The sequence below is a fragment of the Marmota monax genome, unplaced genomic scaffold, assembly GCF_021218885.2.
Source record: "Marmota monax isolate L192 unplaced genomic scaffold, Marmota_monax_Labrador192_F-V1.1 WCK01_AAM20220418_F8-fsc00064, whole genome shotgun sequence".
Taxonomy (NCBI): domain Eukaryota; kingdom Metazoa; phylum Chordata; class Mammalia; order Rodentia; family Sciuridae; genus Marmota; species Marmota monax.
In genome coordinates this window covers 10,733,915-10,878,093 of record NW_026694542.1, presented here as the reverse complement: position 1 = coordinate 10,878,093, position 144,179 = coordinate 10,733,915, and the positions used below count along the sequence as shown (strand labels likewise).

Genomic DNA, 144,179 nt, shown 5'->3' with positions numbered 1-144,179 from the left:
GAGGTTGCTGACCCACTGGGAGCAGATGGACTACGGGGTCCAGTTCACGGCTTCTCGGAAGTTCTTGACCATCACGCCCATTGTGCTGTGAGTGCCTTCACTAGTGAGGACACCAGCAGGCAGGACAAGGCCTGGGGAAGCCTGGGGCCAGCCAGACCTAAATCCCTCCCCAACTCTGGCCCTTGATGTAGGAATAAACAGAAGGGAAGGCGAAAGATCCCTGGGTCTTACACTGCACTCAGGCCTGGGCCTCCCTGGCCCTCTTTTCTCAGTTGGAAAGACATTGGCCCACAGGCCTGGGTGCAGGAGGGGGCTGAGTTGACAGGGGCCGCGGTAGCCCGGGAGATCTTGCCATTCCACTTCTGGTGTGGAGACACCTCCTATATCCTTAGTGGTCAGAATTCTGAGGGAGGAGGTGACCTCCATTCTTTCATCTCTCTCCCTAACCTTTCCCTCCAGGTACTTCCTAACCAGCTTCTACACCAAGTACGACCAGATCCATTTCATCCTCAACACTGTGTCTCTGATGAGCGTTCTCATCCCTAAGCTGCCCCAGCTCCATGGAGTCCGCATTTTTGGCATCAATAAGTACTGAGGGTGCAGCCCCTTCCCCAGCCTGGGGTGGCAGGGGAGGGGTGGAAGGCATTTGCTGTGATGCTGAAGACAAGGAGCCTCTGGACACTGCCGGAGATGGGGATCATGCCTCTGGGCCTAGTTCCCCCTTGCTTCCCCAGTAGCCGACTTGGAGTAGCTTGTAGTGGGTTGGGGTGGGCCCCTGGGCTCTAACCCATTCTGATTTTTTGATTCTTTCCTTTTGCCTTTTGAAAAGACTCCATGGGGTGGTCATGGAAGGGCTGGGCTCCCGGGCTGAACATGGACCTAGATCTCCGGGGTTGGGACAGGAGGCAAGGGAGAAATCCCTGCTTGCTTGTTCACCCTCAGGCAGCCAAAGCACTTTAACCCCTGTGAGGGAGCAGAGGAAGGTACGGCTTCTGAATTGTTTCGTTTTGGTTCTTCAGGCTATAGGACAACAGTGTATTTTTGTATCTATGGAAGCAAGTGAGTGACAGTACCTCACTCCTCTGGGTAGAGAGCTGTCTGATCCTAGTCCCAGGCTTTTGGTGGCTCCCCCGCACCCTACTCTGGGTGCTGGATGGGAGCGGGGAGGGTGAGGGGAGGTGGTGGTGGGGCATACATGGCCTGGTTCCGGAGGCAAAGGGCTAGGGCTTTGCCATCTGGTCCCAGTGGAGGTTGGGGAGAGGGCATTGGTGGGTAAGTGTGGGGTAGTGATCCGAGTCTTAGAAGAATGGGCCTCAGCAGTAGTGGAGGTGTGTTGTAAAAGGGGAGTGGGCAGAAACTAGTCCCACCTCCTCCTCACCCACAGAATGGTCTTGGGGAGAGGTTAGGAAAGTGGCTGTGGGTTTGAAACTCCTGGACTGGCGTGAGGGGCGGACTTGGGTGGAAGAGGCTATATCATTGTGAGCACAGGTACAGTTTGACACTGTCCTCTGGGTGTGAGGAAGCTGCAACAGAAACAGTGGACAGTGGGGCCCTTCCATAGTCCCTCACCTTGTGACCTCCCTGTTCAGACTGGTGCCATGCAGGGCCTTTTGAGGGACAGGTACACGTGGGGCTCTGAAACCACCTCCACTTGGTGGTGGGCTGAAGGGTCAGGCAGGGTGGTGGCTGCAGCTACTGTCTCAATCCAAGGAGGGAGACAGGTGGGGCTGGCTAGAGAGGAGGCGCCTTCTCCCCTCCCCAGTCCTACTGGGAGCATGTTACATTGAAAAGGTGTGAGTGCCTGAGCCCTCTGCTGGGGGGCCTGAGGGAGGAGGAGAGTTCACTCATCCTGTTTTCTGCCTCTTATTCCATCCCCACCCCATGTATCACAGGGAACTTTCACCTTAAATCTTTCTAAGCAAAGTGTGAATAGGATTTTTACTCCCTTTGTACAGTATTCTGAGAAACGCAAATAAAGGGCAATATGTTCCTGTTTCCTCTGTGTCTGGCCTCTGTTTCCTGGAGGGCCCTGGGGGAGGGGGCAGCAGCTCCTGCTGACACAGTGGTGGGGACTCTGGGACTGCTGGTTTTTCTTAGGCCCCATTAGGCCATGCACCTCTGACTTCATAGGCAGGGGCCCTTCAGTGACCAGGGAGAAGGTCAGTCCAGGCATGGTTTTACAACTGGAGTGGTGGGGGTGAGAGGGACAGCCCTTCCCTCTGAAATTCCCCATCCCTCTCCATTCTTCCAAGGTCTTTCCTAGTCTCTGAGCATAAGTGGGAAGGGAAGAGGTAACCCCAGGACTTCTTGAGGCTCGTATAGCCTCCAGAAGGAGGAGTCCTTATCTCCTGAGGACATGGCTTTTCAGGGTGTCTGTGCCACATTATCTCCTACTCCCAGGACAGGTGCAAAGTCCCAGACAGGAGGGAGGACCTCCCCCCAGCAGCCTGGCTCTTCCAGTCTTGGTCCTGCTTCATGACATCCTTGAAGTGGGGGTCTGGAAGAGTGCAGGATCTTTGCCCAAGGCCAGACACCGTCCCACTCCCCAAGTGGGGCCACACAGCAGTGGGAGGAGAAATGCAGCCACTGGGCCCAGTCCTGGGAATGGGACTGCCTGGGTTGCTTCCATGGCTGGAAAGAGTGCAGTTGGGGCAAGGTTCAGGGAACATCAACAGTGACCTCTGTTCCAATCCCAGTGCTGTCACTTGCTGTGTGTCCTCCTCCAAGTATTTCTCTAAGTTTCAATTTTCTTCCTCTGCTGTATAGTGCTTCTTAATCATATGGCTTCTGTTGTGAGCCATATGATTAATTGTCACCATTTTCTTTAAGAAATGAGGGGTGCAGAGAAGAGTAGGTGGCATCCAGATAAGGAGGACCTGCATCTCCCTGAGAGGGTTCTCGGGGTATGTGGTAGGTGGGGAGGCTGAGTTCTTACTGGCCCAGCCTGTTCTTTGCAGGTGTTGACTGCTGTTCTTTGGGGGTCTTCATTGCTGCCCACCATAGTGTGCTGGTTCCTAGGTCACTGTCATGTCCCTGACAGCCATGCATTGCTTGCTGACACTTGGTTAATATCCACCCATATGCCATTTCTCTATTCTTTTTTGGTGGTGCTGGGGATTGAACCCACGGCCTTGTGCATGCAAGGCAAGCATTCTACCAATTGAGCTATATCCCCAGCCCTCCATTTTTCATTCTAACTCACTGGATAGCAGCACAGCTCAGGCTGTCTTGTTCTATACCATTCTCTGGCTCAAACTCACCTTGGGTATCTATCAGGATCTCCCATCTACTCCTTGGGTCCGAAAGAAATGAAGAGGTTTTGGTTTAATTTGCCTCCAACCCAGCTATGGCTTATGAGGCTTATCTAAAGGCCCAGGAGGTGGGGCATGTAGCCCTACCCATCCTTCCCAGAAGTGCTCCACCTGGAGAACTTTGAGATATTTTATATCTTCCTGAGACTCTGAGGCCAGGAATTATGTAGAGATCCGTCAGGGAATCCTGATAATTTCTATTTTTGGTGAGTAGCTGAGGACAAGAGAGAAGGTTGGTAGCCTTTGAGTTAGGCCTGTGGTCCTGGTCACTCTTTCCAAACACCTAGAAGAATTTCCAGGTTGGGAGTAAGTTGAGAGTTGGCTTCCACAATGGGGCCTGGGGCAGAAAAGGAGCAGGTGAGTAGGTGCCTGGGTCAGGCAGCAGGGACTGAGGGGAAGGTGGCCAGAAATAGGATGGGAAGCAGATCTAGGGAAGCTTTGTTTCCTTCTGAGGCCAACTTAATCACCACCCCATTGGCAAATGGTTGCTAAGGAGTACCCATCCCAACTGCCTTGTAGAATACAGCAAGGGAAGGAGGCCAGGAATCAGAGCCAGGGGAAGAAACAGCCAGCTGGGGCTGGTCATGTGAAGTCTAGATGCTCTGTCCCTTATCTCTTCCCAGTTCCTCTGTCACATTGGTGACAGTTTGGCTGGGGGATGAAGGGGCTTGCTTTTCCAGTCTTCATGCCCCTTGGAACAGGGGGGTAACTCTGCTATGAGAGATGCAAAAAATGGGTCTCACTTTGCTTGTTTGGGGTAATCCCTACTCCATCCTTCCTCCAGATGGGTTCCACAGGGGCAGAGGAGAATCTGGGATCTGTGTTTTTACTCTTATTTCTCATGCCTTACTTTTAAAAACGGGGAAGGTAAACCATTCCAGGTCCTACTTGTCTGGAAACTTTGGTTCTTCCTTGATTCCAATCTGCTGAAGGTAGAAGATTTAAATACCTAAACCGTACCCTCCTCCCGCAAACTGAAATTAGCTTCCTTTAGCCAGTTGGTCCAGGCACAATGCTTAGTGTATTTGAGGATGTCACAGAAATTTGACTGGATGAGGTGGATGCTGGAGAGGATATGATTGTTATCAGAAGCATCCTAGATGCTGGCAGATTCCACTGCTTCTCTCTGATGAGGGAGAAGAGGAGCCCCTGGGGATGGCACTACTACAGAACAGACCTCATCTTGCAGTACAGACTGCAGGAGGGCGAAGCATCATGTGACAGTTGGAGCTGGGCTCCCAGGTCAGTAGGAGGTGGACGAGGCAGAGAGTCTTGACTGCCCTACTCCATTCTATTCTCAATTCCCTACTGCCACCAGCCAAGCCAACCAACTGATTTGTATATCACGTCTGCACACCCCAATTTAAGAAACACACCGAAGAGCTGCATGGGGGAGGGGAGAAGGGGAAGTAGAGATTTCTTTTAAATTAGCTGAGCTCTCCTCATACCTTTTGTTTTGTTTTGGTATTGGGATGGAACCCAGGTACACTTTACCACTGAATTACATCCCATCTCTTTTTATTTTGAGACAGGGTCTTGCTTCAAGGAACCTATTTGGTGCTGTCTCTTTCTCTGGCGATGGCTCACATTCTCCCTTGAATATCTCTGCTCTCCTAAATAAATCTTTGTGTCTCTCAAAACAAAACAAAAAACAAAACAACAAAGAACCAAAATAAAAACAAAAAAAGAAAAGCCTATCTGTTTGCATACAAAATTCAGGGGCAGAGGTGAAACCAAACTGAAAAAATCCTTGCAATGATGTTAAATTAAATAGTTTTATGAATTCATTTTCGGCAACTTGGCCTGCTCTCTTTTCAAAAATATATTTGTATTTCAACTCTATGGTGCTGTTGGTATGGTTAAAGTGTGCACATTTTTTTTTGTTATTGTTTTTTTACTAACTAAAGTCCTTACTTCAGATTATTTTAGTTTTTACTTAATGTCCTTTTTCTATTTTAAGACCCCATATTATGTTTAGTTGTCATGTTGTTTTTGCCTCCCCCGCCCCCCGCCCTCGTTTGGTGCTATGGATTGAACTCAGGAGCACTTTACCCCTAAAATACATACATCCTTAGTCTTCAATTTTTTTTTAATGTTTAATTTTGAGACAAGAAGGATCTTGCTTAGTTGCTTAGGCCCTTGATAAGTTGCCAAGGCTGGCTTTTAACTTGTCATCATCCTGCCTCAGCCGGTCACTGGGATTACAGGTGTGCACCTTTGTGCCCAGCACTTTGACTCCTCTTGATTCTGACAGTTTCTCAGATTTCCTTGTTTTTGATGACCTTCACAGTTTTGAGTAGTACCGGTTGGATGTATTGTAGGATGTCCCTTTATTGGAATTTTTCTCATTTTTTCTTCATGTTCAACTGTAGGTATGGATTTGGAGAAGGAAGACCACGGTAAAGTACTGTTCTTATCACATTATATTGGGGGTATGTAGTATTAACATGTCTTATCACTTTGATATTGACCTTGATTCCCTGGCTGAAGAAGTATTTGTCAAGTTTTTTACTTTAAATTTACTCTTCCCTGCTCCACTTCTCCATAATGTACTCTTTGGGCATATAAAATTTTATTATTTTTCTCTCTGACAAAGTACATGCCTTGAGATATTACTGTGTCATATGTGTAGGGTTGATTTCAGGTACTGTTCCTGTCTGTTTCCACCAGTTCCAAATGCATTTTTTTTCTGGAAATCCAGTCCTGTTCTCCAAACCCATCAGCTGGGGCTCTCCTTCCTCTGCAGGTTTATACTTGGAAGGCCTCAGAGAATGGCCCTTGGCTCCTTCACTAACCCTGACAGGGCTGCTGACTCAGCATCAGTGCCGTGATTAGCCCTGATCAGTTGGGGCAGAACCCATGCAGGTGGGCAACATTCCAGAGTTGCCTCACTTTCCCATCTGCATGGTTCATACAAATGCCTGGGATTTAATTCTGCTTAATTTTTATTTTCCAATTGGCAAGGGCTCCTACTTTTTTTTAGCTTTATTTTTCCTTGTCTCATTTCAGCCTCTCAAATAAATAAGACTAGCTCCCTGGAATGTGTGCCCGGCACTTTGTTAAAGGCTACCTGCATTATTTAATTTCCCTAAGCAAAGGAAGTACATATTGTTAATATTCAGCTATAGATGAGGAAGCAAATTTGAGAAGGTCAGGTAAAATTTACTCGAGGTCATTTGGTAAGAAGGTGGGCCAAACCTAGCACTGTGTGAGGGTGTTCCAGAGAAAGGTTTTTGGGGTCAGCTTTAGTGAGGCCTTTGCCCTTATCTTTCCAGGTCCAAAGGTTGAATTAGCTGGCACAGTAACACTCCTGTTATCCCAGCAGCTCCAGAGGCCGAGACTGGAGGATCACAGGTTCAAAGCCAGCCTCAGTGAAAGTGAGACACTAAGCAACTCACTGAGACCCTGTCTCTAAATAAAATACAAAATGGGGCTGGGGATGTGGCTCAGTGGCTGAGTCCCCTGGGTTCAACCCCTGGTACAAAAAAGAAGTTGAGATACAAATAATGGACAACAAGGACTTGAAGTTGATAGTGAAATTATCCAAAGGAGAAATAATTGCTGGTGGCTTCTGGGGGGAAAGATGGTGAAGAAGTATATACCAAGATGGTGAAGAAGTGTATACACCAGAAATTTTTGGAATCTCTTGTGAACAAATGAGGCTGGAGTTGGTCAGCAGTGAGAAGGGAAAAGGGCAGAAGCCCATCCTAGGCACCAAGGGCATATATGCGCCACCCTGGCTCGTGCAGCCTCTCACACCCCATCCTGGCACGCATCAACCCACTCCTCACTCAAACCCACTTCCTCTTCTCTGATCATTTCTCCAGGAGTAACCTCTACACAGCCTTCTTCTGGTGCCCCCCATTCCCGCCCATCCCTGCTGCCCTCAGGGGTGATAAATTCCTCTGCTGGTTTTAAGAGGCCACTCCTTGCTCTTTTGTACTGAGTGGCAGAGCCAGCATTTTATGCTTGATTTGCTCTTTTGAGCAAGCCCATGGTTCCATGTCCTCCTTCCTCATTGCACTGGAAGCAACTCATGACAAGGGACTGACTTTACTCACCTCTCGGTGTTTACCCCCAGCACACAGCAGGTGCTCAACAAAAGAGCTGAAGTAAAGCATACAGTAAAATCGAAACACCGCTTGCAGAACATTTCTTGCACAGAAATTGCCACCACTCCACCCACAGCTGGCACCAATCAAATGCCCTGGAGGTTCTGCTAGCTGGAAGGCATGTGCTTCCTGACTTAAGGGGACATCACCAGCTTCACCCTCAGCAACAGTTCTGCTGCTGGGGGTGTTGGTCTTTTCTTACCCAGCTGGAATTGCTAGTGGTGGAGGAGGAGTTCAGGGGAAGGAGCCCACAGTTCTCCAGGATAGCTCTCCCTGAGAAGGTGTCTTTCCCTTTTTTAGGGACCTCAGTGAGGTTTCATCGGTCCCTTGAACTCCCACTGCTTACCATAACAATGCTGGGGGCAGGCTCCAGGGTTTTTCTAAGGGAGCTCAGTTTTTTTCTGGGATGCCTGTTTTTTTCTAGGGTGAGGGTGTATGATCTTTATACATGGGGACACTAGATAGGCAGGGGAAGATCATGAGAGGCAGCAATGCATGGCTTTCTTTGGTTGCAAATAACAGAAGGTCCATCAAGCTATTTTAAGTCAACGTGAATTTCCTTATGAAATCAGAGATGCCTCAGGAGCTCAAGGGCAGGCAGTATAGCCAGGTGGGCTCCAGGGACCAATGTAAGGAGCTGGAACCCCTTCTCAGAGAAGGGGGTGCCTACTTGCCAGACGCCCAGATCAGTGTCATGGGAAAAGCAAATGCTTTGGACTCACACAGACCTGGGTTTGACCCTGAACCATCCACAACCCATCACTAAGCCTCAATTTCTTCATATGAAAAATGGATGTGATTCTGCCCACACCATAAGTGTGTGGCGAGGGTTAAATGTGCTTCCTCTGGAATATCTCATTGTTGATGATGATGTGCAGAAGCTACTGTCAACAATAGTGAGTTCTCTTCCCACTTTGCATCCCCACTCCCCACCCACAGTGGGTAAAGCCAGCTATGATGGGTGCTGTGTTCCAGTTTTCTAACTTCAGATAGGAAGTAGCTGATGGATGGGGAGGGGTGTCAGTGGAAGGTGGGGCCTGAGATTCTGAACTCTCACCTCTCACCCCCACTCTCTCTCCAGGAAGCTGAAGGAGAAACTACCCCTCTCATTCCAAAAAAATTAACAGAAAAGAAGACCTGTTCCTGACGTCAGAAAGTCTAGAGACAGAAGAGGAGGAAAATCTTCAAAGGAGAACAGCAATATAACATTTGAAGCCTGATCTGGAAATTCTTTTTCAGCTATGAAAACAAGGTTAGGATCCTGGGAGAGGGGGTGAGAGAACCAGCCATGGCCCACCCACTGCAGCTCAAGGGGATGCTGGCTCTTAGCTCTTGCTTCAGACCTCCCTGAGCTGTTCTGGCTGCTCTTTGGCCTTCTTGCCCCAAGCAAGGGGTCAGGTTCCCTCCCCTCACTAGGGATGGCCTCTTTTCATTTTCCACAGTGTTCCCCACGGTTCTTAGTTACACAGGGGTTTTGTTTCTTGCTCATTGTCTTTCTTCCTTTCCAGTAGGCAGGAGGGCAAGAGCCACAGTGCCCAGAACAAAGCATTTGTTGAATGGACAGAGGGAATAGCATAAGTTTGGTGTCAAACACAGGTTCAACTTCAGCTCTGCCACTTTTTTTAGCCATGCTACTGACTCACAGACTTGCCTTTCAGAGCCTCAGCCCTTATCTGTAAAATGGAGATAAAAATGTCTACCTCACAGGAATTTTTTGAAGACCAGGCAAGATAACCTGTTATAACTGAGTAACTAGAGATCCATCAGTGTGAGCTCCTTTTCCCCAGCACTTCAGGGAAGTGACTATCCTCTGGGAGCAGATCGTGGACTATTGAATAAAACAGCTTATTTTGTGGGCCGGGGCTGGGGCTCAGCTGTAGAGCGCTTGCCTAGCATGTGTGAGGCACTGGGTTTGATCCCCGGCACCACATAGAAATAAAAAATAAATAAACAAAATAAAGGTATTGTGTCCATCTACAACTAAAAAATAATAGTTAAAAAAACCAGTTCCTTTTGTGGACAAGGAGAGAATGAGTATGCAAGGCCTGGTGGGAGTACACTGGGGTCCCTGAACACCCCAATGGGATGGGGATAGATTGAGTCAGGCTCTGTATCAGCCTGGGCTGGGCAGCTGGTGAGCCTGGAGATGTGGGGACAGCTCCAGGGAAGAGGAACCCTTGACTCAGGATTGAGAAGCTGAGATTGATCACACCACCAGCCCTTTCCTAGATGTGGTACCTCCCAGCTCAGTCTCCCAGTAGTAGTGGGGTTTATCCTGTTTTTTTCTTTTTTTGGGGGGGGGGGGGGGGAGGAGTTTGAGGGCAAGGTGTGGGTATTGGGAGGGACTGGAAAGAAGAAATTTACAGGGAGAAAACTGGTCCTCCCTCCACCCCCACTGCTTCTGCCTTTCTTTCCCTCTCTGCCTTTCTTGTGCTAGTTTAGCTATTAATTTCTGGGGCAAGACAAATGAAATCCTTTCCAGAGGGTGAGTGAGGTGCTGGGCCTCATGTTCATCATTCCAGAATGGGCAAGGATATCATTTTTTTTAAAACATTTTTTAGTTGTTAATGGACCTTTATTTTATTTATTTGTATGTGGTGCTGAGAATCGAACCCAGTGCATCACACATGCTAGGCAAGCACACTACCATTGAGCCACAACCCCGGCCCCAAGGATATCATTTTTAAACAGAGGACAACAAATAACCTTGAATGGTATAGTTGTTAAGGCTGAGAATGTAGTAAAATGTACCCAGAGATGGGAACTATAGCAAAGGGGAAAATCTGCCTGTTGGAGAAGAAACCTGAGTGGAATGTTGGCCTTGGGCTTCCAGACTGCTGCCAGGACAACCTGATTTGCTAAGTACCCTCGCTGAAGGCCTGTTGGCCTAGGCAGCACAGCTGCATTACCTGGCTAGTCCACACAAGCCAGCACTGGCTGTGAAGAGGGCACAGGACTGGAGTTGGCTTAGGTCTAGTTCTGCTCTGCCCCTCCCTAGCTCCACAGCCTCCCAAGTCATGGTTTTCCTGACTTTAAAATGAAGGGGCTAGGCCAGAAGATTCCTGTGATTCTAAATGTGCTTTCTGTGGAACCATTTCTGTTTTTTTTCCTGGATCCCAGCAGGATTGTATTGCCAAAGAAGACTTGGGAAGAGATAAAGATAGAGGTCTGGGTGAGTGAGGACACATTGCCCTGTCTTTGGGCCTTGGATGCTTCTTCAATCATCTGGGCAAGGGGTCTGCAAATACAGCTTTGCTGTTTACACACAATGATGAGAATGCGGGCTCGCTGGAATGGGCAGTGAGGATTCTGGCTCCAGGAGTAGAAGTTTCATCCATGGTCGAACAATGTCTATAGGGCACTAGAGATGAACTGAAGAGTCTCTAAAATTCTTCTTTGCAGAGAACGGTGGTGGTTCATCAAGTTTAGGTAAGGATGATAACCCAGTGAGTTCAGGGTGGTTGTACCCATGCACCTGTCGGCCCAACTGGCCAAGACTTCCAGGTGGGTGGGGTCAACTGAGTGGTGGCATGGGGATTTGGGTTAAGGTTTAACTCTAGTCTGGAGGTTGCATGTGTCTCCTCTAAACATAATGGTTCTCATTGGTTGTATTTTCTTTTTGTTTTTCTTTCTTTCTTTTTTCTTTTTTTGGTACCAGGGATTGAACACTGTGGGGGAGGGGGGCGGTTAACCACTGAATCATATCCCCAGACCAGGATGCACATTCAGAATAAGGGAACCAAGGTCATGCTAAGCTTCTTAGGGCCTCACTAAATTGCCAAGGCTGCTTTCAAACTTGTAATCTTCCTGCCTCAGTCTCTCAAGACTCTGGGATTACAGGCATGTGCCACTGTGCCCGGCTCATTGGTTATATCTTGAAAGTACCTGGTGGAGGGACTTTTCAACTAATGATATCTGAGTATTATCTCCATTAACTCTGATTTGACTGGTCTGAGGTATGGCCTAAGAATAGGGGTCTGTAATAATTTCCCAGGTGCTCATGAACAAAGTTGAGAGTCACTATTTAACTTCCTCTTTTATTTATTTTTGTGGTACTGGGGATTGAACCAAGGTGCACTCTACCACTCAGTTACATCCGAACTCCTTTTTACTTTTTATTTTGAGATAGGGTCTCACTTAGTTGCTTAGACTGACCATGAACTTGTGACCTTCTTGCCTCAGCTTCATGAGCAGCTGGGATTGTAGACATGTGCCTTGGTGCCCAGCTAACGTCCTCGCTAATTTTAAATCCTCCTTACTCCTAGTATAGTCTGAGGACTGCATTTTGATGGCAAAAGCTAAAGAACCAAGTTTTGGTTTCCTGGAAGTGGAGAACTTTGGGTTGGGACTAAACTGGGGGCAAACTAGGGAAACGGAAGCCAAGATAAGTGGGAGGCAATGATGGTGGGTGTCTGGAAAGAAGGATGGTTCATTTTAACAGGACAAGACTAAGAGAAAGAAAAACACAGGGAGATGGTCTTTAAGGGAAAGGCAGACAAAAATGGGGTCTCATGGGGGTGGACCAGGTTCATAAATTTTACCTCTACAGGAAAGAATTGAGTTTGGAATATTCTAGAAACATGAAGGAGAAAGTGTAGGATATGGTGAGAGGCCTCTGGGATCTGGCTGGGAAGGAGCAAAATGTGGTGCTAAGATCACTAAGTACCTCAGCAAGGAAGGTGTCTGCAGGATCTGGAACAAAGAATAAGGGGCCCTAAGGAAGGACTAGGGAGAAAGAGAGGGTCTGTAGGGATGGCAGTTGTCACAATGAGGACAATCTTCTACAGCAGGACTGTGCTTATCTCCCCCACCCCCTGCCCCCAGGGGTCTGAGGTCCTAAGTTCTAGTGGGCTATAGATGGGCAGTCCACCAGATCCTCTCATAAGGAGCCTTTTCAATATTGCTGGGCACTTAGTAGAAGTGTGTGCAGAAGCCATTCAGGAAGTCTTGGATGCCTTGATAGGTGAGGTAGGGTCTGGCTGTATGTGGAGGAACTGTTGAACAGAGAGAACTGTGGGGGAACCTAGTCTTAGGAGGAGAGGGGTGCACAGTGCTCTCTACACTTTGTGAGGGGTCACACTTCACCTTAGCTGTCTTCCCAAGGCCAGACTTTGAGGGCTGCATCCCCTTCTTCCTTGATATAGTCTATGACCTCCTGCAAGTTAACAGGGAAGCAGGAGCCATAACTGGAGCATCCCAGAGGCTCTTAGAACCTCCTCCTGGTGAATGTTGGCCTGATCAGCCACTGAAGCCTGGACCTACCGGTACCTCTCCTTTATACCAACTGACATATTTTTTTTCCCTCCAAAGCTGTCTGAGGAGCAGCAGCAGTTTGTGGCTAAGGCACTGCAAAATGGAATCCTGGCCCAGTTGAAGGACCGGTAATACAGCCTGGGTGGAAGGCCAGGGTCATGCCTGTGTTCTTAAGGGACCTAGAAGTCCCAAGATACGGTCCTTTTTTACTCCATAGTTCTCTGCCAGTGCATGTTCATGCAGCTGGTTTGGCAATCTCCTGAATATACAGATACCAGGACAATTTGAGATGAATTTTTTAGGCTCTGTAGCTTGCCTATGGGCAAGAGAGGGGTGGAAAATAGTGCTAGGATGGCAGTTGGCACTCTTAAGTGCCAAGACTTACTGATTAGCACTAACAGTGCTTGCCACTATGTTGAGAGAGCACAAGGCTCTCCAGGCTCCTCAGGAAGGAGTGCCATAATGGTTCACTGTCTGCTATGGGCTCAGTATTAAGGAATGTGGCCAGGTCTTTGCCATAGAGACCCAAGAGGCTGAGGCAGGAGAATCATAAGTTTGAGGCTAGCCTTGGCAACTTACACCCTCAGCAATTTAGTGAGACCCTGTTTCTTTTCTTTTTTTGGAGCTGGGGATTGAACCCAGGGCCTTGTGCGTGCAAGGCAAGCACTCTACCAACTGAGCTATATCCTCAGCCCATGATACCCTGTTTCAGAGTAAAAAATAAAAAGGACTGAGGATGTGGCTCATTGGTAAAGTGCCACTGGATTCAATACCCAGTAAATAGATGATAGATAGGTAGATAGATAGATCAATAAATAAATAGGATTACAGGTATGTGCCCCCACACCTGGCCCATCTGCATATTTTAAAGAAGTGCTGTTGGTGACAGGATGCTGGTGGTGGTAGCATAAGGATGGATTGGGGAGGGTAGAACCCAGAGACTTGTGGGGAGAATGTTTTCTATAATAACTAATTTACATTACCACTAGCAGTGTATGAGAGTTCTGTTTCTCAATATCCATGCCAACGTTTGTTATTTTTTGTCTTTTTGGTAACAGACATTCTAATTTGGGGAAGGTGAGAGTTCATTGTGGTTTGATTTGCATTTTCCTAATACTTAAAAATGTTGAGCATTTTTTTTTTGATACCAGGGATTGATGCTAAGGCTAGCTTTGAACAGTCTTCCTCTCTCAGCCTCCTGAGCTGCTGGGATTACAGGCCTGTGCCCAGCTGTTGAACATTTTTTTTTTAAACATACCTATAGTGTTACCAGAAACTAGGAGAGGAGGGAGAAGGAAGAATGGGAGAGATTGTCAACAGATACAAAATTACTGCTAGATAGGAGCAGTAAGTACTGGTGTTCTATTGAACAGTAGGATGACTATAGTTAACAATACTGTATTATGTATTTCCAAGGAGCTAGAAGACAGGATTTTGAATTTTATCATCTCAGACAAATGTAAATGTCTGGGGTGATGAATATGCTAAATACCCTGATTTGACATCATACCATGTACACGTGTATAAAAAGCATCATATTGTACCACATAATTATGTGTTAATTAAAAATAAAATAAAGCTTAAAAATGAAAGTGTGTAGTATCCATGTCAAGAAGCACAAACAAAATAAAACCACTAACAATAAAATAAATCCAAAGAAAAGAGAAGGAGGATCAGTGCGGTGGTACACACCTGTAATCCCAGCAACTTGGGAGGCTGAGGAAGGAGGATCGCAAGTTTAAAGCCAGCCTCAGCAATTTAGCGAGACCCTAAGCAACTCAGTGAGACCCTGTCTGTAAATAAAATATAAAAAAGGGCTGAGGATGTGGCCCAGTGGTTAAACATCCCTGGGTTCAATCTCCGGTACAAAAATAAAAAACAGAAGGAAAAGAGCACAAATTAATAAAATAGATAACACTCAGAGGATCAGTAAGGACAGACATTGGATCTTTGAAATGACTAACAAAATTGACAGATCTCTGACAAGAATGACAAAAAGTGAGAAAGGGAGATAAGGCACATATATCATCAATTTCAAGAATGAAAAGGGGACAGTCCTACAGGTACTATATGCATTTAAAGATAAGAGAATATTAGCAATAGCTTTATGCCAAGAAATTTGAAATTTTAGATCAAATGGGCAATATCCTAGAAAATGTAATTTCCCAAAACTGATCCAAAAAGAAATAGAAAGCATGAACAATCCTATATTCATAAAGTAAAAAGAAAAAAGATTAAATTAATTGCAGTTGATTTAATGTGTACATCAAAAAATCCAGAAGATTTATACATAAATTGTGAAAATAAGAAAATTTAATAATTTGCTAAAATCAATGTTGATGGACCAATTGTATTTAGGTCTGCCACAAACACAAAATGAAATTCAAAAAGTTCCAATTGTAATAGCACCAAAATTATAAAATACGTAGGAAAATATCAAGCAAACGTTTTGAAAGAACTCTAATACATTGTTATGGGAGACCACTGGGCATAGTGGTAATCTTAACTATTCAGGAGGGTGAGGCAGGAGGGTCACAAATTCAAGGACAGCCTTAGCCATTTAGTCAGACTCTGTCTCAAAATAAAAATAAAAGTGGCTGGGAATATAACTCAATAGCAAAGAGTCTGTGGGTTCAATCCCCAGTATCACTAAATAAATAAATAAATGCATACATACCTATCCAACATGCATAAATAATAAAATATGAATAATAAATAATGAAACTTACAAAGGCTTAAAAAGAATAAATATGATACTGAAGGATTAGAAGACATAATAATGTAAAAATATCAACTCTTCTGAGATCAATTTATGGATTCAGTGCAATTCCAATCAAAATCCCAGCAGTTGTGTGTGTGTGTAGCTTAATAAGCTGATTCTAAAATGCAAAGGATCAAAAATAACCATGGTATTCTTGAAAAAGGACAAGGCAGATTATAAAAGCTATAATATTTTAGTGTATATTAGAGAAGGGATAGACAAATAGAAAAACATAATGAAAGAGATCTCAGAAATATCTGAGAGAATAATCCTGAAGATTAATGGGAAAGGCTAGACTTTTCAATAAATGGTGCCAGGAAAACTGAACAACTACAGAATTAAAAATGAAATTGGATCCTTGTCACCCTGAATACATAAAAATTAACTCCTGATGGATTTTAGATCTAAATGTGAGCCAGGACAGATGGCGCATGCCTGTAATCCCAGCAGCTCAAACCCCAAACCCCCACATCCCTCAGATCTAAATGTGAAAGGCAAAACTATAACTGTATTAACATCAAAACCTGTGTTCATCAAAATATATCACAAGGAGGGCAAAAAGACAAACCATAGGGTGGGAGAAGATATTTATAACACATGCACCTTTCAGAGGACTACTATCCAGAATATTAAGGAGCTCAGACAAATCAGTAAAGAAAAGATTACTCATTAGAAAAACATGTAAGAGATTTGAACAGCACCGTTTAGTCCATTTTGTGATGCTGTAATAATATCACAGACTGGGTAATTTATAAGGAAAAGAAATTTATTTCTCATAGTTCTAGAAGCTGGGAAATCCAATATCAAAGCACTGACATCTGACAGAGAGCCTTCTGCTGTGTCCTCCCATGGTGGAAGATGGACGGCAAAGAGGAAGTGTGAGAGAGCAAGAGACAGAACTCCCAGCATTAAGCCCTGTTATAGTGGTAATTCATTTGTAAAGATGAAGCCCTTGTGGCCTAATCATCTGTCAAAAGTCTTACCTCTGCCAGGTACCATGGCACACGCCTATAATCCCAGCAATTTGGGAGGCTGAAGCAGGAGGATTGTGAGTTCAAAGCCAGTCTCAGCAATTTAGCAAGACATTAAGCAACTCAGCGAGACCCTGTATCTAAATAAAATATAAAAAAGGGCTGGGGATGTGGCTCAGTGGTTAAGTGCCCTGGGTTCAATCCCCAGTACCAAAAAAAAAAAAGAAAAAAAAAAAGAAAGTCTTACCTCTTAACACTGTTTCACTGGTGATTTAAGTTTCCAATATCTGCCTTTTGGGGAATAAATTCAAATTATAGCAAGCACTTTCCAAAAAAGAAAATCCAAATGGCTAACAAACATATGAACTGGGTTGGGGGATGGAACCCAGAGACTCCAAAGGTTAGAGAAGCTCAGTGATGGAGTGCTTGCTTAGCAGATGTAAGGCTCTGGGTTCCAATCCCAGCACTGCAAAAACAAAAACAAAACAGGGCTGGGGTTGTGGCTCAGCAGTGGAGTGCTCACCTAGCATGTGCAAGGCACTGGGTTCAATCCTCAGCACCACATAAAAATAAATAAAATAAAGATATTGTGTCCAACTACAACTAAAAAATATTTTTAAAAAAGAAAAACAAAACAAAAACATATGAACTAATGTTCAACCTCACCTACTAATCAGAAAAATACAAATCAATACCCCTATGAGATGTCATTGCTCCCTCATCATATTAGTGAAATTTTAAAGTCTGATGGTAACAGATGTTGGTGAGTACTTGGACCAATGGGAACTTGCAAACAAAATAAATTAATATTTATATAAATAACCACTTTGAATAACAGTTTGGTATTACAAATGGAAGATTTATCCAGAATCTTGACTTCCATTTATAAACCCTGGAGAAACTTCAACACATGTGCATCAAATGGAATATGCTTTTAAAAATTTTTAGTAGGATGTCCTAACAGCCCCAGACTGGAAAAAAGTTGAATGTTCACTAATAGTAGAATGGGTGTATTCTACAATGAAATACTATACAACAAAAAATGTAAATGAACTAAAGTTATGTGAGATTGATCTTTAGAAATAATGAAGGCACAAAAGAATACATCCAATATGATTTTCTCCACATAATGTTCAAAATAGAGAAAACCATACTGTTTAGGGAGCCACACTTTCGTGGTTAAATTCCAAGAAAAGTAAGGAAATTCTTTTTAGAAAAGCATTCTCTTTGGAGGAGAGATGATATTATTAGGAAGAGGCACATTGAAAAGCAGGGTGCCAAGGATGCTTGTGATATTTACTTCTTCACCTGGGTGGTAGGTAACTCAGGTGTCTCTTTTTTTAAAATATATTTTTTTTTAGTTGTGGATAGATACTTTTATTTTATTTATTTATTTTTATGTGGTGCTGAGGATCAAACCCAGTGCCTCAGATGTGTCAGGCAAGTGTTCTACCATTGAACCACAACCCTAGCCCCTCAGGTGTCTTTCTGATAATTTGTTAAGCTTTACTTCTATGTTGAATGCACTTTTCTGCATCCATGATGTATTTTGCAGTAAAAGAGTTTTAAAAAATGGCAATGCTTAACTGATATATTTGAAAGTTTTGTGTTTTGTAGCAATGTAAATTCCTCCTCTATCTGCCTTCTGAAATCTTCCCTTAAGTCTATCTTCTGGGTCTCCAAGGGTCAGAGACTCCAAAGGTTAGAGAAGCTGCCATCTAGTTTACAATGATACTTAATTAAATATGATAATACTGTGCTGTATGGACAGCAGGAATGAGAAAATAGTCAAAGATATGCTAGTGATTTTTTTTTTTGGTACTGGGGATTGATCCCAGAGCCTTGCACATGCTAGGCAAGCACCCCACCACTGAGCTACTGCCTGTGCCTATCAAAGATATACTAGAAAATGATGGGGCCAAGACTAGAATCAGAAAATGCAGGTACTTCTCTCACGGCTGAAGACTTTTTTTTCCTTGTCTGCTTTCATTCAAGAGAGATAGGCCTTTGAAAATTCTTTAAAAACTATTGGATAAGCGAGGTGTGGTGGTACATGCTTATATGCCCAGCTACCAGGGTGGCAGAGGCAGGAGAATCATGAGTTGGAGGCCAGTCCCGGCAACACAGCGAGAGCCTGTCTCAAGCAAACAAACGAAACCACTGGATGAACTGGGTGCAGTGGTGTGCACCTACAGTCCCCGCTACTTAGGCTGAGTCAGGAGGATGGCTTGAACTCAGGAGTTGGATGCCAGCCTGGGTAACAGAGTAACATCCTATCTCAAACAATCACCACTAAAGCTGAGCCTTAAGGAAGAAAGAGGCAGACATATGCACATATTTCTAGTTTCAATTTAGTCTTTCTTTTCTCCGCATTCTAAAACTTGATCGACTTCTTTGCATGAGCCATACTCCAGGAAACTTCCTCAGAAAAGAGGTAATCCGGTCAGGAGCCGAGGGCTGGGGTTGTGGCTCAAGCGGTAGTGCACTCGCCTGGCATGCGTGCGGCCCGGGTTCGATCCTCAGCACCACATACAAACAAAGATGTTGTGTCCGCCAATAACTAACTAACTAAATAAATATTAAAATTAATTAATTAAATAAATAAATAAAAAAGGTCAGGAGCCGAAATAGAGTCCTTCAGTCAAAGCTGTGTGATCAACATCTGCAGAAAAGGACCTGCAGCCAATATGGACTGAGGTGTGCTTTCTCTACTCTCAGCACTGTTTGCAACCTTTTCTGTTCAGTGGTTGGTGTTAAATACCCTCTCCCCCTTTTTTTGCTTCCTGTTCCCTTATCTTCTTTGTTTTCCAAACACCTTCATAGCTCTTTATTTGCTTCCAGATTCTGATATCAGATTTTGATGTGTTGCCCTGGGATCATCCCAGATGATAGTATAGTATCTGTTTGTCCAAATTCCCCCTCATAATTGAGCTCATACCTAGCAGTTGTCATAATAAACATGAGACTACTCTAGAAGTGTATTTTGACACCAACAATGTTTCCTGGGACTTCATGGGTCTTCAGACCTACATTCATTACTGTGTAATAGCTGTCTCAAATTATATTGCTTCCTGACAGTTAAAATTCTGTGTCAGTGAAAAACACAAAAGTTCTTTGACTACTTGATTTTCAATTCTGAGGAACTGGTTCCTGGTGAAATAAACAGCTTGCTGCAGTGAGATCTAGAATATAATTTCCTCTCTAGGCCACTAACATCTGTACAAACTGCCAGAGATATGTAAATGTTTTTCTCCATAATTGTTACTTTAAAAGCATTTTTTCTTGAGATCAGGTTTTGACTATTAAGCTTTTTTTTCCACCCAGAGGTAAAGGTAATCATACTAATCTGTCAGTTTATCTGTGTTCTTCCTTCCGAGGAACCGTAGAAACTTATGAAACACAGAAGGAGGAAGAAGACAAGAAGGCCCTGAGAAACGTTTATCAGATGCCTGTGCTGCAGGGTAGCGACACTTGCCAAGGGTGAATGCACTTAACATGCAAATGTGGCCACAGTCTGAAAGGAAAGGAAACTGGAGGATGAAAAATAAGATATAAAAGGTGAAAATAGCTTCCTGACTTAGGAAAAAAAATTTAGGAAGAGCAGTGTTTATATTCTGTGCGAGTTTTCTAAGAAGAGGGAAAGAAAATTCAAAGCAGGATAACCCCAGGAAGGAGGAGGGCAGTTTTGACACACAGTCAACACTAGTCCACCCTTTGACTTATAATGTTAGTGTCCCCTCACTGTATTTGGTTAATCTTTGCATTTTGTGATACCTTAATTGCTCAACAGGCACTTTTCCATTGAACTGCTTTGTTTGTAGATCTCATGTAAAATGTTAGGAATAATTATTACCTGTTAAGATAAAACAATGACACACTAGTTAGTAATTAAAAGCCTAGATTCCAGAGACAACCAGCGCCAACTCTACCACCTAGTAGTTGGATGACTTTGGGTAAATGACTCAACCATGTGTCTCTCTTTCCACATCTATAAAACGTGAGTATCTACCTCCTGTGATGAATATGAGAATTATTGAATTAATACACTGAATACAGAACAGTTCCTGGCACATAGTGCTATACATGTATGTGTCAGTTTTTATTTGGGAGCATGTGCAACTTTCCCCTTTGAATTCCCTAGGCATCTTTCTCTCTAGGATGGTTTTCATGTTAATTCTACCTTCAAGAAGAAGACCTTTAGTTTTTTTTTTTTTTTTTAATGTTTACTTTTTAGTTTTCGGCTGACACAACATCTTTGTATGTGGTGCTGAGGATCGAACCCGGGCCGCACGCATGCCAGGCGAGCGCGCTACCGCTTGAGCCACATCCCCAGCCCCAAGACATTTAGTTTTTAAGGGGATAGAACTTTCCTTCACAATTCTAGCATTAAGTGGTTCTCTTGTTTTAATAAAATTTTGCTGTTTCAAATTGAGACATGTGCTTATAAATCAAAAGGAATAATGCACTCAGGATAACTTCCTCCCTGCCCCCCCTTCCTTTTTTAATTTTTTCTCTTAAACTGGGGATTGAACCCAGGAGTGCTTTACAATGAGCCATCTCCCTGGCCCCTCTTTTTAAAAATTTTGAGATAGGGTCTCACTAAATTGCTAAGACTGGCCTCGAACTTGTGACCCTCCTGCCTCATCCTCCTGGGTTGCTGGGATTACAGGCATGTGCCACTATACCTGGCTGATAACTTTCTATTCATTAACTTGTGTGCCTACGTTTTTAAATGCTGACAAAATAAAACTGTCCAAACAATAGTCAAAGAGATTCACCCTCACTGGAATAGACACATGTTCTGGATGTGGATTTGCCCTCTCTGCTGGGAATGCTTCAGCTAGCTTTGTCACCTGTGGACCCTGCCATTACACTGTGTACACTGTGGCAGTATACACAACATTGAGTTAAGGAACTCACTTCATAGCAAAGGAAATGAAGTCCTGGGCTCATAAGCATGGAATTAGTGGGTCTTAGCCTATACCCCATCATCCTACTGAAAGGTGAAATGGCTTACTCAAATCTCAGTCACAGCAAGGCACAGTGGTGCATGCTTGTAATCCCAACAGCTCAGGAAGCTGAGGCAGGAAGATCGCGAGTTCAAAGCCAGCCTCAGCAAAAGTGAGGTGCTAAGCAACTAAGTGAGACTCTGTCTCTAAATAAAATACAAAATAGGGCTGGGGATGTGGCTCAGTGGTTGAGTGCCCCTGAGTTCAATCCCTGGCACCGCCCCCACCCCCAAAAAATCTCAGTCACAATGCCAGTTGGGAGACAAAATCCTGAAAGGAAAAGATTGTTTGACATGATGCAATATACTCAGAGACCAGCATGTAGTGCTATTTCCCTTAGACACAGAATAGTCCAGGAATCAAAGGGTAGACATGGGAGTGGTTCCTTTTACTATTATACATAATGACCCACTTGCAAAAGTTTTGCTTTCTATGCTGACAACTTTGAGTTCTGCTGATTTGAAGATCTTCTGTTCCCAACGGAAGGGGATCTTTCTACCAAGGGACACAACAATGATTCTTTCCTGATTTGGAAGATGAGACTACCACCTGGAACTTTTGTTCTCCATATGCCACCGAACCAACAAGCAGGGGGGAAAAGGTGGGGGGTATAGAAAGGGTGTTCATTCACTGACTGGCGTGATAGAACCTGACTACCAAGGGAAAATTGGGTTGCTACACAAGAGATGAAGGAAGGACCATGTTTGAAACCCAGGAGATTCTCTGGAGTGCCTTAGTTCTTCCATACTCAATAGTAAAGGTTAATGGAAAACATAGCAATCCTAGAAAAGTGGGAGGTGGTCAGGCAGAACAATGAGGACTCAGATCTTTTGGGAATTAAGGTTTCAGTCACTCCACTACATAAAAACCCAGAACTATGGAACAAGTAGCTGAAGAGGGAAGTCATAGCTATGACCATTAGAAACAAAGAAGCTTTGCATATTTTCTCTGTTATAGTTACACCTTTAATATACTTCCCACTTTCTTTTTTCTCCTTTGCTGTTTTATTTTATATACAAATTGTTGGGTGTTAATTTTATAATTTCTTTAGGTAGTGTAAAATTAAGTGGTATGGTGACTGAATTTAAGGAGTCATTGATATAGCTAGTCATAGAAATAATGACTGCTGGGACTATGTATCTTGTTTTGGGAAATGGAGAGTATTTGCAAGATGGATATTTTGTATCTTATTAGGTAGAAATAAAAATTTGTTTTATCCACATGTAAGAGTTGAATTGTGTATGTAAAGGTACATGTAGAAGTTGACTAGGGTTGAACTGTGATAATTATAAATTTATTGCCAGCTCCAAATACATCTTTTTGCCTTTGTGAAAATGGATCTGGGCCTTTTAAATAAATTTTCTTTGCAGTTAGAACAATAATAAATTTTGTCAGAAGAGGATGCTGGAGAGCCATTGCAGAAGGTGGGAGTAATTTTCTTCCTGGTTCAGGATGTTGTCGTGGCAGACTGGCAGCGTGTTCAAATTTTTCAGGTCTGTGGTCAGCATCTTCACTGACAACCTCTCCTCCTTGTGTGGTTTTGTAATAGAGTGTCTCTAGTGACAAACTTCCCCATGAACAGCTTTCCTTGGCAAACTATAGGATGGGGTCTCTGTCCAGTTCCAGAACTTTTAACACCACAGTGACTTTTCTTCCATCTAGTGACCTATGATTGTACTCTTCCCAAGTGGGACTCAGGCCTAGGGGCTGATAACTCGTTTAGACATTCTAATTTAGGGCTAGTAGTAGTAGTTGCTCCTCCTATCTGCTAATATATATATATATATATATATATATATATATAAATAATTTTTTTTTTTTTTTGTGGTGCTGGGGATTGAACCCAGGGACTTGGACATGCAAGGCAGGCACTTTACGAACTGAGCTGTATCCACAGCCCTATTCCTATATTCTTTAGAGATCTCAATTAAATTTAAAAAATTTTTTTCTAGTTGTAAATGGACATGATACCTTTATTTATTTTTATGTGGTGCTGAGGATTGAACCCAATGTCTCGCATGTGCTAGGCGAGCGCTCTACCGGTGAGCCACAACCCCAGCCCCACAATACCTTTATTTTTTATTTTTATGAGGTGTTGAGAATCAAGTGCCCTCAAGCAGTTGAGTACCCCTGAGTTCAATCCCTGACTGCCCCCCCCCCCAAAAAAAAAATTCTGTCACAGTTGTTAGTTGGGAGGCAAAACCCTGAAAGGAAAAGATTGTTTGACAGGATGCAGTATATTATTTGAATCAGGGAGTAGCATGTAATGCTATCTCCCTAGCCCTAAGATCAGTATGTTTAGTACCTCAACTTGCTAGGCAAGCGTTCTACTACTGAGCTACATCCCCAGCCTCCCTTTAACTAAATCTTGCTAGCTAAATTCCTCGTTATTTCAATCTCTTGTGTATTTGACAATTCCTTGTTAAACTCCCTCTGGTTAAATTACTGTTTCCTGTCTCTAGATTGAACTTGACTGGTGCACAAACCTACAATGTTAACAAATGATGGGAAATAATAAATTTTTGCTGTATTAATTTAGTGAAGTAGAAGAGGAATAGAGCTAAATCTAAATGTATTAACACAAAAATGTTTTTTAAAAATATTGAATAAGGAGGCCAGATGTGATGGCACTCACTGTAATCCCAGAGGTTTGGGAGGCTGAGGCAGGAGGATCATGAATTTAAAGCCAGCCTCAGCAACTTAGCAAGACCCTAAGCAACTTAGCAAGACCTTGATCTAAATAAAATAGAAAAAAAAAAAAAAGGGCTAGGGATGTGTCTCAGTGGTTAAGTGCCCTGGGTTTAATCTCCAGTACAAAAAACAAAACAAAAAATTTGAATAAGGGCGGGGGTGGGGGTGGGGGTGTAAGTGAAGTTCGGTGAAAGAATGCTTGCTCAGCATGCAGGAGGCCCTAGGTTTGACCCCAGCAGTGCAAAAACAAAAAATGAAAAAACTGGGTAAAAAAGAAAGTTGCAAAAGGTACACATGACACCTTTAATAGAAAAATTAAATGATTAAAAACTTGGGATGTGAAGGATATCCACTGATTTCAGAGTAGTATTTTTTTTTTTCTTGGAGAATGGAGGGAAAATGGTAATACAGTAGAATTATAAGAGGCTTTAAACATCTTACAATTTTTTTTTTAAATCTGAAGTAAACAAAAAAACCCTAAGAATGAAGTGAAAAGGAAATGTAAAAGCACATGATCAGCAACTGAAGCAACTCTGCAGAAAAAAAAAAATAGCTTAAGTTGCATTTGAACATCCTTTCTTGTAGAAAGACTGAGTAGGTTTATAAACAGGAAAATAGGTGGGCACATTTTGCTAAGAATTTATGAATAGTCTACCTAATAATTGATAAGAAAGCCTAAGATCAGCTTGTCCAGTGCCTACAGAGACTCTCATAAGAAATCTTATTTGCAAAAGGTACACATGACACCTTTAATGGAAAAATTAAATGATTAAAAACTTGGGATGGGAAGGTGGGATGGGAAAGGTACATAAACATAGAAAAAAGCTATATTATATTTTATAGGTATATATAAATATATATTTTATATATAAATATAAATATAGATAGATAGATATAAAATTCCCAAATAATAATAACACTGATAAAATTTGATAGGATAAATGTTTAGAAAATTATGTTATTAAAAGTTTATGTGATCAATGTACAACCACAAGAATGGGATAATTAGAATAAGTTATACTCCATGTATCTATGTCAAAATACACTCTACTATCATGTATATGTAAAAAATAAAAAATAAACATTTAAAAAATGCAGCTCAAATCTGTTGGATCAAAACTCAAAAGAAATTGTTTATACCATAAAAAGTTTATGTAATCAGGTTTTTTTTACTTTAATAAGTTAATATTTCTTATATGATCAGAAAATTTTTACCAAATGTATTATCTAGACAAATTCACTAATGTTTTTAGCTGCTTCAAAAAGAAACATTCCCAATATGTATGGTACCTACACCTGTTAATAATGCTATTAACATATATGCCAAAATGGTTGTTAAATCAAGCAAATGGTAAAATCAAATTTCCTTAGTTTATTATTAATAATTCACCAGTGTTGGAAAATATTTATAACAGTTTATAGAATAAAATTCTATTCAATAGTGATTCTTTGGTAGAGAGAGTCATTTGAAGTGTAAGTTCTGAGTGCCACAAATTCATACGCATAGAATCAAGATGGAGGAGTAGTATGGGACTTTTTCAGCAGCAAATCACATTGATGCTATTACAATTTCCATTTGTTCCATTGAATAAGTCAGAAGACAAGTTTGTTGCCATTTCAGGGCTTTTCTGTTCTAATGAGACAAATTTATTACTGATGAATTTACCCACCAGTAATTCAACACACACTATTTATTCTGCTATTTTGATATTTAAAACAGATTACTTTGGATTAGGGTCAGAGAAGGGAAAAGAGTGTGAATCAATGTATTAGGGGGTATACATTATCAGGGTTGAAAATAAACAGCAAGAAGAGTGTAACCAAAAGTTTACCTCTAAATTAAGACTCAAATTACTTCAACTAATTATTGTAGCTATTTTGTACATAATAATGTAAGGGGGGATTCAAAGATAGTATGAGGAAGTGCCTGCACATAAAGAGTTTATTATCTAATGGTGGAGGAAGGGAGAAAGGATACAGAAGATGGACAAGAGAATAAACCTAGATCAAGGTTAGAAGAGGTTTTAGGTATTATTTAATACAATTTCTTTATTACATTTACAAATGTAATTGCATTACAAATGAGGAAAGAAGTTTTAAAATATACATGATAACAAAAGAGTGTGTGCTAAAATCAGCAGTGAGGGGCCAAAAATTTAAGGAAGAAAGTGATCCATGTGGGCAGAAATGCTTTGAATAAAGTGGAATCAAAGAAGGAAGGATCTTCTGCATTTAAGGAATGAGCACAGTCTGTCTAGTAGGCAGCAAGATGAGTCTGGTTAGAAGAACGTGTTCAAACTGAGAAGATTCAGACTCTTAGAGCTCGAAGAGATCTTGAGATCTAGTCTAATCTTTCTGCCAAGGTGGAAATGAAGGAGTCAACTAAAAAGATGAACTAGAACCAGATTGTAGAAGGTCTTGAATACCAGTTTTGGAATTTAATATTTTTATGAGTGTTTCTCAACATTTTTAATCCCTTTATTGTTCCCCTTTAGGCCTTTTTGGACATTTCCCCCGTCTCTTCATGAATTTTTTTTTTTTTTATACTGGGGATTTAACTCAGGGGCACTCAATCACTGAGCCATATCCCCAGCCCTATTTTGTATTTTATTTAGAGACAAGTTGCTTAATGCCTTGCTTTTTACTGAGGCTGGCTTTGAACTTGAGATCCTCTTCAGCCTCTGGAGCCACTGGGATTACAGGCATGGGCCACTGCACCTAGCTCCTCATGAAATTTTAATACCAGAGATATAGTTGAGTATGTGCTTATACAATGTGACCCTTTGGAGAGGCATTTTGTAATATCTAAGATACCCTACCTTGAATCAATTATTGCTGCTTGGGAACAAAATCACTTCTTGAAAATATGTGCTTGATTTTATAAGCGAAGAGTATTTGCTAAGATGTTTTGGAGGCCTGAGTTTCATCTTTGTTTCTTTGTCACTTTCCCTTTTTCCTTTTCACTTTCTTTCTTAGCGTCTATTTCCTCTCAACATCCAGAACAGATACAAGTGAATTATGTTTTTTATTATTCCCTGGTCTTGATTAAAAATACAAACAAGTAAAACAGAACAAGACCACACTGCATACTTTTCTTAAAAAAAAGGAAAAGAAGGGCTGGGGATGTGGCTCAAGCGGTAGCGTGCTCGCCTGGCATGCGTGCGGCCCGGGTTCGATCCTCAGCACCACATACAAACAAAGATGTTGTGTCCGCCGAAAACTAAAATAAATAAATATTAAAAAAAAAAAAAGGAAAAGAAAAAGAAAAAAAGAAATTAAAACAAACAAGCCAGGCATGGTGGCACATGCCTGTAATCCCGGCAAGAAGGTTGAGGCAGAAGGATCAAAAATTCAAAGTCTGCCTCAACAACTTAGTGAGGCTATAAGCAACATAGTGAGACCCTGTCTCAAAATAAAAAATAAAAAGAGGTGGTGATGTGGTTCAGTGGTTAAGTGCTCCTGGTTCAATCCCCAGTACCAAAAATAAAAAAATAAAAGAGAGAAAAAACAAAAACTCAAATGATCTCAAAACAAGATCCTTCCCTGACTCCACTACTCCCAGTGTTGGTTTGAGGGCTCAGTGAAATCTGAACAGAAAAAAGTCTCCCATCTTTTATGTTATTAATGTTTTGATTATAGTATAGACATTTGTTTGAGTCAGAAAGGATGATGGCTTGTTTTTTAAAATGTTTTCATGGTTCAGCAGTCCAAACCAAAGTGACTAACAGAAATCTCTGCAAAGATGTTAAATAAGAAAGAAGTACCTGAAATGTATTTTCTTTTTTATTTTCTTTTTTTTCAGGAGAGGGACCAGAAATCTACATTTGTTTTTTTTTTTTTTGCATTTTTAATTATTTTTATTTTGGGAATTTATGTATCAAAATATGGTTTGGGTAAAATCTTACCTAATAATTTTTTTAAATTTTTTATTGTTGGTTGTTCAAAACATTACAAATTTCTTGATATATCATATTTCACACTTTGATTCAAGTGGGTTATGAACTCCCATTTTTGCCCCATATACAGATTGCAGGATTACATCAGTTACACATCCATTGATTTACATATTGCCATACTAGTGTCTGTTGTGTTCTGCTGCCTTTCCTATCCTCTACTATCCCCCCTCCCCACCCCTCCCCTCCCCTCCCCTCTTCTCTCTCTACCCCCTCTACTGTCATTCATTTCTCCCCCTTGTATTATTTTTCCCTTTCCCCTCACTTCCTCTTGTATGTACTTTTGTATAACCCTGAGGGTCTCCTTCCATTTCCATGCAATTTCCCCTTCTCTCTCCCTTTCCCTCCCACCTCTCATCCCTGTTTAATGTTAATCTTCTTCTCCTGCTCTTCGTCCCTACTCTGTTCTTACTCTCCTTATATCAAAGAAGACATTTGACATTTGTTTTTTAGGGATTGGCTAGCTTCACTTAGCATAATCTGCTCTAATGCCATCCATTTCCCTGCAAATTCTATGATTTTGTCATTTTTTAATGCAGAGTAATACTCCATTGTGTATAAATGCCACATTTTTTTTATCCATTCGTCTATTGAAGGGCATCTAGGTTGGTTCCACAGTCTTGCTATTGTGAATTGTGCTGCTATGAACATCAATGTAGCAGTGTCCCTGTAGCATGCTCTTTTTAGGTCTTTAGGGAATAGACCGAGAAGGGGAATAGCTGGGTCAAATGGTGGCTCCATTCCCAGCTTTCCAAGAAATCTCCATACTGCTTTCCAAATTGGCTGTACCAATTTGCAGTCCCACCAGCAATGTACAAGTGTACCCTTTTCCCCACATCCTCTCCAGCACTTGTTGTTGTTTGACTTCATAATGGCTGCCAATCTTACTGGAGTGAGATGGTATCTTAGGGTGGTTTTGATTTGCATTTCTCTGACAGCTAGAGATGGTGAGCATTTTTTCATGTACTTGTTGATTGACTGTATGTCCTCCTCTGAGAAGTGTCTGTTCAGGTCCCTGGCCCATTTGTTGATTGGGTTGTTTTCTTATTGTCTAATTTTTTGAGTTCTTTGTATACTCTGGATATTAGGGCTCTATTTGAAGTGTGAGGAGTAAAGATTTGTTCCCAGGGTGTAGGCTCCCTATTTACCTCTCTTATTGTTTCTTTTGCTGAGAAAAAACTTTTTAGTTTGAGTAAGTCCCATTTGTTGATTCTAGTTATTAACTTTTGTGCTATGGGTGTCCTATTGAGGAATTTGGAGCCCGACCCCACCGTATGTAGATCGTAGCCAACTTTTTCTTCTATCAGACGGCGTGTCTCTGATTTGATATCAAGCTCCTTGATCCATTTTGAATTAACTTTTGTGCATGGCGAGAGAAAGGGATTCAGTTTCATTTTGTTGCATATGGATTTCCAGTTTTCCCAGCACCATTTGTTGAAGATGCTATCCTTCCTCCATTGCATGCTTTTAGCCCCTTTATCAAATATAAGATAGTTGTAGTTTTGTGGATTGGTTTCTGTGTCCTCTATTCTGTACCATTGGTCTACCCGCCTGTTTTGGTACCGGTACCATGCTGTTTTTGTTACTATTGCTCTGTAGTATAGTTTGAAGTCTGGTATCGCTATACCGCCTGATTCACACTTCCTGCTTAGCATTGTTTTTGCTATTCTGGGTCTTTTATTTTTCCATATGAATTTCATGATTGCTTTCTCTATTTCTACAAGAAATGCCGTTGGGATTTTGATTGGCATTGCATTAAACCTATAGAGAACTTTTGGTAATAGTATTTTCTTTTTTTAATATTTATTTTTTCGTTGTAGTTGGACACAATACCTTTATTTTATTTATTTTTACGTGGTGCTGAGGACTCACACATGCTAGGAGAGTGCTCTACAGCTGAGCTACAACCCCAGTCCCTGAAATATATTTTCTGAGAAAAATCTACCCACAGAAGAACAACTATTAACATTACTACAGTGCCTGAACTTACTAATAAACACTATGAAAGTTACTCAAAAATATGATTCAAAAGTATGATACAATAGCACAAACAAAGGTGTTGAGATTTTATATGAAGATATAAATACATGTGTAATTTTATACTTTTTAACATTAAAAAACCTGGAAGTTTTAGGGAAAAAACACAAATGATAATAGTGATCATTTAATAAGAAACTTTGTTCTAGTTAAGAGTTGAAGTATCATCTCATAAAATATGATCTATGCCTAAGGTTTAGGCAGAGTCATTCTGTGAACTATTTTATAAAGATTAATTACAGGCAACCATAAATCTAAGTACCATAAATCTAAGTGAAATGCTAATTAGTCAACAGAACGATCTCAAATAGTTGATACTGCATTTTCAAAAAATATTTCTTTCTTAGTTATAAGTGGATATAACATCTTTATTTTATTTTTATGTGGTGCTAGGATTGAACCCAGTGCCTCATGAATGCTAGGTGAGTGCTCTACCTCTGAGCCACAACACCAGCCCCTTCAATTGCATTTTTAAAAACCTCATTGAGTATATATCATGACCCCAAATGACTGGAATTCGGCGCTGGGGATGTGGCTCAAGCGGTAGCGCGTTCGCCTGGCATGCGTGCGACCCGGGTTCGATCCTCAGCACCACATACAAAGATGTTGTGCCCGCCAAAAAACTAAAAAATAAATGTTAAAAAATTCTCTCTCTCTCTCTCTCTCTCTCTGTCTCTCACTCTCTCTTAAAAAAAAATGACTGGAATTCATTTGCCTAGAATTAAGAAAGCCATGACCATCTTGAAATCATATATACATCTCTTCAAAAGAAAAGGCTTTCCTCAGTGCATTTGAAATTATGCATCTGGGCTGGGGATGTGGCTCAAGTGGTAGTGTGCTCACCTGGCATACGTGAGGCACTGGGTTCGATTCTCAGCACCACATAAAAATAAAATAAAGATATTGTATCCACCTAAAAAAAACTAATAAATATTAAAAAGAAAGAAATTATGCATAAAAGTAGCATTAACACCCCATAGAAGTAGAAAACATCTCTAAGCTAGAATAAACTGTCTAAGCAGCAAAAATGTAAATATATAACATAATCGGAAAACCACTGCAGGACACAAAAACAGTACTGGTAAAATTTAGTCCCCAGTACTTGGTGGAGAAAGTATTCAAACATATTTATCATTATTAATTAGCAATCCGTTACAGTTATGCAGGGAACAAAGCCTGTTCAGAAAGAAAATAAATCAAAGTATCACTACCTTAATAGAAGTTGTCATTCAGAACAGCAGATTTTGCAGCATCTGGGTATCATTTTCTGTAAAACTAAAGTGCCGCAGTCTGGCTGGGCACAATCAGGAGCCACTTGTCAAAAGAAACTAACTTTATTTTTAGAACCACACACGCCAAACAAAACAGCCTCTCAGGAAAAACCCTCAGAGCCTCAACTGCCACCACCGGCTTTCCACAAGCCTCTCTCTCCCACACAAGCTTCTCTCCACCTCCCACAATCCTCCTCCTCTTCTGGCGGATTGGCTGGGTCACGTGGGCGGAGCCAAAAAAGTCCCCCAATGAGCAGCTCCGTGGTCTGAAAGGGCAGGGAAACAGCCCAATGAGCATCACCGCAGAGGAGCCAATCAGCTAGATGTTGCTGGGGCCGCTGTGAGCCAATCATCAGCCAGCAGCTGGAAGTTTGCTGGCAGCTGGAAGTTTGCTGGGGCCCCTTTGGCTGTGGCTCTCAACACTAAAGGACAGAAAAAGATGTACCATGCTAACAATAGACGAAGGAAAGATGCAGTAGCTACATTAATTTTAAACAAAGAATACCCTTGAACTGGGAAAATCATCAAGGATAATGAGGAGTATTATACAATGATAAAGGAAGAGATCAATACTCCAAGAAGGTGAAAGAATTTTTAATGTGTAGACACCTATCAACAATGTCAAAATTTGTGAGGCAGCCAGGCACGGTGACAAACACCTATAATCCCAGCAGCTCGGGAGGCTGAGGCAAGAGGATCATGAGTTCAAAGCCAGCCTCAGCAAAAGCAGGGCATTAAGTAACTCAGTGAGACCCTGTCTCTAATAAATAAAACACAAAAGAGGGCTGAGGATGTGGCTCAGTGATTGAGTGCCCCTGAGTTCAATCCCCAGTACCCCAGAAAGAAAAATTTGTTGAGGCAAAGAGGAACAGAACTGTAAAGAGAAATAGATGAATTCACCACTATACTTGGAGATGTCAACACTTGTCTATTAGTAGTGGACAGATCCAGCAGGTGAAAATCAGTAAGGATACAGCTGAACTGAACGGCATCATCCATCAACTGAAACTAATTTACATTTACAAATATCCATCCAACAACAGCAAAGTACACATTCCCCTCCAGCTCACACAGATCATTTGCCAAGACAGACCATATTCTGGAACATAAATTCTGAAAAAACTTAGAAGAATAGAAATCATATAAAATTGCTACCAGACCAAATGGCATTGAACTAACAGTGAGAAAAATATAGCTTGAAATTTTTTAAATATTTGGAGATTATACAATACACTTCTAAATAACACTTGGGTCATAGAAATCTCAATAAAAATTTTGAAATATTTTAATCAAATTAAGATGAAAATACAACTTATAAAAACTTGTAGAATTCAGGAAATACAGTGCTTAACGGGAAATTACAGCAATGAATGCATAGCTTTCCAAGGCAGAAAACATTCAGGCTCAGACAGTTTATCTTTTTGATATAGTGCAGACTGAACTCACGGCATGCTAGGCAAGCATTCTGCCACTGAGATATATCCCTTCTGGGCCTGGATAGTTTTAATGGTGAATTTTCATCAAACATTTAAGGGAGAAATGATACTATTCTCTATAATATCTTTCCAAAAAGCAAAGTGAGGCTAGCATTAAATACTAAACCCAGAGGAAGATATTACAGGAAGTGAAACAGAGCAATATATCTCATGATCATAAGTACAAAAATAATTTTTATTACAGTATTGGGAATTGAACCAAGGGGCATTTTACCACTGAGCTATATATCTCTAGCCCATTTTATTTTTGATTTTGATACAAGGTCTTGCTAAATTTCTGAGGCTGACCTTGAATTTGTGATCTTCCTGCCTCAGCCTCTCAAATTGCTGGGATTATAGGAGTATGCCACCACTCCTGGCTTAGGCAACTGATCTTTTTTTTGGGGGGGGGGTGGGGGGACCAGGGATTGAACTCAGAAGCACTCAACCACTGAGCCATATCCCCAGCCCTATTTTGTATTTTTTTAGAGGCTAGATCTCACTGGGTTGCTTAGCACCTCACTTTTTACTGAGGCTGGCTCTGAACTTGAGATCCTCCTGTCTCAGCCTCACAAGCTGCTGGGATTAGAGGTGTGCACCACCCCACCTAGCCAGGCAACTGATTTTTGACAAAGGAGCAAAGACAATTCAGTGGAGGAAGGAAAGAGTGTATTCAACAAGTAGTGCTGAAACAAGTAGATTTCCATACGCAAAAAATGAATCTAGACACAAAAATTACATAATTCACAAAAATCAACTCAAAATGGATCTTAGACATACATAAAAATACAAAACTTTATAACTTCTAGAAGATAATAGAAAATTTATGTGACTTTGAGTTTTGTGAATGAGTTCCTGATATGACCACCAAAAGTACAACTCATGTTGGAAAAAAGTAGCAATTAAAAGTTTTATTGAAAACTTTGTGGCCTGGGGTTGTGGCTCAGAGGTAGTGCTCGCCTAACATGCGAGAGGCACTGGGTTCGATCCTTAGCATCCTATGAAAATAAAGAGATTGTGTCCACCTATTACTAATAAATAAATATTAAAAACAAAAAACAGCAAAAAAACCCTTTTGTTCCAAGGGCTGAGGCTGGGGCTCAGCGACAGAGTGCTTACCTTGCATGTGCGAGGCGCTGGGTTCAATCCTCAGCAGCACATAAAAATAAATAAACACCACATAAAAATAAATAAATAAAATAAAGATATTGTGTCCAACTACAACTAAAAAACAACAACAACAAAAACAACTTTTGTTCTAGGCCTGGGGTTGTAGCTCAGTGTAGAGCGCTCACCTAGCACATGTGAGCACTGGGTTCAATCCTCAGCACCACATAAAAATAAATAAATAAAATATAGTGTCCATCTACAACTAAAAAACAAAACTAAAAATAAAAACTTTTGTTCTGTGAAAGACACCGTTAAAAGGACAAAGAGGCCACAGAATGGGAGAAAATCTTTGTAAACATATATCTAATACAGTAAAGCTTGTATCCAAAATGTACAAAGAACTCTTAGAACTCAAAAAAAAGAGGATTAACAACTACCCAACTAAAAATGGACAAAAAAATCTAAATAGACACTTAACTAAAGAAGATATTCAGAGGGCAGATAACCATATGAAAAGATGCTAAACATCAGATATCATTAGGGAATATGGAAATTAAACCAACAATGAAATACCACTCTACCCATTATTAGAATGTCCAAAATCCAAAAAACTACCAATACCAAATGCTTCTAGGGAGGAGGAATGACAGGGATACTTATTCATTGCTGGTGGGAATACAAAATGATAAATTACTTTGGGAGACAGTTTGGCAGTTTCTTACAAAACTAAACACAGTCATATATAAGCCAGTAATCATACTCCTAGGTATTAACCCAGTTGTTGAAATGTATGTCCAAACGAAAACCTGCACACAAATGTTTATAATAGCTTTATTTATAGTTACCAAAAACTGGAAGCAGCCAAGATTTCCTTCATGGGTGACTGGATAAACACACTATGATATATCCCATACAGTACAGTAGAATATTATTCAGCAATAAAAGGAGCTTTCAAGTCATGAAAAGACATGGGGGAATCCTTAACTGCATACTGCTTACTGATTAGAAGTCAATATGAAAAGTCGACACACTATGTGACATTTTGGAAAAGGCAAAACTATAGAGACAGTAAGAGGATCAAAGGTTGCCAAGGACTCAGGGAGAAAGGGTAAAGCATAGTGAATTTTAAGGATGGTGAAAGTATTCTGTATGAAACTGTAATGGTGAATACCTAATTATGCATTTGGGAAAACCTACAACACAAATATTGATACTTTAATGTAAACCACTGACTACAGTTAATAATAATGTATTAATATTGGTTCATCCATTGCAACAAATTTGATACATAAATGCAGTATGTTGATAACAGATGAAACTGTGTGACGAAGGAGGAGGATGTGGGATGGTAATAAGGAATTCCTGCTCAATTATTCTGGTAAATGGTAATAAGAAACTCTATGCTCAATTATTCTGTAAATCAAAGCCTATACTAAAAAATTAAGTCTATTAATTATAAAATAAAAGCAAAATGACTAAAATAAGTATATTTTGGTTCTAATTACAAAGGTTATATACATGCCTTTACATAAGAGTGATTTCAAACAAATCAATATAAAGACAATATAAAAATTTTATTATGTTATACTTTGCTACTCTTCTTGACCTCAATATATTCTTAGGTACAGAGCAACAGATTGTTTGTAAACAACAAAACGTATTTCATTAAAAATCATCCACTAATACTTGAACTGTCCTTTGTACACTGGAGATACTGGATTAAATGATTTCTTAGAAATGCCATGCCAATTATTATTTTTTTTGTTTCTACAATGTATGTTATCCAATGTTTTGGTCTTACTGATCTTATTTCATAGAGCTATCTATGATGCTCTGTGATGTGAACAAATCATCTTATGTCCCCTACTTCTGCAAGCAAGTAACAAAGCTTCCACCTCTAGTCATCGCCTGGCTGGTTTTTGTTTGAAGTTTCTGGGCAAGACTTAGCTCCATATACCTGGGTAGAAGCACATATCTGACAAGAAACATCAACATCAGGACTGAAAGTCCCAGGGCTACAAACCACTGCAAAAGAAAACACATGGAAGAGAGCATTATAATTTACAGATATTTTATATCAATAATATAAATCTGCCTTCAATATCATACCATTTCTATATCTATAATACACTTGTTCAGCCAATTAAATTGTAATATGATCTTTTGTTTATTTATTTTTTAGTTGTAGTTGGACACAATGCCTTTATTTTACTTATTTATTTTTATGTGGTGCTGAGGATCGAACCCAGAGGCTCCCACATGTTAGGCGAGCGCTCTACCACTGAGCACAACCCCAGCCCAATATGACAATCTTAAAGATTTAAGAAAAAGAACCCTATTTTTTCTTTTAGTACTGGCATTTTACAGTATCTTCTGCAATGCCCCATCTATGAGTTCCTTTTTCCAGTTTTCTATTCCTATTTCCTATTTCTATGTTTTCTAGGCAAAACCATGTGGTTTTCTTTCATAGTACAGTATCTTAAATCAACACTATAGAAATGTTTTGTAATACAAGAGTATATTAGGAAGAATTAATATGCATTAATATAATTGTATTTAGAAAATTTGGGCCTTGACTTTTTACTTCCCTTTTGGTAAATATGTTTCTGAAAGAGAATTGGTGTAGATTCAAATCAGCTGTATATATCAGGCCCACACCTGTAATTCCAGCGACTCTGGAGGCTGAGGCAGGAAGCTCACAAGTTTGAGGTCAGCCTCAGCAATTCGTCAAGGCTTTAAGCAACTTAGTGAAACCCTGTCTCAAAATAACAAAGAGGGCTGGAGATGTGGCTCAGTGGTAAAGCACTCTTGGGTTCAATCCTGGTACAAAAAAAGATTCAAATAAATTATCCTAATATAATTATTTATCTATTCTTCTGACTATATAACCTAGATATGTAGATATTTATTTTATAATTACCACAACAACTAGCACAATTGCTGTGTAGACCTTCATCTTTTCCAAAGCCTGGTCGACAGCTATCCATACGTACTACTTGAAAACTGTGGTCCACAAAATGCATAGCTGGTACAGTGTTATTAAGGCGATGATAGAACGTATACGCTTGGCTCCGAAAAAATTCTTCTATTCTGTCTCTTGCCTAAGATTTAAAAGTATAAGAGAAAAATACAATTACTACACCATGAGCCAATTTGTTCTGCTGTATCAGAGGCAATTAAAAGCAGCATAAACATTCCATGCTTTGTACAACAGGTGAATTCCAAAAAAGTTGTATAAGACTAAAAAGTCTAAAATTAGTCTAGTCTTAACCTTATCAACTATTGTAAATTCATGTGTAAAATGGTTAAGAAAAAATAAAGTTAAAAAAAAAAAAACTTAAATTAACCAGGAACCTGTTGGCACACACCTATAATACCAGCGATTCAGGAGGCTGAGGGAGGAAGATCAAAAGTTCAAGGCCAATTTGGGCAATTCAGTGAGACTCTGTTTCAAAATAAAAAAATAAGGGGTAGAGATGTAGCTCAGTGGTAGAGTGCTCCTGGGTTCAAATTCCCAGTACTGCAAAAACAAACAAACTTTCTTGTTTTGAATTACTTGTAACATATCCATTCCTTATGTAGATAACTGGGAGTTCATTATTTCTAATTCTATTTGCTCATATGAAAAAAAAACCTAGAACAATGTAAAATGGAAACAAAGACTTCTCTCTAACCAGCATCACAAACTAATAATGTAAATTTTGTGTTATTTCTTGAGTACAGAGTTTAATAACTAATATTAATGGAGTTATGTCCCATAAGTCATACACAACATTAATGATATAGGAATTAGACCAAGAATGGTATAGACTTAGGAACTAGACCAAGAGAATGGGATTTTTAAGACTATGTCCTTAGTCTCTGAGGATGGCAGAGAAAATGAGAGCTGTTATGACTAGAACAGATACAATTTTGGAAGAACTACTGGTTTAACCTAGATTGTGAGGTTATTCTTCAATCTTCAATCTTAATCATCTTTTGGGGGGAAAAAAAAACCAGGGATCAATCCTTCAATTATAGATAAAATGCATATTATTCTGGAAACTACATAATATTCCAGATGTACCACTCTAAAAAAATAATAACCTTTTGAAATAGCCAAGAATCTCAATGTCAGTTTAAAAACATTGAAACCAAAAGTCATTACTATGTTATATTTGCTTTGTTGTTGTTGTTTTGGTTTTGTACTGGGGATTGAATCCAGGGGCACTTAACCACTGAGCTACATCACCAACCCTAAATTGTTGAGGCTGGCCTTAAACTTGCCTCAGCCTTCTGAGTTATATGTGGCATTGTGTCTGGCTGGTGTATTTTGTTTTTGTTTTAGTAGTGGAGATTGAAGCCAGGGGTGCTTCACCACTGAGCTACATCCTTGGTCTTTTAAATTTTTTACTCTTTTAAAAAATGTTACTTATTTAATTATCTATTTACTTATTTGGTACTGGGGTTTTAGTTCAAGGGCTCTTTACCACTGAGCTACATCCTAGCTCTTTTTATTTTTGGGGATAGGTTCTCATTTAGTTGCTTAGGACCTCAAACTTGCTATCCTCCCACCTCAGCTTCCTGAATTGCTGGGATTACAGGTGTGCACCACCATGCCCAGCCTTTTTGTTTTTATTTTGAGACAGGGTCTTTCTAAGTTTCTTAGGGCCTTGCTAAATTGCTGAGGCTGGCCTCAAACTTGTGATCTTCCTGCCTCAGCCTCCTAAATTGCTGGGATTATAGGTATGAGCTACCCCACTCAGCTACATATATATTTTAAAATAATAATTTAAATATATTTCTTACAAATGTTTTTACTAAGGATAAACATTCACAACATGAATAAATACACACACATATATTATATATTTTTTTCCCAGTACTGGGGCTTGAACCAAGAGGCACTATACCACTGAACTACATCCTCAACTTTGTTTTTTTGACACAGGGCCTCAGTAAGTTGCCAAAGCTAAGGGCCTCTCTAAATGTTGAGGCTGGCCTTAAACTTGAGATCCTTGAACTTGAGATCCTCCTTCTTCAGCCTCTCACGTAACTGGGATTACCAGCATATACCACTGTGCCAGGCTTACAAAATTTTTAAATAGCTTTACTGACTATTCAAGTTCTTTTTCCTTGTGATAAATTTCTCACCTTGAGGATATTACGATTAGTGATATCTTCACAGTCAACACTATCATTGCATGCACTTTCCCACCCTGGAGCAAAAGGATCAACTGGGGAGGAAAACACGATAGGTTCACAAAAGGATTCTAAACGGTTCCAAACATTTCAATAAAGCCCCAAGTACTTTATTTAGTATGCAAGCCCATGTTCACTTCATCTAGCTATCTAGTCCTAGTAGTAAAGTTAGATGTACAATTTGAATAATTTATACATTATGACTTTACTCCATCTGGGGGCTAATGGAAGTAACTACAAGGCTTTAAAACGGGGGAAAAAAATGGGCTGGGTTTGTGGCTCAGTGGGAGGCTCTGGGTTTGAGCCTCAGCACCACATCAAAATAAATAAATAAAAATAAAGGTATTGTGTCCAACTACAAGTAAAAAAATTTTTAAAAATAGGAAAAAAAAGCCTGTGTTTGGTTACTCCCTTTTATTAAATGCTCAAAAATACAATTAAAAATTCTATAAGAAGTTACAAATAAAATATTATATAATTAAATGCTATGATAATTAATTGATATTGACTTCTAAATTACAAGCAAAAATATATCATATTTGAAGGTAAATAACTTGTATGCTAATTTTTAAAACCATAACCAGGCAACAATATATTTTAGTGTTTAACAAATATTTAAAACTCATTATTTATAAGATATTTCATATTCATGCAATAATTAATCATTCAGGACTAAACTCATAAAATTAAAGAAATGTTTTAAAATTTGTTTTTACCTCGAAAAGCTATGAACAGCTCATGTAAAAGGCTATGTTCTGGAATTTTAACAAAATGGCATTTATATGATGGTTCTACAACATGGCACAACAAATCAGAGATCAAATTATCCAAGATTTTCCTCAGCACTCTAAAGAGCAGGTCATTATATCTTCCTACACAGGACTTTGTAGTAAAACGTACAGCCATCTGATATGAATAATCAGGTTCCCGATAGGCTTTGAAAAAAGATGAGAATGAAAACAATTGTGCCTAGCATTAATTGTTCTATCAAACATTTTTCAAATAACATGTAATATTAAATCCCATCAATATTGCAAATAAACATAGAAACCTTATCTAGTAAAATGCTTTAACAATTTGTCCTCATAAAACATATAAAACGAATAATTTTACTGAAAAAAAAGTTATTTTCATCTGATATTTATCTACTTACAAGAAGAAAAATGGCTTGGGTTGCCTATATAGATAAGAGCATCAAGAAAAAAAAAAAGATTGCTTTTGGGGAGGGTCTTCATTTGCAGAAAGTATCATTGCTGTTATAGAATTGAATATCAGTTTTTAAATTACCTGGAAAAATACCTGGATAAAGTAGTTTGTACTTACATACCTAGGTAGTAGAAAGTAGGGAGTTAAAAGAGAGTTATTTAGGATAAACTTGTTAATTTGAGTTTACCTAATTAAACACACCTCAAAATATTCATAAATCATAATGATTACCTATACCCGATTCATTTTCACTAAATGAAGAAGTCTTATACTTAATTCTGATTCAAACTAAATATATAAATTGAAATGTGCTCATTCTCACCAAAGATCATAAATTCATATCTCCTCTTTATTGTAGTTTCTTCTTGGATTTCTGCTTTGACAGTCTTATAAGAAAGAGTACATGAATAAAGTCCAGACAAAGGCTCCAGAAAATCTCTCACCATTAGCTTTCCCGTTTCTGTTATACTTATTCGACTATTGTCTATGCAGAAATAGTAAATTATTTGGTTATTTAACAGATAACAATCAAGTTATTTAGTAAATTTGGGTTACAAATAGACACAGACACTTAAAAAAACTAATGGTTTATTTCAACTCCAAGAATCTAACAAAATCTTAATTCTATCATATTACTCTATGAAAAGCCACATAAGTAGTACACTTTTGAAATGAAATGTATATTGGTTTACTTTGATTCACTTCTTCGCATCTACTTTCAATTAGTTTATGCCAGTAATTCAGTAAATGAAATATAATTTCTTCACATAAGCCAAATTAATTAATAATACTTATATCCCAAGGCACTCTTCTAACATCATGAAAAATTACCTATTAAATATCTCATCTCATATTACTGGTGGTACAAAGATAAAATAAAGATTTTTGAATGAATATAGCTCAGAAGTAGGATACAAAATTAACTGCTTCAAGGGCTGTTGATGTAACTTAGTGAAAGAGCATTGCCTAGCATGTATAAAGGCCCTGGATTCAATTTCCAACACCATGAAAAATAAGAAAAAAAATACTGTTTCAGATTTTGGAGAAATTAAGGCATAGACTAACATATAACACTATTTATCCAAGTGTAGGGCAAGGTAAAAACTGTAGTCAAAACTAAATTTATTCTTTTCAATAAATGACAGTGCTTTTTAAAAACAATGTTCACATCATTAAAATTATATTAAAATCAAATAATTTACCTGTTAATGTCTTTTCCTTTGGCCCAATCCATAAGTAGGTGGGATCCACTGTTTCTGTATTAGCACGATTCAAATCCATACAGATAAGGACTGGGCTATTTTGATGTAATTTTACATATATTTTCACTGTGACAAAATAAAACAATGTATAACTACATTATATAGCAAAACTACAAAATACACTCATACCAAGGATACTAATAATTTGTTCTTTTTTAAGTCCTTTTTTTTTTAATTTGAGACAGTTATCTCCCTAAGTTGCTTAGGGCCCTCACTAAGTTGCTGAGACTGGCTTTGAACTTGCCATCCTCCTGCTTCACCCTCCTGAGCTGTGGAATTACAGCTGTGGGCCTCCATGCCTGGTGGTTTCAGACTTTTAAAAATCAATGATTATAAAGTTGGCACAGTGGCACAGGCCTGTAATCCCAGCAATTTGGGAGGCTGAGAAATTAGGATTCAGAGTTCAAAGGCAGTCTCAGCAGATTAGCTAGGCACTTAGCAACTCAATGAGACCCTGTCTTTAAATAAAATACTAAAAAGGGCTGGGGATGTGGCTCAGTGGTTAACCACCACCCTTGGGTTCCATCCCAGTACCAAAAAAAAAAAAAAAAATCAGTGATTATAGCGTTTAGGATGGTAGTCTGAATTTCTCCTTGCTTCTCATGGTAAGTTTTAACAACTCTATAGACTGTTAGGGCCATGATATTCTTATTCTGTTTACATAAGACATTTAGAAAGTCATTTGGATGTACAGGTTCAGAACTCACTGAAATCATAAAAATTTTTTAGGGCACTGTGGATTGAACTCAGGGCTCTCTACCGCTGAGCTACATCCCCAGTCCTTTTTACTTTTGAGGCAGGGTTTTGCTAAATTGCCCAGTCTGGGCTTGAACTTGTAACCCTCCTGCCTCAGTCTTTTCAGTGCTGGGATTACAGCACACATGGATCACCACACATGGCTGCTCAAATAATTTTTTCAGGGCTAGGGGTGCAGTACCAGGGATTGAACCCAGAGGCGATTAACCACTGAGCCATATCCCCAGCCCATTTATTTTTTTGTTTTGAGACAGTGTCTCCCTAAGTTGCTTAGGGCCTTGTTAAGTTGCTGAGGCTGGCTTTGAATTTGTGAACGTCCTGCCTCAGCGTGCACCACCATACTGGGCTAAAATCATAATTTTTTAAGGGATAATGGAATCAATTTAAAGTCCAGAGAAAGCCTTGAATTCACTGCAAAATTATTTTAAAGATATTATTTCTAAGGGACACCTGGTATTTCACTGTAAATTTCCTTTGTTGGGCACAGTAATTAAGCCCATAGGAAGCATTCTAGGAAAGTGTTCTGCAATTATGTTTTTTGCTTGTTTCTTTTGCTTTTCTTTTGTATTGGGGATGGAACCCAGGTGCGCTTAACCACTGAGCCACATCCCCAAACTCTTTTTATATTTTATTTAGAGACAGGTCTTGATAAGTTGCTGAGGTTGGCTATGAACTCATGATCCTCCTGCCCCAGTCTCCCGATAACAGGCGTGTGCCACCAGGCCCCGCAGCAATTACGCATTCTGATTCAGATAATATGACGGTATGCTTGGAATTCAGTCCCACAAGATATTAATTTTAAAGCCTATTGAATGCCAGGCCCTGAATATATAAAGGCATTATCCTATAATTTGGTGGTAGTGGTGGTGTTGAGGGAGAGGGTTCAAACATGACATACTGTGAACAGGCCCAGTTATCTCAAAGTAGCTGGGTGACTAGCTTTCCTTGGGGAGTATGGTAAAGTTACACCACAGTGAATAACATTTGAGTTAATCCCTTAATGGATGAATAGGAGATCTACTTAACAAGGGGAGGGATGACAGACGTTCACACAGAGCGACTTCCAGCCCAGGAAATCACCCCTGTGGGTGGGGTTCCCACGTTGCAAAGCAGCAGAACCCTTTGGAAGTGAGATGCCATCGCAACAAGAGATCTGCGTTGAATCCTGGCTCCTTAAGAGCTGTGCGGCTCTAGGCAAGGCGATACAACTAGCTAGGGTCGCTGTTCAGGATGAAAAGATGCAATCTTCACGAACTGCAGGGCACAGGGCAGATGCACAGTGCACGTTCGCACCCTTTTCCTCTGCGGGAACAACCCCAGCAGGTCCATGGCATCCTGGACTTTTCTGAAAGGCCGTCCGTGAGAAGAGGTCCTTATTACCTGGGTGTCCTATCTTGCCAAAAACGAAGCCTTTCTTATTGAGTAAGGATGAACGCTGGCATCCAACTGCGGAGGAAAGAAACCACTGACTTTTTAGTTAGATAAGGAGCCAGGGCTCAGAGTGGGTCAGGGTAGGGCAAAACCAAGGAGGCAGGACTGGGAACCTCGGGCAGAGAGACTTGGGGGCACGGTGGGACAATCCACACCTCCTGTGAGGTACCAGAGCACCGCAGAGAGAAGGGCCCACGCTTGCATCACGGCTCAGGGGCTAAAGTGGCGGGAGGCGTCGACAGGTGGGCTCCTTCCTACCTCAGCCCCTGCCCAGTACCTTCCCATCGCTCCCCCACGCAGCGGAGCAAACGGCCGGGGTCGCCGACTCTACCCGTCCGTCGCTACCGCGGAAGCAGCCCCCACCGGAAGACGCGTGCGTGCTCCAAGCGCGCGCGCGCGGGGCGGGGCGAGTGAGCTGGAGGAGAGCGCCCCGCCCCTGGCGCACGCGCGGCGGCGGCGGCGGCGGTCGTGCTGCCCTTCGCGCCTCGTGTCGGCGCCATTTTCCCGCGCTCTCGGCTCCCAAGCGAAGAAGAGAGCGAGGAAAACGAATTCAGGGCTCTGCGGGCTGGGGATTTCCGTAGACTGAGGACCATCACATGAGGACCAGAGGAAGGGAGAAGCTTGGGAGAATTAATTTCTCACACACACACACACAAAACAGCTTCCCGCGTAGGAATTTCATGTGCCCCTTTCCCCATGAACTGCGTCTGCAACTCTGCGTCCAGTCTCCTTCAAAATCACTACCAGTGATTCCCTAACTGCTTTCTGTCCACAAAACCAAGACCTGGAAGAAACACTAGTGCACCAAGGCGCCTCCAGGCCTTTCCCTACACAGTAACGTTGACTCTTGGTTTTCAGCTTCAAGTAGGAGATGGGGTGGAGTCAGCCCCCCCCCCCCCGCCTCCTGCGCATTAATTGGGAAGTAACTTTAAGAAAATGGGCCCAATCTGAAAGTCACGAGCCCAAACTGTGCTTTTCCGGAGGGTATGGATGATAAGTCAATACCAGAGAGTGCCACCACAGATGGCGCCCACGTCGTCCATGGTTCCTTCTTGCCTACTAGGTTTGTGGCCTGAAAGGCCCTATGTGTTATCTACTTCTTAACAGCGGGACGCCACCCTCAGTAGTGGTTTTGAGTAGGTAGAGAGCCCAAGGTTCAGACAGGGTGCAGAATGGTTATTTTGGGTGAGATCAAGAGTTTTCAGTTTTATTTCCCTAGAGCCGAGTCAGTATTTGGACTCTCTCAGACGGTCCAGGAGCAACCTTTGTCAGTAATTTCATTTTTAGTCACTGTTAATTTTGCCTACATAGACTAAGCCATGAAATGTGATTCAATGAGTCAGATCCACCCATTGTCAGTTGCCGTGTCTAGATTCATGGTTTAGTCTCAACTGTTCCCTTTTTAAGGTGATGATGATGAAGACAAATTTAGGTATTCGGTTCCCTAGAAGTTTGTCATTCCAGTTTTAATCAAACATTATATATCCACAGTGTTTTACTGACTTGCCACTTACCATAAAGTAATTGATCTTGTGATATCCATGCAATACAGGGTGGCTCTGCTAAGTCTTCTTCAAATGTGTGCTAGTTGTCTGTTGAAAGTACCCATCCACTCTTTTAAAATAAACTTATTTTAGAGGTTTTCCATTTACTGAAAAATTGCAAAGATAGTGTAGGATTTTCATGTATCCTTACCCAGTTTTTCCTGTTATTTGACATCTTCCATTAGTATAGTATATTTCCACACAATAAATCAATACATTACTATTAACTGAAGTTTATGGTTGATTCAGATATCCTTAGTTTTTAACCTCAGTGTTTCTGATCCAGGGGCCCATTCAGGATCTCACACTACATTCAGTGTCATGTCCCCTTAGATTTTCCTTTGCTCTGACAGTTTCTCAGACTTTTCTTGTTTTTGATGACCTTGACCTGGACTTAAGTGATCAAGTATTTTGTAGAAAGCCTCTATTAGAAATTGTCTGATGTTTTTCTTATTAGACTAGGATTGTGGGGTTTTGAGAGGAAGACCACAGAGGTAAAATTATGTGACATTACATCTTATCAAGGATACATACTGTAACCTGCCTTACCACTGTTGATGTTAACCTTGATTGCCTGGCAAAGGTAGGGTTTTGTCAGTTTTTTTCCACTAAAAAATTACCCCCTGGGCTGGGGTTATGGCTTAGAGGTAGAGCGTTTGCCTAGCATGTGTGAGGCACTGGGTTTGATCCTTAGCACCACATAAAAATAAAATAAAGGTATTGTATCCACCTACAACTAAAAATGTTGTTTTTTTTTTTTAAAGTTACTCCCTTTCCCCTTTCTGTAATTTTTGGAAAGAAGACACTATGTGCAGGCTACACTTAAAGAGTGGGATTTATGCTCCACCTTGAGGATGCAGTAGCTACATAAATTATTTTATCCATTTTTTATCCTTTAAATATACTGTATAGTCTAAAATACTCAATACTTAACTAAATGTTTACAGAGTAGCCGTGCATTCCATTGTTAGATAGCAAGAACACTGTTATAGATGATAATAAAAGTTTCTTTGTAACTTTTTAATAACCAAATAACAATTCATCCTGACACCATCCCTGTGAAAGTTTACAGTTCCTCTTCTGCTAATTTTGATGTGCTATTTTTTGCTTTTAGAAACTAACAAACAACAAATTTCCCCTTTCAGTACTAAAATTAAACCTAGTGTTTAGAGTATTTCTCTGAAATTGATATTATCCTGCAGAACTCCAACTCATAACTATAGAGATGCTACTGTGATGCTGTGATCTTAAAGCAAGTACAAGTTAGATGCTTAGTTTTAAAAAATTAAAAATATATAAATAGTGCAGACCATCTATACCAAGGGGCTATTTAAACAAATTCATAAGCATACAGTATGTATATTTTAACTCCTAAACATGAGTTTCTTTTGATATGGTTAGCTAATGTAAAAATCCTCAACTTTAAGTCTCAAATATATTTTTAATATTTATTTTTTAGTTATAGGTGGACACAATATCCTTATTTTATTTTTATGTGATGCTGAGGATTGAACCCAGTGCCTTACGCATGGTAGGCAAGGCTCTACCTCTGAGCCACAACCCCAGCCCTCAAATATATTTGTATATTCCAACAATATGATTTTCTACCAAGGATGGCAGTGGAATCATTTGTATATTGTCCACTCAATTGGGGATCATTGTTAGTACTCACCTAAATAATGTCCCTTAAGATCTTGGTGAGTGGTTAAAGTTACCTTTTATTTTTAAAGTTTTATTATTTTCCATAAAGGCATTCTTAATATGCAACAGTGGAACACATTACTACTCTAAGGGAGAGGAAAAGGAAAAAGGAAACTTCCCTTTTCTTCTCCCTACAGTCAGATATATGCTTTATATCTATAAAGTGGGGAGGATGTTGGGGAAAAATATTGAGTGGTATCTCTGTGAACTAACATCTTTCAGTTAATTTTACTATCTCACCACTCCCTCTTCACTTTCTTTACTTAGTTTTCTGATACATTATATATGTATTTTTGAAAGTGTCCTATTTAGGAGGAGGCAGGGTAGTAGAAAATAAATATGAATAAGTATTTTATGAGTAATGGCAAACAAACCAAATAGTTCCCAGAAAGGAAAACAAAGTTCTCAATGAGGGTTTTTTTAAGCTATCATCCCTGCATCTAGACAAAAATAAATAAATAAATTTGGGTCTTTCAATTTAAGACACAACCTCTGTGAACTTGAGCTGGCTAAGAAAGCAAAGCAGACACCCTCTCCATGTGACTTTACTCTCTCGTCCGTTATCCTTCAAAAATAGACGTTCTGAGACATTCACAGATGCGCTACTTCCATGCTATCGGGGTTCCTCAAGTTTGTCGTTCAAAACCGGCTGAAGGTGCGGAAACCTACGGCGCTCCGCGGTGAACTCGAGCGTCCTTTAAAGTCACCGCCAGCCAGCGCCGCTGTAACCCAGCGCACCACCGACCGGGTCGCTGGCTCCGGGGGCCCCTTCAATCTGCGCCGACGCGGCGGCCAGATCCCGGGGACTCCCCGAGTCAGGAATCTCCCGCCAGCTGCGTGCTGCGTCCCGGCGACGGCAGGAGCACGTGGAGCGGCCGGGCAGCGAGAGCGGCTGCTCCAGACCAGCGGAGCCCGGCGGCGACATGGAAGGTGAGCCCCCAGCACACTTTTCTTGAAGGGTCTTTGAGGAGCTCTACGGGTGCACGCGGCAAAGTTCCTTCTGAATCTCGGTTTTGCTTCCAGTTATTTATTTTGTCAAAAGTAAATGTGAAGTATTTCAGAGGGCAAAGCGTGTCAGTTCTCATACATTCCCTCCCCCAACTTTGAAAAGTTATAACTTCTCCGCATTTGTTTCTTATGGGTTGTCAGACTCGAGGGGTCAATGCTAAGTTTGCAGAGGAAGAACATTTATGGGTCGTCCCTGAATTAGCAACAAACCTGGGGTAGAATAGAGCTTTGGGACGTTTCTTCTTCGTCCTTGGTCTCAATGTCCATTGTAATTAGGCTGATCGGAGTGACTTGTTCTGAATACAGAGACTACTTTTTTCTTCTGTTATATGGAAAAGGTCCATTTTAAAGTTATTGTCACTTGAAGTTTATTTGGAATTCTATCTTCTAATGAACCCTTATTTTACCCAAAGCACAAATCAGGTTCACAATAAGAGTTTCATTTGAATTGACTTGGAAGTCATAAAAGTATCCTTCCTGCTTAAAAAAAAAAAATAGTAAGTACTTCCTTGGGGTAACGAAAATTACACACTGCTATTGTAGACTCTTCAATAGTCTTTTCACCAAAAGTTTGAAAGTGGCAGATGTGTCTCAACTTGGGGGAAGAGGCTTATTTAGAAAAGGAGAATTTTAAAAAGTATTTATTCTGTTTAAAACTGAAATATTGACACAACTAATTGAAAGTTATATGAGTAAATATGAGCATCATGGATATTTTCTTCGTAATAATCAAAGGATCTCTTATTGACAATGAACCTTGATCTTTGGCAGCTTTATTCTAGAGCATGTGAAATTATGAAAATATGATTATATAGTTTGGGACATAGATAAATATGGTAAAGCTTTGTTTCACAATATGATTAAATGTAGTAATACAGTCCTAAGTCATCAAATCCAGTACATGGATTTGCTTATGAAACTTTTTTACTGCCTTGGTCCACATAAACATTTTTTCTCTAAACAAATGCCAAATGATATAATTCAATGAACAGAATTATTTATTAAATAAAAACTCTTAAATAATCATTATGGAATAATGCTTAAAATGTTTTCTTGTGAAAATCTTTATGCTTTTAATTTTTGATATCAGGGTTTAGAAAATTACTTAAAAACTTTTGCACTATGAACATTTAAATAATGGTTTATGAAGTGTAATTTTTAGCATGTAAAGGTTTCATTGGCCAAGAACAGTTAAAAAAAAAAAAAGTTGGGTTGCTGTATTCTATGGGAAAAAGAATTTTAAAAGCTCTTATGCTTTAATTATTACAAATAATTAATTTGTTTTTGTGAAGTTATAAATCAGTACTCCACTACAGTTTTTCCTAGTTTTAATCATATCATTTATCAAGAATAAATATATAAAATTGTGTAAATCCATAGAAACTGGAGTGTTTCTCTATAAATGTTATTGCTGAATTCATTTATTCAATGTGAAATAAAGAACCTAAACTACATGGTGTGTTTTAGGATACTGGTGTCCTAGCAGACTTTTAGGTAAACCTGATAAAGATTTTCTGAAGAGGAAAGGAATGTGTAAAATTTAATTCAGAATATATAGACTGTAAGTGAAAAAAGAGAATATGGATCAGTGGTTTTAAAAGGTTATGAATTTAGATGACTTTAGATTAAATCTATAGGTCCATAGACATAGATGGTGTATAGTATGCTTACTGCAAAAACTTAAACATTTAATAAAAAAATAAAATATGATGATGTGTTTAGCTATTCTAACAGCAGGTCCTTGAGAACAGAGTAGTTGATGTAGTAAAGCATCTAGTTTCACTATAGTCACCCAAGATTGACTAATCTGTCTCATGTTTTTGACATTTAAATATTTTTATATCTTGATATTTTGGGTTCAGTCTAAGAATAGCATTTGACCTATAGCACATACCTTTCTTGGCGATGTAAGGAAGTAGAGTATTTTATGGATTACCTTTATTTTCTGCCTAATTTGAGGGTTGAATTAATATACTGTAGTTTATCGTAAAGTGTAAGACTATATGGTCCATTCTTTTAGTATATAAAATAGCTTTTCATTAATTAATATTTTACTTCATCAACAGAAATTTATTTATTTATTTAAAAATATTTTTTAGTTGTCAATGGACCTTTATTTTATTTATTTATATGTGGTGCTGAGAATTGAACTCATTGCCTCACCCATGCCAGGCAAGCGCTGTATCACTGAGCCACAACCCCAGCCCCAGACATTTATTTTTATTGAAACTTTTTATGTTTGAAGATATTGGATGAAATAAGCTTTTGAAATAGAAATCTTGTCATGTAAAAATGAAAAGAGTTAATGCATGTAATAAACCAGGCTTGATAGCCTTTTTCTTTTCTCACAATATGTGACCCTAAATATTTTCTATCCAAAGACTCTTTATGTATCTCTAAATTTTAATATTTGTGTTATAATCTCTTATATTTGGTATGATTGGGAAATGATATGGCCCACAGGATGACTTTCACAGGTAATGATTGGTAGCTTTCTTGGTAGATTTTATTTTAATAATATTGGATCTTTCTGAGTATATTTATTGTACAGCCTTCTGCCTTATAAACAAGGTCCATAACAAATGACATTATCTCAGTGACTCTAGGTCCTTCATCTATTAAGAATGTATTGTTATGCAGTTTGTTCTCACAGGGAGTTTTAAACTATGTAGAACTGAATAACCCTACACTAAATGTTTCTAGGTTATTGTGCAGTTTTATTTTCTCTCTCTCTTGTTATTAGCTTCTGCTTTTGACACATAGATTTTTGTGGTAGACATTTTTCATTTTCAGGTCCCTTTCCATGTTATAGATGGATATAGCCTGCAAATGGTGTTTACTTGCCCCCTACTATAACCATAAAAGTTTTATGGAACCACAATCACATAAGGCCATGAGGTGCTGGTAGAACACAATTTTTCAAAATTTCGATTTGTGTTTCCTATGATTTAATACGCTATTTCACACTTTTATGACTTGTTGATATTTTCACCCCATTCTCTATCTGGTAGTGCCTGCACATCTTTCAAGATTCTGCTCAGGCATTATCATGATGTCCTTCTTATGATGATTTCCCCTGTGCCTTCTATCCAGTCCCTCATCTCCCTTCACTTAGGTTAAGAGCCTCTCCCTTCTTTTTTAAAAAATATTTATTTATTTTAGTTTTAGGTGGACACAGTATCTTCATTTTATTTGTATGTGGTGCTGAGGATCGAACCCAGTGCCTCACGCATGCTAGGCAAGCGCCCTACCACTGAGTCACAACCACAGCCCCAAGAGCCTCTCCCTTCTGTGTCTACCTCTACCACATTGTATTAAAATTATTTATTGATTTAAGCATTTGTTTTTCCTCTGGTCTTTAGGCTTCTGGAAGGAGGGCAGGGACTGTTTTATTTTTGTATGCTCAGTGCCAGGGACAGTTGCTGGTGCATAGAAGATCCCTCAGAGTTTGTTGCATTCAATTAGGAAAATAAAGCTGTAAAATAATTTTCATTATGTTTATCATGATGCATTTTCTCTAAATAATTTTTTTGTGAATAGGATATCGGTGCTAGAGATTTTTTATCACATACTCAGTAATTTGTTAAAGTACTTAAATAAGATAACTGTAAAAAGCTTAAAAATAAAAATGTTACTAATTTTTTTACTACATTGTCACTTAAAACCAAATATCAGTTATTAAATTTACATAAGCAGATTTAAGGATCACATATTAATTCATTAAAATAAATTAGTAAGATATAGATGGCCCACAAAATCAGCATCAAGTTTTCCAGGGATACTTTTTAAATACATTACAGGTTGAGCATCTCTAATCCAAAATCTGAAACTTTTTGGCCAGATGGGGGGTGTGTACTGGGGAATTAAGCCCTGGGGCACTCAACCATATTTTAAGTACTCCTGCATTTTTTAATTTATTTTTTTAGTTGTTGATGGACTTTTATTTTATTTACTTATTTTTATGTGGTGCTGAGATTGAACCAGTGCCTCACATGTGTGAGGCAAGTACTCTACTGCTGAGCCACAACTCCAGCCCCTGCTCCTGCATTTTGACTTCTACAAGTCACATGAGGTTAGGGATGAATGGTTAGGGATTAGCAGTTCATGTGAGAAGTGATGTCTATTTGAGAGAATATTAATTTTTGGTATATCAGAGTAATTTCCTGTCAAAGTAGTCATACAGAATCTGAGGAAATGAACAAAATATCACCCTCACCTACCTATAAACATTGCTTATAGATTTGGAGGTATATTACTAATAGAAATTAATTTCTTCCTGTCTGAAAACTGAAATAAATTTTGATAATATTTAACAACTAATCCTTTTTGCTGTCATCTGTCTTTATCTCTGTAATCAACAATCAGTTGACCTCAACTTCTTACACTCATTAATAGTTGATTATATGCCTGTATACACGGTAACTCGTCTCACAGATGTGCTTTAGAGCCTAACTTGATTTAAATTTTCATTTGATTTTCACATGACATTTTCATTTTAATGCATTGAAAACTATCAATGTATAAATTTATCTTCTGACCTTAAAATAGGACTTTTTTTTGCCAACTCTGGAAAGAGTAAAATTTTATAAATGTGGCTTGAGTAAGATTGTGGATTCTTACTGATCTTCTCTCTCTTGTGTATATTTGCTCATATAAAATAATTTAACTAAGAATACTACCAATTCTCCTGTTTCTTATATGTAATAATCTAGCTCAGTAAAAGCTCAATTCAGGTGCTTGGAACATGCTTTTATTATCAGTATAATCACTTGCTCACAAACAAGAACATCCTGATTATATATATTATAAATCTTTTAAGTATTTATTATAGGGTTGAGTTCTTATCTGATTTTTGTGTTCAATATTCATTCAGAATTATGTATGTTAAATATCTTCAGTAATTCAACTTTCAAAGTTTACTTACCTTTTTTCCCCACATGTCTGAAAATTGTTTAATTAAAAATTATTCTGGGCCTGGGATGTGGCTTAATTTCAGAGCACTTGCCCAGCATGCATGATTTGATCCCCAGCATCACACACACAAAAGAATTCTGAAATAATAAGGTGAAGCACTTTTTAAGAAAAATATTTTTTTAAGTTGTCAATGGACCTTTATTTTATTTATTTATATGGGGTGTTAAGAATAAAACCCAGTGCCTCACACATGCTAGGCAAGAGCTGTACTATACCACTACAACCCCAGCCCAGGTGAAGCACTTTTAAGTGGTAAATTTTTTTATATGTGTGCGTCTTCAATTTGTTCCATATTTGCAAATAAGACAAAATACAAAACTGATAAATGTGTTGAAACTGATGGATAAATCTAAACCTTTTTTGTGTGGTGCTGGGGATTGAACCTAGGGCCTCATGCATGCTAGGCAAGTACTCTCATGCTGAGCTATACACCCATCCCTGAAACTGATGGATATAGCTGCAGTTTTCATCCATAACTCAAAGTTTCTAGTTTTTGTTTATTTAAAGTCTTTTTGTTCTCATAGTTTGACTTTTTAATAGTTATTATGTATATTATATGCTTTATCTGTTTATTTATGGTAAATCCATTTAAGATTTCATTTGAAAAAACAAAATGCCTCTTCTATAAAGGTTTTAAACTACTAGTATCAAAACTGTCACTTTCCTGCTAAACAGTCTTTGAAAGTCAGCGTGGCTAAGATTCAGCAAGTTCGACAGAATGTATGACTCAATGAAATTAAATCTCTGATCCCTAGAGCTAAACAACAACTTTTGTTACATGAATCCTCTTAGCTCCATTTTGGTACTGTAGATATTATGCTATGCCTTTCAAAGTTTGAGAAATAGATGGGCCAGTAGCTTACAAGAAATATTTGTCTAAAGTAATGATGTGCCAATAAATTCAAGGGGGCTAAGAGAGAGAGAAATTATTCATAACTGGTATAAACTACTGGTCCATTACATTTTTTAGTTTGCAAGTCATTTTAGCAGAACAAAAGGATTTATGAAACATCCTAATCAACACACTTCTGCTTGCTACTGTAAAGCAAAACCCCCCAGAATTAATGAGAATATTTTTGTGAGTAGATGAAAGAATTAGGATGAGATAGCATTTTAACATTTTTCATGCATTATAGAAATAAAATTGTAAATCTGACAAACAAAAATTCACTATAAAATAGACTCTTGGCATTTACGAATGTAACCAGCTGTTTTTGACTATTTGTGAATCACCCTGAAAGAACATAGTAATATGTGATAATTTGTAAATGTTGTAGCTTCTATAAAGATTAAGTGGGGGCTGAGGCTGTGGCTCAGTGATAGAACACTTGCCTGGCATGTGTGAGGCACTGGGTTTGATCCTCAGCACCGCATTAAAAAAATAAAATAAAATAAAGATTAAGTGGGATAATGTATATAAAACTCAAATTAGTAGAATTAAGAAACCAGAATTCCCAAGCAAGTACATAGCTTCCAACTATGCCAAGCCAACAGCATGGTATGCACATCTCATTGAAAGGAATTTGGAGTTTCTCAAAGGATTCCGCAGATAACCGTTGCAAACATCAATGACATAATATCCTAATTGCCCCAAACCTAAATAGCTAGAAATTTTAAATCTGATTTGGGGAGGAAGATATAGTCTATACAGTAGGACAAATAATGATTGAACCAGTTGATATTAAAAATTCGTCTAGTGTCTATAGAACTTATAGCTACTATTATATTCCATGATACTTGTTGATTGTATGATGGCTTTGAGGACATCATAATTAAACAAGAATTAGGATTAGACACAAAAACAAAACAAAATGTGTTTTTAGCAACGAAACACTCTCTTACACCAGAATCTTATACGGCACAGATGCATGTGTGGTGTTCCAGAGAGAGAGGGGAGGAAGCAAGAGACTATCGCTAGGCTTGCATTTCCTCTGCCAAAGATCAGCACCTGTGGTAACCCTCTGGAATCCTAGAATTCCATAGAATGGTCTGCTGATTCAGACCATTGCATGTTTTTTGTTTTGTTTTTTCCTACTGGTAACCTTATCTAGGCTTTCCTCTCTTGATTTATTTTGAGTATTGGTGCCAGAATGATCCACATAAATATCAAGTTAATCCCCTACTCAAAGCCTATTTTAAGTATTCTTTAGTTGAGCATTGAAGATGCTCCACAGTGTAGCCTTTAGAAACTGTTCCAGCTGAATCCCTCATCCTCAGTGTTGTTATTCTAAACTAGTTGTGGTTCCTTGAACACCGACTTCATATTTTTCTAATCCTGTTCTTCCATTTTAACAAATCCAAAAATGAACTAATTTACTCTTCAAATCAATTTAATCCCCTGGCTTCCCAATGTTAATAGCCAATTGAAATTTTCACCCATTCATTATGGACTATCCCAAATACCATCTCCTTTAGAAAGCCACCCCTCATCCTAGGAAGATTTGTTCCTTTGCTGAAACTTAGTGACATTTTGAGTCTGATGACTACTAGACTCTTGCTCTGATCCAACTCATGTCTTCACGCATGCCAGCAAGCAATCTACCACTGAGCCACAACCCCAGCCCCTAAACATGAAGCATTTTTGCATGGTTTTAGTAAACTCTAATTTGTCTAGGATTTGAACTACCAGGTAGGTAAATTGAAGGAGGGTGATTTATTTATGTACTTCTGTTTGTTTAGTTCAGAACCAATACTTTATTATTTTTATTATTATTATTTTTGGTAATGGGGATTGAACCCTAGGGTTCATTACCACTGAGCTACATCCCCAGCCCTTTTTATTTTTTATTTTGAGACAGGGTCTTGCTGAGGCTGGCCTTGAACTTGTGATCCTCCTTCTTCAGCCTCTTAAGTCCCTGGGATTACAGGCAGACCATGCCCAGCCAGAACCAATACTTTTACCATTGTTGGTGCAATTTGTATACTTCTGCATTTGGATATTTCATTCACAGTTATTCAACAGATACATTCAACTGTCTTATTCATTTTTTTTCCTTTGAAGGGTAAAAATTTTATTTTTGAGGAATTCATACTGCACATTTTCAAAGAGGGTCACATAAGAAAGCAAAAAATGTTATCCTCCCCTCATCCTAGAAATAAATAAGAAGGGCATAAAATTTCTTTTTAAATCATGATCAACTGTCTTATTCTGTCTTCTAAAATAATTGTGCTGATAAATTTATATTTTGAAATATGTATGTTTTATTATTTGATTTTCATTCATTTCATCTTTATAATTGGGGCCTTATTTTTTTTAAAGAAAATGGACATGTGTTGGTAGGCAATATTTATTTCACAATAGTAAAACATAAGATACTGTTTTCTAAAAGATGGGTCTTGGTAAAGTTGAGAACCACTGTTTTGGGTAAATAAGAGTTTCCTATACTACAAGAGACTAGTCACAGTTTAAATAAGATAATGTATATGAAATCACCTAGAATAATATTAGACATGAAGTTAGGGTCCAGCAAATGTTCAGTTTAGTTCAAAAGTCCTTTGTTAGTATTCTTTAGAGCTTTGCTAATCTAAATACCGCCTGTGGACAGCAGCATCAGCATCAATTGTAACACTAACCTAACAATTGTTGCAAATGCAAAAACTCAGACAAGACATACTGAATTTGCATTTTAAAACTATCCCTAGGGAATTTTTGTGCACATTAAAGTTTGATAAGCATTGCCCATGGTTTGAACAGTATCAGTGAAACCTATCAACACTCAGTACATGTGGCATCAGTGATGGATCATCTTCATATGTGGGTTTAGCACATGGTTTTTATTGTTTATATTTTCAAAGGTAGTTTAACAATGAAAGCTTTATGATATTTAATTTTGACTAATTTTGTACTACAACATTTATTACACAGTATAATTCAAAAAGTCAGAAAGCTTTATGCATTCTTTATTTAAAAATATTTATTGAATGTCTTTTTGTGCCATATATGCAAAATATAGGAAATACAGTGATGAATAAGCATTGGTCCTAGTGGAATTTAGTTAAGTAAGGAAGATAGACACAAAAATGAGTAATAACTGTATTAATTAAAATTATGCTAAGTGCTATGAAGGAAATAAAAAGAACACTAATATGGGGACTAATGTTAGAGGGAAGGGTTGGTGACTTCTAAAGGAAAGAGGTTAGATTTAGGAATTTGGTCATCCTCAGCACATAGATGATATTTAAGAAAAAAAATTTTTTTAGTTGTAATAAAATACCTTTATTTTATTTGTTTATTTTTATGGGGTGCCAGGGATCAAACCCAGTGCCTCACACATGCTAGGCAAGTGTTCCACCACTGAACCACAACCCCAGCCCACATAGAAGATATTTTAAACCAAGAGAATGAATGGAAATCACTTAAAGAGAGCGGGATCAAGCTAGAGCCCTGAGAAATTCCACATTTGGTCAGGTACAGGAGGCAGAATAGCAAAAGAGAAAGCAATCAGTGAGACAGTGGGGAAACCAGGAGAGTGTGGTGTAACGGAATTCAAGAAAGGATATTCATTAAGAAGTAAGTGGTCAGTTATGTTGAACATGACTGAAAAATTAAGCAAGATGAGGACCAAAAGTGTGGGCTGGTTTTGGCCACAAAAGACTTTGTAGTGACCTTGACAAAAGTGGTTTCTGTGGAGTGATGGTTAAGAAACCAAATTAAAGTGGTTAAAACAGAAATGGGAATAGAGGAAGTAGAAATGTTGATAATGGACTGTTTTCCCCCAGAAATTCAGCTATAAGGTGAACAAATTAATGGGGCTGCTGTTGGAGGGAAATGTGGATCAAGAGGTTTTTTGTTTATTTGTTTTGTTTTGTTTTCTGTAGATAAGTGGCATACATACTTCTGTAGTTATAAGGGTATTGGGAAAAAAAGAGTAAAATAAAAACAGATTTTGAAATTCCAATTCTCAGGGAGATTCTGGAATTAACTATCACTGAAAATATCTTTATATTAAATTACCACATGACATGTGTAAGTTAATTTTGTATTACTATAATGAAATACACAAGGCAGGCTACGTTGTGAAGAAAAGAGGTTTATTTAGCTCACAGTTTGGAGGGTTAAAGTTCAAGATTATGGAGCCCCATTGGTTAAGCCTCTGGGAAGGTAGTAGGTGGTATCACATCATGGTAGGAGTACATATATGAGCAAGTGAACACATCTCAAGCCAGGAAGCAGAAAAGAGGGGAGAGGTCAGGCTTACTCGTTTTTATAATCCTCCCTCCAGAACTACCAAAAGTGGGACAGAGGGTATGGCTAGAGCTACCTAGGACTTGCATGAGAACTGCTTTAATCCCTTTTCAGGGCAGTGCCCTTGATGACTCAAGAACGGACCTTCTACTAGGTTCCACTGTCTCTCAGTACCACTTCCTTGAGCACCAAGTTTCCAATACATGGGCCCTTCGGAGACACTCAAACTATATAAAACCATAGCATATAAATCACTGTCCTCACTATGAGAATTTTTAAGCTATATGGAGCCCATTCAGTGGGTGATTAGTACAGATAAAGTAAAGATTCTGTGATAGAACCATTTGTGCTCAATAGATTTTTTAAAAATTAATAACATTTACAATAAAGTATATTTTAACATATATGGACTGATTTTTTTTTAACTTATATACAATCTTCAAAATCAAGGTATGGACCATCTCCCAGAAGGATTCCTTGTGTCTATTTATTGTTAATATCTCCTTTTGCTCCCAATTAAACACTTCAGACTTCTATCATCATAGATTAGTTTTCTTAAATTCCATATAAATGGAATTAGATAAATATGTACTTTTTTTTTTAAACATCTGGCTTCTTTTCCTTAACAGATTTTGAGATGCATCTGTGTTGTTATTGAATACGTGAATGTGCCACAATTTATTATTTCTCTGCTGTTGGACATTTGATTGTTTCTAGTGTTTAGCTATGGTATAAACATTCTTATATGTGTCTTTTGGTGGACATATACATTCATGCCTCTTGAATCTACATCTAGAACTAGCATTTCTGGGTCAAAAGGTAGGTATATGTTCAACTTTGATACATACTGCTGTAGTTTTCAAAGTAGTTGGACCAGTTTCCCTCCATTATCAATGTCTTGAGTGTTCCATTTGGTCCTCATCTTGTCAACACTTACTATTGTCGTCTTTTTAATTTTAACCACTGTGGTAGGTATGTAGTGGTACTTCCTTGTGATTTTAATTTGCATTTTCCTGATGAGTAATGACATTGAGTATCTTTTCCTGTGTTTATTGGCCATTTGGATGTATTCTTTTCTGGTTATTTAAGTTTTGTTGTCAATGTTGTTTTAATTGATTGTCTCCTTTCTTACTGATTTTTGTAAGCATTTTAAAAATACATTTTGGAGACATATACTTTTTCAGTTGTGTATTGAAAGTATTTTCTCCCAGTCTATGACTTGCTTATTAATATATTTGATGAATAATAGAATTCCTAATCTTACTGACTAACTTATCAATTATTTTTCTTTTGTGATTAAGTGCTTTTGTGTCCTGTTTAAGAAATCTTTGCCTGCCCCAAAGACATGAAAATATCCTTTTAGGTATTCCTCTAGAAGTTTGATTGTTTAAAATTTTTAAATTATTTTTTAGTTGTAGTTGGACACAGTACCTTTATTTATTTATTTTTATGTGGTGTTAAGGATTGAACCCAGGGCCCCGCATTTGCTAAGTGAGCACTCTACCACTGAGCCACAACCCCAGCCCTTGATTGTTTAAATTTTTACATTTAGGTCAATTACACACTTTAAATTATAGATTCTATTTTGACCCTAATTATTTTGTAACAAAAACTAGACATTTTACAGTTATAAAATAAAAAGTCTTAATTTGAATTTGATGGATTCAATTATTTTAGCACAAACATTTTTTCTTTTGAGTAACACTGACATAAAATGCCCATTCTTCCTTTTCTCTCTACATGATACACATACACACACACACAAACACACACACACACACCAGAACTTTACAATATTAGGGTAACTGACTTCTCATGGAAAAAGATTGAGTTTGTTGTTTGAGCTACAGTTGTCAACAATTCATCTATGCCCCACAGTCTACAATTTCTCATTAGACACTTAATCCAAGGGAAAATGAAATGCTTTATATACAAGGATAGGGTAGGAAGAACAGGAAGGCTAATGTGGGCTATTTGATCTGGTGTCCTTATACAAATAATATTAATATTTCTTAACCTTTTATCTTAGTCCAAGGAAGTAGGGAAGAAAATATTTTTGTGGTTGGAGAGATTTCTCTCACGTAAAGCATGCTCTTCATTTAAAAAAAAAAATCTTCCTTTCCCTTCAATCAACAGTAATACACAGAATTAGTCAACTGAGATATTTGAAATTAACTGAATCTAAAATCTCTTCTATTTTTGGTATTCTAAGATCTACAATCTATGTAGGAAGGCATTTAAAACATAATTTATATTCTGTGCAACGACAATGAAACTCAAGAGGAATCCCATTCCTACACAATTACTTGATTTGACCCTTTTTATGGTCATTCTGTGTGTCTTGGATCTTGTCTTTAAAATGGGGAAATAATAAATGCCATTACATTTGGTTATCTTTTAGCAATGCTACAAGATTAAAAAAAAAATCTCCGTGCACTACTAGGCTGAGTACTTGATGTCATGTTTTTGAAAGACCACATGCAAACAAAAACATGTTCAAAAGAAAGCCCTCGCCATGGTCAGGGAGCCAAAAGGTGGCATCAGTAATATCTTGTGTGTTTTCAGAAAGCTGTACTAGGACCTGAAGTGGACATTTCAGCTGCATTTAAAGAACTTAAAAAAAATCCTCTAGAGTTGCTATGAAGTGGAAAAGAATAACTTCTGCATTGGAAATATCTAAGCAGAGGTTGTACAGCAGGAGAAATTAAAGGAAATGTAAGAATGAGGTACAGGAGAAGGAGTGGAAAACTAGTTAACATATCCACTCTAATTATAATATTCTTTTTTAAAATTGCATTTATTTTTAAATACATGACAATAAAATGCATCACAATTCTTATTACACATATAGAACACAATTTTTCATATCTCTGTTTGTATATAAAGCATGTTCACACCAATTCATATCTTCATACATGTATTTTGGTTAATGATGTCCATCACATTCCACCATCATTGCTAATCCCCTGCCCCCTCCCTTCCCCTCCCACCCCTCTGCCCTATCTAGAGGTCATCTATTCCTCTCATGCTCCCTCTCCCTACCCCATTATGAGTCAGTTACCTTATATCAGAGAAAACATTTGCCATTTGTTTTTTTGGGATTGGCTCATTTCACTTAGCATTATCTTCTCCAGCCACATCCATTTATCTGCAAATGCCATGATTTTATTCTCTTTTATTGCTGAGTAATATTCCATTGTGTATATATACCACATTTTTAAATTTATTCATCTACTGAAGGGCATCTAGGTTGGTTCCACAGTTTAGCTATTGTGAATTGTACAGCTATAAACATAGATGTGGCTGTGTCCCTGTAGTATACTGATTTTAAGTCCTTTGGGTATAGACCGAGAAGAGGGATAGCTGGGTCAAATGGAGGTTCCATTCCCAATTTTCCAAGGAATCTCCATACTGTTTTCCATATCGGCTGCACCAGTTTGCAGTCCCACCAGCAATGTAGGAGTGTGCCTTTTTCCCCACATCCTCACCAACACTTATTATTGTTTGTCTTCATAATAGCTGCCATTCTGATTGGAGTGAGATGGTATCTTAGAGTAGTTTTGATTTGCATTTCTCTGATTGCTAGGGATGATGAACATTTTTTTTCATATATTTGTTGATTGATTGAATATCCTCTTCTGAGAAGTGTCTGTTCATGTCCTTGGCCCATTTATTGATTGGGTTATTTGTTTTTCTGGTGTTTAGCTTTTTGATTTCTTTATATACCCTACAGATTAGTGCTCTATCTGATGTGTGAGGGGTAAAAATTTTCTCCCAAAATGTAGGCTCTCTATTCACCTCACAGATTGTATTTTTTTTTTTGAGAAGAAACTTTTTAGTTTGAGTCCATCCCATTTATTGATTCTTGGTTTTAATTCTTGCACTATAGGAGTCTTATTAAGGAAGTTGGGGCCTAATCCCACATGATGAAGATTAGGGCTACTTTTTCTTCTATTAGATGGAGATTCTCTGGTTTAATTCCTAGATCCTTGATCCACTTTGAGATGGTGAGAGATAGGGATTTCCAATTCTAGTATTCTGACATCATCAGTTATAAGGATCAATTTCATTTTACAGAGCTGTTCTTATGGTAATAGAATTCCAGGAATTATTATCTGTGGTGGTAATAAAGAGAATAGGCAAAGAACTTTTCAGAAATGGTAGCTGACACTCTTCTGCCTTGTTTATAGTCCCATGTATTAATGTTGCAATAGTGAAAACATTCTTGACAGTGCCTCAGTCTCCAAAGATTTAGTGAAAAAATAAAAGTGGACATTTTAGATTTCAGAAACGTTTTTAAACAAAAAGAGACATGGAGATAAGGGAGTCAGTTTACTGTTGTGAAGATTAAAAAAAAAATCAGCATTCTGAGATAGCTTCCTGGCACCTGTCAGACTTGAGCCCTGCCTGCAGCTGGCAAATTCAGTACAGGATTCTCTCTGAAATTTGTCTTTTTGTTTTCCTTTAGAGTCTACATTTTCTGTGGGGAAAACAGACCAAAGAGTATAAATCTGATCTCTGAAGCTAAGAGAATTTTGTTAGCTAGTATTTATAGTAATTATTAATTAATAGTATCAGAAATAAAGGCAAATTTTTAATTACTTGAGTAGAAATGAGGTCACAAATGTTGCTGCTAATATAAATATTTGATTTTATTAGTAGATAATTTATATTAGAGCTAAAGGTAAAATATTCACATGTGAGCTTTGACAAAATCTCAACTGGTCTACTGCTGGTTCCAGGTTCAAGTTTTATTTGCAAACCATCCCCTTTAATTCTGCAGCCATGAAATGTTAGAAATGTTAGAATCTCTGGTATCTAAATTTCTAACAAGTGAAATTTTTTAGGTGGTATCATGCAGTATAGTATCAGTTAAAAGAGAATGTGAAGGGATGGAAACAAATTTTGAAATTTCATCTTTCAGTAGAATGTGACAAAGGCTTGTTTCAATACTAATAGAAACCAATTCAAGATCACTAGTACAGTTAGGAATATCTAATAATTGTGGAATGCTACAAAATAAGTAACTTTTAACTTTACTATCCAACATATTTGTCACCTATCTCAGTAATAGAATAATTATGTCCTTTACAAGAAGGTGAAGTGTGAATAGAAAATACTTATGGTTTAAGTAAACGGTAAATCCTATCAAAAGAAGAGCAGAAAGGTAAATGATATTTTATGAATAATTGTTAACTAGGATTTTCTGCTGTATTACAATTTTGGCTTTTAAATGAGGTAATAAATGGTTGTATCTAATAACACCAAAAAATCCTGATGAAAACATGATATTTAGTATATATTCATACGCATACATGTAAGTACATTTAAAAAAATTTATCCAAATGTTTGGCATTATGTGGTAGATTGTTCTCTGTAAAGTTAACCAACCTAACTACCTTTCTTCCTTCCTTCCCACCCTTCCCTCTTTATTTTTCCCTCCTTCCTTTGTTTGTTTCCTTCCTTTCTTCCTTCCTTGGAAACAAACCCAGGCTTCATACATGCTATACAAATGCTCTACCACTTAGCTACATTCCCAGCCCTCACATTAATTTTAAATCAGTGAAATTTGTAAAGTGCTTGGTGTGAAAGGTGTTGTCTAAATGTTTTATTTCTTTTGATTACTACATTAATGAAAAATCACAACTTTTTCCTGAAACTCCAATTGCAGGGTTTTGAAATTAAGAATAGAAAATGGTCATTGTTAAGCTGTTTCTGGTATAGTTTTTAAAGTTTTGTTTGATATTTAAGTTTTACACAGTTTGATTTTCTTCTTTTGTCTTGATCCAGAATTGTTACTTTATTATTATTTTTTTTACTTTCTAATTTCTAGCTTGTCTTTTGTTTTTATTAATGTTATAATTGACAGATTAGAATTTTATACATCTGGGAGATACAATATGATGTTTCAATATATGTATACAATGTGGGATGATTAAATCAAGCTAATTAGCATATAATTACTTCTTATTTTTAAGTATATTACTACATATTTTTGTTGTGAAACATTTGAAGTTTACTCTCTTAGCATTTCTAATATATTATTAATTGTAGTAACCTGCTATATAATAGGTTTCAAAAACTTATTCCTCCTGTAAAACTGAAACTTTGTATTTTTGTCCAACATCTCCCTATCTTTACACCCTCCTCAGCCTCTGGAAACTACTACTCTACTTCTATGTGTTTTATTCTTTTAGATTCCACAAATAAGTAAAGTGAGATCATGTAGTATTTGCCTGTTAGGCTTATTTCACTTAACATAATGTCCTCTGGGTTCATCCACATTGTCACAAATGACAGAATTTCCTTTTTAAGGTGAATAGTATTCCCTTGACCTTACTATATTTACTTATTGGTTATATTAGATTTTTTTTAAATGGTGCTGGAGATGGAACCAAGGCCTCATGCATGCTAGGCAAACAAGCGCCCTACCACTGCGTCACATCCCCAGCAAGGCTGAATAGTATTCCATTGTGTATATTTACCACATTTTCTTTATTCATTTATTCAATGATAGATGCTTAGGTTAATTCCATATCTTGGCTCTTGTGAATAATGCTGTACTAATCCAGTAACTGTTTTAAGTAACTTTGCAGTGGTTTCTCAAGCAGCATCAAGAGGTTCCAGAATTTAGAGCAATGCTGTTTAGAAGAACTTTGTGTGATGATGGAAATGTTGTTTATATGTACTGTAAAGTTCAGTATCCACTGGAGTTCTGCTGAGTGCTTGAAATGTAGCTGGTGAGACCAAGACACCAAATTTTAAATTTTAATCAATTTAAAATTAAACATATATACCCACATGTAGTTAGTGGCTACTGTACTGGACAGTGCATTATTAGAAGTAACAAATTTAGAGCAGGACTCTGCACATTTTTTCTGTAAAAGACCAAATAATAAATATTTCAGGCTTTGCAGGTCACATAGCCTCTGTTTCAACTACTCAACTCTGCTGTTGTACACAAACAGCCACAGACAGTATGTAAATGAATGGCTTTGGCTGTGTTTCAATAAAACTTATTGATGGACACTGAAATTTAAATTTCATATAATGTTCAAGTTTCATAAAATATACATTCTTCTGATTATTTTGAACCATTTAAAAATATAAAAACCATTTTTAGTTCACAGCCTGTACAAAAACAGGCACAAGCCATAGTTTGCCAAACCTTGCTTGATCCATAGCATTCACAGAGATCAACAGTAAAGATGTAAAAATTCATGCATGCATTTAACAGATGTTATTGAGTGCCCATCATGAGTGGACACTCTTTTGAGGGATGAAGATACAGTTATAACAGACAACATCTCTGTTCACAGGGAATTTACATTCTTGTAGGGAGAGACATTAGAAAATGAACAGTGGTTGGGCATGGTGGTGCAGGCCTGTTATCCTAGTGACTCAGGAGGCTGAGGCAAGAGGATTGCAAGTTTGAGGCCAGCCTGAACAATTGTGTAAGAACCTGTCTAAAAAACAAAAGTGGTGATAATTAAGAAGTTTTAAAACAAGGGGAAAGATAGGGGCAGAGTAGGGTGACTTAAGGATAGGATGTCTACAGTAGAAGACAATGTGGTAAAGTTGTTTGGATAATGTGATACGGTAGAGGATATGTGGTAAAATTAGTTGGATAATATGACTTTTTAGCAGACACCTGTTTGAAGAGAGAAGTGAGCCAGGTGGCATTTTTTTTTTTTTTGGTTGGATGCTGGAGTAGGGGGAGAGCATTACAGTTAGAGGGAAAGGTAAATGCAAAGGCCCGAGGCAGGAACATGCTTTACCTGTTCAGGTAATAGGAGTAATGTAGAAGATCAATGAGATTTATATTTCAACAAAATTAACCTATGGGCATCAAATATATACACACATCAGTACAGGGAACTTTATATCTATCGATAGCACTATAAGAATCCTGTTGTTGTTTGTTTTGTGACAGTTTTATTGAGATATTTCATATACTATACAATTTACTTATTTAAAGTATACAATTCAATGAATCTTAACTTTCACAGATGTTGCAATTATCACTAAGATAATTTTAGAACATTTTCATTACTCCCCAGCAAAAAAAAAAAAAAAAACCATACAGATAGCAATCACCCTACTTTCTCTGTATCCACAATGTAATCTTCTTTGTGAATATGAGGATCCTTTTTTTTTAAGAAAATATTTTTTTAGTTGTAGATAAACAGAATACCTTTATTTATTTTTATGTGTTGCTGAGGATCAAATCCAGTGCCTCGCATGTGCTCGGCGAGTGCTCTACAGCTGAGCTACAACCCCAGCCCATATGGGGATCCTTTCTACTTTAGCTTTCTAGAATATTCTTTCAGAAAATATTTTAAAGCTATGCTGACTGTCTACACATTAAAAAGACCCAAGTAGACCCCATCAAATGGAAACTCTATGTGGTCTTTAATTTTGGGGTTAAGTTTAAAGAAATTCCAAAATGATAAATTAAAAATTATAAAACTTTCGTTGCATGTAAGAATATGCAACAAGTTTCTGATCTTTGGTTGGGAATTCCTTCACCATCTGTCCACCACTGTCTTTGGATAGGCTTCATGTTCTTATAAAGGCCTTTAAGTTTAAGGGGGAGATGGATCCCAGTGTATTTTTCAATACCCAAGAAGGACATGTATGTGGTCTAATTTAGATGGTATTACTGTCTCTTTGAAGTTGTGAATGTAAAGCTACTCAGAATCTCCTTTTTATCTTAGAAGCTATACTCAGTTGCTTCTGGTATTATTTGCAATACACACAGGACACTTGAACAAATATTATTGAGAGCTATTTAAATGTCATTGTCAGTTTAAAAGGTTCAAAAGACCAGCACCTTTTGCCTGTAGGTCACCGTCTTAAAAACTATCTTGCTATGTTTAACTAAAAGATGTTCCCACATGACGGTTGCTCATGTGAAACCTTTGAACTAGTTTTCTTTCTTTCTTTGTTTTTTTTTCCTGTTAAGAATCCTTTCAGTGTGAAGTTGAAAGTTTCACAGTTAGCTTTTTCAACTTAAAAACACTATCAAACTTACAGAAAAGTTGCAGATTGGTACCTAAAAAAACAACTATTTTTTTCCGGAAATTTTGAGAGTAATTTGCTGACATGATCCCTATCACTTTCAAATACTTGAACGTATATGTCCTGCCTTCTCCTGCATAACCACAGTAAAACCATCAAACCCACGAAATCAATACTGATGCATTACTACCATTCAATCCCCAGACCCTAGCCAGTCCTCTCCAGCTGTTTCTATAATGTTCTTTTTTTTTGTTTTTTAAATATTTATTTCTAAAGTCATAAAGTGTATATGTTTCTTGTAACAATTCAAAAGACAGAATATGTGGGAAATTAAAGAACATTCTCTATCTTCCAACTCAACATCTCTTCTACAGAAGTAACGTTGCAGTTTACCTTCTAGAATTTTTCTGCAGCTATCCAAACACGTAAAAACCAATGTGCATTTTTCAGATAAATGGAATGAAATTACACATATTTTTACATCTTTTTTTCGTCTTATATTTTTTCCCTGTAAAAATATATCATAGACTTTTACCTGAGTTAGATCTACACCATTCATTTGGATGACTGCAGAAATTCTATAATATTGTCTTCTTAATGGCTATTTAGGTCATTTCCAGTTGTTTTTCTTTTCTTTTTTGTTTCTAGAAATAAGGCTGCAATAAGCATTCTGTGTATGTAAGTGTGTGCATGTGCAAGTTTCTGCACAAGTAGGCTTGTATCCTTAGGATGCATTCCCAGGAACAAAATCACTGAGTCGTTAAATACTATATAGATAGGACTAACTTATCCTGGACAAAATTGTAGGCATGCCCCCACTTCCCGAAAGGAGGTAATACCTATTTTTCCAAATACTTTCCAACAATGAAGGTTCAGTTCTGATTCACACATTGCACTTGGTTGGCATGTCTCTTTACTGTCCTTCAACCTCGAACAGTTCTTCAATCTTTCTGACCTCAACACTTGAGGATTACAAGCCAGTTGCTGTGTAAACTCTCTCAATTGGAGTTTGTCTAGTTCTTCATGGCTTGATTCATGTTACATATATTTGGCAGGAATATCACAAATGTGATTCTGTGTTCCGCTTATCATCAGGTGGCACATCATTTTCATTTGTCCCATTATTGGACGATCTCATGTAGCTTCGCTCAAATAGTTTGCCTACCAGTCTTCTCCGTTGTATGGTTACTCTTTTACCTTTGTAATTAATAGGTATTTGGAGGGGACAAACACTTTGAAGTATCCTCCTAAGATATTTTCTTTATTCTGTGAACTCCTCCTTGCTTTCTGGTACAGTAAAATATTATATTCATCTTGCACTTTCTCTGCCCCAACCCTGGAATTCCCTGGAACTAGCCATCTCCAAGGAGCCTGGCTCCCTTAAGTTAAAAAATGATATTTAAAAGTTAGTATCTGAGTGTTAGAAGCTGTAGGAGTTTGTCCCTGTTCTCAGGTGCTCCCAGGGAATAAGGTGAGGGACTATGATATTGATGTGTATCCATTTACATACATTTACATCTATATTTTATATCCCTTCATGCCAATACTGCCAACTCCAATATAGTACTACAGGCTTCCACATTTTTAACTTTTATCTCTGATAAAGGTAAAACCTGGCTCTTGTTTTTTGCATTATATTTACATATTTGAGCCTTCCTTCTTTATACAGCCAATCATCTATTGCTACTACTATCTCCGTAGTACCAGTGCTCTTGCCTAATTTGGGTCTGACATCTCACACTATGATCACCACTCTGTGGACACACCCTTCAGCTGTTTTGTCTGACATCCACACACAAGAGTACCTTTACTATGGATGCCCTCTTAACCCCACTCAAATTCTGACACTTCGCATTGGAGCACTCTCATACATGGAAGTTCTCTTCACTCCATTTGGACTTTATGCTGCCAGTCATCCTGCTTGGTCTGTTCAGTTTCTAAAACACAACACCAGACTGCCCCACTGCATAGATGTCTTTGCTGTGCTCCTCTTATGATTCTCCTTGGTAAGCGGTCCCTTAACTTGGAAGTTCTCTCCACCCTTCTCAGACTCCAGCACTACAAATCAGGCAGTTTTCCTGCTTGAAGGCCGTTCTTACCCTGTTGGGGCTCTGATATCCCATGCTGTCTGTCCCTCCATGTGGAAACCCACTTTGCCTCATTCAGACTGCCCAATCTCCATGCCGGCCATCTTAAGCAGTGTGCTCTGAGAAGACTGAGTGACTAAAACTGGATAGAAAAACTACAGTCTTTCTGGCTTAAAAACCATGGCAACACATCATTGAGAAGTGAGGGGAGAATCCTAAAAAAAAGCTAGAGAAAAGGAGAAAGCTAGATAGGACTACTTTGTATATGAATTATCTGGCTGATCTTTGACCATATATTTTACCTGATATTAGTAGGATCACAAGTAGCCCTTCTGAGGCTAAAATGACTAAATAGAAATTTATGTTTTTCTGTAAGTGACCAACACATCCGAGTTGCCTCAAGACTATCACAGTTTTATATTGTGGAGAACTCAATACAGGGAAAATGGGACATTTGGTCATCCTAACTGCCACTTACCACAGGTGAGACAGAATTTGAGTCTGAGCCCAGGCAAGTTAACCACATTCTTAGAAAAGTAAAATAAACAAAGCCAGGTGCGATGGCGCATGCCTATAATCCCAGCGGCTCAGGAGGCCTAGCTGGGAGTTCAAAGCCAGCCTCAGCAATTTAGCGAGGCCCTAAGTAACTCAGTGAGACCCCATCTCTAAAGAAAATACAAAAAAATAGGGATGGGGATGTGACTTAGTTGTCGAGTGCCCCTGAATTGAATCCCCCATACAATCTCCAGCATCCCCAAAAGAAAAGTAAAACAAATAAAAACTCCCAAATCAGGTAATGTAGTACACACCTGTAATCCCAGTGACTCTGGATGCCGAGGTAGGAGGATCACAAGTTTGAGGCCAGTCTGGGCAACTTAGTTAGAAGCCTATTTCAAAATAAAAAATAAAAATGACTGGGGATTTAGCTCATTGATAGAATGTCCTTAGGTTCAATCTTCATTACCAACATACAACAAAAAGAAAAGAAAAGAAAAAATCTCCTATACAGTTCAGAGGAACATAACAGATTTCAGAATTTCTTCATAGAAAATATCCAGGATACAATCCAAAATTATTAGGTCATATAAAGAAGCAGGAAAATGAGACCCTTCTTCTAGAGAGAAGGAAATGAATGATGAGTAACTTCAAGATGATATACCTATTGGAACTGGCAGTAATATTCAAAGATGTAAAGGAAAATATGTTTATAATGAATTAACAAATAGGAAATCTCAGCAGAGAAACTATAATAAAAAGTCTAGAATTAAAATTACAATATCTGAGATAGAAAATTCATCAGATAGTCTTTACTACAAATTAAGATGACAGAAGAAAGAGTAAGTGAAATTGAAGCTATAATAATAGAAATTATTCAAATGGTGGGGGAATGAACATTCTCAGGGAATTTTGGGAACATATGAAAAGGTCTAACTTACATTCATTGATGTCATAGAGGGAAAGGAGTGAGAGGATGGGCAGAAAAGTGTTTGAAGAACTAATGACTGATAATTTTCCAAATTTGATGAAAAACTTAACTTTATAGATTAACAGGTTCAGTGAACCTAGGATAAATGCAAATAAAAATACATCTAGCTGTAAATATTATAGTTAAATGGCTGAAGACCAGAAATAAAGAGGAAATCTTGAAAGCATTCAGGAAAAAAAAAAAGAATGCATTGTGAATAAGAAAGAAACACCTTAAAACATCAGTGACTTCTCCTCAGAAACGAAAGAGGTTAGAATTCAGTGAAATGACATCTTTAAAGAACTCAAAAAAACAAAGCAAAACCCAAAAAACTGCCAACCTAGGGTTCTATATTTAACAAAAATTTCCTATAAGGCTGAAAGCAAAATAATCTCCAAATAAATGAAAACTAAAAAAAAGTTGTCCTTCCTACAAGGTGCCATGGCACACACCTGTAATTCCAGCTACTCAGGAGACTGAAGCATGAGGATCAGCAGTTTGAAACCAGACTGAACAATGTAGCGAGACCCTGTCTCAAAATAAAATGTAAGAAGGGTTCAGGGTGTAGCTCAGTGGTAAAGCAACCCTGGGTTCAATCCCTAGTGCTGAAATAATAATAATAATTAGAAAAGAGGGCAGGGATAAAACTGTTTACAAAAGTTTCATTTTAAGATGCTGGAAAAGGAAGAGTAAATTAAACCCAAAGTAAGTAGAAGGAAGAAAATAATAAAGATAAAAATAAAAAATGAGTAATTCCTAAATATAAAGATATTATGAATATTGGCAAAAAAAGAAGAAATCCATTAAAAAACCAACAAACAATAGAGAAAATTAACTGACTCAGAAATTGTTTCTTAGAAGAGATTTTTTAAAAACTTGATAAACCTTTAGCTACACTAACAAAGAAAAAGAGAATACAAATTATCAATATCAAAAAGGCAACTACAAATCTTACAGATATTAAAAGAATAACAAGGAAATGTCACAATCTTACACAAATTAATTTGACAATTTAGGTAAAGTAGACAAATTCTTTGAAAAATAAAACTTACTGAAACTAATGCAAAATGGCATTTAAAAGTATGAATTGGTTTGTATCAATTCAAGAAATTGAAATTATTATCAAAAGAAAACTCCAGGTAGATATGGTTGTCCAGGCTTGTTACCTCAACTATTTGGGAGGTGGAAATCAGAAGGATTACAAGCTCAAGGCCAGACTTGGTGATTTTGCAAGACCCTGTGTTTAAAAAAAAAAAGAAAGAAAAAATAAAGAAAACTCCAAGCCCAAATAGTATCACAATTAAACAAATTGAATTTTACCAGATATTTAAGGAGGAAATAAATCTCATACCATTCTTTCAGAAAATAAAGGAGGAGGGAATGATAAAAAATTCTGATACCAAAATCTAATGAACACATTAAAGAAAGAAATAAAATTATAAGTCCAAATCATTCATGAACATAATACATAAATTCTTAGTAGACTGTAAATAAATCCTTAACAGGCTAATAATTAGATGTAGAAATACACAAAGCAGAAACTATATCAGAGGTTTGTCCCAGAAGTACAAGGGATGTAATCTAAGGAATTTATCCCAGGGTTTGTAATTCATTCAAGTTGACAGAATAGATGCAGAAAAAAACATATCATTTCAATAGATACATAAAAAATATTTGACAGATTTCAATATTTGTTCATTATAAAGACAGAACAAAAAGCCTTAGCAAATTAAGAATAGATGGGAACTTCTTGAGCTCTGTGCAAAACTTACAGTTAAAATTATAATTTATGATGAAATACTGAACATTTCCTCCATAAAATTGAAAACCGAGCAAGGATGACCCCTCTCAGCACTTCTATTCAATTTTGCTAGGAATTCTAGAATTCTAGCCAGTGTAATAAAGCTAGAAAGAAATTAAACATATAAAAATTGGAAAGGAAGATGTAAAACTGATAATTTATATTGAAGATACCAAACAACCACTAAAAACTAATTTTAAGTTTTAGTTTTTCTTAAATAAGAAACAGGAAGAAATATCTGTTTTAAAATGGATACATTAGACTTCAAAATTTCAAACTTTTGAATATCAAAAGATACTATTAAAGGAACTAGGGTTGTAGCAGAGTGCTTGCCAAGCATTCCTGAGGCCCTGGACTTAATTTCCAACACTAGGGAAAAAAATACCATTAAAATAATGAATAAGTAATTTATATACTGGAAGAAAATAGTATGAAATCATATATTTGACAAAGGGTTGGTATTGGTTATATGCAAAGAACTCCTATAAAATAATGAAAATACAAACTAATAAAAATGAGCAAGAGACTTGAACAGATACTTCAAAAAGAAAAATGTATAAATAAGCACATGGAAAGATATTCAATATTTTTGGTTCTTCAGGGAAATATAAATTCAGATGAAAATAGAATACCAATATACATCTACCAGAATGACTCTAATTTTAAAATTCTGATAATAACCAAATATTGGCAAGGATACAGCGCATCATTCTTGCTAATGATACAACCATATTTAAACTGGTTCTGGCAGTTTCTATTAAAACTAAATTTGCCTGCTCTATGACCCAGTAGTTCCATACCTGAGTATTTACTCAAGAGATAGGAAAGCATATGGCCGCAGAAAGACTTTGACAAGGATGAACATACCTGAGTCTAATCATGAGAAAAACAAGCAAATCCCATTTGAAGCACATTCTACAAAATACCTGAGCAGTATTCCTCAAAAGGAAAGTCTGAGAACCAACAGGAGCCCAAAACACTGTGACTAATGTAATGTGGGATCCTGAGACAGGGAAAGAACTTCAGAGGACAATTAAGGAAATCTGAATACAGATAATAAAAATGTTTTGGTATTTTTTCATTAGTTGTACCGTACTAATATAAGATGTTATATGATGATAGAGGAAACTGAGAATGAAGTATGTGGGAACTCTGCACCATCTTCACGATTTTCTGTTACTATTCTAAAATTTAAGAGTATATTGTTTTTAAAAAGAAAAAGAATAGTTTTACTCATAGTAGCCAAAACTGGAAACAGTCTAAGTGTCCCTCAACAGGAGAATGGATAAACAAACTGGCATATTCTTTGGTGAAATACTACTTAATAATAAAAAGAGTGAAGTACTGATAAACACCCCAGAAGGGATATATCTCAGAAACTTTATGTTGAGTAAAAGAAGCCTCAGACAAAATAATTTATACCATGTGTCTGTCTGATCCCATTTTTAAAAAGTTTTAGAATAAACTATAATCTATAATGAAAAAAAAAACACAGTAGCTGTCTCTGGAGTATGTAGGTGGGGACTAGGAAGGGACATGGGATGATGATAATGTTCTGTATCTTGACTGGGATTTGCATTACACAAGAATATGCCTTTAAAAACATCATTAAATGGTATACTGAAGACCTATGAGCCTCGGCTGGGGTTGTGGCTCAGCGGTACAGCGCTTGCTTCGCATGTGCCAGACCCTGGGTTCGATCCTCAGCACCACATAAAAATAAATAAGTAAAATAAAGGTATTGTGTCCAACTACAACTAAAAAATAAAAAAGATCTATGAGCCTGGTGTGTTGGCGCACGCCTGTAATCGCAGCAGCTTGAGAGGCTGAGGCAGAAGGATCCTGAGTTCAAAGCCAGTCTCAGCAAAGGTGAGGCACTAAGCAACTCAGTGAGACCCTGTCTCTAAATAAAATACAAAATAAGGCTGGGGATGTGCTTTAGTGGTGCCCTTGAGTGCCCTTGAGTACAATCACCAGTAGCAAAAAAAAAAAAAGAAAAAAGAAAAAAAAATACCTGTCTCTAAATAAATAGGGCAAAATAGGGCTGGGGATATGGCTCAGTGGTCAGATGCCCCTAAGTTCAATCCCTGGTACCAAAAAAGAAAAAAAAATGCACTTTGCTATAATTTTTTTTAATACCAGGTATTGAACCCAGAGTCACATTCCACTGAGCCACATTCTCAGTCTTTTTTTTTTTTAAAGAGAGAGGAGAGAGAGAGAGAATTTTTAATGTTTATTTTTTAGTTATTGGCGAACATAACATCTTGAAATGTGGTGCTGAGGATCGAACCCGGGCCGCACGCATGCCAGGCGAGCGCGCTACCGCTTGAGCCACATCCCCAGCCCTGTTCCCAGTCTTTTTATTGCTTTATTTTGAGACAGGTTCTCCCTAAGTTACTTAGGGCCTTGCTAAATTATTGAGGTTGGCCTTGAACTTGTGGTCCTTCTGCCTTAGCCCAGTCACTGGGATAACAGGCATGTGCCACCACACCCACCTCTATGTAACTTTTACCTTAAAAAAATCTTATAAATAAATATGGAACTCTAGTTGTTAATAGTATACATGCTAAAGTCTTAGATGTGAAATATGCCAAAATCTACCACTTCTTTCGAAATGCTTCAAAAAAGTAAGATGAACTGATAGATGGAGTAAAATGATGGATAGGAAAAAATATGTAAAAAAGCAAAAAATAGCATAATGCTATTATAAAATCTAGTCAGTGGGTAATGCATATTCACTGTGTAATTATTTTAACTTTTCTATCTGTATGTTTGAAAATATTTATAATAAAATATTGGGAGGAAGAATAGGATATCTGAGATTGTCTCTATTGGGCCCTGTGTTTTGCTCACTGTTCTTGTATAAGTAACTTCTGGGAGAAAGTTCTCAGAATAACATTGCTGCATCAATAATTCATTTCCTTCTTCTTGAGGCACTTTTAAGGAGAGCATAGAGGAAGTGTAGTCCTGCTCTAAAAGAGGAATTCTGCCGCTAAGTTTTCAAAATGGGATCCTTATTAAATTTGGAATGCTGAAATCTGTGTCAGTGTACCCTATCCATTTATTTATAATCTTTCTTTTCAGATATACAACCAAATGTGGAACTGAAAAGCACTCAGGAGCAGCCTGTGCCCTCAGGTAACATGGGTCTTTCCTTTCTAAAAACATACCTTTGGTGATAATACCAAAGAAAGAGGAGTGTTCTTATTCTGGTTATAGTAAAAATGCTATGTTTAAAAAAAAATACTGTTGTCAGCCTGGCTTAATGGCACATTGGCTAGAGAGGCTGAGGCAAAACTTTGCAAGTTCAAAGCCAGACTCAGCAACTTAGTGAGGCCCTAAGGAACTTGGCAAGACCCTGCCTCAAAATAAAAAATAAAAAGGGCTGGGGATGTGGCTCAATGATTAAGTGTCCCTGGGTTCAATCCCTGATACCAAAATGAAACAAAAAATAAAAAGTTGCTTTTGCTTATAAAACAAATAACTCATTCATTTAGATCATATGAATTATTTTGCAAAATAGGGCCTAACAGCACTCTGCCTAATATTGAATACTGGGTTTTTCTTTTCCTTTTTAAAAATTTTCAACTGGTTGATCTTGATAAAGACAGCTTTTGTTGAATATTATGGTAACAACTTTGAATGACTTGTGTTTTACTGTAGAACAGTTTTTTTTGTTTTGTTTTGTTTTTGTAAAATGCTGGATTGTAAATAATTCAGACTTTTCAGGCCACTTGTAGTCTCTGTCCCATATTCTTCTTAGTATTTTTACTACCCTTTAAAAATATAAAAACCGGGCTGGGTTCGTAGCTCAGTGGTAGACCACTTGCCTTGCATGTGTGAGGTTTGATCCTTAGCACCACATAAAAATAAATAAATAAAACAAAGGTATTGTGTCCATCTACAACTAAAAAAAATTTTTTTTAATTAGTGGAAAAAAAATGTAAAAACCATTCCTGCTTCCTGAACCCATATAGAAACAGGCCAGAGTCACACATGGCCTTTGGGCTATAGTTCATTGACCCCCTTCTCTAGGATAAACTATAAACATTTAAAATAATTTATTTCCTAAAAATAATTCTATGATTTCTCCATCAATTAACTCACTTTGCTTGAATCAAAAGTTATGGTATATTACAAAATGTATTACTTAAGTGTTTTGTATAATTGTGAGCTATAATCTCATATTTAATTGAACATGAACCTCGAATTAATTGATCAAGAGTCTACTATATGTTATTCATTTCAAGCTTGAGAAAAGTGAACCACTTTTATAGACTACACATTATAATATGCAGAAATTAGACTCTTAGGTATTCATAAATCAAAAAATGAGTCCATGATTATGACATTTTCAGAGCCTCTTCATCATGGACTTTATGAAATGTGTTTCTGTTTTACATGTACATTCCAGTACATATCCTGCACCATGAGTTTTATCATGCCTCTGTAGATTTTCTAGTTACCTCTCTTATTTTGACCCAGCTTAAATGCCACAGGATTCAGTGTCTTTGATTATTTGTTGTAATTATAGGTATTCAGTAAATATTTTATGGAATCCTAGGAAGGAGTTTGATAGAAAGTAATTTCTCAGTTCATTACTTATTTTTAAAAATATTTTTTGTTGTAGGTGGACACAAAACCTTTATTTATTTATTTATTTAATATTTTTTCTAGTTGTAGATGGTCACAATACCTTTATTTTGTTTATTTATTTATTTTTATGTGGTGCTGAAGATCAAACCCAGTTCCTCACAGGTGCAAGGCAAGCATTCAACCACTGAGCCACAACCCCAGACGTATTTATTTATTTTTTATTTGGTGCTGAGGATTGAACCCAGTGCCTCACGTGTGCCAGGCTACCACAGAGCCACAACCCCAGCCCTCAGTTCATTACCTCTGCTATCATCTTTTTGTTAAGCTCTTTGTTAAGCTTACATGCGAAAATAATTCCAGATACATTATTCATTTTCTCTTACATTTAGTATTATCAGTATTTATTGTAACAAAATTTTATTTCCCTTAAACTTGATGTTTACCAAGCTTTCTATTTATTTAAGAATACTTTCATCATGTCTGCTCTCTTTCCTTTATGAACTCCCACTGCACTTTGAATCCTTCCACCCTGTATCTGAGTCTGCCTTGCATTATGGTTGAAGGCTTCTCTTATCCATATCTGCAAAGTATAAGTTCCTTGAAGGTAGGATAGGCATGATGACTTGTTCATATCTATAGCCTTGTCAGTATTTATTGAAAGTTCAAAACAGCATTTTTCCCAAAGTGGATCATACCAGTGTTTCCAAGTTCAATATTTCTCATTATTGCATATTGATAGTTGGACATAAATAGCAATGGCATTCTGCTGAATATCATGAGATACGAATGAAGAAAAAAAATTCTGTCCAGAAAAATCACGAGTGATTTTGAACTTGGGTGGAAGAAATGTTAAAGATAATTGCATGAATTGAAAGGTGCCATGAACCCCATGTGTAGTTCTCCACTTGAAAAGTTTTCACACAGGTCCCTCTTAGATATATGTGAGGGCATACTGTTTATTACTAAAGGATTCTGTAGAGCTGAACATGAAATGACATATACTTAATACATATTTATAAAAATTCTTCAAAGTTTATCACATACTTAGAACTCTTTTTGTTTTTTAGAAAGTCCAACAGTTTTGAGTGACTACAATTTAACCAAACCGCATGAAGTAGAAAATGTGGACAGTGCAGAAGCCCCAACCAATGAAGATGAAGATACAGGAGGTGAGCCATAGTGTACGGCTTAAATCTAATGGTTTTAATATGGTCAAAGGTTAGTATGAAGGAGAAATTAGCTCTCCAAGGGAAACTTACATTTGTGGGTTTAGTGAGAAGTGATTCTGATTTGTTTGTTTCACAAGTATTTGCATTTAGTATATCAGCAAGTTATATTAACTTTATTTAAAAAATGTTTATTGTACTCTTTTCCATTTTAAAGTAGTACATATTCATTATAGAAAGTCTGTCTTGGTGTTTTCCAACACAACAGCCAGTTCTTCTATTCTCCAGATAATAACTGGGTGTTCAACAATTCAATTCAATTCAATTCTGGTACTAACTCCCAGAGTTAGCACAGGCCCTATGGGCTAAGGGCTCAGTCCCACAAGACTGTCCCCACTTAGATGCCAGTTTCAAGTACTGAGTTCCCAGGTGTTACTTACACTTCTGTCTGATTTATCTGCAAACTTGAGGGTTCCCACTGCCACACCCCCAGGCTCAATAAATTGCTCGGATAACTCAGAGAACTTGCTACATAACCCATTTGTTCATTTCTTTGCCCTCAGCTATTATTTCTCCTTCTCTCTGTCATAGTGATTTCCATAAGTCTGTGCCTCATACAGGAATTCCCTTAATAAGCCAATTTTCCATTGCCCTTTTGCTTTGCCATATGACCAGGCACTGACCATTACCCATGACTCAGTAGAAACAAAGGTACTTATATTGTTCAGTTCTTCCATGACTGCTTGGAAAACAAAGGTAATTCAGCCCATCAAACTGACTTGCTGTCACCTTCTTCAATCAGAGAAGTGTCTTCCAAAGATGTTGTTGTCCCTTTTCCTTAGAACTGCCATCTAAAACCAAGCAGCAATTTGTTGATCAGTCAAGGGCTACTTTATAGGGTACTGACTGAGTGTCACTAGAATCTGACAGCTTCTCACATAGTTCTAAATGGGAGAAGAGGCTTGATGCTTGTGAATTTCTTCCTTCAGTTCCCAGGTAGCATCACCCTGAAGAAAACATTTCCATTTTATGATAGAACTCTTCTGTGCATGGCCCTCCCCATTAGAGCATTTCCCTGACATCACCCAAGACATCATGGGTATCTTAGGGTTTAAGATTATTTTTTGTCCTTCAAATATAGTGGCAGTTTCCATCGATGTTTGGAGAATTTCCTTTTTCATCTAAATCTCCACCTTAACCCTCTTAACTCTCATATTTCTATATTCTCTAATCGAGTGTAAATCTGTGTTAGGGCTTTGCCAGTAAGTTTTCGTACTATAATATATGAAGCTTCCATGTCAAGGAGCCCCAGAAACAACTTCTCTACCTCCCGACCATTTTATCTTCTCTTATGCAAAAGGGCTTTTGGGTCCCTAGGGTGCAATTGGGTTCCCCCGCTTTTTTTTTTGTACTGGGGATTGAACTCAGGGATGCTTTACTACATTCTCACCTCTTTTTTTGTTTTGTTTTGTTTTGTTTTTTTACTTAGAGACAGGGTCTTACTGATCTGCTGAGGCTGACTTTTAACTTGTGACCCTCTTGTCTCAGCCTTCCAAGTTTCTGGGATTATAGGCATTGGCAACTATTAGGGCTCTTTTTCAATATTTGTCATGATTAATCTGCCTATTGCCCCAAGCAATTAAGGTTAGATTTCTCATTATCATCTTTGTTTCCTGGATTCAACTTTTTTTCCCAACTGGAGCAAATAAAGTGAATTTGTTTGGGGCCCTTCAATGCAGGAGGACCAACAAGGGTTCCTTTTTGTCCACCCAACTTTAAATAGTCTCTGTTAAGAGCTTGTTTCAACCATCAATGGCTGTTTTATTTAACACATTTCTTTTCTTTTCTTTTTGAGAGAGAGAGAGAATTTTAATACTTATTTTTTTTAGTTATCGGTGGACACAACATCTTTGTTTGTATGTGGTGCTGAGGATCGAACCCGGGCCGCACGCATGCCAGGAGAGCGCGCTACCGCTTGAGCCACATCCCCAGCCCCTAACACATTTCTTAATAACACCCTGCTAGAAATGAGTCCCTTGATTCTCCCCCTTTTATTTACCTCTTTTTTCACCCCATGAAGATTTCCTTAGTTCAGCTTACTTATTTTTTAAAATATTTTGTTAGTTGTTGATGGATATTTATTTATTTTTATGTGGTGCTGAGAATCGAACCCAGTTCCTCTCTCATGCCAGGCAAGTGCTCTACCACTGAGTCACAATCCCAGCCCTCAGCTTACTTCTTAATAAACATCAACTTTGATGAGATGAGTCCTTTGGCTCTCCCCCATTTTCTTATTAATCAATCTAACATTCTTATTGGTATCTGTAAGACCTATGAGGAGAAACTTAGAAAATTCAGAAAGGCCTCTTGAACTGTTGCTCAGTTTTTCAGTAAAGTAATCCGGGGTGTACCCCTGTACCAACTGCATTTTCTTAGCATCTATATCTGTCTACTTGGCATTCATCATGAGGTCAATTATACTTTATTTTCTTATTATTTGTATTTTTGATGCTTTGTAATTTGAGGGCCTAATAGACCTGTTCCTCCCAAGGATAGGCAATTCTTAGATGTAGTAAAAGTCTCATCTAGGAGCATGCTTTTCATATATACAAACCAACCAGTCCTGAATCTATAACCCAAGTTATCTCCTTATCTACCTTTCACACACCAAGCCAATATTTTCCCAGCTCTAAATCATCATAAGTTCTGGTACCTGCCAACTAGAAACCATCCCTATCCTCCCAAGTTTAATAAGATTATTCAAATAGCCTATCCTAGCCAGTGTGGTGGCCCATGTCTATAATCCCAGTGCTCTGGAGGTTGAGGCAGTAGGATCAAAAATTCAAGGTCAATCTGGGCAATTTAGCGAGACCCTGCCTCAAAATTTAAAAAAAAAAAATGTAAGGACTGGGCGTGTAACTCAGCAATAGAGCACCCCTAGGTTTAATTCCTAGCAACACACACACACACACATACACACACACATACACACACACATACACAGACCTATCTAAGCTGCTTACCTTGTCCTGCCTTGCCCTCCTACAGAAACCTCAATAAAAGCTGTGGCCTAATGCTTTCTTTCCTCTTTTTTCTTCCTGACTACACTAGTGTTACATCCTGTATGACATATACTGAGTATAATAAACTTTTTCCTTCCAAACTTCATTCTCATTTTCTCTGTGGCTGTACTAACTTAACCATACCATAGCCAATATGTACATTCTTAGATACCGCCTTAATGTTGGCATTTATCATGACTTGGGAAATGGGCATATTGAGCAAGTAAATATCCTAATTATTATAAATCCAGTTCCACAAATGTGAAACATATCAGTTTTTTCATCTGGGGTGTTCCATTTAACTTTTGTAGGGGGAGTTGGACACACTTATTGGAGTAAATAGACCTTACAATGGCTTTCAATAGCACCTGAGTTTATGCGAATGATGTAGCTTTATTGAAAGCTAGACAGGTGGTTCCCTCAGGAATAAAGTATTGTCTAGACTATGTGTAGCCATCTGTGATTGTTCCATAGTGAGCTCTGGATACTACATCAACCCAAACATGCTCTTCCACTCATCAGCATTTAAAAACGAAAATACAGAGCAGGGACTGTAGCTCAATGTTAAAGCACATACTTGGCACACACCAGGACCTAGGTTCAACCCCCAGCACCACAAAGAAAAACAAAATCCAAAAACAAAAACCCAACATACTGCCTGTAAATTAATTTTTCTCACAATCCATTTTTATAAGGGTTCTTCAGAAAGATAATGATACTGATTTATAAAATAATCTTTTATACTATATCCTCTGGTTTCAGTACTTTCTTGGTTTTCCCCTCTCTTATCTGGACCATCCTCTTGGTGTCTAGAGATCTTATGAGTTTTTCTATTGTTCCCAATAAGTATTTCTAAGTATTCCCCTTTGGGTGCAGCTTTGAATCTAATATCCAAAGCTCAGGGCAACTGGAACCTGAGTTTGGTCTAGTGTCAAAATCTGACCCAATGCTCTCTTTTTCTTTCACTTTAGCTATTATAGATAAAGAAAGGATTACATATTTCACTTTTACCCTATTAGTTGGCATTTCCTAATGCATCCAGTGAACCAGTTCCTCAGGAGTTGGGTCCATTTCTAAATTCCGCTGGTAATTTTTACCATTAGTAGCTGCTGCTCCATACCACGAGTGACCATATGGCCCCCAGTAATCAATGTTTCCATATCCCCTATCCTTTTTCATTCCAAACCACATGTTTCTTTGTGTCAACACTGGGCTAGCAAATCCAGCTCCTAAAACCAATTCTGGAATGTTTCTCAACATAAACAACCAGTTAGTTCTTCAGAATAGTTCAGTTGATGGATGTCCCACAATTCAATTCAATTTTAATATTAATTCCCAGACTTAGAGCAGACTCCATAAGTTAAGGGCTAAATCCCACATAATTACCCCTATTTCAGACATTGATTTTAAGTATCAAGTCCCTAGGTTACCCATACCTCTGTACAACCTGGGCAAATTTAGAGGTTCCCACAAATACTCTCCCCCCACTCCAGGAATGATGATTTGCTAGAATGACTCATAGAACTCAGGAAATCACTTTACTTACTATTGTTGGTTTATTATAAATGATACAACTCAGAACAGCCAAATAGAAGAGCTGCATAAGACAAGGTAGATGGGGATCCCTCTTCAGGCATATCACCTTCCCAGCTCTTCTCTGGGTTCCCCAACCTGGAAGCTCTCTTTATTGTTCAGAATTTTTATAAGAGTTCAATCTCCAGCCCCCTGCCTTCCTAGAGTTTGGGGCTGAAGGTTCCAACCATCTAATTACTTATCTTTTTGGTTACCAGTTCCATCCTGAAGCTATCTAAGGGCCCCAACCTAAGTTAGTCATTAGCATAAACTCAGGTTCTATTGAAAGAGGCTTGTTAGGATTAAGAAAGATACTTCTCCAACAAAGGAAATTGCAAGAGTTTTAGGAGCTCTGTGCCCAGAACTGGGAACAGGAGCAAAGACCAAATATACTTTTGTATTAATACAAAAGATTGGAAAGTTCATTGAAGTAGAAAGAAAAAAACAAAATCCACCTCTATTGTACCATCCAAGGCATTATGGAATACTTACTTTCAGGCTTTTTGTGTGAATTTTAAGCACTATGTTTATGTTTACATTGCTCACATTATATGCTGGTAATTAGGTCAATAAATTTAATCATTATTACTTTATAAATGTCACTCAGATCTCATTTTAAATATCATTTCTTCAGAGAGGGTTTCTGTTATAACCCAGTTACTATTTTAACCCAGTACCCTAATCTAATTCTCTGCATGGCACTTATCATAGATTTATTTGTTCATTTATTATTTGTCTCCTTCCATCCTTGATTGACCTTGCATTTTGGACTGTCTTTTTCACTGCCAGATACTTGCAACACCAAGAACAGTTCTTGTCCCATAAGTAAGTGTGCAATAAGTGACTTGAGTAAGTGACTAAATGAAATTCCTGGGTTAGTTATATTTGCATATATATGTGTGTTTCTTAGAGAAAGAAAAGAAAATGTCTTCTCAGAGTCTTTTTTCTTTTACTTTGATTGCTTAAGACCAAGAAATGGAGTTCTTTGTCTAAAATTTCTGAGATTCAAATCACAGCTTCAACTAACATTCCAGCTCTGCCGAGCTATACATTAATTTGTACCAGTTTTTAACCACAGAAACAGAAAATTGCTGCCTGGCACAGGATGTGGTCATTTGTGCTGAGGAAAGACATATGATGTATCAGTTTCATGCAGCTTCTTGAAGGTGACATCCATGGAGTCACACTCAGAATGAGGCAAATGGTAGCTGTGCCTTGACTTCCATCTTTCTGAGTTAGGACTTCTGAGTTCTGGTAGGCAGCACCATTAAGTTTGTATTGAAATAGTGATCCCTATACAACCTTCAGTCTGGAAAATTATCATTTGTGTTAGATTTTGCTCTAAGTGCAGAAGTAGCCTATAGATTTTGTTTTTTTTTTAAGTAGTTGGGAGTGAATGAGATTGAATACCTCAATATAAACAAGAAACCAGTTAATTTTCATTCAAAATAGGAATTTAAATAAATATTATAAAACCCCAGGAGATGTAGTGCCTCTTTAGTAACTATACTGTAGACTGTAGGCCTCTGCTCATTCTGAATCTGCTCTGGATATTACTAAAGAGAAGAGTTAAGAGGGAGATTCATTCTCTGTGATCCATTCAGTGTGGATTCTCTTTGATTATTGTAACAGTCTATGCCATTTCTATCACCTTACTTCCAACAACGTGTCAATGGATTAATGGACATCTGTGTGTAGAAATTATTTTTTCCAGTTGCTAAGGATCTGGAAGTCTCATGCTGTTCTTGGTAAACACTAGAAAACATGATCAATCATCCCAAATAATTTGGGAAAGTGAGAAGAAACAGTTCTTTCCTCTAAAGACTCAGAAAGAAATGAATAGGCTAACTTTAGTCTAGTCTGATTATTGAAATGGATTATTCCATTCTTTCATGATTAACTTCCAAATTTATTACTGTAATATTAATATTGACTCTTAATTTGGGCTATATACCTTTGGAAAAAGTGATTACAGAGTCCTTCTTTTAAAACAGATGCAATATGATCAATGTGTTCAAATTATACACATTAAGTTACGGAAGCAATAGAATTGAAAAGTAGCATTGGCTGGTAGAAGATATACACATTGCATAATAAGATACTTCTGCCACATGCAGTACAATGGCACATACAGACTGGAGTTAGGCTGGGTGTGGTGGCACACACATGTAATCCCAGTGACTATGGAGGCTGAGGCAAGAGGATTTAAGTTCAAGGCTAGCCTAGGCAATTTAGCAAGATCTTAAGCAATTTGGGAGACCCTGTCTCCAAATAAAAAGGGCTGGGGACATGGCTTAATGGTTGCTTAACTTTGGTACTGGATTTAACCCCCAGTACCAAAAGGAAAAAAAAAAGACTGGTGTTAGGATTATACTTTTTAAAGTGATTAGAGAAATTTAGCTAAATTGTAATAACAAATATAGAAAACATGCTTTAGAGAATCCTGTTCGATTTTAAATTTAACAGAAGCAATTTTAAAGATGTCCTTTGAAAGTTTTTAGAAACTAACCTGTCTGGGGTGCTTTAAATTCAGAATAATTGTAATGTTTAATTTACATCTTAAAAAAATTAAATGTCATGTACATGTTTACAAGTTTTCAGCTCTTAGTTACTTTACAGAAAATTTCAGGCCCTGATGGAAACATTCTATCTTTTCTCGTTTGGAAAGACAGACTAATTTTTAGGGGGGAAAGTCTTTATCCAATTAGAATTATTTGTAAAACAAAATAAAAATACTTAGAAAAGTTGTGTAGATGTTAACATTTAGCATAAATTCACTTGTTTCCCATTCCACAAATATTATTATATATTTTTAAAAAATAGTCCTAGGAACCTTGTGTAGGGATTAGCACACTTTTTCTGTAAAGGGCCAGATAGTAAATATCTTAGAATGTGAGAGCCACACAATCTGTATTACAGCTCTTCAATTCTGCCATTATAGTGTAAAGCAACCAAAGAAGATACATAAAATGAATGGGCATAGTTGCGTAGCAATAAAATTTTATTTATAAAACAGACAGCTAGGGCCTGGGGTTGTGGCTCAGCGGTAGAGCGTTCGCCTCACATGTGCAAGACCCTGGGTTTGATCCTCGGCACCATATAAAAATAAATAAGTGAAATAAAGGTATTGTGTCCAATTACAACTAAAAAATAAATATTAAAAAAAAGTGAGCCAACCTGCAGGCCATAATTTTATTACTCCTGGCCTAGTGTATACTTTAATTATATGATGAGTTAAGAAAGCTTTTGGTCCTTGAAAGGAACAGAATTCATATAAATATCTTTAAAAGGCATCAGTGGGTACTCTAACACTATTATCTTAAAAATTATATATATATATATATGCACTCTCTCTCTCTCTATATATATATATATAAAATATATATATATATATATATATATCTGCTATTAACAGCTCTGCTCATCACATGCACATGTAGTTGAGCTTTCTTTCACTGCAGTTTACACAAATTAATTAGGAATACAACCATATGTGGATTAAATGTTGTATTACCACTTAGTTGGTTCCTCCTTTCTTCCTGAAAACTTAAGTCCATAAGGATAATGTACAGGTAATAGTTACATCAACTCAAGTTTGTTTCTCCATGAGGCCTTCTTACAGTATCCCAACTCCCCCAGTGTAGTCTCAGAGCTGAGTTTTTGGAATATGTTCTATTAGTACTTGTTTACATACCTAGTTATGTTCTATCTGGTATTGTTTGTATATGACAAGATTTCACTACATTACATTACAAACTTTTTGAAAAAAAAAAACCTTAATATTCCACATTTACATCTTTATGAAAATGCTTTCCAGTGAAGCAGTATAATTCAACTGGATTGAAAAAACACTGGGAGTGAAGAGGTCCAGAGTACTTTTTCCAGCTTTGTTATCGACACCTAAGAACAATTATTACTTCTCCTTAGTGTCCAACTGCAACTGTCTTCAGACTGAACTTGAGCAGTAGGAAAAGGCCCAGGGATCCCCAAGTCTTTATTTTTGTTTAGCATCCAATGAATGCTGGGAGTATAGCAGGCACTTCACTGAACATAAGGGATATTAGGACCTTCTTGAATCTAAAATGTCAGCACGATACTGTGATGTCAAAAACAGAAGCTAAAGCAATATTAAAACATGTCATTAGAAAGAATATCCCTATGGCTTATATGTGGCCTGTGATCTCAGAGGAACACAGTAAAATCAAAGCCTCTAAAGATCAGGGCTAGAGGTGAGATGTATTTAACACTACTGTACCCAGAGATATGAGCAGGTAGAGATGAGGTGCAAGGTGGTGGAGTGCCAGCTCAACGAGGGCCTGGAGAAAAATCATGGCATTTGCAGGTAAATGGATGAAGTTAGAGAAAATAAAGCTAAGTGAAGCTAGCCAATCCCCCCAAAAAACAAATGCCAAATGTTTTCTCTGATATAAGGTGACTGACTTTAGTGGGGTAGGGAGGGGGAGCATGGGAGGAATAGACGAACTCTAGATAGGGAAGAGGGGTGGGAGAGGAAGGGAGGGGGCAGGGGGTTATTAATGATGGTGGAACGTGATCATTATTATCCAAAGTAGAGGTATGAAGACATGAATTGGTGTGAATATACTTTGTATACAACCAGAGCTATGAAAAATTGTGCTCTATATGTGTAATAAGAATTGTAATGCATTCCACTGTCATATATAAATTAAATAAATAAATAAAAGAGAAGACATGGACTTAAGAGTGGAAGACTGAAGTAGAACTTTCACAGCTTTCTCTTTCAGTCTTTCCTCCTCTGACACTGGATTCCCATCTTTACCATTTCCCACTTAGAAAATTAATGGAAAGGGCCTGTCATGAGCATGTATATTATGAGGCTGTGATTCTATGGCATTTGCCAATGGCATTGATTTCTCTCCTTGAATATTTAGGGAATATAAGTTTGGCTGCCAGCTCTCTGCAGTTAACATTCTACTGGCCCCATTTTTCAGCAGTCCTCTTCCTACTTAGACTAGCCATTCATTCTAAAGCTGCTCTCGGGGCAGAAAAAATACAGCATCCCTCAGTACCCATGGACAGCAGCCATTTACCCTGCCCATGTTGCACATTTACCTTTTGTGTTAGTTTCCCAGGGCTTCCATAACAAATTACTACACATCAAGTAGCTTAAAGCAACATGAACTTCTCTCTCCATTCTGAGGAACGATGCTCCCTCTGAAGGCTCCAGCGAAAGCTTTCTAGCTTCTGGGAGTCCTTGATTTTTCTTGCTTTTGGGAGTCTCACTCCAGTATCTGCTGCTGTTGACACATGGCCCTCTTCCCTGTGTTTCTCTGTATGTCCTCTCCTCTTATAAAGATGGCAGTCATTGGATTTAGGACCCAGCCTAATCCAGCCTAATCTTAACTATAATTAGTTAAGATTATAGTGTAATCCAAAAACTCAGCTCTGAGACTACACTGGGGGAGCTGGGATACTGTGAAAAGGCCTCATGGAGAAGATTATAGTGTAATCTTAACTAATTACATCTATAATGACCCTGTTTCTGAATACAATCACATTCTGAGATTCCAGGCAGACATGATTTTTGGCAGGACACCAAACCCTTGTCTCCTGACTTTACAACTGAATATTAAACATACATGATGCCCATCATGAAAGAGATCTCTTTTTAATTCATAGTACTGTGGTGTTTAGTGTTTTTGTTTGGTTTCTTCTTTCCTATTAGAGTTATGGATCTTGCCAGGTTCCCCAAGAAAAGTCAAATTTGATAATTTATTGAAAGGCCTTAAAATTTCTCTAATTGTGACACCTTATGCTGTAGAGATGTTTGGATTAAGGAACTTCTCCCTTAGGAAATAACTGTCATCTTTAGTAGCTTTTCATGGCACAGTCTCGATCCCTTTTGAGGTGTACAACTGTTGTGTGAGTATAAGAAGTACTCACTACTTTGATGCAGCTGAAAGGGGAAAAAAGCAAGCCACATTTGTGGTTCATGGATGCTAATTGCTGCTACAATAGATGTGTGAAGGAGGTTGGTTGGAGAGAGCTGGGAGAGACCGAGTCAGCCTCGCCTTGCGCTCATTGAGGTTCCGCGGTATGGCTTAGCACACGCAAATACATGCTTCAAAAGGAAGTGCCGTTTTTTATCAAAATATTACATCTCTCAAGCCCAGATCAAGCCTGTCGCTCATGGGATGCAGGGGTTATCTTACAAAATCAGCAGCGCATTGCTGCACAAGTTCACTCACAGGGGATTTCTTTATGTGCTCACACTGGGCAGAGTGTTAGAGCTTCCACTGTGTCACACAGTGGTTCTGTTGGTGATAAAACCAAGACCGTGTCTCCTTGAAAACATTTTAACAAAACACATCTCTGGATTTTGTTTTTTAAAACCAGACTGTGTAGCACAGTGAAATAAGAGGAATGTGTAGGTGTGCATTTGGTATCTGCAAAAGAAGATGAACAATCGAAATAATTAAAGGAAAATGGGTCCTCCCATTGTCCTTACTGGATCCTTGGGAAGTTTCCCCTTCTCATTTTTCTTCTGTGGAGCAGTCGTTTGGCGCCTCCTTCCAGTAGGGATAGCAAACTCATGAAACACCCAGAGGAGCATGCTGACTCCCACAGCAGCCACTCTTGCCATTGAGTCCTGAGCTCACACAAGGTTTGGCACCAGCCGTGGTGACTAGGCCATCATGGACCCTGTGCAGTTTGATAGCTACATGAAGCGGGGACCCTGCGGGGGGAAAAGGATAGTCCCTATGGTGTGCCAGAGCCAGCTCACTGTCACTTGTTAAATTTTCAGGAATTTGCCAGGCACGATGGCAAATGCCTATAAATCCCAGCAAATCATGAGGCTGAGGCAGGAGGATCAAGAGTTCAAAATCAGCCTCAGCAACTTAGTGAGGGTCTGAGCAACTCAGTGAGACCCTATCTCTAAAAAAAATATTTTAAAAGGGCTGGGAATGTGGCTCAATGGTTAAGCACCCCTGGGTTTAATCCCTGGTATAAATTAATTAGTTAATTAATTTCAGGAATTTTGTGATCTGGCTGACTTTACACTGGTAGCTTGAAATTGGCCATGGTGGACTGTTTATACCACTGAAATCAACAAAACCCTCCCTACTCACTGTGTTGGTTGGTAAGCATTTACCAGCACACCACTGACCTGAGGACTGAACAAAAACCTGTCCTGGCTTATAAATTTGTTTTTCTTTTTTTTTTCCCTAATAATTTATAAACCCAGCAGGGGCTTTTTTGGGGGTAGGGTAATTTGAGTAAAAGAAAATAGTGTTGGAGATGAGAAGAGTACATGAGATCTCCTGATCTCCCTATAGTAGATAGGATCCAGAATTTTATCTTACAAAATATAGGGATCATATTTATTGTAAAGTTAATGAAATATAGCAATTGTGCTGTTAGGAAAAGCACAAAACAACCACTGTGAAGTGTACAGTGGACACAGTTGACATGCATTAAACTTTAAAAGTTCCGAAGGATCATGAAGCTGTTACTTCCTGCCCACTTCCACAGCACTAAGAACTTCAGCTTCCTCTTATCTGAGAAGGGAGTGGGGTGGATAACTGCAGGCAGTCACCAATCCTGTTATAGCCAAATTTGTACATTGTGTTGTGACAGGTCTTATTATACTTTATTGTGTCCCAAAGACATGGCAAGGACAATCTTTTTTGGTCATATTCTTCTTTTATGCCAAAATTCTGGGCAGATAGTAAATGTTTTGTTCCCTTTTCTTTCTGCCTTTCCATCCAACAATTGATTTGTCCATTTATTCCTTACCTTGTCCACAAGTGCTCACTAAACAATTGTTGATTAATCAAATAAAGTGAAGGAGAGCATTTAAGTATATTTTGGCAATGGGATTTTTCTTAACTGTGTTCTTTAAACACTGGGAAGGTTTTCCAAGGATTGAATGCATGTGGATTATTTTAAGAGAATTAATTTCCAGGTTCTCAACTTCAGTATGTTCTCTTCCTAAAACTGATCTGCCCTAGAAGCCACTGCCATTTTTTTTCCCATCTCCTCTTTTGTAATGACCTTTTCTACTTCATTAAAGAAAGGCACATCCCTCACCCATCTCTGCAGTGCAAGTACTTTCAGGATGCCAAACAAAGGGTCAACTCAATAATTTCTTTAATTAGACTTTCGCAAATTATCCTTTATCCTTCTCATTAAGAAATACATTTGGGAGGAGGAGGGGGTGCTGGGGTTGTGGCTCAGCAGTAGAGCACTTGCCTTGCACCTGTGGGGCCCTGGGTTCAATCCTCAGCACCACATAAAAATAAACAAAATAGAGGTACTGTATCCAACTACAACTAAGAGAGAGAGAGAAAGAGAGAGATACATTCCCCCCAAACTTTACTTTTTATATTTGATAATTATTGATCAAGAATTATAGCTGGATGTGGTAGACCACACCTGTAATCCCAGCAGCTCGGGAGGCTGAGGCAGGAGGATCATAAGTTCAAAGCCAGCCTCAGCAAAAGCAAGACACTAAGCAACTCAGTGAGACCTTGTCTCTAAATAAAATACAAAATAGGGCTGGAGACGTGGCTCAGTGTTCGAGTGCCCCTGAGTTCAATCACAGGTACCTCCCCCCCTTCAAATTCCCTGTATAAGCGAGTAGTTTCTGGGCTTCCTGCTCTGTGGCATTGGTCATGATGTTTCTTCCTGCATCAATATTTCTTTCTTAGCAAATATAATCTTGGGCTGGTGTTGTGGCTCAGTGGTAGAGCACTTGCCTAGCATGTGTGAGGCATTGGGTTCAATTCTCAGTACTGCATATAAATAAATAAATAAAATGAAGGTCCATCAACAAATAAAAAATAATATATATATATATATATATATATATATATATATACACACACACATGTATATATATGTATATGTATAAATATATATAATTATAATATACCATGATTGTTTTAATCAGTTGGTTCTAATAATTTGATCCAGAAGGAATTTTTTTGACATATTGCACTTCATGGTAACAAAAATAGCCTTACTCTCTCTCTTCCTCCTCCTCCTCCTCCTCCTCCTCCTTCTTCTTCTTTTTGGTTGGAAAGATATAGGCTGAGCAATAGAAGAGCTGAGAATATAAGAGTAGTGTATTGGGATAAGACTCTATGGGTAAAGTGAACTGGAAATAGAAGTTGAAGGAGAAAATTTCTTAGATTTTTAAAAGCTAATTTATGTATTTGTTAATTTATGATGGGGTAAATCAAATTGCAGTAATTTATGTTTCATCAGATATATCTGAAAGTATGTAGTAACAGTTTAAACCTTCATTATTTACAATAAATAATTATCTATTTTTTACCTTTATTTTGTTTATTTAGTTTTATGTGGTTCTGGGAATCAAACCCAGGGCCTCACACATGCTAGGCAAGTGCTCTACCACCGAGCTACAACCCCATCTCCAACAATTATCTATTTTTAAAAGTAAACTTATGATGAAAATGGGAATTTCACCTTAATATCTTCTTAATGTCCATTTTATATAAAGGATAAATATAAGACTTCAAATGTATTTCTTTTTAAAAATATTTTTATTGATTATTGATGGACCTTTATTATTAATTGCAAATATGTGGTGCTGAGAATCAAACCCAATGCCTCACACATGCTAGGCAAGTGCTCTACCACTGAGCCCCAGCCCCAGACCCTCAAATTTATCTCTTTTTTTAAAAAATTTGTTTTAGTTGTAAATAGGCACAATACCTTTATTTTATTTATTTATTTTTTATGTGGTGATGAGGATCAAACTCAGTGCCTCACATGTACCAGCAAGCGATGGACCACTGAGCTACAACCCCAGCCCTCCCCAGCCTTTTTAAATATTTTATTTAGAAAAAGGGTCTTGCTGAGTTGCTAAGTGCCTTACTAATCTGCTGAGGCTGTCTTTGAACTCATGATTTTCCGGCCTCAGCCACTTGAGGCGTTGTGCACCACTGTGTCCTACTGGTTTTTTTGTTTTTAATTTTAGTGCTGGGTATTGAACTCAGGGCCTCAGGCTTGCTAGGCAAGTGCTGTACCACTAAGCTGCATCCCCAGTCTCTGAAAACAGTTTTTAAAATGCTAGATGTTCACCCTTGACATTCTATTATGTGGTTTCTTCCCGAGTTTAATCAGAAGTCCAGCAATTGGTTGACAGAGTATTTGGGCTCAGAGATAGGAAAATTACATTTGGAAGTGACTAACAATACAGTAGTTTTAAGGCTTTGGATTTTAAAGTATCACACACACACACACACACACACACACACACACACAGCAGATGAATGAAGATGTCAAAGCCAGGCCTAAAGGAGGACCCTGGTAATCCAGCCCTTGGTGTATAACCTTCAAACAGCAATAAACAAGATTATCTGGATTTAACATGTGACCTTTCTCAGTTTGACTGGTAGGTCCAGATGTTTTCTCATTTAGCTGCCTGGTTGAAATCTGCTTTAACTGACTGCAGTTGGATCTAGATTTGAGATTGCAGGAATGACAGTCTTGAAGACTATTCTGCAGTGGGTGATGCTGTCTAAACAGTAACATATGGAGACCCATGGTTTAATAATTAAAAATAATTTGTGACCTTACCCTTAATAGATTTGTTAATTATGTCAACTGAAAAAGTAAAAATGGGATCGTGACAGATATTTCACTATATTCGTCAGTCTGGTGGCATTAAAGACATTGACAAGATTTGTTAGAACCAGGCTTTTCTGCACCTGCGTCTACAGAAGCAGAAATCCCAGATATGCCTTTGTTATCCTTTGTTACCCCTTGAGTAAATTCAGAGCAGCCCTAGAGAAAATATGAAAGGCTTTTGATGAACTTAAGTCAGTCCATGCTTGTAACCATACTTCCTACCCAACCGAATTTGGAAACAACTTAATGGTCTTTTATTACCTCCTTTATTGCTTGGAGCCCAAAGCCATCTCTGGCATTTTTATATTACCTCTCCCTTACTCACCATCAGCTTGATTTTCTAGTCTTTCAGGTTGTGCTAGTTCTTTCTCTTAGACCATATAGGAAAGATAATTCTTTAATTTTTTTCCTTTTGATTTATGAGAAATTTAAGTCCTCACATCCTTGAATGAACCCTCAGAGCACTCTTCCATGTGCATTTATACCACTGCTGACTTGCAGGTCAGAGATCTACTCACTAACTAATTGATAATTATAGCCTAGAAAAGTTCACTAAGTTATTAACAGAATAGAAATTGAGACAGTATAGTCAATGAAGCATAAAATATGGCAAATAAGTAACCCACAGTTTGAAAATCTGTATACTTGTGGATTATAGCACAATTTAGAAAAAGCAAAAATCAGTGGTTAGGTATGTATCTGAAATTGATAATAAAATTACTAAGTACAAGAGTATCCTGTCAGTCCAACTATTTTATAATTGATTGTTTAGCCTCCTTTCCTACTGCCAAGTAGGAGATGCATCTTGTGTTTTTTTAACCATTTATTCTTTTTAAAATATTTTTTGTTGTAGATGGACATAATATCTTTATTTATTTTTATGCAGTGCTGAGGATCGAACCCAGTGCCTCACACATGCCAGGCAAGTGCTCTACCACTGATCTGCAACCCAGCCCCCTAACCATTTATTTTTGTTAATTTCATTTAAGAGAACATGAAACCATCTGCATGAAAACAAAGAGGAGTTAGTCTTTCGGTGTGAGTGAGTGTGTGTGTGTGTGTGTGTTTCTGGAGATCAAACCCAGTTGCCTCCCTTGTACTAAGCAAGTGCTCCATTACTGAGCTATATCCTAGTTCCTAAATGCCTAAAAGATAGTCTTTTAAGGATTTGTGGGGTTGGTCATAGCTTAAAAACAAACAAACAACAACAACAAAAAAACAACATACATTTGTCATGATCTTCTTTGTAGTAGCTGATAAATGTGTAGTTACAAATCTTCCCTTTGAGGTAGTGTCAATAGAGGATAGCTTGCTGTTGGCTTATTTTTATTTTTTAATCTGTATATATTTATTCTTTTTAAAAAAACAGCATTCATCTTGTTATAATTTTCATACCTTGCTCAAGTGTTCAGTTCATTGACTTTTTTTGGTAAACTTAACAGAGTTGTGCAACTACCCCCATGTTTTAGAATATTTCCATAACCCTAAAAACCTCTTGTACCTGTGTGTGGTCAATTCCTATTCTTCCCTCCAGTCCCAGACAATTGCTAATGTGATTTTTGTCTCTATAGATATTCATTTCTGGACATTTTATATAAATGGTATGATACCATACATAACCTTTTACTTCTGGCTTCTTTTGCTTAGAAGTTGCTTCTTCAACTTCCTTGACGTTCATCCATGTTTCTGTGTGTATCTGGAGTTTGTTTCTGAGTAGTTTATTTCTGAGTAGTATTCCGTTGTATTTAATATAGTAAATTTTATTTATCAGGTGGCTGGCTGATGGACATTCAGATTGTTTACATTTTTCAGCTTTTATGAATAATGCTACTATGAACATTTACATACAAGTCTTTGTGTGAATGTATGTTTTCTTTTTATTTCTTTTTTTTTTTTTGAGTAGATACCTCAAAGTAGAATTGCAGGGTTGTGTGGTAAATTTTTTTTAATTTTATAAGAAACTGCCTATATTAGTTATCAATTGGTATGTAAGAAATTACTCCAATCCTTAGCAGCTTAAAACAATATAAATGTATGATCTCAGGAATACAGGCACATTGTCTCTGGGTCCTCTGCTTCACAGTCCCTCCCAAGCCTGCAGTTATGGCACTGACCTTAACTGTAGTCTCATACAAGGGCTTGACTAGGGAAGGGTCAGCTCCAAACTCACTCATGGTTAGTCAGGATTCAGTCTTGAGGGTTGTGAAACTTTGAGGTTGGCCACATGTGGCCTCCCATTCCATATAATCTTTCTAACTTACTTCTCAGAAAAGCACACAAGGAGAGAGAGATGATGAACAAGATCCAACTCACAGTCTTTTATAGCCTAATCACAGAAGTGACGCCTCCCATCGCTTTTTGCCATCAGAAGCAAATCACCTAGGTCCAGTCCACACTCAAGGGAAGATCACACCATGTATGAACTAGGAAGCAGAGATCACTGGATGCCATTTAGAAGGCTGCCTACCATTTGCCAAACTGTTTTCCAAATGGCTGCACCATTTTATATCCCCCCAGCAAAATAGGAGAGTACATTTTCTCCATATCCTTGCCAGCACTCATCATTGTGTGTCTTTTTGGTAATAACCATTCTAGTGGGTGTGAAGGAATATCTCATTGTGGTTTTAATTTGCATTTCTCTAATGACTGATGACGTCAAGTGTCTTCTCATTGGCCTATTGTCCATATGTATAATTTCTTTGGTGAAATGTCAGTTCAAATCTTTTCTGTGTTTTTAATTGGGTTATTTGTCTTATTATTGAGTTGTAAGATAAATCATGCTTTTGGTGTCATATCTAAGAAATCTTAGACCTTATCTAACTCAATGTCATAAACATTATGTGTCAGCTACTATGCTAGTACCTTTACATACATTATTTTGCTTAATTTCATTATTGTGACAACCCTGTGAGGTATAGATATTATCTTTGCCCAAATGAGGAAATTCATAGAAGTCAAGTGACTTGTTCAAGTCACCTAAGTAGTTACTGCAAAGATTCAGATTTTAGTAGGAAAAAAAAAGAGCTAAATTCCATATTGTCCCTTCCCTGTAATTATCAATACCTACTCCATTATTTGAATCTAATTAATAGAAACCTATTTGTGATCATTTGGAATTACCATTTGAAATAGAAGGGACATGTTCTCCAGTTTCTTGGCTGGATTCCATTCTAGTTTTATTCTGCTAGACAATATTTCCTCCACAGTTTCTGGTTGAGCTAGGATGCAGTTTTGCTTGCAGCCTTAAAGTGTATGACTGGGCAGCTGTTAAGCTGTTGCTGTGCTTCACCCCCAGGGATGAACATGTTCCAGTGACAAGATAGCTTATTCCCTTGTGCGCTTTTAATGTTATACATTCACCTAGGAGAAGACAGTATTGAGTCTCTCCAATATTTCTCAGTGCTCTAATCCCATTATTTGAAAACCAGTGGAGGGAAGGAAGCAGAGAGAGCCAAAAGTCCAAATAATACATTGGGATGGTAATTTTTATATTATTTTTGGTATTTTAAAAAATTTAATTAATTTCATGTTAGAAAAAAATAAGAATCATCTAATTTTTAATCTTTATATTCATTTCCCTCTCCTTTAAGAAATCTGTATATAATTTGGGTCTGATTGGAATACCTTTAGTTAGAAATACAATTTATCGTTTCCCTCTACTCTGAGCTAATGTGCTAGCTTTAGGCAAAATTGCTGTCTGTGTGATTTTTAAAAACACAATCAACCCTAATTTTGTACTTGAGGCAAAGAACAAAGTCATTGTTCATTGCTTCCTTCCTTCCTTCTCAATTTTTTTTTCCTTCCTTCCTTCTACTTGGGAAGCAGTCCCTGAGCTCTGTACCAAGCACAGTATTAAATGTTGAGGATACAAGTAGAACAAAATGCAAACACTGACATTGAATAGCACTATGTGGATGGAAAATGGGCATGTTACAGGGGGAGTAGTTTTGGAAAGGAAGAAGAAGAAAAATAATGAGCTAGTTTGCAGCTTGTTGGAGTATGAACCAAGTGTAGGAAATCCAGGAAGTGATTGGATGTATATGCCCGGGGCTTAGAAGGAAGGATCTTTTAGAAATGGACTTGGGAATCATCCACCATAAAAAGTTGGATCAGGAGAGAGATGGTAAAGTGAAGAGGTGAAAGTTTCAAGAAATAGACCCCTGGAGATCATTCACATCTAGGAGACAGAGGAGTAAACAGAGAAAATAAATAAGCAAGGAAGGAAGAGAACCAGTGAAGAATGGAGCTAAGGGAAGAGGATCAAGAAGTAGTGCATTATTGTTGCAAAGGGATGGAGTAGGAGTGGCAGGAGCCAGACTACAGAGAGCAAAGATATCAGCTGCAAAACTGACCATCACGTGGGACTGAGGCCTCTTCTCGTGTATTCTAAAAGAGAAAATCTACATGCTGCATATCAGCTTCAGATTGTTGTAGACCAATAGGGCCATATTGTCCTCATTCGTTTACTACTTCTTCCTTCCTTGGCCTGGTTATCATCAGTAAATTGGTTTAGGCTGCCCCAGAAGTTCGTTCATTAGTTCATTCAATTTTTAAAGTAATTTATCCCTCTGATAGGTTCTGGGGACACAAATATCATTAAAAGCTCATCTCTGGCTTGAAAATACTTCTAGTTTTTATGTGGAATATATATGTTAATTATTACATAACATAACACACACTAGATACAGCAAGATCTTCTTTGGCTCTGTATATGGAAGACATTTCATTCCTTCCTTTTACCTGTGGTCCTGAGTTTGATATGGTGTCAGTCAGAACATTTTTAGCCAATTTAATTATATATGGATGACAGTTTTTCAAAGAATTATATTATAAATGCTTTGAATTTTAAATTAATTTTAAGAAAGATAGAGTCAATAGTTCATGTTTAAATGAAAAGGAAGTTTTTTTCTTGTGTATTTATGAATGAGATTTCTACCCGGTGCATACTTTAGTCTATCTTTACTCTTTAACATATAAAACCTCAACCTCTTTAGGGTATTTTATCAACTATTTTTGATGAATAGCAGGGTTTTTTTTTTCCAGAAATACAAACACAAAGTCATATAATTCATAGTAAAATAATAGAAAAAGTTAATCTCTATAATTGACAGCATGAACTTTATATTTGTAGACTGCTTTATGGTTTGGAAAGAACTTTCTTACATCATGTTCTCCACTTCTTCCAACAGTTTTAGATAAAGAACTGCACTGGTTCCATGACATTTGAGGAGTTTAGCTCAACTGACCAACAGGAACCTCACCTACTGCTGAGTGGTGTACTCCTGTTGTTAAAAGTGGTGAATCTCCTCTTGTTCTAACGGGGAAGCAGTGAATTGCTTATTGAACAAAATTGTTTGTATTATTATGCCAATGAATGACCTATTTGATAATCAGATAATAATAAAAAGATTTATGTCAGTAAAATTGAAGGAGTCCTTTGCAACTGAAACTTTTTTTTTAATGTTTTCATGATAATGCTCTTACATTTGAAGTGACATGATTTACTGATTACCAGTATAGATTCTATATGGGTAAATTTAAAAGTTTGATGAGAACATGTTTTAATGAGAACTTAAACCAACCACATATTACTCAAATCTATCATTTCTTTGCTATTGAGATATTAGTATTTTATCTCTTGTTAGTCTGAATCACTTTTTCCTTTTTTTTTTTTTTTTTTGTGTGTGTGTGTGTGGTGTATGGGGATTGAACCCAGGATCTTGTGCTTGTTAAGCAAGCACTCTATCAACTGAGCTATATCCCCAGCCCTTTTCCTAATTTTAAAAGAGGCATTTTTAGGGGCTGGGGTTGTGGCTCAGCTGTAGAGTGCTCGCCTAGCACATGCGAGGCCCTGGGTTCGATCCTCAGCACCACATATAAGTAAATAAATAAAGGTCAATCAACAACTAAGAATTTTTTTTAAAAAGAGTCATTTTTAAAGTTAATAACTGTCCATCATTTTAAGCTTTAAAAGAGAAAGAAGAAACCATAATGGATCCTGTAAATCAATAATCAAAAGTTTCCATTGAAACTTTATAATTTTACTAGTAAAGAAATTCTGAAACTTTATTTTTTAGTTCTCAAAATATTGTAGGTTTTTAGGGCTGGGGTTGTGGCTCAGCGGTAGAGCACTTGCCTAGCTCTTTCGAGGCACTGGGTTCGGTCCTCAGCACCACATAAAAATAAATAAATAAAATAAAGGTATTGTGTCCAACTACAACTTTAAAAAAAAAATAAAAATATTGCAGGTTTTTGTCTCTCATTACTTATCCATAAAAATGTGAATTAGAAAATGAAAATGACCGACGATTTCAGTGTTTTCGTTCCTAATACAAAGAGGCCATTGTGAGAAAGAAGTACGGGTATTAATTTTATAAGGGAATCTGTTGTAGTTTATCTGTTTGTGCTGGATTGGATGATAGCAACAAACTCCGTAGGCTAAATACCTACAATACATATATCTCCCATTTTGCTCTTTAATGCTTCAAGCTTCTAAATCCTATTAACAGCTGTCAAAACCTGGTAAACTATTTAGATGCTTTCACAATTTGTTTAATTGGATAGTTAGAAAATGGCATGCTCAAAAAGCCCACCCCCCTTTCTTTTAGCCTGGCTGAACATCTGTAGCATTAGGGCCTCATTATCTCTGAATTGGCATAGCAAATCAGTGGCATCATTAAAATGCCACATTAAGATGATTAAGCTTCTTTGTTATCCAGTTGACTTTTGTATGTGCTGAGGATTTCATGGTTATGACCCCCGATCCTTGTAAAACACTTAAACAACATCACCCGTTTGTGTCTTCCCTAACAGCCTCTGACTTGTTCTGTCCCTTCTCACAGTATCATTGGCAAACTTGAGGCTATTACTTCGAACTCAGTTCTTCTCAGAGTTGGATTCTGAGGTCTTATAGTTTAGGAAGGAAATTTGGAACCTACTTTTTAATATGAGGAAGTTCCTAATAACGTGCTCTCCAAGGCACCCAAGTTGCCTGTTCTGTTTGTGACTTTGATAGGTTCTTCTCTCCAACCGAGCATTTTATGTGCCTGTAAAAACAAACTGAGGCACAGTTGGCTGAGACTGTTATTGCCCCTGAAGGATTTAGATGTTGGATCCTTTCCAGGACCCATTGTTTTTGCAATGTCTCAGGTGAAACCAAAAATGTCTACTCTGGAGTGCAAGCCTTTCATGTGATAACCATCACCCCAGGAAATGAAACCATGTGCATCAGCCCCCATGAGCCAGACCTTTGTTCTCTTCAGCCTACAAAATTCTCTCTGGGGGGTGTGTGTGTTAGTGTGTGTCATCTTCCTAAGAGGCCTTCTGAACATAGACAAAGATGGGAACAATTGTACCCCAGAGCAGCTCCTTTAGAAAGAAGTTTAGTTTAATCTAATTTCCTATGGGTTAGATTCAATTTAGACATCTTTTCCCTCCTCTGGGAATGTGTAGCAATTACCTTTATCAGCAATTTGTGGTTTGCTATGTTCTTTTCCCCACAAGTTCAATTATAAAAAATTTACTTAGAAAGCCTTTAACATTTTTATTATGAAATAGATCATTCATATAAAAAGACACATATAATTACATGTACAGTTTATATAATAATAACAAAACAGGCATCCTTGAAACCACCACCTGATTTAAGAAATAAAATTTTACTCCCCCCCCCAAAAAAAATAAATAAATAAATAAAATTTTGCTGGTGTCTTTGAAGATTCTAGATGGTCTTTTTAAATCATTAATTTAATTGTATGTCTAAGAAACCTGATACATAGAATAAGAAGATTAGAATTTGCAAAAACAAAATGGGGGATTATTCACATGACAAAAGGTCCATTCACTTTATGACTTAAGTATACAGTGAGGCCGTTTCTCAAGTATATTTGGGTATTTGTTGCCAGATCTTTATGATTTTCTGTATTTATTAAATACTTCAGGAGCTGCTAGTCCCTGACAACTGAAAATCAGTGAAAAATGATGATAAACATCTCTGAGCATATAATATAAATCAATGGAACAGTGTTATTGGGTTTACATGTAACATGTTATGAACATGCCTACTAAACAAAGATAGATGTGTAGATGTTAATTGCATCATGCTAAATTTAAAGCTGAATGAAACAGGTGTATGAAACAAAGAAAAAGAAGAATTTTCTTCTGGTCAAGGATATCAAGGAAGATTGCATGGAAGAAGTGGCATTTAATCTCCTTCTGGGATGTGAATAGATCTTTGGTGTGGTGGAAGGACATCTGAGGTGTGGGAAAGGCTGGAGAACAGGCTTGGGACCATGATCAGTCAGACTGCTGTTGTCCTTCTCAAACTGTGCAGAAGAACCCTTGAGTATCTTGTTAAACTACAAATTCTGATCTAGTAGGTCTGGACTGAGATCTGAGCATCTGCATTTCTAACAATCTCCCAAAGGATGCTGGATCCAAGAACTTTACTCTGAGTAGCAAAGTTCAAGTGTAATGAGATGATCAGGTAGGTGTGAGGCAGGTTCTGGACTAGCCTTGCTAAGGAGTTTGGACTTCATTCTGTAAACTAGATGAAATCGCCTGGGGATGTGGCTCAAGCGGTAGTGCGCTCGCCTGGCATGAGTGCAGCCCAGGTTCGATCCTCAGCACCACATACAAACAGAGATGTTGTGTCTGCCGAAAACTAAAAAAAATAAATAAATATTAAAATTCTCTCTCTCTCTCTCTCAAATGAAATCATTGAAAGTTTCTAAGAAGGGTTTCATTGCCACAGGACAATTAATCTGGCAAATAGGATACAGCATAACAGAGGTCACATATACTGTAGGCCAGCTAGGAGGCTAATGTAATAGTATATTTAGGTACCAAGAATTTATTGGATGTCTACTTTATCAGGGCATTGGGTCAAACTCCATAACAGCAGTTCTCAAACTCCTTTGTATACATATTTACCTAGAAAACATGTTTTGAAATGCATACTTCCAGTTCCCTCACTCAGATTTATAGATCTATGGTAGAAGCCCTAAAATTTCTGTTTTAAAACCATACAACCTCTGGTCTTTTGTTTATTTACGTGTTTGTTTTGAGTTGGGTGTCTCACTATGTTACCCAGGCTGACCTCAAACTCCTAGCTCAAGTGATCCTCCAGACTCAGCCTCCCAAGTAACTGGGACTACCATACCACCATATCAAGCAACCACTGCTTTCAATAGGTACAGGTTAAGCAAAGTCATAGGGAATACTGAGGTACCTGTACATGGCTTACATAGCTTCTGCCCTCAGCAAGCTTACATGTCCATAGGGGAGATGAAGTAGTTTTATAAGTAAACTTAAAAGAAGAAGAAACCTGTTGTTTTCCAGATGGGAAGATTGGAGAAGTCATACTTAGAAGGGAGAGAGTTTGGCCTTAGAAGATGTGTGGGACTCGGACCTATGGCAATGTTAGGGAAAGACCTTTAGGCAGTGAAAAATGATATAAGCAAAACGAAGAATACTTAGAAGTTGTTTAGTTTGGTTAAAATTTGTTAAATTTTGACAGGGTGAGAATATGACCAGAGCTATAGTTTAGGAAGGGCAACCTTGTGGTAATATACAAGGTGATCTGGAAAGGAGAAAGGAGAACAATGTGGAGACCATGGGTTGTGGGAAAGGCAAGAGGGTCTGAGAATTATGACAATGGGCACAGGGAATAGTGAATGGGGCACAGATTGAAGATTGGGTACAAAGAGAACCAATGAGTGATTGAAAATGGGGTGCAAACAAGAAAAAAGAAGGATGACTCTAAGAATTGTAGTCTGAAAAACTGGGAAGATAACATTGGAAGAATGTGGAAATAGAAGACTGAAGACAGGGAGAGTTTACACCCAGAGATATATATTGGGGAACTAATTATTTAAGATGTTCATTGGAGGGTTAGAGTTATGGCTCAGTGGTAGAGTACTAGGTTGGCACATGTGAGGAACTGGGTTCAATCGTCAGCACCACATAAAAATTAATAAAGTAAAGGTTTTGTGTGCATCTACAACTAAAAAAAATTAAAAAGATGCTAGTTGGAGCTTTATGAATGGATGAAATCACCATAGGAGAGGTGTATAGAGGGAAGAAAACAGAGGATAACAGAAATAGGTAGGAGGCAGAGGGAGGAAAAAGAGGTAGAAAGAAGCAATCAGGAAGCAAGGGGAGGTACGATTTCATTGAAGAAATTGAAATATAGAAGAACAAGGAATTGTGGCCAGTGGTGTCAAGGACTACCAAGAAGTCAGGAGGAATAGCATAGAAAAAGGCTCTGGATTTAGAAATCAGGAGATTATCGGTAATCTTCAGGGAAGCAGATTCAGTGAATTATGGTGGCAGAAGCCAGATTCCAGGGGATTTTGTCAGTTTTGAGGCCATAGAGGCAGTAAGCATAAATAACCTCGTAGTAAATCTGACTAGAAAGGAATGTTGAGGGTTGGGGTTGTGGCTCAGTGGTAGAGTGCTTGCCTAGCATGTGTGAGAAACTGGATTTGATCCTCATCACCACATAAAAAATAAATAAAATAAAGGTATTGTGTCCACCCACAACTTTAAAAAACATTTTTTAAAGAAAGAAAAAAATGTTGAGAGAGGGTATGTTTGGGCATGATGTGATGGAAGGCTAAAAACTAAATTGCAAACAGAATGAAAAGAGGAGGTGGCACCTAGGGAGCCTGAAGATATGGAGTTGACAGATCTTAAGACAAACTTGATGTAAAGAGGGAAAAGGAAAGGATTCCATAGTTTGAAGACTGAAAGAGGGGAGATGCCATTTGTAAAAATAAGTCAGTCACAAGTCAGAAGGAAGTTTGGAGTCAAAGATAACAAGTTTGACTTTAGACATGTTTATCAGCATTTTCTAGGAAAACTAAGTAGAGTTTCCTCCTTTCCTTTACTCTAACAAGTCTTCCTCTCAAGGAATGGAGTGAATCTCTTCATTAGAGCAGTCTAGTGTCTTTCCTGGATGTTTCAGTGGATATATTTGGAGTCTGAATGCTAAGCCCAGTAATCTCTCAGAAATCCTATTCATACCTTAGATTCTAATTTGTTCTAACATGCAGTTGTTTATCTTCACCTATAGAGAGGTCATGCAGGTCATTTATCTAAAACTGGTCAAGGAGCAATTATACCAGGAACTTTTTTGGTCCAGTACTCCAAAGGACTTCCCTAATTAATGGCTTGTCCATATGACTCTTATGCTTTCCCTATGACAGGTCCTAGTCTCAAATACTGTCTTTCTTGCTCCACAGCTAAGTCATAAAGGACATAAATCTAAGGTCTGACCTTGAACCAAGTTGAAGTAGTATTGAGTTCCAGGCCAGGCTGACCAAAACCCTGAGAAAAGGAGCAGCTCTCTTCTGTTCTGTTTTTAGAAAGACCACCCCTTGATCTTGCTATTTTTTAATGTTCACTGACCATGGGGTGGCCTGAGAGTAGTCATATTTACATTTTCTAACCAAGATGAAAAGGATCCTTCTCTGCTGGCCCTTTCACTCTGCTGTTTATGGTTTTCAGTAGCTAAAGTTTTCCGTTGAGGTTCTTTTAAACGCCTACATGCAAACTGAAGAGCATTCAAGCTTTGGTGGGATATCACCCACAGCTGGAGTGATGGAGGAAGAAAGGAGGGTACAAGCCTCAGGTGCATCCTTCTCTTCAAAAAAAAATTTTTTAAAACAAAACCACTTAAGGAAACACTCCATCTGAAAGCAGGCAAGACCCATCCAGAGGAAGAAGAAAATGAACCCCTTTCCAAGCAGGACATAGGTTTCAATTCATATGCAACCCAGATCATAGGACAGGCAAATGTGGAACATGGCAAGCTTATCCTGCAGCCCTGCCTCTGCCAAAGAGCGAGAGCTGTGAACCGTGGACTGTGGTAAGCAGTGAAACAGGGCTGCAGCCAGGGCTCTGCTGGTGGGGGTTAAGCCCTGTCTTGCTCTATTAAGCAAACACAGTTAATATAGATGAAAGGTAACCTTGATAGAAGTGAAAATTGAAACTTGGGTAGAAGGTAGCAAGCCAGGCCCAGCTGCAGCTGTACTTCCTCCTGTGGGGCAACAGGAGCAACACTTACTGATGTGTTTTGGAAGGAGTGTGCTTTTTAAAAATATCTTTTTTTTTTTTCAGAGTGTTTGGGTTTAACATCTACTCCAGTGAAGGGAGGGCATGGCATAGTTGGTAGGATGCCACTTAGACCTTTTATATCTAGTGTGTGAGGTCATATCCAAGTAATTGATAGGTCTGGATTAAGTTTCACATTTCAGTCACATATCTGCTACTACCTGGCTGTGTGAGCTCAGACAGATCTCTGGAAACCTCTACTCCCAGATGTCCTCATCTGAGAAACAAGAGGGTCGGATTAGTTGATCTCTAATTTCCCTGTTAGCCTTAAATTCCATTGACTTGTGATTCCTCACAGGGAAGTACAACTTCCAATTTCCAAGAAGCAATGTTTAAAGCAGAAAGTATTTCTATAGCATACTTTTATACATGAAAAATCCCTTAAAAACACCTGTTATCTTGTCAGGCAAATATTTAGGTTTAGTTGGTGCTGGCACATAAATTTCCCTTCTCTGTTTCCTACGTTCTTCACTTTAAGAGTGTGACAGCCCTTTTTAAGATGGTACTTGTTCACCCAGCTCACTGGAGCCAGACCCTCCTCTCCTCTCCAGTTCTTAGGCCTATTCCTTCTTGCCTTGGGTCTGGGTGTCCCTTCCTTTGCTTAGAATGATCTCGTATACTTATGTCAATAGAAGTGGCTCCTTAGGTTGTACTTAAGAATTACTTCTCCTTTTATCTTTCTCAACACTATTTCACTAGCACTGACAGCTTCCTTTACTCTTAGTTTTGTGTCTTTATCAGTCCCAAGAGAGATAAGGAGATAAAATGTGTTTTGGCAGTTCATATGCATGGAAAGGGATGTGTGGCTCAAAATTAGAAAAAAACGGTGCTAACTATTTAGTTCTCATAGTGGCTCACATCTCATAAATTGGATTTGTTTAAAGGATTAAAATGATATTTTCTCCTTGAAACCTAAGAGCACATCACCATTCCTTTTTAACTACAGCCACCACCAAAAAAGGTACTAGATCTCAGAGCTTTTCTTCTCCCCTAGTATTGGAGACAGGTTGCTCAAAATGTTCATTTCATGGTCCCTTAGAGCAGTTATGGCAAAAACTTATTATTTCTAATTTTCTGGATAGCTAAAACACTGTCATCTATTTTTATGTGTGTGAGTATTTGTGTTTTCCAAAGATTGTGGTTTTGAATTGAAATAATGAGTAATCATCTTAATGGCATTTGTAGATGTACAATGTTATGTTAGCTCCTTTTGGTATTTAATTGTCAGTTGTGGGTCTCTGCTTTCTGAACTGCTTTCATAGCTTCAAATGCAGTCATTGTTCATGTCTTGCATTTTCTCCCCTGCAGATGATTCGATGAAAGAGAAAGATGAATACAGTGAAAGAGATGAGAATGTTTTAAAGACAGAGCCCTTGGGAAATGCAGAAGAGCCTGAAATTCCTTATAGCTATGCAAGAGAATATAATGAGTATGAAAATATTAAGCTGGAGAGACATGTTGTCTCGTATGATAGTGGCAGGCCAACCAGTGGAAAGATGAACTGCGATGTGTGTGGATTATCCTGCATTAGCTTCAATGTCTTAATGGTTCACAAGAGGAGCCATACTGGTAAATAGTCTCTTTTTTCCATAATTCTGAAAACTGTCCTAACACAGCCGCTCAAGGAATGAAGTGGTAGGATTTGGGGCTTTGGATTACTTCCAGTGATCTTTGCTATAATTTTGATGTATCTCTCCCTCCTGCTTCATTGTGCATTTGGCAAACATATTGTAAATGCTACAAAAAGAAGAAAAAAACAAGCCTATAGAGAGCACAGTGTTCTAGGCCAACCAAATGCTTTTTCTTCCATTAGTAAGTAAGGAGTTGAATTGTGTGATTTGCTTCTTAGATGATATCTGTATATTTTTGCATAATACTTCGGTAAAAGCAGATCTCCTTACTGTTTTGGGTTTAATGTGGTAGATAAAAGGACATAGCTTTTTTTTAAAACTTTATTTATTTATTTAAAATTTTTTTACTTGTAGATGGACACAATATCTTTATTTTTATTTCTTTTTTATGTGCTAAGGATCAAACCCAGTGCCTCATGCATGCTAGACAAGCGCTCAACAACTGAGCTACAACCCCAGCTCCTATTTATTTATTTTTTATGTGGTGCTGAGGATTGAACCCAGTGCCCCACACGTGCTAGGCAAGCATTCTACCACTGAGCCACAACCCCAGCCCAGGACACGGTTTTTATTACAAGTTTTTATAAAGACTGTATCTTCAGATAGTAAACAGGCAGTCTATAGGAAAGCTTGCAAATGACAGTCCCATTGAGCCAATAGATCCCATCTGACATCTGATATGAATACTCCAAAAAAGAGCCTCTCGATCCTTAACACCTTATTGGGGCTTGCGTCTGTCTTATTTCAAAGGAAATTATATTAAAAGGAATGCTAAGTAATATAAACATTTACATCTAGAAAACTCTGCAAGCTACCCTTGTCTCTTTGCTCTGATTCAAGACAAGACAATACCATCCTAAATGGGTGCTTCATTTCTTCCGGAGGGAAGATTTCATAAGTAATCTTGTTTGTCTGGAAATGCAGCTCCCAAGTGATCCCAGTGTGAACAGAACTGTCTAGAAGATGAGTTTTTGCCATAGGCATCTAATATGTGCATGTGCTTTTCCATTTGCCTGGTGAGCAGAATTTTTTTTTTGTCCCCTTTAAAGGTGAACGCCCGTTCCAGTGTAATCAGTGTGGGGCATCTTTTACTCAGAAAGGTAACCTCCTCCGCCACATTAAACTGCACACAGGGGAAAAACCTTTTAAGTGTCACCTCTGCAACTACGCATGCCAAAGAAGAGATGCGCTCACGGGGCATCTTAGGACACATTCTGGTAAGTGAGGGAAATGAACATTCCATGTCTAGTAACTGTGGAAGTTAGAAAGAGTTAAGTGTGGAGACTTTTAATCTGTCATTCCAGTTCTGAAGGGTTACAACAGCAGACCTCTAGGGCTAATTGCACTTCCATTAAGGCATTAATTGCTCTCCGTCTGCCTCAGTAGAGATGATCTCCTCAACATCCTTACACCCCTGGAGAACAACAGTCAGACAGGAAGAGCCTGCCCTGGAAAAATGCCTTAATTTCTATAAGAAATTTAGAACCATCATTATTTTCTTATGGTAAACTTTATTAAAAGATTATTTTCCTCACACATAAACACACACACACACACACACAAACATACACACATTCCCTTCAGAAAACTGGACAAATGAATGTATAGTTTTAAAAGTATTTTAAAAAATTTTTAAAGAAAAAAATAAAACCTGTAAACCAAGTGTCAATCATTGTTGAGGGATCCTTTTTGGCCATTCTTGGCTAAGTTTCTTACACCCAACTTTCCCATCATTCAGCCTACTTATTTCTAATTTCTAAGAGATGGGCAGCAATAAAAATTCATAAAAAGCCATCTGCTCTCTTAAATATTTTTACTCCTTATTTTGACCACGCAGAACAATACATTTTTTCAACCTTTAGAATTTCCTTCTTAGAAAAATAAAACTAGGTTTATTTTCAAATTTGGGACCTGATGTTCTTGATGTTATCTGACAAATTTTAATTGAAAAAAAAAAGGGTTGTTTTTATGTCAATCTGAATCTACTGCTTCGACTAAAACCCAGCCCCGACCTCAAAACTTGTCACAATTGAGAGACTAAGATTAAACAAGTCAACCCAACAAAACCCCTCCTGAGAGATCATAAGTGGCAGGGAAGGTTTCTTTCTTTTACAGCTCATTTTTCAAAGTAGTGCACTAAGGGTGAGGTTCATTCAAAATTTAGAAAAGTTGTTTTCTGTTGCCTTTTACATAAAAGAAATAATAATAATAAGGCATTTGTAAGACAGATTTTAGAGCTTAACTTTTTAGCTTTAGCAAACCTGCATTTTATTTTAGTCTGGGATTTCATAAAAATCTTATAGCACTTTAAATTCTAATGCCTCTGCTTTAAGCAGAGGAAAAAGAGTTAAAAAATAAAAATTTTAGGGGGCTGGGGTTGTGGCTCAAAGGTAGAGCACTCACCTAGCATGCATGAGGCACTGGGTCTGATCCTCAGCACCACATAAAAATAAAATAAAGATGTTGTGTCCACCTATAACTAAAAAATAAATATTTAAAAAATAAAAATATAAATATAAATTTTAGGGCTGGGGTGTAAGTCAGAGGTAGAGCACTTACCTAGCATACATGAATTCCTGAGTTCAAGCCCCAACACCACAAATGGAAAGAAAATTAAAATTTCAGTCCCTAAAACTGAAAAATTCTTCAGGTACATTTTATCAACAAGTCAGAAAAGCCAGGCTTGTGCAGAGAGTTTATTACTTATATATGTCAAGCAATAAAGTATTTGGGGGGAGTTGAAAGGATAAATTTACCTAAATTATATGGTAGGTGAACTTTTGAGGAAACTTATGCTTTATCTTAAAAATTTAAATGAGGTCATTGTTACAATAAAACTTAATTCTATTAATTAAAATTATCCTTAGTTAATTAGTTCAGTTTGTATTGGTTAACCCAGACTTTGCTGTGCCACTTGACAAGGGTGAGATAAATTTATCCAAACATGTTGATGTTCTAGAGTTTCTAGCCGAATGGCTAACTCCCAAAAGCTATCACAGTCTATACTTAGAGCCAAATGGACATCACAAAATAAGGGACCCCTTCCCGTTTCCTTCTTACACCACACTAACCTTCTTGAGGAATAAAAGAGCCCTATTTTTGTCAAACAAGAAGAAGGAGATTTAACCTGGAGCCAAACACTATGCTCAATGGTGATTATTAAATCCAAATCCTTTTTTCTGAGACAGGAGAGGATCTTTTTGAAGAGTACTTTGACATAAGAATCAACCATAGTCCATAGCCTATTACAGCTTGCTGAATGTAAAACTAATATAGATTCAAAAGCACCCCAGTACACTGGCTCCGCTTAGCACTCTCATTTTCTGGTGAAGCTCTTGTAGTCTGCCATCTTTAGGGAGCCTCGGAGACTCCTGAAGGTCGCTGATTGCCCTTGTGCTCTCCTTTCAGTGGAGAAACCCTACAAATGTGAGTTTTGCGGTAGGAGTTACAAGCAGAGAAGTTCCCTTGAGGAGCACAAGGAGCGCTGCCGTACATTTCTTCAGAGCTCTGACCTGGGCGACACTGGTGAGTTCCACAATGCTCACGCTGCACACATTTTGTGAGTATCTGCCCTTTTAGGTGGTGGGATGTGATAGTAAATAAAATTCCCCAAACACCCTGCCCTCATGGAGTTTGTCTTTGGATGGGAACAGATTATGAATAAAGTAAGCAAACTATAAATTATAAGGTTGGAAGGTAATAAGTGCTATTGAGAAAAATGAAGTAATGAGCAGGGAGAGTGAGTCAGGGAAGACTTCAACAAAAAAAACACTTTAATATAGGCTTAAGGGCATGAGGAGTGAGCCCTGTAGATAACTAGGGAATAGCAAGTGCAAAGGCCCTGGGGCTCAAATTTAAAGTGTAAACAGTCCTATATGACTGGAACAGAATGAGTAATGGAACATGAAGCCAGAGAGGAAATGGGAAACCAGATCCTATCAGACCTCATTTTGGCTTTTACTCTCAGTGAAATCTCTAGGGGGTTTTAAATCCAGAGAGTTGACATCATTAGACATCTCATTTGAAAAGAATCACTGTAACTCATCATTGAGAATAGATTGTATTTGGGGCAAGATTAGAAATTGGAGAGTACCATTGCAAGAATTCAAACCAAAGAAAATTGTGTCTTGGTCGTGGTAAAATTGATGAGATGTGTGTGTGTGTGTGTGTGTGTATAAAAGGCAGAGCTAACAGGATTTCCTAACAGGTTGATGAAGAATGGAGTTGTCAACTAACTGAAATGGCAATTGGGGAGTGGCTAGGGAAGAGTTGGTTAAAACCACAAGGATTTTCTTTGCATAGGGCCCATAAGTCACATTTTTGCCTGCTCATATGATTTATTGTGATGTTTATATTTGGATTTGGGGATTTCCTATTTTATTCAGTGATTTGAATTAGATGTCTACTGGTGAACACTAGACGTCTTTCTACATGTCAATTATGGCTGCATTTCCTTTTTTATTCTTTGGTTGAAACAGCTGAAATTTTTTTTATATGGCATCTCTGAAGTTGTCCTTGTCCTATCCAGTTAACTATCAGCCTGGTCTCTGACTTGGGGTAAAGATGTTTTATTGGATTATGGGAAAAAAGGTACAGATCCCCTCATGGGATTTGGTGTTTGACAGAAGTAGCTGCAGTTGAATAATTTGAACAACCTAAAGCAGAAAGATTACAAAAATATGAAAGAAATAAATGTGAAACTCAGGAATAATGGAGTAGAAACCATGAGTTTTTAAACTGCCCTTGTACAGTGAGAGGAAACTCTTGTTTTAGATAAAGCCTATTTTATGGTATAGGGAGCTGGCCAACTGAATTCCGTTGGTGTGTACTACTTCTGCTTTTTATCCTGATGGCATCTTTGGTTTTATCAAGGAGTTGGATTTCCTCCTTATTTCTGAAGAGAAATATTTACTCCTTAAAAAAAAAAAAAAAACCCTAAAACTTAGATTAAGCAACATACTTAATGTTAGGCAGTATTTGCCCAAGGACAGATGTAGGCCATCATTACTTGCACTTCTATATTTCAGACAATGGGCAAATCACTTACTATGAGAAATTCCCAAGTTAAAAAAATCCAAATTGAATCTATAGTATTTAAAGCTAGAAGGACAAAAGAGAACATCTAATCCTCATTTTAGAAATTGATACTTGTCAAAGTTCAGTGAATAACCTAAAAATCCCTAGAGCCTCAGTTGCTTTTGTGATTGGCTATGTTTATTTTTTTAATTTGGGATACAATTCACATACTATAAAATTCAGCTTTTTAAATCAAACAATTTAATAGCTTTCAGTATATTTACAAAGGTGTACAACTGTCACCCCAATTCCAGAACATTTCATCATCCCCAAAAGAAACCCTGTAACCACCAGCCGTCACTTCCCACCCCCTCTGGCAACACTAATCTACTTTCTGCCTCTATAAATTTGCTTATTCTGAACATTTCATATAAATGGAATTATACAATATGTGCCCCTTTATGTCTGGTTTCTTCCACTTAGTGTGACATTTTTGAGATTCATCCATGTTGAGGTATGTACTAGTGCTTCATTCCTTTTTTATGATTCAATATTATTCCATTACATGAATTTGCCCACATTCTGTTTATATATTCATTACTTAATGGACATTTGGTGGGGAGTTCCACTTTTTGGTTTTATTTTCTCTATTTTTAAGTTGTAGTTGACACAATACCTTTATTTTACTTATTTATTTTATATGTAGTGCTGAGGATCGAACCCAGGGCCTCACACGTGCTAGGCGAGCACTCTACCACTGAGCCACAACCCAGCCCCTGATTTTCTCTATTTTTATTTTTATTTATTTTTTTTTGAGAGAATTTTTTTTAATATTTATTTTTTAGTTTTTCGGCAGACACAACATCTTTGTTTGTATGTGGTGCTGAGGATCGAACCTCGATCAAACCCGGGCCTGAGGATCCAACCCGGGCCGCACGCATGCCGGGCGAGCGTGCTACCGCTTGAGCCACATCCCCAGCCCATGATTTTCTCTATTTTTAAAAGGTTAAATATTATCTGGTTAGCCAAAGAAACACAGTAACACATAGTAATAGACACACATATGTATATGTGCATGTCTTGATTCTCCTGGAAGTAGGGGGGGAATCAGTAAATTATGCTCTACATACAATAACTACAAAATTATTGATTTTGCGGTAAGCCACTAACTTACTTTCCATCCTCACAACTAGAAATTTGAAATAAGGAAAAGTCTCAGAAGAAATATTTTATCTATCTTCAGTGGTATTTGGTGATTCAGGAAATGCTGAAATGCAGAGATTAATTTGCATTTCATAGAGTGGTTTGATGGATGTGTGCAACATACTTTTAAGTCTCAGCAAAAAAATAAAGGGCTAACCAAGTCAGCAAGTTTTAACTTTTTTAAACAAATATGTATAAAGGTGGTTTCAGGTGACAAAATGTATAAAGTCACAGCTTAAATATAAATACTGAATATCAATAAAGTATTACTCTATCTTTTATGTTTTAAATATCTCCTGATATTTAAATCTGAGATTGAAAATAATAAAGAATGTTTCATCCAGCACAAGCAATCCTTTAATTGTTGATAGTACTTCCTATATGGTTTCCATTTCTGTTTCTGTCTTAAAATTGGGATCATGGTATAGACAGACTATTCCATTCTGAGCCTGACTAATGCTGTACATCTTATGCCTTCATCCCTTACCTCTAAAGTGATGATGTTTCATGGCTACTATGGATACAACACTCACACATCAAGTGCTTATTTAAATTGAAGTTCAGTGGCCAGGTACAGTGGTGCACACCTGTCATATCAGCCACTTAAGAGGCTGATACAGGAGAATCACAAGTTCAAGGTCAGCTGTAGCTCAGTGGGAATGTACTTGTCTAACATGTGTGAGGCCCTGGGTTCCATGGCCAGTACTATAAATAAATAAGTAAATAAATAAATATTGAAGTGCAGCATAGTAGGAGAGCTAAGCCCAGGGACAAAGCTGCCTCCACAAGGAAGCAGGCTTTTGTGGAAGCAGATGGATGAAAAAGCTTGACCAAGCTCCAAAAGACTGTGTAGGTATTGGGCAACAGAACTGGCCTTACTAATCATTTTATTTTATCCAGACAACATTTGTTGAGTTTAGTGTCAGAATTTTTTGTAAGATTGAGTAAAAGCTGAGCCCCTACTCTGGAAGAATTCACAACCCAATAATAAATTGATCTCTTGATACAATGCAGAGGCCTGATAGAGATACCTAAGTTATTGCTACTTCAGCCCAAGTTTCTATACTGGACATCAAAGTGACGCCATCAAAATAGTCCAGTTCTGTTGTCTTAATAGAGTATATATGGCCAGAAGAAAAAAAAAAATCTGGAAGACTTGATTTGATTTTTTTTTTTTTTGAGAGAGAGAGAGAGAATTTTTTTTAATATTTATTTTTAAATTTTCAGTGGATACAACATCTTTATTTTAGTTTTATGTGGTGCTGAGGATCGAACCCAGTGCCCCGCGCATGCCAGGCGAGCACACTACCGCTTGAACCACATCCTCAGCCCTAGACTTGATTTTCTTATTAGCTCGATCACTAATTCAAGGGACCAATAATTGGTATGGAGATTCAAATGAATCTCATTCCACACAAATTGGGCTCATACATATTTTTGTGTAACAATGAGTTCCAGATTGCTTTAAGATTTTTAAAGTAATCGAATAATTACATTTATGGATGAATCCATAAGTCAGACTTTCCATCTTCACTGTCCTTGTTCCAAAAGAGCTGTTGCAAACATGAGGGTTTCAGAATAAATTTGTGTTTTTACCACTGTAGCAGAACAAAGAACAAAGTTCTTAAAAACTTGCCTATTTTCCAATTGATATCTCATGAGTTGTGTTCATTTTCCTTACTCAAAAAGGCAACAGTTTTATGTAACATTTTTTGTCAGAACCTGCCTCAGCCTTTGATAGTAATCTCTTGTTAGACAATTCTTATTGCACAATAGCACCCCTTTGTTCCACTCTCTATGAGACTGACCACACCATAGAAGAGACAGGAAGCAATGCCTCTTATTTAAGCTCCATTTAACACTTAAAGACCTAATGATTGATTTTGAACAAAAACAAAAGTACAACACCGTTATATAGTTAAATCTCTAATCACTTTGATATAGAAATTGCATCATGGAAACAGTTAACTAACAACCAAACTATAAAAGCTTATGAAGTGAATAAAGGTAGTGATTTTTATGTCACATTTTACTATTTGTTTTTCAACGTGTCTTCAAAATCGCTTTGCAAATGAAAATTATTATATCCACTATATACTAGGCAAGTGAGATAAAGGGAAATTGATCCAGAGTTGCTCTTCTACTCCTTCTGTGCGCATTTGAGAACCAAGTGTGCAAACTGTTCCTTGCTATCATCCCATATTCCCCACACCCACCATTTGCAACATTAAACCACCAAACACCACCCAGGAACGGATTTCCTATTTCGTCATTTAAACCCATTATCTTGTTCCCTTACTTTCTTGCCAAACTGATTTCCCTTCACTTACATTTCTAAGAGGTGATATGGTGAGATAGCAGGTCTAGACTGTATAAATAGTTGGGTCCTGAAGTTGGAGCAGAGGACCAAAAGCCAATAGCCCTCTTTTGTTTGTATTTTCAGTGCACTGTACTGCCCTGTGCAATCCCAAAGAGGTGGTCCAGTCCAAAGTATTTCCTTGTGTTCTTAAAGGGTGCTCATGTGGTGGTTCTGTGAATCAGCTGTCCGACAATTTCAAGGCAAAAGACTTGACACTTAGGGAAAAAAATGATAGCACACCATATTCAGTTGAAAATGAGCTGTTGCCTAACTTGCCAGTTAGAAAATAGCTAACTTTGTGAAGGAACTGGATCCCCAGTGTGTATTCCAGTGTACATTGAGGGTTGGGATCTTAGAGGTGCTGTATTAAGTGATCAATTCAGAGAGAGGGTGCAAGTGAATTGGGTGGGGGGTCCTAGATTAGTTTCAGAGGATTTCTTTCAGAGTTGTGGAAATGGAGAAGTCTCTAACCATGCCTTAAATTATCTATCCACCCATGAACACTCTGGAATTTAATTTTCTTAAATGTCAGGCATTTGGTCACCAATTTACAGAGTAAGATTTATCTGGAAAACGACTGTTAAGAGCAGCTTGGTGGGTAACCAGGAATATAAGGTGATGTTATCTCAGAAGGTTGCCATTTAGTGACATGCCCTAATTACTGTTATTTAGGTCAATGTGTCCACATTTCAGCACCCTCCCCAATGTAAAGGATGTTGATTACGTGTCCTCAGAAAGTTGCTTGTTATCATTGATAGTGACTCTGGTAAATGTAGGCAGTGACTGCTGAGAGGCAAATGGGGAGATGAGGCAGGCAGAATAATGCTTGGGGTAAGTCCTAGGCAGTGATCTGGCCAGGGGCCTATAAGAACAGTGGTACAGTGGGGAGTGATGGGTGAACATTCCCAAAGTACTGATCTTCATTCCCATTTCATTTTTTATAACAAATACAGGGTAGCAAGCAGTTTTACTTGGATTTAATCCTCTTAGAATTGCTCAAACCAGAATGAAGGTTCCTAATCAAAGCACAAACTGAGGAGCTTCTCCTCTGCTTCTAAGGAGACATCTCTTTGTGACAACAGCAAGGACTTACTTCAAATTCCAGGCTTTGGCTTTCATCTTTCTGCTTTTGGGGCTTTGGGTACTGCCACATCTGGTGGTGGTTTGTGTGAAAGGAAATAGTATATATAATAGTTTCCTGTTTGGTCATTTAAACTTATCCCCAGGCCGGACAGAATTCGATCCACTTCACTCAATAGCAGTGTCCTGTGCCCAAGTGCTAAAGACCAACTAACTACTCTGCCACTAGTCCAGAAGCTAGCTGCCCAGGCCCCTTATTCTGACCCTTATTGTTTTCATTTACATACACAGTTGTTAATAGCATAGACTGGAGATTTATTTCTTTAGAGCCTGGAACTATTTTTGACAAGAAACTCACATAGCCCAGTTAAATATTGTCATTGCCACCAGTCTCTTCCTTTATTCTTTTTTGAGTCAGATTTCCTCTTATTCCTGAATTTAAAAACAAAACAAAACAAAGCACTGAGCTTTATAATGTCTTGTGTAATGACTGGCATGGAGTTAATTTTTTAAATATTTTTTTAGTTGTAGCTGGACACAATACCTCTATTTTATTTATTTATTTTTTTTTACATGGTACTAAGGAGTGAACTAGCGCCTCACACTTGCTAGGTCAGCGCTCCACCACTGAGCCACAACCCCAGCTCCTAGAGTTTATTTTTAATGCCAATAATAAAATGAACAATAATTCTTTTTCTAATTTTGTTTAGGTTCTTACTGTAGCCATGCTTGACAGTCTTGCCCTGAAGATCTTTCCCTGTAATTCACTGACTGTAAAGGGAGCCAGTGTTCTCTCTGGATATGTGCATTTGTAGTCCTGAATGTCTGATAGACCATGGAATTTGTGACATTATTTCTGTGTATCAAAATATCTTCCCTGACACACATTAAAAATTAAAATAAAATAAAATAAAATAAAGGTATTGTGTCCATCTACAACTGAAAATCTCTTCACACTGCAAACACACTGTACTCTTCAACTACAGAACAGGCCCTGATGGTTCCCGAACCTCTCTATTTAGGCACAGGGTTGGGTAGGAGATTCCATTCTGCAGTCATCACTTGCTTTTTATTCTAGTCCCTTAAACTAATTTTAATATCTTCTTCTTTAAACACATTAGAGGTGTATGGATACTTCTTTTTAGTTTGGATTTCCTGAAATGCTTAGGTAAAACAGAGAGAAATGCTTACACTATCACAATACTTCAGTGTGTGGCAGAGGTGGGTAAGCTATGGCCTTCTGGCCAAATGCAGCCAGAAACCTGTTTTCATACAGGGATTTTGCATGTTTAAAGGGACATAGGGCAGAAACTCACCCAAGAATATAGGACAGAGATAATTTTTAAAAAAATAATTTTTAGTTGTAAATGGATTTTTTATTCTATTTATTTATTTATTTATTTATTTATTTATTTATTTATTTATTTATTTATATACACTGCTAAGGACTGAACTAAGGGCCTCACAAATGCCAGGCAAGTGCTCTACCACTGAGCCACAACTCCAGCCCTGACAAAGACAATTTTTAAAATATCTACTATCTAGCTTTTAATTGCAATAGTTTGCTACTCTTTGGCTCAGGCTAGACTCATGTGCAAAAGTTTTAAGCTTTATATTTAAAGATGCTAGTATCTCTGAACCTTACATATGCGGTCTTCTTGGGTAATCCTGCTGTACCAAGGTAAATTATATTTATTCCAATTTAGTTTTAGTAAATTAGATATAGGTACTACTTATATACTCTTCTGGTGGTATGTAATTCTGGATGCATTTTAAAATCATCTGGGAAGCTTTGAAAATGCTGTTGCCTAGACCTCTCTTCCAGAGCACCTGTTCGTGTTAATCTGGGGAGGGGTCGACATAGATATTTCTTACCCGTGCTTCAGGTGATCATGCTGTGCAGCCAGAGCTGGAAATGCAGGCCTGTATCATTCAAATGTCTATTTATGTATGGGCAATTATCCCTCATTCTTAGCAGTTTTTAATTTACATTTTTTCATTAGAAATATAATAGAAATTCATTATAGAAAATTTTCTTGAATTTCATTAAAGCAGTGGGGCTCAGGGAAATTTTAACTTGAGACAGTTTTGAAATGGGAAGAGCATATGAAACAGATCATGCAGAGCCCAGAGAAATAGAATTTGAAAGAAACTGAGAGGAGAATGCTGAGAAAAAAAAAACACTCAGAATTTCAATATACAAATCACTGAGTAGATTTCTTGCTATCTGGGTGAGTGTGTCTATTTTCAAAAGTGCTGTTAACATAAACAGAGCAGTAAATCTGGGGCACCATTTTTTTTTCAAAGTTGTTAAGAAGAATTATATCAGTGTGCAGGTGTCACACGCAGTTACTCAGAATCAGAAAGAAGACTGATGGGGGTTAGAAGATCTCCATCTATCTTTTTGTAACCAACCACGTCCAGGCTGTTTCTTCAATACTTCCTCTTGCTAATGAAGGTACTGGTTGGGGATGGGTAGGGCTTTCCCATCTCAGCATAAGACTGCAAAATTTGAATGTGCCCTGGTGGCGGCCTCACTGACCACGCCAAGTACCCCCGACAGAAATCTGAGCAGTAATAACAGGTAACGACAACAGACCATAGACACCAGCTGATTTTGTTTTCTTCCCACTTACCAGCGTGTTCTTTTCCCTCTTATTTTTCTCCAAACCAGCAAGTGCGGAGGCAAGACACATCAAAGCAGAGATGGGAAGTGAAAGAGCTCTCGTTCTGGACAGATTAGCAAGCAATGTGGCAAAACGAAAAAGCTCAATGCCTCAGAAATTCATTGGTAAGAATACAAATCTTTTTCCTGCTGCTGTTAGCAGATAGTTTGAATGAGATAACATATAGATGCTTACTAACACAGGCCCTTCTAATTTAACCTCTGTTAAAACAAGGTACTTATTTTCCATTGTACACTTTTATTTGGTGTGATTCATTTGGATGGCTCTAGAAAATAGAATAAAAGATATTAACTGAAGAATCTTATCAACAGAAGATGGGAGCATTTGTTATCCAGTTTCCTAAATGGAGGTGGTATTTAAAATGCTGTTCCTTCCTCTTCACTCTGAATGACATATGTTGCATGAGTTTATGCAACTTACACCAACAAGATGTTCAAGATAGCATTTTTGTAATTACATGTTATAAGTTGGTTCTGCTTGCATGCTCAAACTTTGTTCATTCTCTGAAACATATTGTCATATTTTCTTGAATTTGAGAATTGGTCTTAAGGGAAAGTGACTGGGCAACATAGATTTAAATAACATGGCTTGATTTAATCACTTGTCTTACTGAAATTAATTTTTATGCCATTGGTTTTCACATTGTCAAAAACTACAGCAGAATGAAACAACTGAGAAATATTTATGTTCATTAAAGTGTTAGAACTTCCAAATGGCAGAGATATTTTGCTGGACTCTTCCAGATGTTTCTGTATACATGATATTTAAAATAGATATGTAGTTGGGAAGTAGATGGATGAACTGAATATATCAGTTTTGTTACAAATTGAAAATTGGTGATATTGAATAAAAATAGTTATCACACGAAAATAGACCTTCTTCAACACAAAAATATTTTAGAAACCTGACAATATCTTCTCCAAAGCTGCTTGCTGCTGTTGATTTCCTACTTCAGTCCTTTCACGTTTATTCTTTTCAGTAACTTTTATGGAGACAAGGGCCTGCCTGGTTTTTCAATCTGACTAAATTTTTACAAGCATTTTATGTGAATTGTAGAGTATACTGAAAGAACCCATATATTTCAAAATTACCTGACTTGGTGTTGCTGCTTATTTTATTTTTATTAATTAAAAGGTTTTGTACAATTTTAATCACTTTGAAATAAATTGCCATATTAAAGTTGGTATATTCCAGGGCTGGGGTGTGACTCAGTGGTAGAGTGCTTGCCTAGCGTATGTGAGACACTGGATTTGATTCTCAGCACTGCACAAAAATAAATAAAAATAAATGTCTACTGAAAACCAAAACATATTTTTTAAAAAAATTTGGTGTATTCCAGTTTAGGGAGACTCCCTCCTCCTTACTGCTTTCTCTCCCCTTGGTGAGAAATGTCAGAGGAAATTCTGTTGTGAGTTTAAGTCATTGTCTTAAATCATTGCTTGTTTGTCTTTTGACCTTATATGAAGAGTTTCCAACTGCCATATAAAAGAAAGCTTGAATTGTTTTTCTACGGCATGAGTGTATTTTAATTTGGGGAAAGTTTTTAACTCCAGTAATGGCTGAAGCTGGTATGGAGAGGGACTTGGGGGAGAAGTAAGCAAGGAAACCCCATGTAAAGCATCTTAATTTTAATCCAGTTTTGGCCAATGCCTGTTGATCCAAGAGAACTAAAATATTAGAGAGGGCACCTAGTTCTCATAGCTGCCCTAAATGTATAGTTGAGCTAAAGCCCTGCTTACTAAAATAAAAGTTGCTTTGGTATTTTCTTTTTAAAATTTTTTTTATTAGTTGTAGGTGGACAGCAGGCCTTTATTTATTTTTATGTGGTGCTAAGGATCGAACCCAGTGCCTCACACATGCCAGGTGAGCGCTCTGCCACTGAACTACAGCTTCAGCCTGCTTTGGTATTTTCATGGGTTAAAAAACACAGCTTGTTTCCTGTGTGGGGTCCACAGGGTTCTGCTCGTCATCTCAGGGATCCATCCCGTTTGTTTCTCACCATTTGACAGCAGCATTTTTGCTCCTTCACCTCCAGTCTCACAGGAGATGCTGCTGACTCTGAAGGTGCTGATTTCTACTCGGTGCTAGAATCAGAAACTGGGTAAAGTGAGCTGTTGATTTCAGCTTAGGTGACAAGTTCAGGGCTTCAGGTCCCAGAATAACTGGGGACGTTGTTGGTTGGTTGGTAAATTCTGATACAGCTCAATCAGAAAAGCCAGATTAGAAGTCAGAAGACCCAAGCTCCATTCTAGACCTATCATTTCTTAACTGTATGTTTAGACAAATCACATAACCTTGCTGTTCACTCATCTGTGAAATGGAAAGACCGAATAGGTAATGAAATGATCATGAAGGCCTCTCTCATCTACAAGTCTGTGGCATGACTTAGAGAAGAAATCTAAGACAACATTTAGGAATACCACTTTGTATTATAGGGCCTGTGTATGACCTCAGGTAATTTCTTTCCTATATAGACGGGGGTTCATGTCATGAACCATATCTCATGTTTGAAGGTGTTTTGTTGGGATTTTGTTGTTGTTGTTGTTGTTGTGTTTTTCACGGTGTTGGGGATTGAACCCAGGGCCTCGAGCATGCTAGGTAAATGCTCTATCCCAGAGCTATACTCCCAGCCTTTAAAGTTTGAAAAGAAAAATTTAGGAAGATATTATTTAATCTGAGAATCTAAAAAAAGAAAAGAAAAACAGTAGTACTAACTCACCATTCATATATTTTACTCAGGGCACATAGGTATCTCTTATTTGTTTGCTCTTATGTCCTTTATTCATCAGACTCCTGTCAGATACATGGTGTTCTTGTTCCTGAGCACTGTTCTAATCTTCTAGCATTAATTTATATCCTAAACTATTGTTTGAGAGATTTTTTTTTCTGGAGAACCCCCTGAATCATTTAATTGAAATAGCCTTTGTGACAAAAAATAGTGATGTCACAGGAAGGGAAAAGAACATTATCTGTGGCACTATGCAGTGTCAGAGATGAAGTGACATAGAACACGTGGGACTAATCTTTCCCCTCTTCCCTCTCCTACATTTCCTCTCCAAGGCACCATTTTCTGAAAATGCTCAGCTGCCAGGGAAATGGCAATGGGGGAGGTGTGAAGCCAGAATGAGTCACCCCTTTTAATCCTTGCTGACGGCTGCTCTGCTCTCAGACCAGCCTCGTCTTCCTTGACCTGTTGAACTGTGAGGGTAAAGGTGAAATTATACCATCAGGTCAGCCTGCAACTTTCCCAGCAGGCTAGAGATGATTACCAGTAGGTAGCATTTTTTATCTATTAAGAGATGATCTGAAGAAGAGCGACCTATTAGATTAAGTCTTAAGTATGTTTGGAAACATGAAAACTCTGTTATTAACAGGTAAGAGTAAAATCAAATTGCCCAACCAAGAGAAAATCAAAACTTAAAAAAAATCCTCAAGAAATCTTGTATCACTTTGTGTCTAATAGGAAATACATTGACACACATCCTTCAGAAAACAGCATCTTTATGGCATCAGAACAGTTTAGTTCTTTTGAAAGGACACCAGGAGCTTACTTTTAGCCTCCTAACCCTTCCAGGAGATTGCCTTTCTCTCACTGTTGTTGTCCTATTATGAATTTGCTTGGCTAGACTCCAAATTAGGCCAATCTTAAGTACTTGGCTCAAAATGGAGGCCAGATTTCTATCCTGGAGGGAAGAGGAAAATGACTACATGTCTGCATTTCCTTCTTTCTTGTTTTCATTCTTTCCCCCCAAACAGATATATGATTCAGACTACAGGTACTACCACAGCATCTCCTTATTTTAAAAAGTTTTATGTACTAGTTTATTAAATTTTTCATGTTGAAAAGAGCATGGATAAAGCTCTCCCTCAGCCATGGTAAGTGTGTTTGTTAGTGAGGTTTTGACACTTTAGCAAACACCACTGATTCTCCCTGCGAAGTGACTAATGAGAAATTACTTGCTTTGGTTAGCAGAGCAACAGGAAGCAGTTTTAATACCTGTGTCTAAAAGCAGAACCCCCTTCCACTCCTTCCCCAAAAGCTTGATGTCCATAGTTCCATAAGCATCACAGTATCATCGCCATTTAGAAGTATTAGGAACCTGCTGTTTGACCCAGGAGGTTAGGGGGACCAAAGAGTTGGGGAGACACAGCTGATGGTAGCATAGCAGGGCCAAACCTGAGTCTATGAGATGTCATATCCGCAGCCTTCCTTGAGGGATCACAGAGCATTGCATGTTGTGTGCCAGTGGGGGCCTTAGTGAGCCAACTAGAAGACCCCTAGAAGATGGCAGTTGATCTGTCCTGACAGTGTGTCTGCTTGAGAAAAGGACTGTCTTCTCCAGTGACTCTGTCAGGAAAGATGACATCCAACTACCTCGTGGTATCTTATGGAGGACAGTGACTTCTACAGCCACAAAATGTGGTCCCCAGCTCAGGTCTCTTCACTGCCACCCTCACAGGTTTTCTGTTCTTGCTCCTCCTCCTGCTGCTGTTTGTTCTGTTCTCCTCCTGGAAGAGTGTTAGTAATTTTAGTCTCATTTCTGTTGAGACCAGAACTATCACAACTGTTGGATATTCCATTTCTTTTTACCTGACTTTTTTCTTATTTATTTATTTATTTATTTTTGACATGTGCTTGCAGTAACAATAAGTGAGAACACATGTGGGAAATTATGCAGTAACAGCAAACACATTAAAGTGACTTGAGAAACTTTAAACACTTAAAGAAAACCTAAGGGCTTGGGGTGTAGCTCAGTGGTAGGGTGCTTGCCTAGCATGTGTGAGGCCCTGGGTTCAATCTCTAGTACTGAAAAAAAAAAAAAAGAAAAGAAAAGAAAACCTGAGTATTTCCCATTACCTCATCATGGTGACTGTATTGGACTTGTGTTATTTTTCTGAAGGCCAAGTCATTTTACCTCCTTCTTTAAAAATAACTCTCAATGCTCCAACAGTGAAATAAAATCCAACCCGCTGGGTCAGGCCTTCCACAAACTGTCTGAGCCTCCCACAATCTGTCTACAGTTTACCTTTTCTAATTTCATCATTTCAGCTAACTGCTAGGTCTTTGCTTTAGCCACAGGGACATATCCCACTTCTCTGTACTCTTTTCCCTTCTTCTTCTTCCTCCTTTTCTCCTCCTCCTCCTCCTCCTCTCTTCCTCTTCCTCCTCCCTGGGGGCTGTCTAGCACTGAGCTACACTCCTAGCCCCTTTTTTAATTTTTTTTTTTTAATTTTGAGACAGGGTCCTGCTAAATTGCTGAGGTTGACCTCACACTTGTAATCCCCTGGCCTTAGCATTCAAAGTCGCTGGGATTACAGGTGTGTGCCACTGCACCCTGCTTCTTTTCCCACTTGTGCCTATTAGTTCTTTCCAGGCTCTTGGTCTAGATGTCCTGCCTGGAAGCTGCCCTTAAAAGTACACATTGTTAGGCATGGGGATGTGGCTCTGTGGAAGAGTACTTGCCTGGCATGTGTGAGACACTGGGTTTGATCCCCAACACATACACACACACACACACACACACACACACACACAAGTATACATTGTCAAGCTGGGTATAGTAGCACTTGCCTGTAATCCCAGTGACTTGGGAGGATAAGGCAGGAGGAGAAACTATCTCCAAATAAAAAAAAATGGGTCGGTGTGTAAAGCATTTCTGAGTTCAATCCCTGGTACCAAAAAAAAAAAAAAAAAAGCATTGTCCACACCCACCCACCACTGGTCCTCTGCCCACTCCTGTGCTGTTCTCTTCTTACCATACAAAGACAGTCTCCAGCACCATCACCACCACTGCCTCTGATTACAAAGCATAAAGAAAAGAATAGATTTATATTTGCTTCATGTTGTATGTAGTGTATTTGAAAAGCAGTCCATAGTTTTCTCCCTCCACTGTTTTGGCCACCTTCTTCTTTTTTCTATCATTTGGCTAGCATTAGGGATGCTGTCTTGAAATGAAATTGTGTAAATGCTGCTACTGAATTGCATTTATGTTTGTATTCCTCAAAGCACCAACATGGTGCTAAGCAAATAATAACAGCAACAACAATAATAATAGGTCTGTCAGTTTTTGAGTGCTTAGTGTATGCCAGGCATTCCATTAAGCATTTGATGGACATCACAACTCTATGCATCAAGGAACACTTTGAATGTATGCACTGGTCCATGTGGGGAAAAAATACAGTTGCTGCCAGTAACCCCCCTCTCCTGCTGCTGTGGGAACCACCCCAGCAGAGCATCTGAAGTTACTGCCAGTGATGTGACTGGGCCTCATGGGCAAGGTAGCTGTAGGGAAACAGGAGTTAATACTGCAACACGTGCTAAGACGTGAACTCTTGGATTGCATCCCAGTTCTCTATTCACCAAAACTGGGCAGCCTTGAAAAGTGAATCAACCTGTTCATGCCTTTGGTTCTTCATCTGATTAAAAGACAATAATCCACAGATTAAAAGGTATCAACCCCGAAAGGGGGATAAAATGAGAGTACAGAGAATCTAGTACAGCACTGTGTATACAGTAAGACCTTAATTAAAAGTAGCTATTGTTGGGGCTGAGGATATAGCTTAGTCAGTAGAGTGCTTGCCTCACATTCACAAGGCCGTGGGTTCAATCCTCAGTACCACCAAAAAAAAAAAAAATCATAGCTATGTTATTGTATTCATTAAGGTACCCTATTGGGTACCGTGAAGCCTAAGGGCCAGAAGTAAATGGATTAGGTAGTAGAACTTGACCATCAACTCTGAATACAGAAGTCTGAATCCACATGCTCAGTCTGATTCTCCGTTTCTAAGATGGCAGTTAGAAGCCAACAACCATATGCCCTCACTACATTGCATCAATTCATGCCTGGGGATTACTCAGTTTAGAGTTACCAAAGCCTGGATACAGAGCTTGACACCTTTAGAAAGAATCACCAGGGGCCAGGCATGGTGGCACATGGCTATAAATCCCAGCAACTAGGAAGACTGAGGCAGGAGGATTGCAAGTTTGAGTCCACTGTGGGCAACTTAGCAAGATCCTGTCTCAAAAGAAAAAAAATTAAAAGGGCTGGAGCACTTACCTAGCATGTGCTAGGCCCTGTGCTTAATCTCCAGTACTAAAGAAAAAAAAAAAAGAATCATGGGGAGGAAATGGCCCAACCAGGCAGCCTGAGTTTCTAAACTTAGGACTCACTGTTACCCTTTGTATTTTCATTGGAAGAAAACCTCTATTCAGCCTGAAGCTGGTATCATGAATCATTCAAAGGTGTGGTGTGATTTTGACTAGAAGCTGGACTAGAGGCTCTGAGCAGCTTTGGAAGCAGTTATACTCTTGTGGTTTGACTAACCTTTTTTATGAGTGTGTTACTAAAGAAACGTGAGCTGTTGGCTTTTCAATTACTGTAGCTTACCCCTTCAGAGTTTCATACACATTGAGTCATCGTGTCTACAGGTGACTGATAATCATCTGCACTGCTCAAGTTACGGTAACTCGTAGATGAGGGGATCCGATGATTGCAAGCTGCACGTGAAGATCTGAGCCCTCCCCTCTTAACAATGAACAATGGTCTGCATTAACCACAGAACTCAGTCATATATTTCCACTCATCCAGGGGGTTATTTTCCTCTTAATGTTTTGCCTCTTGCAGCTTCAGCACTCATCTCGTGTTCTGATATATGCCGCGGGTGGTATAGATTGTGAAATTGTAGGCCTGGGTAAAAAAAAGCAGACTCCTGGGAGAAAGGATGAAAATAGTTTGTGATACGCCCCACCCGGGAAACTTTCTGGAGCCTCTCTGTTAGGTGGGAAAAAAAAAGAGAGATTCAAGAGGAATCCTGGTATTTAGGGACTTTGGCAGAGCAGGCCACACTGGGAAATCATCAAAACTCTGAAAAGCTAAGAAACCAAAGTTCATCACTCTTGTGTCACTTTCAAGAGAATGAACGTTTGTGACTTCAGCTGGCTTTTGTGCTTGCAGTGTCTTTCTTCCAGTCAGCCTCAACAAAGGTACATCCAATCTGGGACTTGAAAATAGGAACCATTGTTTACTTTGGCAAAGGCATAATTTTCTGTCGCTTCTCATTGAGTTGTCAGGGTAGGGTACTTTTCTTCACATATTTTTTTCCCTCTTAGGTTTTTGTCTGGAAATTATCAGCTTGGCCTTAAGGTAGTGGGGATACAGGACAGATCCATTTGGTTCGAGTAGGTCTTTTAGCTGGCCTTTCTGGCTTCAATTTCTGGTCCATCTCTCACATTGCCCTATCAATGACCGTAGCCTCTCTCCCTCAAGGGCACGCAGCCATTTGTTGTTTGTTCACATCCACACCCTATGGTTGGTCACCCAGAACCCTATGGTTGGTCACCAGAACACCGGTCATTTGGTCCCGCCATATTTTGTTTTGTTGTTATTTTTCAATGTTTCCCAAAATATACAATATGGGGCTGGGGATGTGGCTCAAGCAGTAGCACGCTAGCCTGGCATGCGTGGGGCACTGGGTTAGATCCTCAGCACCACATAAAAATAAAATTAAGATGTTGTTCCCACCAAAAACTAAAAAAGAAATATTTAAAAAATCTCTCTCTCTCTCAAAAAAAAAAAAAAAAAATATATATATATATACACACACACACAATGTAAACTGACAAGAAGCTCACAGGGCATTTTAAAACCTTGATTGAGAAAATAATTCTCTTTTTAGATTTCTTTCAATCTCCAAGGAGATTGTTTATACCAAGGAGAATATTTAGATTTAATTAGATCCTATTTGTCTTTAATACTAATCTCTCACTTGGTACTTTCTGGGTTTTTGCTTTTTGTTTTGGCTTTTTTAAAAAGCCAAGAATTGAACCCAGGGGTATTTTATCACTGAGCCACATCCCAGCCCTTTTAATTTTTTATGTAGAGACAGGGCCTTGCTAAGTTGCTGAGGCTGGCTTTGAACTCTTGATCCTTGTGCCTCAGCCTCCCAAGGTGCTGGCATTAAAGGCAGGCACCAATGCACAGAGCCAGTAATCTCTGGTTTTTTTTTAATATTTATTTTTTTTGTTGTTGTAGTTGAACACAATATCTCCATTTCACTTTTTTTTATATGTGATGCTGAGGATCGAACTCAGGGTCCCGCACGTGCAAGGCAAGTGCTCTACCACTGAGCCACAACCCCAACCCAATCTCGGTTTTTAACCAAGAGAAAGGATCTTAGTGTCCAAGTATTCATAGTATCTAATCAAAATTTAATAAATTGCTCTTACATTGTCTTTGTTTTTCACAGTTACACCTGCTATTTTCAGCAAAGATTCTAGTTTTCCATTTGTTAGTAATATAAAGTTCCCTTTAATTTTTTTTTTTTTTACATTTTACTTATTTATTTATTTACTTAGGGTGGGTACTAGGGATTGAACTCAGGGGCACTTGACCACTGAGCCACATCCCAAGCCCTATTTTGGATTTTTAAATTTAGAGACAGGGTCTCACTGAGTTGCTTTATGCCTCGACTTTGCTGAGGCTGGCTTTGAACTCCGTCCGATCCTCCTGCCTCAGCCTCCCAAGCCACTGGGATTACAGGCATGCGCCACTGTGCCCAGCCCTTTACATTTTTTATAATAGAAAAAAGAAAGAAAAAACAAACTGTTTCAAACTTAAGGAAAAGGAAAAAAATATTTAAAACCCTGGCATTTACCAAGTGTCTTTTGTGTGCCAGTTGCTGTTCTCAGCACTTTCCAGTGATCCCAACAAGGTAGTTATGATCACTGTGTCCATTTCACACAAAACCATGTAAATAATAACTGATGGAGTTGGAATCAAACAGTCAATGCTACTCTGTGCAGTGTGTGAGGGGAAAGTGCAGTTTGAGAGATACTTTAATTTGCACTTCTTGCCATATCTTTAGCCAGACTCTCTCACTTTTCCCTCAGAGTGTCCTGAAGAGTGCCACCATCCTGCCTTCATTTCTGCTGTCCCCCAACTAGTATGTCCTCCCTTATCCCTCAGATAATCTAAATTCTACCAGTTCATCAAGACCCTTCTCAAAATTCAGATTTTCCAAGAATGCTTTCCCTCCCCGAAGTACTTTGGAAATTCTTACTGTCTTGACTTCACCTGTATGTTGCCTTTTAATCCTTGTTACAGAAGACATGTTACTCCTGTGCTTAAATGCCTTAACTGTGGCGTTTAGAATAAAATCAAATGTCTCCTAGAGCAAAGCAGCCCTTTCACAACTTTTTATCCTGTAATTTGTCTCCAATTTCATATATACATGTCTCATTTCTCTCCCACTACATTGGAAATGCCTTAAGAAAAGAAACTGTTTCTCCTGATCTTTTTGTTTTCTTCTGGTGTTACTTTCTTTCTTTCATTACTTAAGCCTTTTCTGTGTAATGACAAATTTTGGAACATCAACATGCCTAGAAATGGTACAGAAGAGAAGGAGAGGGCTCAGCAAATCTCTCTAGAACCCAACGTCAGCCAAGTGGCCTGAGCCCACCCCCTCTCATCCTCCATGCTCTCTCTTTCCTCTCCAGGCCACTTGTACCATCACATCCTCCTCTGCTACACACACGGTCCCTGCCTTCTCCATGACCAGAGAGCCTCTCTTTGTTTTCTAACACACAACACCCACATGCCCTGCGGGCAACTCACTCCATTTTTCAGAATTTCTCAGCAGTTTAACATGATTAGAAGTGGGAGAGGGTGACCACAACAAATAAATGTCTTCAGCTAAGTGTGAGATAGGTCCTAAGGATCCCATGTGTATCTAGGATACATCTTTCAAGTAAAGAAGAACAGCACATTTTAGTAAAGAGAGAAAGATGTGGTTCACTCCTTAAGAAGGCTTTTGTAGGACTGCCTGCATCTGAAGCTCTTTTACTTCAATCTGAGTCCAGTGGGTGGCTGGTGAATTAGGGAGTAGGAAGTTGGAGTCTTGGGGGCTATTTTCTCTGTCTCTGTAGATATTTTTAAAGCTACTGCAGCTGATCACTGAGAATCCCCTAACATTACAAACAGAAAAATAAGATAAATGAGAGTCTGGGAGTTGGGGGCACCTTACAACTTCACACAATGGAAGTTGAGCAGCCAAGCCCCTGCTCAATGGTCGCTCTCTCCCCTCTAAGCCTGTCATGGTGTCTTCACCCTCTTTTCCTCCTTTTCTTTCCAGTGGGCATTCCTCAGGATGCAGCCTCTGCCTGGTGACATCTCTGCCTCCTCCCTTTGCTCGCTGAGTTTATTTTGACTGTCCAAATGTGTAACTGGCAAACAGCATCCCTTGAGACTTCCACTCTCTGTGGAAACAAGCCACCAGGGCTGGGTGTTCTTGAACATACCTTTTCTCGTTTTTTGAGGACTCTGGAAAATAATGTCATCCCTGTCTGCCTTGGCTACATGCCCTTTGTAAGCCTCCTTTCCTTTGTTCCAGGTGAGAAGCGCCACTGTTTTGATGTCAATTATAATTCCAGCTACATGTATGAGAAGGAGAATGAGATGATACAGACCCGGATGATGGATCAAGCCATCAACAATGCTATCAGCTATCTTGGGGCTGAAGCCCTGCGCCCCTTAGTCCAGACACCACCTGCCCCCACCTCTGAGATGGTTCCAGTTATCAGCAGCATGTACCCCATAGCCCTCACCCGGGCTGAGATGCCAAATGGTGCCCCCCAAGAGTTGGAAAAGAAGAACATCCACCTGCCAGAGAAGAATCTGCCTTCTGAAAGAGGCCTCTCCCCCAACAATAGTGGCCATGACTCTACGGACACTGACAGCAACCACGAAGAACGCCAGAATCACATCTATCAACAAAATCACATGGTCCTTCCCCGGGCCCGCAGTGGGATGCCACTGCTGAAGGAGGTCCCCCGCTCTTATGAACTCCTCAAGCCCCCTCCCATCTGCCCAAGAGACTCCATCAAAGTGATCAACAAAGAAGGGGAGGTGATGGATGTGTTTCGGTGTGACCATTGCCGCGTCCTCTTCCTGGATTATGTGATGTTCACCATTCACATGGGTTGCCATGGCTTCCGTGACCCTTTTGAGTGTAACATGTGTGGATATCGAAGCCATGATCGATATGAGTTCTCGTCTCATATAGCGAGAGGAGAACACAGAGCCATGTTGAAATGAACATCAGTACAGAGATTGCACTAAGGATTCAATCTCATTTTTAAAAACTGATAACCCTACCCTAACAGGTTGCTCTCAGATCCACACTCCTTTCCACACCATTTTTAGTACGGTCATGTTTCACATGGATAGTCAGAGAAACCCTGTTTTCATTCAGACAGTGTCTGCAAATCTTCTTTTTACTTTTGTGAAACCTTTGTTTTACCATCAGTTGAATTTTAAGGAATTTAAAAGCCAAAGAAGTATTTTGTCATCATATTTTGCAGCAATAGAACAGGCCATCCGTTGAAGTCTGTTGCCAGTCAGAACAGTCCCTCAATTGTGCTGCAATAGATTCTTTCTGAGATATATCAGTCATATATTGAAAAGCCTTTTAATCCTTTGCCATGAAGAGGAAGAACTGACCAGCTGGCCTTGCCCTTCTGCTCTTAACACAAGACTGAAGGGTTAGGATATAATCTCCCCATCTCAAGTTATAGTCCAAGAGTAAGGAAAAGAACTGTTACCAGTAACTAAAGGCCCTGATCTCAGAGCATCAGACACATCTCCTATCACATAAGCAAATGGTCATTTGTTGACACTTTTGCTTCTTCCCTTTCTCCTCTTGTCACCAGTGAAAAGCTAAGCCACTTTAGGCTAATCCAGTTGTCTACTGGAGAAATTCTGTACCAAAAGAACTGATGGTTTTAAATATAAACATCATTTAAACTCCAGAAAGTTGTCCACTGAGGATGATGGCATCCATTTCCATTGATCAAGATTGGTGCAGCAGGGTCTGAAGTGAAATGGTTTAGCGCACCAACAGGGAAAAGAACCCAGCAGCTACCTAAAAGTTCATTTCCCTTCATGGAGCATTAGAGGACAGACCCAAAGCAAACTTGAAAATGATTTTTTTTTCCACACACCACAAAAACAAGGATCCAAAACATAAGGCTTGGCCTCCTCCTCCCCTCAGGAGGGGAGTCAGTGATGGACGCCATGTTGGTTATTTAGTTCAGAGCTGAACTTGGAGATGGGGTGAGCCGGGGCACCTCTATTGACAGTTTCTCCTTGATCAGGCAGGTGTAGACTCTCTTTTCCCCCATTTTAAATGGAGCCGCTGGTATTCCATGAAAATCCCTGAAAGTCTAATATAGCTTCTCCAGATTTATCAGTCATCTTTGTTGTGATTACTGGTCATCCAGCTATCGAAGAGAAGTGCTATGATAATTTGTAATACCAGCAGTGGACCAGGGGTCACCAAACCTGTTTACTAAACCCTGTATTTGCCACTAATTAGTTTGTAACTTTGAACAAATCATTTAACTCTTAAAACAAAGTTTTTTCAACCATAAAATAAGTTGGATTTAGATCTTCTCAATGGTCCCTTCCAGCTTAATTTATACATTATTATGCAGTAATCACAAATTATTCTTTAAACTTCTTAATATATGGGTATTAAGTAGAAAAGTCTGTATATGAAAATGTGTTTCAGATTTCTTGGGTATGAAAATGTTAGTGCATTAACTTTTTCCTTAAACCACCCCAGTTGTGAATGTGAAGAAATGGTGAGGAGAAACAAAAAACAGGAGAGTATTTTGATCTTGCCCAAAGTGTATACACAAATTGGCACCTGCAGCTTCTTGCCAAAGCCTTTCTTTCTTTCTTTTTTTTTCTTTTTCTTTTTTAAGAACTTGTGTTAGGGAAAATAAATTCTGCTTCCAGGGACAACTTCATGGAGCCTATTTACAAATTAAGAGCCAGCTTTATGAACATTTCTACCAGAGCCAAGAATTCCGAATTCCTGGTAGATTAGCGTTTTAATTTCTAAAGGGCTTCTGCATTCGGCTCTAACTCAACTCATTTATGTGCTGCCAGTAATTAAAATGTTCCACCTCAGACTGCACAAATGGCTTATCCTTCTTTGTAGCATGGCGTCTGTCTCAGGGGGAAAAAAGGGGTGGTTATGAAATTCCATGGCAACATTCCCAATACGTTTGAGCTTTCCGCTAAAGGGCTAGGTGTATTTTGGTGTGTAGTCTTCAGTACATTACTGTATTTCTGAGACACTCGGCTCCAAGCTCTGCCAGATCACATACACCCATTGTGAAAGAGGAGCTGCTTATTATATGCTTGAAATATCACACATCCTGTTGACTCTTTGGGGGACAAGAGAAGAGAATTGGGAAGCAGGGACTAGTAGGAAAGAAAGCTGAGGAAGGAAAGTATTCCCACCAAATGACTGTTCAGTCCTGCTGAAGAGACCAACTTTTGCATCTCAAGATGGTAAACTAAGGCCCATTCTACCAGCCTGGGGTCTCTACAGGTCTGACCCTCCTTTGTCCTATGACTAATGGACTCACTGAATGACTTGTATTCTTCTGAGTGGGGTGACACAAAGCCTGTACCTCCAAGGTAGCATCCTGAGCCTCAGTGGGTTCCCATTGACTCCAGAGAAAATGTGTATGTGAAGCTGCATGTTCTTAAGTCTTGAAGGTGAAACCAGTGGTATGCAGTGGTTACCACCACCCACGGAAACACTTCCTTCTTCACAAGCACTCCTTTTACTAACACCACCCTCACTGGGGTGAGGCTGAGGGGAGACGCCTGGAGAGAAGGGTCAGGATTGCTTCCACCGCTGTTGGGCAGTGAAGTCCTGGAGGCAGTTTCAGGAAGCACATCGGGTTTCTTAAGTAGAGGCCCTGAGCATGAGCTTAGTCTCTGTCCTTCCTTTCCTACTAGTCTCCTGTAGGTAGGCTCCCACCCCATATTAAGGAGGCCACAATCTGGGGACCAACCACACCAACAAAAAGCTCCCTTTGCAGCCAAGGTGCAGAGTTGAGGTGAGGATCGAAAGAACAGAACCGGATCTCCAAATGCTAACACAATTTGAAGTGTTGCACAGGCCCTTCCTCCTGGCAGAGAACTAAACAGAAGTGTCTCTCCCATCACCCTTCGCCACCACCACCAGAGGAGAGAAAAGTACCGATAAATCCACCCGTCTGTAGATACCTTAAGTCACTCTTCCAAGAAGTCATTGAGTGGCACTGATAAGCCAGCTAATCTTAGCTTTGCTATCCATTCTGAGCTGTTCCTGACTCAGCTTCTGACTTTACCAATGACAAAATTTCTTACCTTATAAATGGAGCACTTACCATTTTTCTAGGCCTATATTCACAGGGTCCCAGAAAGAAAATGACCTCAAATTTCTTTTGCAAAGGAAAATGTTTGAAAACACAAAAATCTTAACTAATTGAAACACCGTATTATTAACTGTTTTCCAAGTAGCATCTGTATGGCTATTCTCTTCCCTCCTCTGCTTCTTTGTCCCCTCTGTTGAAGATGAGATTTAAAGGTTTTAGGGGAAAAGCAGTTCTTTTGGCCTGGGATATAGCACAGTGGTAGACCACTTGCCTAGCAAGGTGCTGGGTTCCATCCCCAGCACAAAAATAGACAAAGCAAGCATATTTCTGAGACATATCTCAGAGCAGGCAGTAAGACCATCATGACAATGTTTCTCTGAAGGCCTAACTTTAAGCTGCACTCTACTGAGAGAAGGCATATGGATCTCTAGTAGAGCTTTGGAAATTCAGGGACACTTAAGATTTGTGAAAGAGCTTGGACATCTTTGAGGACTCAAAGACTCAGAATGAGGACTTGTGAGCTCAAGAAAAGAAAGGGGAGTGGTGAAAATTCTCTCCTAAAAAAATAGTATCAATAGCAGAAAAAGATAAGCACTATGAGTGATACCTCTTATCCCTCAAAGAACTGAAAACTATTCTTATGTTCATACAGAAAGTATAGTTCTGGAAATCTCTATAGACATAAGTAGGATGAGCAGAATGACTTGGGATTTAAGTGCCTAAAATGAGGACAAAGTCTAGACCTGAAACTAAAGGCTAGACCACTCTAGGAAATGGACTGTTTTGTAAGGTCACAGGATGGAATGGTCCCGAGTAGGAACAATGAACCGGGGGTTGAGTACTCCTGGCTCTAAGGACTGTGGACTTAGAATTCTGAGTCTAGAAGTTTTATTTCCAGAACTTGTGTGAGCTCAAAAAGTAACAAAAGCTGTAGATAGTCTGTACCCAGCCGTGCTATCAATAACAGGTTTTTGCACTTTGAAGAAATTTGATGCAAGTTCCCTCTGAATATTATAATAATGGACTATCTTATACATTGACATTGATTATGTTGTTATTTGAAATTGGAAATTAATGTTTTAATTAAAAATGTAAGGACACCACAATATCTACCTTTCAGAAGTGTTGTGAGGTTGATGTAATTTTGTCTATGGGTTAGTTCTACTTGTTTGTTTTGTTTTATTTTGTTTGGGACAGAGGGGTGGGGATGGGTTATGTTGGATGATTGTAAATTTTCTGCTATATGTACTAAGTCTGGATTTAAAGACATGAAAAATATCCCAAGACCCTACTAGAGCCATAATAGTAATCTCATTGCAAATGAAGGTAACTGATGTGTAACAGTTTCCTTCACATTGTTCTAGTGCATCAGAGTAGAGACTATGCTGAACCTTGGAACCAGTGTCAGTTAACCACATGCTATGGATGCTTCATGGTGATGCACCCAGGAAACTAGAATAGCTTTGCTCCCTCACTGTCTTTGAGCTTCAACTCCATTGACCCCACTCCAGGAAGCCTGGAGAGTGGCCCCACAGTGCCAGCCGCCTCTTTCCGAGCCCTTGCAATACATCCACAGGGCCTGTTTCATATTCTGAATTAAGTGTGGTTTTGCTGCTTTCCCTTCTGAAGAGACTGAGAACACACATTTTAACATGCTAGGAAAATGGGGCAGCCTTAAAAATGACTGATCCCATTGCTAATGACTCATTTTTAAAAGGACTTTTCCAGGTTAGCAGACAAGGCCCTACGTGGTGGGCCAGCTTCTGTGGGTTCACAGAAACCAAAGTACTGTGGGTTGCAAAGAATTAGCAGGTCATTTAAAAAGTAGACATGTCTTCACCCAGACTGTGGTTTTGCATGCTCAGGTTCTCAGTCTATGAGCTTTGGGGAAGGATCATTTTGGCTACTGGAAAAACCGTAGCTTATTTTAAATGTCTGGTTGCCAAAGCCACCACACGTGTGGTCTGTGCATGACCCTGGTCTGCAGAATGACGAGGAAGGAACACAGGAGGTTTGGGGCTCAGAGTGGCCTTACCGCCAGGAGCACGGCCGGGAGCCCTTGCATAGCAGTTTCCACTTGGCTTGTGCTCACAGCCTCTCCCTCCCATCTTTATTTCTCAGAAATGCCCCCTACCCAGTAGAAGCTTTTTTCCCTTCCTCTGGAGTTTTTCCCAGAATCCAACCATTTGGAGCACTGTAAAGTGCCCCCTCCTCTGTAAAGACTGTCCACAGGGGCTGGGGTCATGGCTCAGTGGTAGAGTGCTTGCCTAGCATGCATGAGGCACTGGGTTTGATCCTCAGCACCACATAAAAATGAAAAATAAAGATATTGTTTCCACCTAAAACTAAAAAATAAATATTAAAAAAAGGACTGTCCAAAGCCTGCTTTGAGCTAGCCATGCTGATCTCAGCAGAACATGAGTGCAACATCGCGTATGAAACAGCCCTGCTGTGCTGTCAATGTTTCTTTACCGTGTTCAATTTTTACACTGAAAAAATAAAAAAAAATTCTGGTGTGTTTAAAATTAATCCTGGTGCATGCCTGTCATTTGTGGGTGCTGCTGTCAGAAAATGGAAGGGTTTCATTCTGCCCCAAGGAATATTTTTTTAATTTAGCCCCTCTGGCTATTTCTCTCTTCCCTTTTTTTTTTTTTTTTTGGCCCTAATGGGGATCAAACACAGGGTCTCACACATGCTAGGCAAAAGCTCTAACTACTGAGTTATACCATGAGCCCTCCTCTGGCTATTTCTTAAAGTCCAGGTATCAAGATGAATGGGATTATAACGGAAATAAACCATCTCCCCTGAGGACTTGCTAAACTGCACTTGGTGTCCTGCTCTGGCACTAGACCCCATGGTAGAGTTCTGGTTCTACTGGTCCTTAGCTGGGGAAGGGAACTCAAGGAGGCTGGGGGCCCTGAACTTGGCAGGATCAATGCACTGAAAGCACAGTGTCTTTCTGTGCTACTTGATGCCCCTCCTGTTCTCCCTCAACAGAGCGTCTTCCTAACACTAGCCAAGTCCTGGCCTTTTCATCTGTTAGATCTCATAACATTTCCACATTGGGAAATTCAATTTGCAGTCATTAAACTCAGCCACATTAAATACAGTCTATAAGCCAGGGATGGTGTGCATGCCTGAAGTCCCAGCTCCCTGGGAGGCTGAAGCAGGAGGATTGCTTGAGCCCAGGAGTTCAGATCAGCCTGGGCAACATGTGAGAAGAACCTGTCTCAAAAAATGATAAGTCTATAGGTACTTGGAGGACCAAACCTAAGGTGTTGAGAGAAAATTCCTGGGAGAGTGGCATAAGATCAGGCTCTCTTCCTGTCTTGTTCTCTTAGACAATATTTAAGAAGGGTTTGAGAGATGATCCCGCCTTCTGCCCAGCCTCATCTAAACTATCCCCACCCCGCTTGCCCTCATCTGTAGAAGAGGCAGAAGAATGACCTTTTGGAGCTTGGGACCTTCTGGAGTTTGGGATCAGTAAGCCAGGTTGGTGGCAGCATGCCCTGGCTCTGCGTGCAGTACCATCTCCCTCCCTTCTGCTTTGAGGAACTCCAGCAGGTTTTCCCTCCCCACTCCACACCAAGGACAGGGAGAGGGGAATGGCAGAGCAGCCTGCCTTTGTATTTTAACATTAAATAATTCAAATCAGCCTCTCCCTTGCTGATTGTCAGCCTCAGAGAGAATGGTAAGTGGACTTCCCCAGCCCCACTCCCTTCCCCAGGCAAAAGCGGCTCAGGGAGAAAAGGAAGACAGGGAGGCCTTGATCCCTTTTGCCAAGGAACAGGGGAGAGACCCTGATTCCTTCCAGCCTGAGGAGAGTTTTCTTTCCTAATTCTTGGGAACCAGTTTGTTGCTTTAGGAGGTGGTGAGCCGCCTGGCAGGGGAAGCCACCCCACACCTGCAGCCTCCTTCTCCTCCACCCCCATCCCTCAACACCCCAGGTCACTCATGCTGCCAGGGCCAAACCTCCACCTGCAGGCAACTGCCACCCAAAGACAGGCAGGGGAAAGGACCAAGCTCCCTACCCTTTTCCCTATTTCTTAGAATCCAAGGTCTGAGGAAGAGTGGAGGCCAGAGCTCTGGAAAGACCAGAGCTTGGAACTTTCTGGAGTTTGTGGATGGCCCAGGCCAGAAGTTCTAGCTGTGGAGCATTCCCAGGTCAGACAGTTGTTTGCATAAAAGCCAAAAGCCACTGCACCTGGGGTGGGGAGGCCCTCTGGGGAGGTACTCCCTGACTTGGGGCAGAGGGGAAGGAAGGTGTCATGGAAAGTCCCTGAAGGACATGGGGTGTTGAGTTTGCTGTGGTTTTGTTTTTAACTCTATCTTGACCTGTGAAGTAGGCAGCTGTCTCCCTGCCCCCAAAATAACAGACCTTCCCCCAGAATAACATGCACATACCCAAGGAGAGAGCACTGCAGTGGAAAGAATGGAGGTTAGAGGGCCTGTGGGTGATGTAACCTGCCCCCCTGCTCTGGGAGTGAGGGGGCAGGAAGCCCCAGAACAGCCCTTTCCCATCACCTCACCTCCCTTCTCAGCCCCCCAGCCCCTGGGGCCAGAAGAGCTGCCTAGTCAAATAAACCACAGCCCTGGGGTGGCTGGTGGATGGGAACCAGGGGGGTAGGTGCCACCTCCTCCCCCAGGCTTGTCCTGCCACTAGCACAATTCCAATCCCACCCCCACTGGAATTACATTCTCAGCCTCCCCACACAGACTCCTGGGGAGGGGTAAATACAGAGTGAATCCACCAACACTCTGAAGTCCCCAGCAAGATAGCCTGTTGCAGGCTCCTGTGAGTACCTGAGCTACTGGGTTCCAATCTCAGCCTTGCTGCTCTCTGGTTGCCCAGAACACTTTGCTTTTCCTCTTTGGGCATCCTGGTAGTCAGAGGTCTTTTAAAGACCTTTCAGGTGGGACTCTAAACTCAGCCTCAACCTCATTGCTCTCCCTGGCTCCAGAACTTCCTGCGAACTCCAGAAATCAGACCAAAGCGCCTGAGGATTTGTTCCCTCTCCCTTCTCTGCCCACCAGCCTCAGAACCTGGGAAACCGGTGCCGCGATGTTGCTGGTGGTGGCGGCCTGTGATTTTCTTAAGAGGTCACTTTCTCAACTGTACTATGAAATTCCAATCCTGGCCTAGGGGTGGGGGACAGAGAGGTATCAGGCTCCTGTCCCCTCACCTGTGGAATTGTAGGAAGCTCTGCAGAGTCCAGCACCCTTTCCAGGATTCTTTTGATTCCCCGTGGACCAGACGCAGATTCCCGGGTTGGGGGTCTGGGAGAGGAAAGCACAGCGGGGCGAAGGGGGAAGGGGTGCGACGCGAGGTGGGAGCAGAGGGGGTGTGAGGGGCGGGGCAGCTGCACTTCTGAGAAACAGCTCGGGCGTCTCAGCAGCCCGCAGCCTAACCCCCGGCCTGCGGCTTCACAGCTCGCTCCTGCTGACGCCCACGCTGCTCAGGGCCTCTCCGGGGGTCTGCAGCCCCGGCGGGGGCGGTGGCTGCGAGGGAGGAGCGGCAGCTGGGGGGGGGGGACAGCGCGGCGGAACCCAGGGGCGTGGAAAACCGAGGAAGGCGTGGGTCGCGTGACATCCCGGGGGTTCCGAGCGCTGGACCTGGCCTGCCTGCGTGTCCCCCCGCTGCCCCTGGCCAGGTACTCTCCATCACCACCGGAGCGGGATCCAGAAGTGAAAGCACTCGGGGTCACAGCCCAGCGCCGCTGCTGCGCCCCGCGCCGCCCCGCCCTTCCTGCAGCAGGGCAGGATCTCCCGGCGCTCCGGCGAGTGCAGGGGAGGAAACGGGGGAGGGGAAGGGGAAGTGACCCGCGGGCAGCCGCTGCAAAGCGCGGCCTCTCCTGGGGGTGCCCGCTCCTAACCACCACCGGGAACCTCGGGAGGCCGGCGCCAGCGCCCGGAGCGGAGGACGCCGCGCCCGCACTTCACCACACGGCCGCTGGGTGTCACTGCAGCCGCGCGGCTGGGCCAGCTCCGGAGCCGTCGAGGGCGGGGCGCGGGGAGCTGCCTGGCGAGGCTGGGGGTGGTGCCACACTTCCCCCCACCACCTGGTGTCTAGGGGCCAGCCCTCCATCCCGCGAGGGAAAGGGCTGCCTTCCGCACCGCGATAGGTTCGTGGCTGTGGCCCACGCGAGCCCCCTCAGGCCGTCCGAAGGACCGACGGACCTTAGCAGGGCCCTTGCCCCGCAGAGCTCTAAACAGCGCGGGGCGTGAGCCGGAGCATCCGCGTTCCGACCGTTTTTGCGAACAGAAGGTGGAGGCAGATTGCTTTGCGCACGTGCTCGGGAAGCTGAAGGGATGAGTGCGCAGGTGCGTCCTCCCCCCTACTCCAGCCTTACCTGATGGGTCATTCCTTTCGCCCCCTACTCACCAAGCTATCCCTTAGATTTGTGGGGCCGGTAACTCAGCTTAGGACGAGGGAACTCGCAGATGAGGGACCTGTATAGGGACTGATGGGTGTAAGAGGGCAGGGGTGGGCAAAGGCTAAGGAAAGAGGAGAACATTGGAATCCTTTGAAACTTTGGGATAGGGCCCAACAGGAATCCCACTTCTGCTTTGTCCTGGAAGATCTGACCCAGGCCATGGAAATGGGTTAAATGTGGACGTACACCGCCATTGGCCACCACCCATATGTGGAGTGCAGGCAACCTTCTATATCCCTACATACAACTTCCTCTCTGACTTCATGGCCACAGGGCCCATTTTCACTACTGACATTCTAAGGGGATCCATGGTGGTCCTAAGAGGGTGGATTCAGCCTTATCCCGACCATTCCAGATAAATCCAATCCAAGGAAGAACAGACTGCCTACCACAACAACACATCTCCAATTAACCCTCCCCACCAAGTGCCCAACAAAGAATAACTTGTTCCTTTCTTGGGGTAGATGCAGTCCTGCAAGGTGCCACCATAGTTCAACCAATAGGGGTGAATTTCAGACCCCATTAGGGTCTAGTAGAGCACGGGACCTACAGAGCCCAGGTGGCACCCTCACTTTTCCAAACCCCCTTCTTGTATGGAAGATCACCTATTTCTTGAGTTGTAGAGTCCAGTCTGCATCATCCAACTCCCCCAAGATCCACTTCCCTTTTTTTTAACCTCCTCTCCCAACTCCCCACCTCAGCTTGGCCACTGTGCAAGACCCCAGAGCTGGGTGTCTGCAGACAGCACAGGACAGGAAAGCAGTCTTGGCCCCAGACCCCTGCCAGTGCACCCTGATCTTCCTTGAACCTGTCTTTTTTCTTTCTTTTTTTTTTTTTTTAATATGAGTGACGCATCTGTAGTCACAGAAGAAGTTAGGGACAGAGTCTCCCACAGCCTCCAGATAGGACCTCTGATAGAGGCCCATGGTGCTGCCAGGGATGGCCATGTTCCTGACTCTAGGCTCACACGAACACACTAGTTCCAAGAAGTTGGTGTCTCTGAGGCACTACAGGTCACTTAGGGCAAGCTCCCTGGATGTGGGCCCTGCATTACCCTCTTTCAATACCTGGCTCCTCCAAGCATGGGGAGATGTTGGGGACTTTCCTTTTTTTTTTTCCCAGATTCTTTTTCTGGCCTCTAGAATGTTATTTAATAAGCATGTACATTTTTTATGATCAAAGCCAATAAATTAATTTTAAAAAAGGCAGAATTAGAGGTCCAAGCCTCTGCTTTTCCCTCTAGGAAAAAAAGCAAGAAAATCCTGCTTTCTTCCCACCAGTCCAGATTTCCTCAGAACCTAGCTTTCACCAGCCAGCACTGCCTCTGCTCTTCAAGTCCCTTCAGCCGCTGTAGGTCATGCTGCAGTCTCTTTGCAGGTGGAGCAGCAGGCTTCCCACATCCTCAAAACTAGGCTTTCTGGCCCAGGGTCCTTCTGTGAGCTGCTTCAAGGGGCCTCAGACTCCCACACCCTCCATTGCTGCATCTCCTCCAAGAAGCCAGAATCCTCAGTCACTCACCAAGATGTCCAGCTGCCAGTCTCCAGTGTCCAGCTCTGCACCAAATGCCACCACTTCTAGGGACTCCCAGCAGCCGAGTTCCCTCACAGTGGCCAGTATGAGAAGGGAGGGGGCAAACAACAAAGGGCAGGGAAGGGACCCCAATAGCTGCAACCCAGGCTGACTTTCTCTAACTTCTTCTGTGACTGCAGATGGGTCACTGTCTCTTTAAGCCTCAGTTTCCCATTTGATATGCTTCCACGCATCAATCTCACAGAGACTGTGATTAACGATTTACATAGAAGGGCTTTGTCCCTGTGGGGAGCCACTCCACATTCATGCACCTTTAAGTCCTCATGCACCACGGGGATCTGAAAGATCAATGTAGTCTGGCGTGGTAGGGCCATGACTTGTGACTCTTGGGCTTTTCCCTTGCTGGGATAACAAGGCATGGCCCTAGAAGTAGGCAGCACCCAGAGGGGTTGAGTACACTCACCTGTTCCTTTGTAATCCTACCCCTTTGCCCTTTTGGGGATAGAATGTTCCATGGAACCTCCCCTTGTGTGTTCCTTGTATAAGAATAAAGAGTTCCAATGGCTCTCTCTCTTTCCAAGGACTCTTAAGGTCGCAGAGCCATCTCCGGAATATTGAAAAAGGTATTTCTGTGTGGTTGAGTGCTTTCTTTGTCATTTTGTTGAGTTCTTGGAATAGTCAGATTTTGTGAACCCAGCATTAAGTCACCAGCTAGGATAGATGGCGATAGTTCCCTTTGCAGTTCCTTGGGCAGTTAGGGGCACTGGATCCTTTTTTGCAAACTAAACCCCTGGGTAAACTTAAGAGGAGGCTTACTTCAACTGTTACTCCAGCCTGAAACCCTGGCATCCATATCTCAGAAGTGGCCATGGGCATCCAACCACTTTAATGCCCTAGGAGCAACCAGTGATAGGGATGGTTCTGGAAACCAGGGCAGGTAAAAGGTGGCACTGTTCCCTACCTCAAATCCTGCTAAAAAGAAACAAAATCTGCCCCTTTCTGTACTTGATAGATCCCCAGTAGGTTACAAGCTAGAGTGTGAATGGGGTCTCTCTGCCCTTCTGTCTGCCAGACCTGGCTCCAAGCTCCCCAGCTTGAGATTAGCCAGGGATGGGGTGCCTTGGTCACAAGTGGTTTCCAGGGCTGTCAAGCCTGGCCCAGAGGCCCAATACCATGGCTGGGCCTTCTCAAGATCCCCTTAGGACAACCTGACTTCAGAGACCAGACCTGCAGAGAAGGAAGGGGCTCGCCAGGGGCCTCATCCACTGCAGGCCACAAATGCCCCCACTGTGGCTGAAGAG

General features: G+C 39.1%; 3 protein-coding genes and 1 long non-coding RNA gene across 7 annotated transcripts in view; 3 read left to right on the top strand and 1 right to left on the bottom strand.

The window, feature by feature from the left end:
- The window catches only part of Ormdl3 (ORMDL sphingolipid biosynthesis regulator 3), a 6,707-nt gene extending 4,712 nt beyond the window's left edge, over positions 1–1,995 (top strand). For both annotated transcript variants that reach the window (XM_046420581.2, XM_046420582.2), the window contains exons 3-4: positions 1–87; positions 460–1,995. The exon at positions 1–87 is cut by the window's left edge and continues 65 nt beyond it. In XM_046420581.2, coding sequence (XP_046276537.1) covers positions 1–87; positions 460–595 — 223 coding nt within the window. In that variant the 3' untranslated portion in view covers positions 596–1,995. The remainder of the gene's footprint in view (positions 88–459) is intronic.
- A 33,514-nt stretch (positions 1,996–35,509) lies between these two features.
- On the bottom strand, positions 35,510–44,092 carry Zpbp2 (zona pellucida binding protein 2). The gene is made up of 8 exons (XM_058571475.1): positions 43,946–44,092; positions 43,740–43,805; positions 41,544–41,669; positions 40,664–40,825; positions 39,852–40,070; positions 39,088–39,170; positions 36,875–37,055; positions 35,510–35,979 (listed from the first exon to the last, which is right to left on the bottom strand). The coding sequence occupies exons 1-8, from the start codon at positions 43,992–43,994 to the stop codon at positions 35,852–35,854; spliced, it is 1,014 nt and encodes a 337-aa protein (XP_058427458.1). The 5' UTR covers positions 43,995–44,092; the 3' UTR covers positions 35,510–35,851.
- Positions 44,093–47,464: 3,372 nt separating this feature from the next.
- Ikzf3 (IKAROS family zinc finger 3) lies at positions 47,465–137,443 on the top strand. Of its 3 annotated transcripts, XM_046420407.2 has the most exons (8): positions 47,465–47,965; positions 75,661–75,714; positions 78,240–78,341; positions 107,033–107,293; positions 108,405–108,572; positions 110,764–110,880; positions 119,688–119,804; positions 131,089–137,443. In XM_046420407.2, exons 1-8 carry the CDS (start codon positions 47,959–47,961, stop codon positions 131,790–131,792), a joined length of 1,530 nt encoding a protein of 509 aa, XP_046276363.1. In that variant the 5' UTR covers positions 47,465–47,958; the 3' UTR covers positions 131,793–137,443. The 3 variants fall into 3 exon arrangements, with proteins under 3 accessions (XP_046276363.1, XP_046276365.1, XP_046276364.1); XM_046420409.2 differs by lacking the exons at positions 47,465–47,965; positions 75,661–75,714; positions 78,240–78,341; ... (1 more) ...; positions 108,405–108,572; positions 110,764–110,880 and adding an exon at positions 118,428–119,471; XM_046420408.1 differs by lacking the exons at positions 47,465–47,965; positions 75,661–75,714; positions 78,240–78,341; ... (1 more) ...; positions 108,405–108,572; positions 110,764–110,880 and adding an exon at positions 119,478–119,597.
- A 3,517-nt stretch (positions 137,444–140,960) lies between these two features.
- LOC124076552 (uncharacterized) lies at positions 140,961–143,504 on the top strand. Its single transcript, XR_006846383.2, has 2 exons — positions 140,961–141,235; positions 142,726–143,504. It is a non-coding gene; the product is annotated as an uncharacterized LOC124076552 (long non-coding RNA).
- Positions 143,505–144,179: the final 675 nt, after the last annotated feature.

What these genes read in the sequence shown, in the direction of transcription:
- Zpbp2 (XM_058571475.1), bottom strand. Translation starts at nt 43,994, where the DNA reads ATGCAAGCGTGGGCCCTTCTCTCTGCGGTGCTCTGGTACCTCACAGGA. An exon ending in TGGCAAGATAGGACACCCAG is followed by an intron (nt 41,670 to 43,739) that starts GTAATAAGGACC and finishes ATTTTGTCACAG; the next exon opens with TGAAAATATATGTAAAATTA. An exon ending in ATATGAATTTATGATCTTTG is followed by an intron (nt 40,071 to 40,663) that starts GTGAGAATGAGC and finishes CTTTTTTCAAAG; the next exon opens with CCTATCGGGAACCTGATTAT.
- Ikzf3 (XM_046420407.2), top strand. An exon ending in GGAGCAGCCTGTGCCCTCAG is followed by an intron (nt 75,715 to 78,239) that starts GTAACATGGGTC and finishes TTTGTTTTTTAG; the next exon opens with AAAGTCCAACAGTTTTGAGT. An exon ending in TCACAAGAGGAGCCATACTG is followed by an intron (nt 107,294 to 108,404) that starts GTAAATAGTCTC and finishes TCCCCTTTAAAG; the next exon opens with GTGAACGCCCGTTCCAGTGT.